The 140234-nt window shown below is 46.3% G+C and overlaps 1 protein-coding gene across 1 annotated transcript; it reads right to left on the bottom strand.

Moving 5' to 3' along the window:
* Positions 1 to 54550: 54550 nt before the first annotated feature.
* On the bottom strand, positions 54551 to 126250 carry LOC147706442 (solute carrier family 25 member 36-A-like). Its single transcript, XM_086932953.1, has 7 exons — positions 124693 to 126250; positions 88384 to 88563; positions 69772 to 69849; positions 68620 to 68720; positions 63182 to 63248; positions 56308 to 56609; positions 54551 to 56102 (listed from the first exon to the last, which is right to left on the bottom strand). The coding sequence occupies exons 1-7, from the start codon at positions 124731 to 124733 to the stop codon at positions 55906 to 55908; spliced, it is 966 nt and encodes a 321-aa protein (XP_086789079.1). The 5' UTR covers positions 124734 to 126250; the 3' UTR covers positions 54551 to 55905.
* Positions 126251 to 140234: the final 13984 nt, after the last annotated feature.

Below are 140234 nucleotides of genomic sequence, written 5' to 3'. Positions count from 1 at the left end.
GATGCCCAGGGGTGGATCCTGGCAAACAGGTTTATCGAGAGACAGAGATAAAAAAGAGAAACGGGGGGGAGAGCCTGGTGGGGGGCGGGAATGCGAGCGAGGGGAGGAGAATGGAGGGGGAGGCAAGGAGTGTGGCAAATGGTTGGAGGGAAGCCGGATGGGGGCGGGAGAGCCTACGAGAGAAGCACACAGTCCTCGGAAACTAAAACATGATAAAAAATGCACATGAAATGAAGCAACACGGGGAAAGTGAAAGTAAGAAGCACACAGTCCTCGGAAACTAAAACATGAAAAAAAATGCACATGAAATGAAGCAACACGGGGAAACTGAAAGTAAGAAGCACACAGTCCTCGGAAACTAAAACATGAAAAAAAAGCACATGAAATGAAGCAACACGGGGAAACTGAAAGTAAGGCCGGCCTGAGGCCGGCCATGAATAATTAGGGGAGGAGAGGCCGGGAAACTGAAAGTACGGCCATGAATAATTAGGGGAGGGGAAGCTGCAGAGCGCACGCTGGGCGAAGCCCTTTGATGTGCTGTGCGGCCGTGAATGCGCGTGCTTGTTTAATCACGTGATTCACATGAACTTAAAGAAAACCGCGGCTGAAAGCCCGTGGTTTGACGAGGATTTTGCCGACATGAATTCTCGCTCCGCTCAATGCGCTTGCGCGCATTGATAGGTCGCGAGACCTAAAAATCTCTGTAACACCCACACACACAAACACACACAGATGCAGGTGTGTGAACAGTCTCAATGAACAAACACAGAGTAAGTGTGTTAACCAATCAGGCTCTCTTACTGCTATCTCACTGCATTGGAAATTGACCTTGGGTCCTTCTACTAGTTTGTCACACACCGCTGTTTTACTGTGCACTACTGTGTTTGTCAGGAATTCTCAGACTCACTCTCCAGATCTCTGCGACTAAGACACAGAGATGGGAAAAGAACAAGTCCTTGTAGAGTAAGAGAGTTTTTTTTGTTTTTTTGTTTTTTATAACATGTAGATTTGATGGTTTTTGCATAATGTATGTCTGATGTTCCTCTAGTTCTCACCAAGATCTAATAGTGCATATATTTAACCTAATGTGGCACACAACACACACACTTTCACTTTGCCTGACTTTTTAAAAAGTTTTACAAAAAGTGATGACAAAGTTAGAATTGTGTGTTCTTTGTCTACTTTAAGGGGTAGTTGACGAACTTTAGTAAGGATAAAATTCACTCTGCCAGGCTACCGACAGGCTCAAAATAATACTGCTCAAAACGTATAGAATGCGCCTCGGAAAAGGGGATCAGTTCTGTGGCTAAACCTCATACACAGTGCCTGTAGCAAGAAGCTTTATGGGTGGCCATTAAACACACAGGCAATGATGTAGTAGTGTGTTTACAGGCCTGGGTGAAATTTTTGTAATGCTAGAATGATTGGATCAATTTTGCGAAATTACCGAATATCACGAAATTACGTCCACTTGCATAAATGGGAGAAATTTTGGGGGGAAAATGCATTTATTTATTTATTTATTCAAAGTTTCATATAGCGCTGGCTGCACCCGGAGGTATCAGAGCGCTTTACATGAGCATCATATCATAGTTACAGGTTACATCGTTACAAAGGTTACACTGTTCTTAGAGCATGGCAACATAGTTACTTGTAAGGTAGAGATAAACAATAAGCACAAATGCGTAAGGGGAAACAGCAGGCAAGGTGAGAGATTCAGGGGAGGGGGGTTGGAGCAGGGGAAGTAGACAGGTAATGAAGGTGGGAAAGAGGAGGGGAGGGGGAGAGACACAGCATGGGAAGAGGAGGGGAAGGGTGACGGGGACACAAACCGGTAGACTAGTCAAGGCAACGTCCAAAGTCCAGTAAGCTGTGATCCCTGGGGTTGTGGTATCACTTCCCTATCTCTGTTGCAGGAGGCTCCCTCTGTTGCAGGGGGCTCTCTCAGAGGGGTCTCTGAGACTCCAAGGCCTTCACACTGGATCCTTCCCAAAAAAGGAGAGAGAGAGTGCTTTGGCAAGGGGTGCCATACCATACCTCATGTGTGAGTGGTTCCCTTGGCGCAGTGAACTCACTCAGCGGGTTCGCTGAGACTCCAGAGTATAAATATTGGACCTTTCCCCAACAAGGGGAGGAGGAGTGCTTAGTCAAAGGGCACAAAGGACTGGCGAGGTAGGCTGAGTAGCAGGCAAGGGGAGAGATTCAGGGGAGAGAGGATAGTAGCTAGGGAAGAGACAATAAGGAGAGACGAAAAGAAGTCTGCCTAAAGACCGACTGGGGAGGTGACGACCAAGGAGGGAATCCACGGCCCATCTCCCCTATAGCTAAACCAAGGAGCTCCATCGGACATCGAACAAAATAGTTCAGTCTCAATACATTGAGAGAGGAGGGAAGGAGAGACGTAAATAGAGGGAGGATGCGGTAGGAGACGACAGGAGAGACGAAAGGAAGTGCAACAATGTGGTTCAACAATATACCAGAAAAAGAACAACAAGTAAACAATATATCAAACAATCAGCAATACAATTAGGGGAGGAGAGAAAGGAGAGAGAAAGTAGTGGGGCGTAGGGGAGGAGGGAAAGTGAGGATAAGGGAAGAGACTACCGTAGAGACGAAAGGAAGTCTGTCTAAAGACCGACTGGGTAGGTGAATCCACGGCCCATCTCCCCTATAGCTAAACCAGGTAGCTCCATCGGGCATCAGACAAAATAGTTCAGTCTCAAGTGGCGAGGGAAGAGGTTCACAGAAAAACAGGGTGGGGACAAAGGGCATGTGAGGGCAGAGGACAGAAGCTGGAAAGAGTAGGAGCGGAGAGAGGGGAGGGATGGGGGAAGGGAGAGGGGGAAGGTAAGGTCAGTAGAGACGCGGGAGCATTAGCCCAAAGTCCGGCTGGGTAGGTGATAGTCAAAGGAGGGAGCCCAGAGTCAATCTCCCACATAGCTAGCGAGGTAGCTCCGCCGGGCATCATACAAAAGTATGCAGGTGGCCCCTCAAGTCGTATGCCCCAAGTCCAGCAGTAGAGCTCCAGTCTGCACTCATACACCACTCGTGGTCAGCACAATACCAGGGCATCAATATTGCATAGGGGGAAGGGCGCAAGGCACGCAGTACAGCGCGCCCTGCAGCCTGCACATCACCCCACCTCCGTGCTCTTACAATGATGCCAGTGTCCCATCAAGAACTCCTCTTCCAGTCGGCAGCTTCCAGGTGCAATCCCACAGTCTCGCAGCACCTCAGCATCCCTTTTGTTTGCACCCGACTGCGTGTCTTTCAAGGCACACGCCATCCGCAAGTTGCTCGTGGGTCCGAGCAGTCAGCCTCTCGGTTTGTGCGCCCTAGCACCAGCGGCATATCCCAGACTGCACGCCTTCACTGTTCGCGGTCTCCACACTTCCAGGGCCCCAGCATTGCATGGGGGAGGGGCGCAAAGCATTCAGCAAGGCGCTTATTTAAGTCTATGCACCACCCTACTCTTGCACCCCTATCATGATGCCAATGTCCCTGTTAGTATCTCGTTTGCACACCACAGCTGCCAGACTCAGGACCCGCAGCCTCGCAGTACCTAATCCGCTCGTCTCCAGCACTTTCACAATCCTCCGGACGCCATCTTGCAGCCCCTCCAGTCTAAGATGGCCGACTCATTGGGAGAGAACTTATTGACCAATTAGGTAGTCCATTGTCTGTTTCCATAGAATGTGGGAGCATCGATGTAGTCTTATTTCACTGTTAATTAGGACTGTGGGGGATCTATAGGACATCCAGAGTAGTCCTGTTTCTTTGTTCGTGGGACTGTGGAGAGAAGGTAGTCCTATTTCAGTTGTGGTGAGTTGCAGTTAGAGGAGATGAATTTAAACTGCAATGGAAGTGACTGGTGTTAGGGGTAGGCCCATTGGCAGTGTTATTTATGACCTCGGCCATTTTAGGCCAGAAGAGCCCCTGGTCTGCAACAAGAAATGCCTGCAGCAAGAGCACAGGAACAGAGCATGAGCGGCTGCTGCTGTTCGTCTTCTGCTGCATTTAGCGCTATTTTCTTACCACAAAATGCATCTACAGTGAATTTTGCAAGTGAGGGTGCATTTTATGTTAAGAAAATAGCGTTGAATGCAGGATTACATTAATCACGTAATTCCGCATAATCGTATGTAGTTTTGCTGGAATTTTTCAAAATTACGCTACCGTAAATTACGCAAGTTACGTCTACCCCTAGTTTTTTTGTTCCTTAAGTATCCCTTTCATTGCTACTGAAATGTATGTTTATTTTGTAATCGGTGCCATTTTTATTTTTAATCAAGCAGGTAGACTCCCTTAGATAACAGAGCGGTGATGGGTGTAGTCCTTGAATGTATCTCACCCACTGGTAGTCAATCTGAGTTGCTTCCCATTCTATGGTTTTAACTTGGGCCTACAGATGGGGGATCAACAATGCGAAAATAAGTCCATGCCCCTCCCAGAAAGGGACTTTATAGCGTGAACTGCTAGCCATGCCCCAGAACACAAGAAATCCAAATTGTTTTTATGATTGTTGGGTCTCCTCAGTGAGCTGCACCTTCGATCGGTTGGCGTAGCGGGCACAGGACCCATTTCTGGACACATCCCTGTCACATAGGGAGACTAACTTAAACTGTGTAAAAACTGATTGGTGGAATGTTTCAGTTAATCTCAACCACTGGTGTTTGCTCTGGGCCACATTCCATTCCATTGTTTCAGTGGGGCTACTGCTTTACAGTTTAACCTATAGTGTTCTTAATGGAGCGCGGTCAAGGCTGACCCCCGCATAATTGACCCCTGTCTATAGGAGCATAGTTAGTAAAACCAACATAATGGAGTGTATTGTTGTAAGCAGAAATTACTGGTGGCTTAGATTAATGCAAGCATTTCACTCACCACTTTTTTTGTGAGATGTGCTTCTTTGAATTAACTCCAGATTTATTTGTTCCATATATTTCTTTGTATCATGATGCCTTTTACTAAAAAGAAATTCTATTGCCTTTTTTAAAAAAAAGTTCTGGGAATATTTACTGTTTTTGCTGCTCCCTCGCTTAGTTTTTAGTCTTGTACTTTACTCACTTATTTAATTTGCAGGTTGATATATTTCTCCAGTTTTCCCAAAGCTGTCTCAGGTTAGGCGGGGACTTCCCATGTTTTCCCTTTTTCTGCCTAGTTTTATTATTCTGTCTCAAGAAATGACACATCCCTTTCTGGATTATTTTTTATGATCACCTGATTTATCCATGAATGTATTCAACAACATTGTTGTTCTTGGAGACTTAAGGGACTGGCGTGATATGCCCCTATTACTAGCAACCCACCTAAACTCAACCACTCTGTCTAGTCACCACACACTTTGGAAGTTACACAAAAGATATCACAGCGCTCATAATGCAGTCCGATGAACAATCTATCAGTCCATAAACTTTGCCACATAGAAATACAACCAATGACTGGCCGCCTTATTTACCGGTAAACCTCCATTTTCTTGGATACTTCCTTCTACATAGAATTACTGGGCTTGCTGACTTCAATAACTTTCGTGATTTGGACCATATTGAGAGCCCTGAAGAAGTCACTTGTGTCGAAACGCGTTGGCTGTGCATCATGACATCACTTATCTCATGCTGTTGAAGACTTTATTTTGGGTACAATAAACCAAAAATGATTGAACTTATTGGAATCCTCACTTAATGTACTAAAAGATTGTTCATAGTACTGTCTTCCTAGTGCTGTGATACCTTTTGTGTAACTTTACTGTGCAGTGGGTCTTCAATCCAGTGCCATTGACACCTGACACCTTTGGTGGTAGGGTGTCCAGATATCAAGATATAGGACCAACCCTGCTACTTTTCTACAAGATTGACTCACTCACTAAATTGTGTTCTAAAAGGAGGTGCGATTTCATATCCCACTACTATCGCCTGGTGCTCACAGTTTGGAGGTTGATTACTAGGTCCAACAGTGGTGTAACAAAATCTTAGGGGCCCCCTGCAAGGTATACCAAGGCCCCCCCATCTCTTCTTATCACGACCCAGTTTTCTCCCCTGCTCATGTTTTAATACCTAAACACTACAACACACCGCCTGCAATCTCAACAGGGGTTTGGGCAATACAGGTTATTCCATAGAGATCAACATACTGTGCGCTCAGTGATAAAAGTGGCAAATCAACAACCATTTTCAGTGTCATCCATTTACAATGCTGGGGTTGAAGGGCTGACTCCTGCGCATATCTTCAAAAAAGTATACCATTTCAGCTCTCAGCAAAAGGATCATGATGGGGCTGCTTTATGGTGCACGTGCAGCTGCAATCCAAAGCCCTTCTGCAAGAAGCAAAGACTAAGGCGCAGATTTACCAACCGCTTGCACCTTATTTACGCCGCCGTTGCATCACTTTGTGACGCAAATCCTGCGCCATGGTGCGGGGTACTGACAACGTGACGCATCTGTCACGTTGTAATGCCCTGCGCCACATGTAGGCGTTCCTGGGCAGGGGGGGGGGGCACAGTAACGCCTCTTAAAAGTGGCTGAGTGAAATCTACAAGATTTCACTCAGTCACTTTTAGGCCCATGCTGCGTCAAAACCCTGCGCCTGCCTGAAGCAGGCGTAAGGATTGACGCAGCATTGACTAGATAGGGCCCTCAGAGCATTGCTGGAGCTGCGTCGCGCAACTCCAGCAATGCACCACTTTTACGGCACAGTTGCGTCACGCATTTGTGCCGTTTTTGCCCCATGGTGGGCCGCATTGTAAATGCGGCGCATCCATGATGGCGTAGCTATGGCGCACAATAGCTGGCGCATCCCTGCTGATGTGCAGGGATGCGCCAGTTATTGTAAATATGCCCCTAAATTGTCATCATCACCATTCCCCATTTACTTAAAATCTAGCTTTCTTCCTTTTCATGTTCAATATCCGATTTCTATCTTTCACATCTTATAGGACAAAATCCACCAGGCCTCTGGTGTAAAAAGCACTGCTTGACGTGGCATAGAAGCTATACGGTAGGGTTCAAATCCTAATTTCTCAAATCACCAAGTTATATTATCCAGGGGAATTCAAGGTATGCCTCCCCTTTCAATTTCTGTCACAATGGGGGGCACCAAAATGTGCTTACGTTTACAGTTAAAGCACTAAGGCCATATATACCTTTTGCGTTTTGCAAAGAGCGGGCAATCCAGACTTTTTTCCAAGGGAAGTGGGGGTGGAGATGTCCTGCTTCAAAACTTTTGGGGGAAAATAGAGCCGCACTTTGACTGTTACAACATACCTGTCCTAAGGAATGCCCATGTAATCCAAAGGTTTTCTACATCTTTCTGAAAGGGACCCAATTAAATATTCCAGAACTAGTGGGTCTGCCACAGGATCTTTAACCATTATTTCTCAGCAGCAGCAAATCACATCTGTGCCTTTCAGAAAACTGCAGCTGAAAGAAACAAATGAGGCACAAAAGACAAAAAATGATACCACACTGGATGCAGTTCCTGATCTTGTGTGTCCATTCTTGTACCAGTGTGAGTTTTTACCCCATTCAATGTGATCACCAACAAATAAACCACCACTGGAATATTTTGGGTATTGGAGACAAAATGATATGCAAGTGTGCAGCCATCAGTGCCAGATTATTTACAATATATGCGCCTCTTGTGTTAATATTCCAAAATGCTGCTCACATATCCTGTGATGCTTCTACAAACATAATGCTCCAGGAGCCTCGCTTCATAAAGAAAGAGATGCTCAGAGCATCAGTGGCTGCTGAAGGATGCCTGGGATGCTTATTGGTCCTGAAGCTGCTCATTGGCTCCTGTCTATTAACTATTGATATGTTGTGCTTGTGGTACAGATTTTATGGGTCAGGTAACACCTTTAAGGCACTAGATTACAAATATCTGCACAGAACCCCACATTTTTTTTAACACACTTTATTCATTTTCTCCAGTTACAGAACATGAAAAATTGTAATTTCAAGTAATCATTATCTGCAAAGCAGGGTCTCACTTGTATACATGGGGGTGAAATAAGTGACATATTGGTACTACACAACTAAACCTTGTGCCACATTTATAATCTCGACTCGTCGGGCCCCGGCTCAGCGGCCTTCGCCCTAGTATGGCATCTCTTCACTTCCTGCTATTACAACCGCTGTACTATTTGCCTGGCACCAGGTATCACGAATAATACACATTTTTGCAAACTCCCCATCCCCCACCCCTGCTGACGGGCCGCCGCAGTATTTTAGGAGATACAAATCCCTTTAAGTCTGTGGGCCTGTGTCTGAAATCCTATTAAAAATAAGCTGGGCATGAAATGTTTGTCCAGGTCACAGCACCCCCCATAGCAGACATTACCATGCAAGCTTCCATGCTGCCACACCATGCCTAACACACTTGGCGTGGCTCAAAGGAATGATGGAGGAATGCCGCTACAAAGTCTTGCACCTAACTTGTATATAAAAAATGGATTTCCCATTAATCGATGCCAAGTTGTGCCATCTGAACCAGGTATTCTACAATATGGTTGAAACATTTTCCGGATCCAGTTTATTTCAGAAATCTTCATCATACCCATATCTATCAGAAAGAACGTTACCAAAGGTAAGTAACTTATTCATTTGGGAGCTTAGCCCCCACCTAAAGTCAGGAAAGAGGACTGCGGGAGCGGGTATTTATTAGAAATTGCATCTTTGGCTATGGTGTCAACCAACCAAGTTGCTTTGTCTGAAAAGTCAGTAATGCATTTGACACGGTGTGGACCATGGCATAAACACAATCTGCAAGAGATGTGGTCTATCACGAGAGGGTTTGAGGTAGAAGTGGTGTGATAAGGGCAAGCTGGATATATGTTAACAGGCAATGTTTTAAATATAAAGGGCTAAGGCACATATGTAGGAAGGCATTTGCGATTCGCAAACGCCGGAATTCGCAGAATTCTGGCGTTTACGAATCGCAAACGGCGATTTGGTATGTAGGTGCCACATAGCAAAATAAGGAATCGCAAAAATAGCGATTCCGTATTTTGCTCAAGTGATTCCTTAAATGCTATGTAAGGGTGCCTTTTAAATTGCGATTTGGGCATAAAGAATCGCAAAATACCACCTACTCCAAGTAGATGGTATGTTGCAATTTCCTGTCAAAATGATTTTTTTTTTTCTTCAAAGTGCCATGTGGCGCACAGGCATGCCCTTAGGGCATGTATGTGCGCCACATGTACTTACAGGCCCATTCCAGGGGTGCAACAGGTGTCCTTTAGACACCCTGGCACCCTTGGAATAGCGATTCTCAAATTGCGATTTTTTCGAAATCACAATTTGAGACTGTATCCCCATTCAATGTATCCCCATTCATTCCTTAATTGTGATTCGCAATTTACGAATCGCAATTAGGGAATTTAAGGGATTCGCAAACAAAAATGCTAATTATTACCTACATTCCATTTTGCAATTCTCAAATAGCGATTCCTTAAAAATAGCTATTTGAGAATCGCAAAAAGTAAATTACCTACATATGCCCCTTGGTCGCCTATCCCTCAAAAACGTGATGACTGATTTTATTTATTTATAAAGTTTTATATACATACACAAAGGAAAAGAAAAATTGCATAACATCGCAGGACATGAGGATGCATAAAGGTTTAAGCAAAGACATAATACTAATGTATACAGTGAGGGGTAAAGACACAGGTGGTTGTAACAGTCAGATAACCACCATCCTTGAAGGGCAAAATGAGGGGGAGTCCATTAGGTTATTGATGCCCAGGTTGGTTGACTTGGTCGGTAAAGTATTGGTTGAGAAGAAGGAGTTTCAGGTTCTTTTTGAAGCGATACACTTTTCCTTATGGGCAGTCTTCCACATGTTCATTATTCTGTAGGCAAGGGTAGTTGCAAATCTCCTGGTTACAAGACAAGGCCCTCTTAGGGATTCTCTTAAGTCTCGGCATGGACAAGATCATCAAAAAAAGGTTGTAGATTCCCAGGGCTGTTTTCACTTCCTATCCATCTTGCTACATTTTCTCTTCCTTATCTTGACCATCCATGCTGCTACCTTGGTGCTGACGAAACAAACTTTTGAGGTTCGCAACTTTAGAACCAACACTTTATTGTGGGAGAAGGAACTGATACGGCTTCCTTCACCGGAACCTATGATGCCGGAGCGTGATATTCGCAACTAAGGGATCCTACCAAACTATATTGAGAGGTTCTGCTAAGGTCCAGGAAGACTTTAAGGCGAGCATAGAAAATATTGGAAACAGCATTTCTAAATCAACAGGAAGATTAGAAACCCTTTCAAGCTTATATATATCTTCTTAACGACTCTGGAGGATCCACGTACACGTCACCGGTTTTTACTTTCATCTCGCCCTGGAGAAACTCCATGGTAGGGAATGAAACGCGTTGGCTGACTTTGTTGCTAATTGCGCTGGGACTGCTTTTTAAAGAATGAACAATAATAAATAAAGGATATTTTCGTACATCTAAATCAACAGTTTTCCTGGACTTCTTTTTGTGCGCCCCCACACAAGTTAAGCAAATCACCAGCGTTTTAATATATATTCTAGAGTTGCCTCAATGATCCCTGACTGATACTCAAAGCAAACAAAAACAGAAAGGCCATGTTAAAAATGAATACAGACATTTTCTGTAAAGTTCCAATTATATACGAGCCTTTGCAGAATTTTAAAATATAAAAAAAACAGCTGGCATTTTTCTATGGGAAAGTTGCCCGCCCTCACCAAAGAGATGCAGCAAAGAAACCAAGATTTCCCCCACAAATAAACCTTAAACAGCAGCGCAGTCAGCCTTAGGTTCATCAGATGCTGTCCGGCCCCATGGTGATAATGCATGTTCAAGGCATTGGCAGGAGGGTTGCGAAAGCTTTCAAAAATAGATTTCTCTGCAATATGAATTTTGAAACTCCTCCACTAATATACTCTGGGTGTTTGCAAAGCACAATGTATGGCAGCTGAGGCTATGCAGGAGAACAGTTGTTTTAGGGCCACTCGCCAACCATAACGTTTAGGAAAATAAATAAAACCCAGTTACCGGGATCCATTCTGAGCTAAGAAAAGAGGTCAGCAAGAGACATGATGCTGCAGGGCCTCTGGTCACAGGCTTGGGAGAGCTCCTAGCAGTCAAAGGCACACCCAGAGCGAAAGTTATTCTGCTAGGAATTCTTCATGCTGAGGGGTATTGTGCACCACCCCCACCTCAGAGCTGCCTCCCATCTTCCAAGTCTACAGCCAGCTGTGAATACCACATACATGTAACCTTCCCACCTCCTCCAGCAGGATTGGCAATGCAACTCGAGTTCTGCTTCCTTTTACGTTAAGAAAGTTATATATATATATTTTTATTTTTAAGCTCTACTCTATGCCACTCCGCTCCACGCCACTCCACAGAACTCTACTCCATGTCATACCACTCTACACCATGTCACTTGATGCCATTCTACACCACGCCACTCTACGCCACTGCAATCCACGCTACTCTACTCCTTTCTATACCACTCTTCACTATGCCACTCAACTCTACACCACTTTATTCTCCGCCACGCTACTCTACACCTCCACCATTCTACTCTATGCCACTCTACTCCAAAGCACTTTACGCCATGCCACTCTATGCCAGTCCACTCCACGCCACTCTACTCTATGCTACTCCACTCTACATCACTCTTCTCCACTCAACAACATTCTACTCCACCCCATGCCACTCCCCACCGCTCTACTCTACGCCTGTCAATGCCTCTCTGCTCTATGCCACTCTACTCAAAGCCACTTTACTTTACACCACTCCACAGCGCTCTATGCCACTCTACTCTACTCTGCTCTAAGCCACTTTTCTTTACGTCACGCTACTCTATGCCACTCTACTCTACGCCACTTCACTCTTTGCCACTCATGGCACTCTATGCCACGTTACTCTACGCCACTTCACTCTTTGCCACTCATGGCACTCTATGCCACGTTACTCTATTCCATTCCATCTTACTCCACTCCACTCAACTCTACACTATTCTACACCACTCCGTGCCACTCAAATCTAAGCTGCTCTATGACACCCTCCTCTACCCCACCCTCCTCTAAGCCACGCTACTAACTTTTAGCCATGCTGAACACCAGCCACGCTGCTATACAACATGGCTAAAAATCATTGGCAATGCCGATAGGTCTCGCATACTCGAGCTTTGGCAATGTTCATATATTCTTGTCCTTGGTTAGCAAACTTTTCTCTTAATCAGGTCAGATCATCTCGCAATTCCTATATCTGTCATAATGACTATTGGCAAGAATGTTCTTGTCCGAAGCATCTGTGGATCCTGAAACTTTTAGACCCCTCAAAGATAAACAACTACTGTACCACGGTTCGTTGGCACCATGATGCGCTGCAGTCCCCTGGCATTGTGGCGTCGATGTGAGGGGCACGAGTGGTGTTGGAGCCATCCACCGGAGCAGTTGTGTTCCTTGGAACTCCACCCCCCAGACGTCAGGTCGAGTTTAATTTCTCAATTAACTCGAATATGTCACCCGTGTTGGCGGAATTCCCTCCACATGGACCAAATTGGTTGATAAAGTGACTAGTACCTCTGTAGCACCAGACTAAGGTAAGGAGGGTACTATATGAGACTGGGACAGCCGGACGTCCTGAAGAAAACCAATGTGACCGACCATTTGAGGGCACGCTTAGGTCGAAACATGTTGACTTTAGCAGTAAAGGAGGGGTTTTAGGGGGTCCTAATATCCTACCTTATCACCACCATCCATAACGTAGTTTTAATCCTGACCTTGGAACCTATCAATAAAGTTATATCAGGTATCCAGGAGCCAGTTTTAACCTCACTATTCCCTACTGCAATTTTTGTTCTATCACTGTACCCAGTCCTGGATTGTCACTTCTTGTTGTGAACACTGTCGTCACTTTCAGTTTTGTGTTGTACTTTGTTCTTGTATTTTATGTTCCCCCTCCCTATGCTCCGCCCTGTGCGTGGCTACGCCTGGCCGTTGCAGCAGACCCGATGATGAAGCATGTCACACACATTGTGTGTGAGTGAGGGCAGTTTTTCATAGTACACAAATGTGTCACTGCTTGTACGCCTCTTTATATGCTTTTCTTTCCTCTCCACCCCTTTTTGTGTATATTACATTTACTTTAGGGGGTTCGGGGTAGTAGAGTTGCGTGTAGACCCTCTCCCCTCCAATGTGTGAGAAATTGCAGCAATTGAACCTTGATTGGGCACGGGACCAGATGATGGAGACTCTATTTCTACCTGCAAGGCTGGGGGTGTGGGAAGAGATGGCTGGTGAGATGGGGGCAGAGTTGATCTGATCAGGGGCTACCTATTGCCCATCAACAGGCTCGATATGCTCTTTTCTATCCTACTGTGAACAGTTGACATTTTTTACATAATGGATAATCAATTTGGGGGGGGGGGGGAGAGATTAGATCCTTTCAGTCGCCTGTTTAATTACGTCTCATCAATTTGGGAAAAGGATCACTTGTCCTGTGTAAACCTAGGTCTGCAGGTTGGTAACTGGGTGTCTCCCAATAAAATGACCCTCATACACGTGTTTTTTAGTTCTTTCTTTCTTTCGTTAGCGGTATATGATGTCACATCATATACCGCTAACGAAAGAAAGAAAGAACTAAAAAACACGTGTATGAGGGTCATTTTATTGGGAGACACCCAGTTACCAACCTGCAGACCTAGGTTTACACAGGACAAGTGATCCTTTTCCCAAATTGATGAGACATTTTTTGCATAATGCCAAAACTTTGAAACATAGAAAATTCTAACATTGCTCATTTTATCTCCGACTGCTAAATCCATGCCAATGACAAGTTCTTAACAAATGTATGAATAAATAAAACTCGTCGCTTGTCTTTTTGTTTTACAACATTTCCAAAGCGGTTTTAGGACAAGCCTCTGCAATGCAATCGGTCTCGCATTGCTGAGATTTTGAGCTATTGGCGTTGTAAATGACAATGTCTTTTACCTACCGTCGTCATTTTTTGGAGTTGTTTGGAAAAGTAGCCAGTATTTGTTTGTGCAATGTATACCGGAGTACCTACATGTCTATTTACATATTTACATCTTTGGGGATACTGCTATGCCTTAAACTCAAAACTGAAAACAAGGAGCACTTGTAGCATTCCCTGGCTGCATTACTTTCTGCAGAGTGTGTGATCCAGGCGCCTTTTATGGTATAGTACATCAGTTATGTGCAAAGTTTCAAATGTAGCAACTGAAATAGTGGGTCATTTTGAACCTTCAAAACAAAAATAACCCCTCAACAAGTAGAGAGTTGATGGTACCAGTGGGAAGCTAACATTTGACCGAATTACATAACAAGAATTTGCTAAATCTGGTCAGGTGAGCCATTTATTGGGCTTGCTGTATGTTGGCATGTTGCCGTGTTTATTCTAACTGGATCCGATTTAGAGCCTTTCAGCGGGATAACTGACAGTCACCACTCGGAACCGCCCTTCATCATTTGGGATTCCTTTGGAGACCATACACTCAGTCGCCTTATACTCAGACAAAGGAAGACCCAGATGGTAAATTGTCCCTTAAACAGCTTACCCTTGCAATAGAGTGGTAAGACCATACCGTTTCCTATCTCAGTGTAAGGGACCTTTTACCATCTGGGTCTTCCTTTGTCGGAGTATAAGGTGACTGAGTGTATGGTCTCCAAAGGAATCCCAAATGATGAAGGGTGGTTCTGAGTGGTGACTGATGGGTATCCTTGACTATCTGCTGAGGTTTCTTGGATAATTATTGTTTTGTAGACATTTAGGAGTGAAGTGCCTTTTGGTTATTTACACCACAAATGTACACTGTGTTTAGACACTTTGGGACTCTTGTGTTGTTTAATATTGTTAGGGGATGTCCCAAGGTTTGGTCTCTAAATATTCCCTAGGGTCCCCCATCTGATCGTTGTGTTGTTATTATAGCTGACAGTCAGACAATAGAGTCACCCATCTTTACATTGAAATATTGTGCATAATAAAACCAGAAGTCTACATTTTAATGCCTAAATTGGTTATAAGTTAGAAACATGGCCTAAGAATTTCATTGCTTTAAAATCGTAAATCATAAAATGTTTGTAGATTAGCACAGTTGTTAATCCATCTTTATTTATTTTTATGGCGCTCTACAAACAGTTTGCCTCTAGGCGCCGATGGCAAAAGAAGTAAATATTCTAGGCCTTAACCATCACTTCTGTGGGACATTTCAGATCATAGGAGCTGTACTTCTCAGAATATACTTTTTATGTGCATCACACATTGTACAGGGGACACAGCGCCCGGTCACAACGACCAGGCTCAGCACCTTGATATGATTACACTGCTTTATCATATGTGCTTTCCTCTTTCCCCACTGGGGGACTTTCTGCATAGGGGTCATTTTTTGTGTACAATCCTGTAATGTCCTATTCTTATCATGCTTCAACACTCAGTGTCTCCATATAAAGTGTTATTGAGACCGTGTTATTTTGAAATCATCACAGACCTAAGACGGCCTTTTAAAGCATTTGTCTAAAACGATTAAAATCAGGAGCAAGAATATTCCAGTTCTAAAGATAAATGTTGTTCAAGAACCAAACAGACCACCCTTGTGCTTCCTATGAGGCAGCTGTATATGAAACAAGTGATATTGTGTATTTTTTGTAAAGGTGGAGAGTACAGAAAAACATTTTTTTTTAATTGAGAAGTTGCTTCCATACTTTCTCAATGTGCACTCATTGCAAATAGTCAGGGTGATCTGCAGGTGAAACATGGTTTGTGTTCTTTGACCTACAGTAACAGAGAATGTGAAAGCAAACAAGCATGCATTCACAGCATCCTTTCCCCATGCTTGTCTGTGGCCTCCCAGCTGCTAGCCTCAGCGCCGCACCGGGGGATTGCCTGGTGCCCGCTATGGCCAGTCCGGCCCTGGCGCTCGCTCTCTGATCCGGTGTGTTGGAATGCGGCTGCCCAGTAGCCCCGCCCACTTCAGGAGAGTGGAACCTTGGCTTTAGCAGACAGAAGCAGCAGCGCATCGAGCCACTGCTAGGAATATGCCCATCACTCTGGGTACGGCGACACTCTGAAAGGGCCTGAATAAGGTGCACTGTTCCATTTGAATGCACGGTTATCAATCAATCAATCAAGGAACTTGTAAAGCGCACTACTTACCCGTGAGGGTCTCAAGGCGCTGAGGGGAGGAGGCGCCGCTACTGCTCGAAGAGCCAGGTCTTGAGGAGTCTTCTGAAGGCGAGTGGGTCTTGGGTCTGCCGTATGTGGGTAGGGAGGGGGTTCCAGGTCTTGGCGGCGAGGTAGGAGAAGGATCTACCACCAGAGGTCGTTTGTTGGATGTGGGGGACAGCGGGGAGGTCGAGGCTTGCGGAGCGGAGTTGGCGGGTGGGGGTGTGGAAGCTGAGTCTGCTGTTCAGGTAGGCTGGCCCGACGTTGTGGAGGGCTTTGTGTGAGTGGGTGAGGAGCTTGAAGGTGATCCTCTTGTCGACTGGGAGCCAGTGTAGGTCTGTCAGGTGGGGGGTGATGTGGCTGCGCGGGGCACGTTGAGGATCAGTCAGGCTGAGGCGTTTTGAATGCGTTGTAATCGGTGCAGGTGTTTGGCTGGGATTCCTGCATAGAGTGCGTTGCCCTAGTCTGCTGAACTGGACGAGGGTCTGTGTCACTGTTCTTCTTGTTTCGGTCAGGAGCCACTTGTAGATCCTTCGGAGCATGCGGAGGGTGTTGTAGCAGGAGGAGGAGATGGCGTTGACCTGCTTTGACATGGAAAGGGAGGAGTCAAGGATGAATCCTAGGTTGCGTGTGTGGTCGGTCGGTGTCGGAGCTGTTCCCAGCGTGGTCGGCCACCACGAGTTGTCCCAGGCTGAGGGAGTTGGTCCGAGAATGAGGACCTCCGTCTTGTCCGAGTTCAGTTTCAGATGGCTGCTTCTCATCCAGTCGGCGATGGCCCTCATTCCCTCGTGGAGGTTGGTTTTGGCGGTGTGCGGGTCCTTGTTGAGGGAGAGGATGAGCTGGGTGTCATCAGCGTAGGGGATGATGTTGAGGTTGTGCTGGCGGACGAGGCGTGCGAGGGGGGCCATGTATAGGTTGAACAGCGTCGTGCTGAGGGATGAGCCCTGGGGGATGGCGCAGATGATGTCGGTGGCTTCGGATCGGAAGGGTGGGAGGCGGACTCTCTGTGTTCTGCCGGAGAGGAAGGATGAGGTCCAGTCGAGGGCCTTCTCTTGGATTCCGGCTTCTTGGAGGCATGTCTTTAGTGTGCGGTGACAGACCTTGTCGAAGGCGGCTGACAGGTCCAGGAGGATGAGGGCTGATGTTTCGCCATTGTCCAGTTGGCGTCTGATGTCGTCTGTTGCGGCGATGAGGGCTGTCTATGTGCTGTGATTTTGTCTGAATCGGACTGGGACAGGTCCAGGATGTTGTTGTCTTCGAGGTGGCGGGCCAGTTGTGCGATGACGATTTTCTCGGTGACCTTTGCCAGGAACGGGAGCGGGGAGATGGGCCGGAAGTTTTTGAGGTCCTTGGGTCTACCTTGGGATTCTTGAGGAGGGCGTTGATTTCGGCGTGCTTCCAGCTTTCCGGAAATGTTGCTGTTTCGAAGAAGATGTTGATGACCTTTCGTAGCTGGGGTGTGATGGCTACATCGGCTTTGTTTGTACACGTGGTGTGGGCATGGGTCTGACGGAGATCCAGAGTGGATGGAGTTCATGACCTTGCGGGTCTCGTCGTCGCTGACGTTGGTCCAGGAGGTCAGACGGATGGTGCGGGTGGTGTTCGTAGGGGTGGAGTCAGGCGTGGTCGTGGTGTCGAAGCTGTTGTGAATGTCAGCGATCTTTTGGTGGAAGAAGGAGGCCAGTGAGGCCGGTTACAAACAATAATAATGAATTTGCCAAAAGTTGCACATGAGCACGTTCTGAGTTGCACAACTTAAAACAAGCGGTAACTAATAAAATCAGTCGATGTCTGCACAGATGGGTGGGGTTTGCGTAATGAAGGAGGGGGAGGAAGGTAATGGAGGAGAAGGGTAGGTGCCAGGGCACAAGTCCTAAAAAAAGAAGTGGGGGGATGCTGACGTCACAACAGGAAGTGACGTCACAAAAAGTGGCTTGCACCATCAGACTCATTGCCTCCCCTCTCTCACCCCTTAGATGCGATTGCATCAGAGAAGCCAGCGCATGAGCAGCGTTCTGAATGGGCTCCGATCTCGCCCCAGAGAGACCAAAGAGTGAATGTGTGGCTCCATTTGCTCCAGTTATCGAGCTCCCAGCAAAATAAGTGGGGGGATGCGGTCCACCCGCGTGGTACCCCGACTCGAGCCCTGGTAGGTGCTAAAGATGTAAAGAAAGGGTGATGTAGGAGGACAGAATGACTACGTGCTCTACATGAAACACAGCTACCAATGTGATTAAGCGCGGCAGCAGTCAAGCTGATTAGAATAAAAATGTACTCCTTTGAAAATGCAAACATGGCATCCTTGAACCTGGCGCCATGCAAATACACAAGCCAGAGGCAGACCTAAAAAAAAAATAGTGCACGGAGGAAGGTAAATTACAAAAAGTGTAAGACCACATGTAGCAGGGGCAGTCTGCTGGGTAGGTCTGAAACGCCAGTAGGCAGGTCCGATTAAGCATGATGTCCAAACACAAGCAGGCATTTATGAAGGGTAGGAACGAATGGAAAATATGGGAGGTGCTTCAAGCCACAGTGTAGATTACAACATGCATCACAGAGCAGCGCATGCGGTACTCAGGCTCGATCTAAAGAAAAATGATGAATAGGAGCCCTGCTCTCTGGCCTCTGGATTGACTGCATTACTTCAGGTACTTTTCAGGGCCCAAAATTTGAAGCACGACTGTTCCATCTGTTGAGTTTTCCGCATTTTACAAGGTGGCCAAACATCCAGGATTTGTTGGGCCAATTTTGTGTTTTTGCTATATGTCCCGTTAAATTTCAGTACGTTTAGCAAGTTCCAGCCTTGAGAGAGGGTGGACTGAACGCAGAGTGGGCGAATTTTCTTATGTCCTAATGCAGAATTGGCTCCGTTTCCTTTATCAGTACAGAATTCCAGTTCTACTTCTCTGTTTTTAGAATGTCCCATACTTTGGATTTCAATATCTGGTCACGGTAGCAATCTAGCCTAAGACCGCCGCACGCGTTGTTCACAAACTCGTGCAGTACAGTAAGATATGACAAATTTGATTATTTTCCCATTCATCTTGAGTGTGCAAGAATGGTATGAGTCATGCTTGGAACCCAAACCAAAATTACAACATCTGCCTTCATGCGGATTATGCAAACTCACAGAAAGTCAGCTGGGAGCAGACACGCCTCCAGGGCTCTGAAGCAGGGAGGAGGCCTGCAGCTCTGCTTCCTGTCCCGCATAAACATTTTGTACCTAGAGAGAACCACTGAAATATTTGCTTGCCCAGCCCACAAACCGCAGATGAAGGAGAATGGAGACACACAGCTTCCCTCTGTTTTTGGGTCAATCAGGGTGAGAAGAACCATCTTTGGCACTCACGAGGAGGGAGCCAAGCCCCCGTCGGAGATATTGTCATATTTATAGCCACATCATCCTGCAGGACAACAATTAAAGTGTTTGGATTCACAACCACCCCCACGTCATTTTAACTTTACCTTCCTTGTACTCTACGTGGAGGCGGGCCTGTGTTTGAAAGAGAATACAGCAAATCTGTAGAGCGCTATATACTAATGAAAAAGAAACAATTGATGAACGGAACGCTGTACAATGCAAACATATTTTAAAGAACAGGGGTCCTAAGGATTTACAATATGACAAGAAAATAACAATATAGACTACAATCAGTGCTATATTTTTGAAAAAACGCCCAGCCGGACGTAAGTTTATTCAAGGAATAATGTAGAGTCTTGCTGGCCCAGGGAGGGGCCAAGGTTAGTAGCAAGATAGGGTACAGTCCTGTACCTATCCCAAAAGGTTTAGAAGAGACAAATCAGGAAGAGGGAGATAGAACAAGGAAGAAGTTTTTCAGGCAAGCGAAAAGTTTTTGAGCCAGAAGGTGACTTGCAATTACAGTAAATGCAGTTTCAACAAATTCACCCTGCAGTGTCAACAATTTCAAATATACATATTAAATCATATGCTACACTGCATATTGCGTCGACGTTTCGATCCCTAAGGGCTCATAATACACTGGGATCATCATCAGGACAATTTTACAGTTAATGCCTGCATTAAATTACGAGAGCCTGTAAAAAAAGGGGGGAAAAAATAATAACAATTTTAAGGCATAAGCCTACACCAAAGGAGATTTTCAAGGAGAATTAACACTCGACAAGGCACAGTTACAAGTTAAAAAGGCCATTCTATTACTTGAACTCGCCGGTTCTTGACTAGTGTAATCGTGATATTTAAAACCGTATTTACATGTGGAGAAGTGTAAAAAACGGCGCAGTGACATAGGTGTCATTCATTGACAATCGTGCTGTGTCCGTAGTGACATGGGAAAAACCTTTGTTGCGTCGTGCGTGCTCAGTGATGAAGTGAATCAGTGAGTGAAATAGTGCCTATGGGCAGTCACCGTTCCAATGAGGGCAGGAATTTACCTTTCAGGACCCGGAATTGAGGGTATGGGGGCTCAAGATGTTACTCCCTGTGCAGGGTACTTGGTGCTGCTAGGTAAAAAGAATTACCATTAGTAGTGCAGCCACGGGTGTGCAGTGTCCTAATCGGAATTGCACTGAGGGGTAAAGCTTACCTGGCGCTACTGATTGCAGTCGCCTTGGATTGGGATAATTCTTCTAACCGGAGGAGAGGTATTTCCAACCGGTTCACAACATCAGATGCTGTGTGATAATAAAATGTTGCCGTTAGTCTAGGGCTCCGAGTGGATCGCTAAAAGTTACTGCAGGGAGGAGAGAGGCTTACCTGGCTACGTTTAGTGTAGCCGTGTAGGAGGGGAGTCTGTTATCTTCCGTTTTCGGAGGCGAGGGAAGTCTCCTTCTGATGGGTCCTCGTGGTTGCTGGGGATTATAGTATAAACATTAGCGGAAGAGCTCTATACGTGCAGGAGTGCTCCAGTTATCCGCATTCCAATGTGGTAAAGAGAGGCTTACCTGGCTACGTTTGCTGTAGCCGAACGGGGGGAAAAAAGTCGGTGCTCTTCGTTAGGATGAAACTCAATTTCGTCCGCGAGGTAGCTGGGGAATACAAATTAACGGAATAAGGGACCGGGCTCCGTAATTGACGGAGTGCTCGGAATAGCAGCGTTTGCAACGTGGGCTTACCTTGCTTCTGGATGGAAGCAGCGGCGGGGTGGGTGAAGCTCGATCGGCTTCTACCCCCTTCACTGGCAGCGCAGGTCCGCTGTGTTGAGAGCCCTCGTGGGCTAGGCTTATGGGGCGAGATAATAGAAATGAACGAAGGACTAGTTCCAAGTAACTAGTATTTCGGCAGACATCTTGTGATGGTCAATTTGGCCGGGAGGCCAGTACTGTCTTAGGGGCAACGAATGTGCCTGTAATACCGGGAGTGGCGTGAACATATAGCCCATATCAAATGTGAGTTGGGCATTTAATAGGTGGTGTGACATACGTGAGCGGGGCCGTGAATTATTTGCCATTTATATTAAGGCGTGAGGGGTGACTTGAGTGAATTAAAAATGTGCACATAAAGCGAGTAGTGCAGGCCAGCCATGCTCTACATTCATACACATCTGAATTGACAGGATTGAATCACCAATGTTTTCAAATTTCAAGGTTTTCACACCGCATTACTTCAAAGAAAACACATTATATACAATGTTTATCTGATTGTTTGGAGCTGCATACAGACACTTAGAGGAGTGATGTCCAGTCCTCCGTGCGATTAAGTCCCTTGCGGATAGAGTCCAGTAATATTATGCATTTTAGCTCTTCTTTATTCAGTAGGTGGGGCATGCTTCCCCCTCTAGGTGGAAGCTTCAGTGACTTCAAGATAGTCCAACGAATGTCATCCTCATTATGATTGAATTCCTGGAAATGTTCCACCAACGGGGCGTTTGGCGTACGGCACCTGATGCGGCTCCTGTATTGACATATCCTGGTCTTGATTTTCTGAGATGTCTGTCCCACATAATTTTTCTTACATGGACATTGGATCAAATAAATCACGTTGGTGGTATTACAATTTGTAAGTGTGTTGCATTTAAAGGTGACGTTATCAAATACAAAACTTTTTCCTTCAATTGTGAAATTACAGACTGAACATCCACCACATTTCACGTGTCCAACTGTGGGGACAGACCCCAAGCGGATTCAAGAGTGGAAGAGTTGGTAGGACTAGGATGAGCTGCCCGGACCAGATGGTCCTTCAGATTCTTACTCTTTTTGAATGCGAAAAGCGGGCGTTCCAAATCCAGGATTCCTGCATTGATTACTGGCCAGTGTTTCAGAATCATTTTTCTCACACTATTGGAGATGGGAGAAAATGTTGTCACACAAGCTATTTTGTCCTGCTTGATTTTTTGGTTAGGGACAAGAAGTGTCTCTCGGGGGCGATACCACGCTCTTTTGAGAGCGTTTTTGACAATCTTTCTTGGGTATCCCCTATTTTTTAGCTTGTTCGCCAAGGTGGTGCTTTCACGGAAGTAATCCTCCTTGTGAGAGCAATTACGCCTAATTCGTAAAAATTGGGAGAAGGGTAAGGAGTCCCTCAATGCCCTTGGATGGTTACTTGAGTATTCTAGCAGAGTATTTCTCTCTGTGGGCTTTCTATAGAGTTTTGTGAACAGCTCACCGTCCTGATGCAATATTGTCAGATCAAGGAAATTAATGGAGTTCTTGTCAGAGGTGAGGGTGAATTGGAGACCCAGGCAGTTGTTGTTCATCCAATGTAAGAAGTGGGACAGTACATCGATGTCTAATCTCCATAGCATTGAGGGACTCCTTACCCTTCTCCCAATTTTTACGAATTAGGCGTAATTGCTCTCACAAGGAGGATTACTTCCGTGAAAGCACCACCTTGGCGAACAAGCTAAAAAATAGGGGATACCCAAGAAAGATTGTCAAAAACGCTCTCAAAAGAGCGTGGTATCGCCCCCGAGAGACACTTCTTGTCCCTAACCAAAAAATCAAGCAGGACAAAATAGCTTGTGTGACAACATTTTCTCCCATCTCCAATAGTGTGAGAAAAATGATTCTGAAACACTGGCCAGTAATCAATGCAGGAATCCTGGATTTGGAACGCCCGCTTTTTGCATTCAAAAAGAGTAAGAATCTGAAGGACCATCTGGTCCGGGCAGCTCTTCCTAGTCCTACCAACTCTTCCACTCTTGAATCCGCTTGGGGTCTGTCCCCCACAGTTGGACACGTGAAATGTGGTCGATGTACAGTCTGTAATTTCACAATTGAAGGAAAAAGTTTTGTATTTGATAACGTCACCTTTAAATGCAACACACTTACAAATTGTAATTCCACCAACGTGATTTATTTGATCCAATGTCCATGTAAGAAAAATTATGTGGGACAGACATCTCAGAAAATCAAGACCAGGATATGTCAACACAGGAGCCGCATCAGGTGCCGTACGCCAAACGCCCCGTTGGTGGAACATTTCCAGGAATTCAATCATAATGAGGATGACATTCGTTGGACTATCTTGAAGTCACTGAAGCTTCCACCTAGAGGGGGAAGCATGCCCCACCTACTGAATAAAGAAGAGCTAAAATGCATAATATTACTGGACTCTATCCGCAATGGACTTAATCGCACGGAGGACTGGACATCACTCCTCTAAGTGTCTGTATGCAGCTCCAAACAATCAGATAAACATTGTATATAATGTGTTTTCTTTGAAGTAATGCGGTGTGAAAACCTTGAAATTTGAAAACATTGGTGATTCAATCCTGTCAATTCAGATGTGTATGAATGTAGAGCATGGCTGGCCTGCACTACTCGCTTTATGTGCACATTTTTAATTCACTCAAGTCACCCCTCACGCCTTAATATAAATGGCAAATAATTCACGGCCCCGCTCACGTATGTCACACCACCTATTAAATGCCCAACTCACATTTGATATGGGCTATATGTTCACGCCACTCCCGGTATTACAGGCACATTCGTTGCCCCTAAGACAGTACTGGCCTCCCGGCCAAATTGACCATCACAAGATGTCTGCCGAAATACTAGTTACTTGGAACTAGTCCTTCGTTCATTTCTATTATCTCGCCCCATAAGCCTAGCCCACGAGGGCTCTCAACACAGCGGACCTCAGCTGCCAGTGAAGGGGGTAGAAGCCGATCGAGCTTCACCCACCCCGCCGCTGCTTCCATCCAGAAGCAAGGTAAGCCCACGTTGCAAACGCTGCTATTCCGAGCACTCCGTCAATTACGGAGCCCGGTCCCTTATTCCGTTAATTTGTATTCCCCAGCTACCTCGCGGACGAAATTGAGTTTCATCCTAACGAAGAGCACCGACTTTTTTCCCCCCGTTCGGCTACAGCAAACGTAGCCAGGTAAGCCTCTCTTTACCACATTGGAATGCGGATAACTGGAGCACTCCTGCACGTATAGAGCTCTTCCGCTAATGTTTATACTATAATCCCCAGCAACCACGAGGACCCATCAGAAGGAGACTTCCCTCGCCTCCGAAAACGGAAGATAACAGACTCCCCTCCTACACGGCTACACTAAACGTAGCCAGGTAAGCCTCTCTCCTCCCTGCAGTAACTTTTAGCGATCCACTCGGAGCCCCAGACTAACGGCAACATTTTATTATCACACAGCATCTGATGTTGTGAACCGGTTGGAAATACCTCTCCTCCGGTTAGAAGAATTATCCCAATCCAAGGCGACTGCAATCAGTAGCGCCAGGTAAGCTTTACCCCTCAGTGCAATTCCGATTAGGACACTGCACACCCGTGGCTGCACTACTAATGGTAATTCTTTTTACCTAGCAGCACCAAGTACCCTGCACAGGGAGTAACATCTTGAGCCCCCATACCCTCAATTCCGGGTCCTGAAAGGTAAATTCCTGCCCTCATTGGAACGGTGACTGCCCATAGGCACTATTTCACTCACTGATTCACTTCATCACTGAGCACGCACGACGCAACAAAGGTTTTTCCCATGTCACTACGGACACAGCACGATTGTCAATGAATGACACCTATGTCACTGCGCCGTTTTTTACACTTCTCCACATGTAAATACGGTTTTAAATATCACGATTACACTAGTCAAGAACCGGCGAGTTCAAGTAATAGAATGGCCTTTTTAACTTGTAACTGTGCCTTGTCGAGTGTTAATTCTCCTTGAAAATCTCCTTTGGTGTAGGCTTATGCCTTAAAATTGTTATTATGTTTTCCCCCCTTTTTTTACAGGCTCTCGTAATTTAATGCAGGCATTAACTGTAAAATTGTCCTGATGATGATCCCAGTGTATTATGAGCCCTTAGGGATCGAAACGTCGACGCAATATGCAGTGTAGCATATGATTTAATATGTATATTTGAAATTGTTGACACTGCAGGGTGAATTTGTTGAAACTGCATTTACTGTAATTGCAAGTCACCTTCTGGCTCAAAAACTTTTCGCTTGCCTGAAAAACTTCTTCCTTGTTCTATCTCCCTCTTCCTGATTTGTCTCTTCTAAACCTTTTGGGATAGGTACAGGACTGTACCCTATCTTGCTACTAACCTTGGCCCCTCCCTGGGCCAGCAAGACTCTACATTATTCCTTGAATAAACTTACGTCCGGCTGGGCGTTTTTTCAAAAATATAGCACTGATTGTAGTCTATATTGTTATTTTCTTGTCATATTGTAAATCCTTAGGACCCCTGTTCTTTGAAATAAGTTAAGTAACCCACGGTCCGAAGGCCCCTTACTGGGTTCCCGTGTGTCCAAAAACGTACAATGCAAACAATCACCCCCAGTCACAAGGATCTGGGTTTAATCCATCATTCTTTTGCTCACCACCCCAGTTTGGACCCAGCCATATGCAAATCTGTCTTGACCTTGTTCCTTGTGGGAACAGTCCAGCTCGAACTGCCAAGCCAGGTCCTCCCTTGACTGGAAACAAGCATCCTAGGACCGGTTTCAGGGCAGAGTGGGACGGCTATGCTCAGACGTGTGTCCCGTGCTCTCCATGCCACTGGAGTCAAGCTATCCTGGCTGAAGAGGGGTGAAACCCCGAAACTGGTCCTAGGATGCTTGTTTCCGGTCCAGGGAAGACCTGCCTTGGCAGTTCAGGCTGGACTGTTCCCATGGGGCACAGGGTCAAGACTGATTTGCATGGTCATGAGCACACATGGTCGCGTCATGAGCACACAAGGGGTTAAACAAAAGCAGGTACAGTAAAAGGGATTTTTCACTGCAAACAATGACCTTATCACCGGCTTTCCAACCAAATAATCACAGTGTAAAGAATAGGTGCTAGTCTGCACAGTCATCTTATAAAACAAGCAGCTGAGCAGGCTCCATGCCGCCATCGCAAGTGAAATGGAAACATTCAGAGAAGCGTTACCTATGTGCCTCAGGGACGATCGTTCCGGTTCTCGCTCCTACAAAAAAAATATTTGCGATGCCATAGGTCTCACATTTGAATGCGAGATCATTGGCATTGTAAACAAGCAGCCTCCATTGTCCCGTGCCTAATGTAGGCAAAGCACGTCGTCGTGCCTGAAGTAGGAGAAACTCAATTAAAAAAACAGGACTAAATAACAAATACCGTGTAACAACCGAAGTAAAGGGGTTAGTCGCCATGGGAGGTTACAAATGAAGACAAGGCGGTACTAAGGAGGACTAACAAGCCTATTAACGAATCAGTAGCCAGCATATATGAAGGACAATGGCACAAGCCAATGACAAACATGGGTGGTGAGTGGGCGGGGCTTCTATTCAATTCTCCACTACAACAAGTCTCGCAGAGCAACGTATGTGCACTGACTCTAGGCTCGACCTAAAAATGTGGGTGAGGTGACATACAATCTGACTCCTCCTTTTTTAAATCTTCCTTCAATTATATAAAAAACTTTTTGGTTTCTGGCCCTCAAACTTGGCTATGATCAGGACATAAACTGAATCAAAGCATTTCCACTGCTCTTGCTCTTGTGTCGACTTATGTGCCCAAATCGTGATTCGATAATGATGATCAGTAGTGACGAGATCCATCCAGAAAGGTGCGATGAGTCCTCCGGAGGACTACCGATCGTCATTATCAAATCACGATTTGGGCACATAAGTCTACACAAAGGACCTATTTTGATTGACTCCCCTCTGTGGGATCGTACATCCTAATTATACACTAAATAGACTTGTTAATATGTGCAGACTTACACTTTGGACCGATTTATATTAGATCCTTCACAAATCAGCGGATAACTTTGTTACTATACGATCATTGGACTACTTGGCTCAATTTGGTGAGACAAGCCTATTGGGTTACTGTGACATTATATCTTTAGATCTTCACTTATCATCCCTACATGAAGCACTTTTTATTAGCGCCCTGAAGAAGTCCCCTCTTAGGGACGAAACGCGTCGGCTGTATGGTGCTCCAATTTTCCATTTGAAATAAAGAAATCAAATTAAGGAACCTTCACTTCTGTGATTTATTGGGATTGTACCCTATATTGTTTCATTATATGTTAAATACTGTGGTGCACCTGTGCTGTTATGTTCTGATCCAGTTCCCCCGGGAACAAGCATTGTTTCAGTGGGTGCTACTCAGTGTGCACACGAACCCCTGTGAATCTAATTGGGGTATAAATTATCATCTGGGGCTACTTTATGTTAGGTGCTGACCTTAAGAAGGTTCCACTGTTAGGTCTCTTCACCTGCCATTCTAATACATCACTTAATCTTTGTGTGCCAGGTCCCAGCTCATACATGGAACGGGGAGAAGCATGATACTACGTATGTTCTTCTCAATTGTATAGGACATGTGATGAATTTCCCAGTGTCTATCCTACAAGAGGAGGTCAAAGGATTAATAACTAATCTCCTCACACTGTTAAACTTCTCAACTTTCACGATTATGTTTGATATTTGCCCTTTCAAACTACTGAGATGATCATCAAATCTTCACCATAGTAAATTCCATTGAACTACCAACCCAAAAATATCTTATCCTAAGGTATACGCAAAAGAAGCATAACTCCTTAAGGTCCAATTTGACACAACAAGTCACCCCACTAAAAAATGGAAATAAACTGAGGATTAACCTTAGCTAAGTTACCCAGTATGAATATCTTGTAGTAGCAGGCTAAAAGGTATGGCAAAATATACCTTTCTGAGCTATGTTACCCAATACGCCCAGCTCGCTGCAGAGAGGCTAAAACTACCACAGAAAATCAGTGATTCACCTCAGGAACCCAGGTATCCCTGCGACAGTCGAAGCAGAAATCTGGCCACAACACCGGTAGGAACAAATCGCAAGCGAATCCTACATCTGTAAACATGAGTTTTACCGATGTTTGCACAATATGATTTCCAATTGGTATTTTGAGTCGAACACGAGAGGTAACAAGCAAAGAAACAACATTTGTGTATGAAATTAACTTCTAAATGCTGTCAAGAAGCACCAAAATACACAAAGGTTGGTTATGGACAGTACAGACCAATCTGTCTACTACCCTCAGATCCAATTTGCAGTGCCCTGAGGGGCACCTGAACTAGACTGTCACAGAAGAAAGAAGAAACCCTCAGAAAAAAGTACAAACTGTGACATTGTACAAAAAAATCCACCTGGCAGTCTGAGTGGAGAAGACTTCATAGTTGTGAGTTTAATGAGAGAGACAATATTTATTTTAAGATTATGGTCTGGTGCCACACTTGGACCTTCATGAATTAACGCATTTCCACAAAGGGATAGAATGGGTAAGACCCCTTAGTTCACCAAGTCCTTGGTAACTTGGCAGAGCACAAAGACTACACTTTAAAGGTGTGCCATGCTATCTCATAAAAAAGTGAGGAGAAAGAGGAGTCTTTTGGGGCACGCGCCACCTAAACAAGAGGTTAGGAGGCAAGGGACATGTAAGGAGGAGCATAAGGAAGAAGGAGAAAGAAGCTGCTACAAGCAACTAAAAAATAAGCAAAAGAAAAGAAAGGGAAAGGGACTTGAAAAGTAAAATACCCACCTCCCAAAACAAAAAAAGGCGAGTTTGAGGAAGATTGGCAGAGAAGTGTGGCTCACTGGTTAGAGCAGGCAGACTCTGAAGCAGAGGTCAGACCCGGGACCAGGGTTCAATTCCCGACGCGGCAGGGTCTTGAGCTCAAATGTCCACGGACTCGATAATTCTCGCTTCGGTGCCTGACCTAATCATGGGTTCACACTCTGCAACTCTGGGCATTAAGCTTGCTTAATCTCCACAACGGCCCCACGCGGCGGGATGCCTGGCTTTCACCTTGGGGATACCCTGTAGGGGCTATCTCACAGGGAAAAGCCAGGACGGGTTCCCAAGGCAAGCGCGGAGATACCCCTTCGGGGGTTGATTCTGGCGCTATATAAGAAACATAATAATAATAATAAAATAAGAGCTAACAGTGTGGTGCTGAAAAACAGACTTGAAATAGAGCATTTGTCACTAAAAAAATTCAAAAATTGATTAAATGGTTTAGTCGAAACAGAGTTTATCCGGTTTGATTTTCACCAAAATCACATACGACTATGTGCAGGATTACACATTCACCAACCAGGGGTCCATGACTGCAAGTAGCAGGGCGCAGGCACAACAGCAGACCATTGGCCCCATTGGACCTGGACTTCAACTAGGAGGCTAACACCTCTAGCCCTAGTAGCAAGCATTATTCTAGCACAGACTCCAGCAGAAGGCATAAAAAAAATTCCAAATATAGCACATCTTTAACAAGGGAATATTCTTCTCCAAAACTTGAACAAGGCGTGTGGATCCATGAAAGCATTGAAATGGTCTTAGGCTGGGTACAAGTAAAGAATCCATAGCTGCTCTGATGAGAATCACAACTTTACTACATTGTTGACTTCCATTTTGGGACATAGATTGACTACTTTATCCCTCATCCAACATGGAAGAGAAGTCTCTTGGAGCGCAGAACCACTGTCTTCAATCGATGGACTGTTCCAACTCATCACTTGTGTCTTCCACCATTCACGAGAACAGAAATCCCATTTAGGCCTGGGTAACGCCGAGCCCTCAAGATCCCAGGAAGATGAAGAAGGCTTCACACAACACTTTATCCGCTAGCAGGATGTGACAGAAGATGTGAAGTGTACTTGCACAACCCCATGGCAGGAAAGCTGTTTCAAGAAGAAAGGTAGGTGCCTTCCATGGGGCACATCTGCTTTTATAATTACATTTTCACTCCCAACATTGCATTGACTTTACCGGCTTGGTTTAGAGTTTGGCAGAGAGGGTGCTCTGTTGCAAAGGTGTAGGAAAGAAAGCATTTAAAAGGCCTTAAAATGCATATGTATGAATTAAACTCAATTCGAATCAAATGTAATGCATTATATCAAACATTTATAATAAGAGAAAAATAGTAATGTTTCAGCAATGTTTTATTTTACACAAAACTAATTAACCCCTTGGCCGCGATTCTGCGCCTGTGTGGCACATTCCGATCGCGGGTTCGGTCATGACGGCCGAGAGCCGTCATCAGCACAAGAGCACTGTGTGCCAGGACGGCTCCCAGCCGTCATCAGCATGGAAGGGGTTAATGTTAACAATGGCCTACTGCCACAATTTTCAACATCCATATATATAAATTATTCCTAAAAATCATTTTGCGTTTCTTGCCGTCTATGATCATTATGGTCTTTACTATCACATTTGTAAGTTTCAGCTTCCTAACTAATTTTAATAATTAATTCCACAATAATCTGTTCATGATGCATTTTAATGAAAGGCTCTAGAAATGCTAAGCCAAGTCATTAAAAATCAGTCTCATTAGTAAATGAATTATAAAGCATCATTTCATAATCTTGCTACGAAAGCCTATTAGTAAACATTAGAATCAGTTAGCAATACATTTCTTTTTTTCTAACACTTTTCAAGCACGCTTTTAGGGTGCTGTTACGTATCTCAAAATGCTGTGTCACTTCATTTAATTCATGCAGTGTTCACGGTCTGGTTTCTGTGTCTAAAATCGGTAAATATGTCATGTAAGGTTTTCTTAAATATTTAGCGCCATCAGGCCCGCATCTGATGGTGATCCAAGCCATCACAAATCTACCTTATCAGATCTCACCACAGGTTAAGAGTTTGTTGTCTTTAACCTCTTTCTTCTACTCTCTTCTAAGATTTCTGTCATAATATTTACATTGTTGATCCTCTAGTTCAAGATCAGTTCTTGTTCTTTTCACTCCTCATTTGTCCTTTCTGTATCTGTCAAATTTGATAGATAATTTCATAGGCATTATGCACAAAGAGATCGCCACTAAAGGTCTCAAGATGGAAATTTCTGATTCTTTTCCCAAGTTACCCAACCAGTTGCTAACAGTTGCCAATCTCTTAGTTGCCACCATCTGCTCAAAAATCTTGCAAGTCCTAATTTAAGTCAGTAATGTTTTTAATGCAACTCTCTACGTCTCAGCTTTTGTACAACAAAACAAGTATTAAAACTCACATATGGCCTACTATTTCACTTGCACTTCTCTTCATTCTCCCATTCTAATCTTTGTTTTCTCTTTCAAAACCTTTAACATAATACATTTTTTAAAAATCTATTCCATTTTACAACTTCCAAATCACCCACCTGGTAAATTATAATAGGCATTCTATCCACAAATATAATACACTCCAGGCTAGATGGGATCAACATCCTCTAAGTATCTTCCCAAGTTCTCATACATTTCAGACGTATGTTCACATTCACTAGAACCTTCAAAAATCATGTTAATAATTGATCTTTTTTATATATATGCAAAGGTTATCTTTATGTTGCCAGTCTAAAGCTAATTAACCCTTTGCACACTGATGACGGAACCGCTCCGTCATCAGCTGCGGGTGCGCTGTGCTGATGACGGAACGGTTCCGTCATGGCCCGCTCGCCGCTCATGCGCGGCGCGAATTCCGCGCCTGCGCTGAGCGTTCTATTGAGCGGGGCGGGTCATCACGGAACCGTTCCGTCACAAGCACAGCTCACCCACGTGCCGTGACGGAGCGGTTCCGTCACGAGCACTGGACCGCCGCGCGGCCGTCCCGCCCCCTTAGCACTGCGGCGGAATAGCAGTGAAGGGGTTAAGCCATTCCTTATGATATTTTCTTTTCTCCTTGCAGTAGTTTGAAAGGAGTTAAATTAGCCAATGCATTAGTATTTATTGCCATATTATCTTGCCTACTTTAGAGCTTTGCAGAGAGGTTACTCTGTCGCAGAGGCAACAGAGTACCCTCTCTGCTAAACTGAAGGTCTGCCTGCCTCATTTAGAGTTGGGCAGACGTGCACTTTGCCGACAGCGGGGACTAGTTCATCTCTGCCACCAACATACACCTCATACAGTTGGAGGTTGGGCCATTTGTCCACCCACCCTAGTTAGAATGGGCAAACTAATGGCAAGGTTTTACTTTCACTTATTGCCATCCAAAACGTGCCCATGACTGAAAGTAAAAACATTTTAATAACCCTAACACAATGGGAGATACCTCCAATGGTGAGGAGGCAATTGCTTTTTTTAATTTAAAAAACGAAATGCCTTATCTGGAATTTTTTTTGGAAAATAAAATAAAAACATTGAAAGTGTGCCATACAGGTTACGCCATGTTGCTAGAGCCTTCCATCAAACTTTCAATGCATTGGCAGGAACAAACGTCACAGCAATCAGTCATTTATAAAGCGCAGTACATACCCGCGAGGGTCTCAAGGCGCTGGGGGGTGGGGGGCCGCTACTGATCAAACAGCCAGGTCTTGAGTATCCTCCTGAAGGTCAGCAGACCTTGAGTCTGTCGTAGGCTCGGTGGGAGGGAGTTCCATTTCTTGGCGGTGAGGAGGGAGAAGGATCTCCCGCCGGTGGTCGTTCTTCGGATGCGCGGATGATGGCGAGTGAGAGGTTGGCGGAGCGTAGCTGGCGGTTTAGGGTGGAGAAGGAAAGTCGTCTGTTGAGGTAGGCTTGGCCGGTCTTGTGGAGTGCCTTGTGTGCATGGATGAGGAGCTTAAAGGATATCCTCTTGTTGACGGTAGCCAGTGAAGGTTTCTCAGGTGGGGGGTGATGTGGCCGTGGCGTGGTACGTCAAGGATCAGTTGTGCCGAGGCGTTTTGGATGCGTTGTAGTCGTTTGATGAGCTTGGTCGGGGCTCCCGCGTAGAGGGCATTTCCATAGTTGAGTCTGCTGCTGATGAGGGCCTGGGTGACTGTCTTTCTTGTACCTGTCGGGATCCATCTGAAGATCTTGCAGAGCATGCGGAGGGTGTTGAAGCAGGAGGAGGAGACGGCGTTGACTTGCTTGGTCATTGAGAGCGTTGAGTCAAGGATGGTTCCCAGGTTGCATGCGAGACATGGCCGCTGTGCCAGTGGACATCCCTAAATTTGGCGGTCAGTACTCCCTCTGGGCAGCAGAGTACCTTATTCTGTTGCCCTGATGGAGTAAGTTCCATCTGTCAAAGTCTATATCAGGCCCTGTGTCTTTTCAGCCAGGGCATGGCTACAATACTAAACGTCTTTAACCTCTTAAACCGAAATTTGCAAATCAGATATTTTAATTATGGTTTATTTATTCAGAGTTTGATTACAAAATCGGTACTGCTTCAGAAACGGGAGGTAATAAATAACAGGCTTCAGCAGTTATACATTATGGGCAATATTCTTTTTTGAGAGTCTTATCTGTGGTTCTATCTGTCCAACAGCCCCGAGACTGGCTAAATAACACAAAAACAATTTACACCATGAGGAAAATTGTAGCCATCACGTTCCACAGCACCAGTGGCATAATGCAAAATGATGGCCCGCCTACCTTCATCGATGTGATGTGGCCTCTAAGCCTCCCATATCTCACAAATACTCATTGGCTTTGGGCTGGATGGGCCCCCCCGAGGGATTAGGGCTCCGCTAAACTAGAGGGGGTGCTGCTGCGGTTAAGCCCATGGACTTTGATTCACAAACCACGTGAATTGAATTGAAATCAAATATCCTTTGACCTTAATTAGATCACAGGAAGTGACATCATATGACCTTTGATGCTAAATGTTCAGAGGAAGTGGTGTCATAGAAACCACCTTTATTAAGGTGCTGATATGATCTTTGAAATTTGTGGGATGTAACACTTACCCTCCATTGTAGTAGGCCAGCCGTCCTCTGGGTGGGCTCAGGTGTGCCGGAGATTTCCCTGGAGAATATCTTTTTAACAATGGCAGCAAATAGTCTATTTAAAAGCACAAGTTTCCCCTAAATTGCTAAAAAGGCATAGCCATATTCAAGTCCTTTCGAGGTGAGCAGGCCAATGAAACCTGAAGCTCTCAAGAAGCTCACACCATTGCATTCCCAATGTTCTAGGTCAGGGATATCCCCTTATGCCAAAAATAGCCTCCATTGTGCCAGGCCAGCATTTGTCCTGGGTGTCTGTAGGAAGCTGGCTCTTTATGGGCTATATCAATAATCTGATACACCCTTACTAGTGGACGGAGAATGCTATGCAACCCAAAGTGCTCTATTAAGGGGCAGTGTGGTTGAACAACCTTAGGCTTAACACAGAGGAATGCAAGACATTTGCAAAATGCAAATATTGATGAATAAATAACAACAAGACTCAAGAAGGAGATCCACACCAATTTATAAAAAATAGCACATATCTGTATATATGTTTAGGCACCAGAGAAAAATCATTCAGGTAAGAACGTTTTCAAATATAAATTCTTTTCTCTTTATAAAGTGGACACAGTGCAATTTCTGAGTTCTCCAATGTTATCCTATGGATTGAAGAACAAGTTCTGCAAACGGGTACGGTACTTCAACTTACAGGACCAATCTCCAGGAGTTAAGGTTGCGTGGTGGGCAAGGTCCAAAGCAGCACCAGCAGTACACCACCAGCGGCACGAGGCCGGCCGGATGCAGGGTTTACAACAGTATTGGATGCAAAATAGGTTTCAATAGAGAGCAGTTACTACAAAAAGTGACTGCAGAATCTGGCTAGGAAGTCAGTTGGGCTGAACCAGCAAGTTGGTTCAGACCTTGCTCAGCTCGGGGGCACTTTTGGTCCTCTGCTCCAAGGCGCAGGGGCGACTGGTGCAGAATTGTCTTTAGGCGTTTGGTTTTCCTTACTGGTGCATTCCCGGTAGAGGGGGCCTGGATGCAGGGGCTGCAGGTGACGTCAGGGAGTCTAGGAGGGGTGAACCCATGATGGGCTCAGGCTCTGAATGGCTGAGGAACCACTGGCCCACTTTAGTTCGGACCACAGGTGACGGGGAAGTGGTTCCTCCAGGTGCCAAGATTTTTCGGTCCCATAGGCCCCAGACTCTTCTCGTTTTGAGTTCTACAGAACACATCGGTTGTTCATGGGAGGTCTTAAGCCTTTTTTCAAGTCAGGCTGTTCTCCCACTGTTGTGGAGTCACAGCTGCAGACAAGACAACTTTAGAGCAATTTTTGACAAGGGATGCAGACAGGCCAGCAGGGTTGGTAACAGGTCAGCTGCTTCTCTCTTCTTGGCTTTTGCGGCTCTTCAATGTCCTCTCTCTTAGGTCATCAGGGTCTCCTTCTCTGGTGCCAGGGGCTCCCCTAAATACGGAATTTAGGGGCAGTAGGAGAGTGCAGGGTAGTAGCCAATGGGCTCCCGACACTTGCGGTCCCTACGCCCCCTATATGACCACTTCCTGTGAGAAGTGAGCATAACCCTTCCAAGAATTCCTAGGTATGCCATCACAAAGATGGCTACTTTGTCCACCTCACTTAGTCCACTGTATGGGTGGTACTAGGCCAGAGGTAGCACGCCTACCTGACTAGCTCATTTTGGAGGCTGACTTCCTCTCCTATGAGGGAAGCCAGATTTACTTTTCAAAGGCAGCAGCTTCTTTGAAGTTTGCCAGCTCAAAGTGGCCAATCAGGAGGTGATCCCTTGGAAGGCAGTGTTACACTCTCCTCCCAGACAGGCCTTTGTCCTGGGCCTCCTAAGAGAAAAGGCTCTCCCCCCTAGGAGATCGGAAAAGTGTGTGGCGTGTGGCAGTCTGGCAGAATCCAGTCAGCAAGCACCAGTGGCGGCTGGTGACATTTGAAAGTGGTAGGGCGTAAAAGTTGAGGATGAGTGTCGCGTGCCAGGGGGGTTGGGAGGGTGGTGTTTGTTGAGGAAAAATAAGTGGCGATTCCCAAAAATGATTACCTGTGGGCCCCAACAGCAACCACCGGCTCAAATTAAGCACAGCCTGCAAGGGACAGCAGACCTCCAACCTTGCATTGGCATTAAAAAAAGGCATATATCACAACAAATAATACCTGGGGGTCTAAAGAGAAAAAAGGAGAGTTTGACAGTAAGAGCCACTACACCCAATGCACAAAGAGCAGTGTCAGTGAGAGATGATAGTGAGTAACTGGTCAAGTCTAGACTCAAGAGTACCAGGAGAAAAATGTATTGTTCCCATCAGAAGCCACACTGTACCGCCCTTGTTGTCATCATTTGGGATCTCCTTACCCAGGAGACAAGACGGCCGGTAAGCATTACCGTGACCGAGATGTAATTAAAGAGCAGAACAGCAGAATGTAGTAGTAGCTACTGAAAAAAGCAGTGTACAGTGTTTGGAGTGAAAAAGTGAAGGGTAATAAAATTAGGTGAATGGGTGGAAAAAGAAATTTTATTAATATCCCCCATCCCCAAGGCAAACATTTTTAAAAAGCATCCCACACCTTCCGACTAGAAGACTTGGATGGTGAGATCTCCTTCGAACACACCCACTGGGCTCTGAAGCAGGGCCTGTTCAAAAGCCTAATTGGACCAGGCATTCAGAAGCCACCAGCAGTCTCTGAGCACAGCCCACTTGGCTGCATTCTTCGGCTGTAGCTCTGATCTTCAAGGCCCTGTGATCAGCGCACCTGTCCCTAAAGCATACGTTGCACCTGTGCTGAGTACCTCAGCCCCAGTGGCTTCAATGACGTCATTAATGGCATCACCAACGATGTGATTTTTTACCTTACCTATGACAAGAAGATCGGTAGCCAGGAGCAATGCATTCTTTACTTTACTTTATTTGCATTTGTATAGCGCATAAATCAAACAGTTAAGGCTACCTAGAGAATTTCGGGGGCAATTCGGATTTGGATCGAAACTAAAAAGTACCCACTTTTATAGGGATCTACTATTTTTTTATGAATTATGTTATTTTCCTGATGGGAGTGCCGAATGATAAACTCTCTTTAATAACGTTTTTCATTGATGGCGATGGTAATGAGTGTGTGTGTGTATAAATTGGCAAGTTCGTAGGAAAAACATGTTTACGGGATAGTAACTTTAACCTGGTTCCCCACATATGCAGGAAATGTATTGGAAGATGTATACATGCATCTAAGACCTAGAAATGTTAGGGGTCAGGCACTAAAAGTTATATTTTCTTATAACAACCCTATGCCTCCTACACCAAAAACTACTCGAGACGATTAGCCCTTCGATGCTTGTGACGGAACGGTTCCGTCACGAGCGCCGGTTGGGCGGTGCTTATGACGGAACCGTTCCGTCACGGCCACGCCCTTTATTTAGAACCTTCATCACAGCGCGAAAATTTGCGCCGCGCGGAAGGTGTTAGACCAACTTGTCAGGAAGAAAACAACTTAGTCCACCCTAGTCCATCTGTTTGGGTTGGTTTATCTCTATTCGGCTGATTTAACCAACCAACCAATTGGTTGATTGGTTAATGACTCGATTTATGTATGAAAATGTTAACTTAAACTCTCCCATTGACCCTAAAAAACTAAAAACTAATGACATGTCCAAGTTAAGCTGGTAGCATGCAGAAGGTGCTAAAGGGTGTGCACCACAAAAATAAATAAATCATTTGGATTGATCAATAGCTGCACCCTTTTAGGGGACTGAAATTTGGCAACACCCTGCAGTGTGAGAGAATGTGTGCAAAGATTAGAAAACCCTTCAGTAGAGCCCAGCAGACTCGTGGTGCAGCTGACATTCACTTCTGATTTAGTTCAGTGGGCTCTGAAGAGTGGGGCTGAATGTACATACAATGCCAATACCCAAAGTCCCTCATGCCAGCCCAGGCTCTTCACGTAGACCCCTGGCAGACCCTGAACTCGGCACCTCATGGCTAGCTCAGCAGGGTCTTCAGGTGCACTCTGAAGGCGGAGGGGGACACGCCTGCAGCAGCTGACCAGCGGGGGCGCAGTTCGACCTTAAGTCTGCTTGCTGCTTCCTACCTGTACTCTATGCCTGAACTGAGATGCCTGCTGCTTACTGCCTGTCGGTGACTGCTGCTTACTTCCTGTGCCCTATGCATGAGCTTTGATGCCTGCTGCTTCCTTCCTGCCTTTTCTCCGACGGCTGCTTCCTGCCTGTGCACTATGCATGAGCTCTAATGCCTGCTGCTGCCTGTGTTCTGGCTGCTGCTTCATGCCTGAGCTCTGATGCCTGCTGCATCATGCCTGCCAGTTCTCTGACTGCTGCTTACTGCCTGTGCCCTATACATGAGCTCTGATGCCCGCTGCTTCCTTCCTGCCTGTTCTCTAACTGCTGCTTCGTGACTGTGCCCTATGCAATGAGCTCTACTGCCTGTGAGGCCCTGTGTTCTTCTGGCTTCTGTTTCATGCCTGTGTGGTATGCTGAGCTCTGATGCATCCTGCCTGCAGGGTGGCTGCCTGCTACTTTCTTACAGACCTCTGCCTGAAACACCCGGGCCGTACACACTAGTCACCCCCCACCCCCACCCCCCCCCCCCCACAAGATACGTTAAAACAACCATTGATAAATATAACAAAAACATATGGAGTGCAGAAGCGCACCGTCTCAGGCTCTCTCGCCAGTCGCGGCTCGCGGGGGGTGTCGGGTGGGGGTATTAAAATATATTTTTAAAATCCTACCTGAGGTCCTGAGCAGGTCCGCGCCGCCCCGGGTCCGTTGGCGCCTACAGCCCCCCTCAGCCAATCCTTGCGCTGCCAGCAGCGTCTTAGTGCACGGCTAGTCTTCGCCCGTCGCACGCCCATTCGGGCTCCTAATGGGCATGCGCAAACAAGTCAAAACACAAGTGCGCATGACTGGGCATGGTGCGAAAATTCGCCCTCCGTCCCCACTCATGCGCACTTGTGTTGTGCTGCTGCCTGTTGCCCCCACTGGTCTGACAATCATGTCAGTCAACATGACGCCAGACCACCCATCCCCTTCAGACTCTGAAGGGGTGGGCGGTCCAACGTCATGCTGAATGACATGATTGTCAGTTCTCCCTCGGCGGCTTTGAACTTAAGAAAACTGAATCACTTTACTTAAGTTCAAAGAGGCCGAGGGAGCTGCGGGCGGGGGTGCTACGCCCCTATGGACGCACCGCACCTGGCAAGCACACTAGAGGCTGGTAGATTTTCATGGGGCACCCCTAAGGTGCCCTTTGGGTGCATGTATTGATAAATCCAACACTGGCATCAGTGTAGATTTACCTATAAGAGATGTTTGATACCAAGCATTCCTTTTTTCAGTGAAGCCATCGTGTCGCTGGGGAATTTGTTTTTACAAGTGTCCAGCACATGTTTTAAAATGTTTTCCCTGGTCACTTGTACTGGCAGTAATAGGGCTCATGCAGGTATGCCCTCGCATGTAATGTTAAGCACTCTGCCTTAGGTTTGTCAGGCCTGCTATAGGCGTGACTTACAAATATTACATGCAGTGTTAGGGACATGGTACTCAGGGATATGTGACATGTTGTGTTTTCACTTTTGTCTGCATCAAAACACGCAGCCTGATATGGTAGCTTTGTATGTGCTTGGTGAGTGGTCCTTTAGGGTGGCACAATTCATTCTGCAGACCTTAGCAGCCCTCTTTAGTACCTCTGACCCTAGGTATCAGGGTACCATTTACTAGGGACTTACAGAGGACGTTAAAGGTTTTGCCAATTGTGGGAACACTTGTACAGTTTTGGGAAAGAGCTGTGGCACTAGGGACCCAGTTAGCAGGAACTCAGTGCACTTTCAGTCTAAATCATATCACATAGCAGGCAAAACATGGGGGTAAACATGTCAAAAAGGGGCACTTTCCTACAGTGTCACTCACATGTCATGGGTGCTCCCTTGTGCCAACAATTATCTTCAATATCCCAGAGTCAGAATTTCAAAGTTAATGCTTTTATATACCTTGGGTTACCTGTATATCACATTACCTCTTGTACAACAGGGCCAGTATTTTATCATAGTTGCCCCCCCCCCCCTCTCATATGACAGAGTTTTCCTCCACAATGCCAAGAAATAGCTCTATTGAGCTATCTCCTGAATTCTGGCAACGGTGCCCCTTGTCAACAATTTCCTTATTTGTGCCAGTGCCAGCATTTTGCCATGGGTACCCATTATGCCAGGAATTGCCTCCAGCATACCAGTACCAGTATTTTTCACAGGTGCCTGTCATGCTAATAATTTCTCCAGTATGCCGATGGCAGTATTTTTCAGGGGGTATTTCGATCAGCCACAAATTGCTTTGTGAATACCAGGGCCGATGGCAGATTAACAATCATAACCAGACATGCTCACCCATGCTCACTTACATTAACTCACTCACACTCCATCACTCATTCACACATGCACTCATATTATATTTTATTGTAATTGCATTTATATGGCACTCACTACCCCTGGCGTTGAAGCGCTTTTTCAGCGAGTAGCATGCTACTCCGGAACCAAAAAAGGATTAGTGGTGAATTAGTGTAGTGAAATATTGAAATTAATTTGAGCAGTGGATGTTAGACTGTTATTTGGATTGCAAAGGATGGGTGGAGGGATGGAAGAGGGAAGGGCTTGCATTTATATAGCGCTTGCTCCCCTGATGAGCTGCTGTAGCACCTTTCATGAGTAGCTACTATAGACCCTAAAAAGGATTAGTGAGGAATTAGTGTAGGGAAATATGAAATTAATTTGAGTGGTGGGCATGTTAGTCTGTTATTTGGATTGTAAAAGGAATAGTGAAGAGATAGAAAAAGGAAGGGTCTTGAAAGTTTTGGTTTTTTGTTCATAGTAATAGGAGGGGGTTTGGGAGGAGTAAAGGGGAGGGGGAGTCAGAGGGAAGGGTTTAGAAAAGACTTGATTGGAAGATTTGAATAGTAAAAGAGGTATGAGATGATACAAGGAGGGGTAGAGGAGGGGGCAGTCTAGAACGGGTTATTTGAGGATCATAGTAGTGGTATGGGGTTTGGAATGAATCTGAGAGTTGAGGTAGAGGATATATTGATAGCGGTATAGGGTGAGAAATAGTGTAGTGCATTGGAAAGAGTAGTGGAATGAGGTTTGAGATGAGTCAGAGTGGAGGTAGAGGATATATTGTGAGAGATAAAGGGTGAGCTATAGGGGAGTGCATTGGATATGCTGAATTAGAAGCAAAGTAATGCATGTAAAGATACAAAAGTACATGCAAGGTATATCATAAGTACATGGGAGGTATGTATACATGAATGAGAAGGTAATATATGTAGATTAAAGCTGCATTTAATAAAGTCAGAATTTCGAGTGTTGCTGTACTTTAAATTAATTTATTTGCATTTTTTTGTATTTCAATAGTGAAGCAATTGTAGATAAATAGTTATGATAAAAGATTTACTTATTTATGCAGTCACTTATACATGTTGAACATAGAATAATGTAACTATAAGTAATATGTACATTTGTGAAGCAGAACTAGCAAATATATATACATTTATAAACATAATTATTATACACGTTTATACAAAGCAATACACATATGTAGGTACACATCTATATTCCAAATAAATGCTTATATACTGAGGGATATGCTGTATATTTATGTTGGAGTATGATGGTTATGTGGGGAAGAGCCAATTCTTGAGTAGTCTTTTGAAGATAAGGTGGTTATCCTCGGATCTTATGTTTGGAGGTAAAGAGTTCCATAGTTTGGCTGCTTGAACAGAGAAGGGTGTGGCATCCATGTTTTTGTCCTTGTACATTGGGATTTTGAGACGAGGTGCCAATCTAGAGGTTCCTGTGCTGAATGTATTTGGTGACTTTCATCCTGATGAAGAGCAGTCCTCTTTCTATGCATTGCTTTGTCGGTGATAGAAAGCAGCTCGAATGTGGATCTTCAGGCAGCCAGTGGCCATTCACACTCACTGTCTTGCACTCACTCAATCTTACTTATACTCTCTTGCAGTCACTACGTACTTCTCACTTACACCCACTTATTCTCACACACCCTTACTCATTCCCTCTCCTTCATTCATGCTTACTCACTTATATTCACACTTTCACTCACTCATACTTTCAATATCACTCTTACGGTCACTCCTTCGGACTCACTGCCTAGCACACGTGCACAGACAGGTTTGGATGAAGGGCGGTGCCTTAGGTGAAGTCACACCTGGCTCTGATTTTACGGGAGGTTGTGGGGGGAGGTGCTGTGTTTAAAAATAACTTGCTTTTAAAAGCAGGTGCTGCAAAGTTCCTTGTGTATCCAGCAGTTTTTAGGCCACAATCAAAAGGTTAAGATAACTCTGGTGATGAATGTTCCTGCTGCAGAGAGATCGAGGTTTCGTCTAGTGGCAGTTTTGACTTCTCTAAAAGTAAGTCCGAGGGTTAAGGTACTGTGAGAGAACTATGAGTAGCGCTATAATAAATGAAATGCATTTGATGGAGGCGCTATTGAGAGACGAGGGGCACTTTTCTTTAGGGAGGCAGTGAGGGAATTCGTCTCTGGGGGTTGGGCGCCAAAAAAGACCATCTCACCAGGCGCCACCAGCCTCAAGCCAGCTCTGTGTACAAATGACCACGCATGGCAACTCATACAAGGGTTGTCAACATTTCACAGTGCAGAGATAATTAATAACTGTACCTCACAGTCACAGTCACAGGCTTGTGGCTTGTCACGTGTTGGGCCTGTCTCGCAGGGCTTTAAGTGGGCCAGGTCTCACCGGATCTGAGCACTGGCAGTTTTTTAAGGGGACCACGAAACGGTCTCTAGAGGGCTCCGTTTTGTGCCCAGTCACAGGCGGTCCGTTTTTCTTCCGGACTGCAGTGACAGCAGGCACAGCGATGTGCGCTGCTCACACTGCTCACTTCTCACTAGTGGAGCAGTTACAGCATGACGTCAGGCCAGGTGAGCGGTGTACAGGAAGGGAAATCTTTAAAAAGAGACATGTTCTCTCTGGATTTCCCTTCTCTTTTTGAAACTCAGGAGCAGCAACATTGTCGAGGTGTCACCAGGGCTTTAAGTGGAAGCTTTTTCAATATTATATACAAGCCATAGTTGCTGCGTATTTATCTTATGCAACTAACAACCATTGACAAAGTTAATCGTCCTGACTTGTATCATATCTGGACGCAATAACAGGAACAGCAAAATACAAGTTGGGCGGCACTCTGTGCTAAACACAGATTTTTAGCTTCTGTGCTTTGAAGCCACGCCCTTAATTACATTGACCACGCCCCTTTGCGAGACCCTTCTATGTGGCTACATCTCACACTTAAAGCCCTGCTGTCCGATCTTAATAAGGATTGCCCCAGACGGAAGGTTAAACCTTTTTAAAACAATTCTATATGGTCTGAGGGCGCCCTACAGGCTTTATACCAAGGTGGTCCTATGGCAGATGAGTTACAGGAGCGATGAATCCGAGAAGAACCCACTGGAAGGCACAGAGAGACATGGAGCGAGAGAGAACGAGACAAGAGAGAGAATCCCATCTATTGGGACTTTTCAATCGGCTAAGTGAACCAAGAGGAACACAACTGTATTTTGGAAACCTATTCCACGCCGAGCTTCAGTCGCTAACGCCACAAAGACCCTCTCTACATTTCAGACCGTGCATTTTATCTAGTGGGTATCAAGCGCCACCTAGAGGCTAAAACGTAACTAGGAAAATATAAAAAGAACAAGATAAAGAAAGATGTAGAGTGGAAACTAGGAAATCACGAGTGCACAAGATACAAAAAGATGGTAAGGAAAAGAAAAACAAGAAAATGCAGAAGTAGTAAAAGAAACTGAATTGTTAGAAAAATTCAAAAGGGAGAGAAAAAGAAAGAATGAGGAATAAAAAGATAGAGGAAAAAAACCCAAAGAGAGTAAAGATGCAAACATTGATCAGGAGGAAGAGAAATATAGAAGGGAAGAAAAAAAAGGAAAAAAGACGTTATTGGGAAGACAGAGCTAAATGTGGCTATGTGAAGCGGAAGATGAAGGGTTACAATGATATTAGAATATTCAACAAACGGAAGGTTTAAAACAGGGAGAAAGAGAAACATTGGAATGTTGGCGCAGACAGACTATATCAGCCATTTTTGCCCCAGGGCCACCCCAATTTCTTTAAGGGGTCATTCAGTAGACCAGTGTTCTAACAGAGAGAAATAGGCATTGGTGTACATAGTGCATGACAAATAGTCTTTGCGGAAGAGAATGAAAAAGGCACCTTGGCAGTCTTATAATAAGTGCCCCGGGGGCGCAACAGGCATTTGCGCCCGCTTTGCACGCCCCGTGGCACTCTGGTATTACACAAGGGGGCGCAGACGCTTGTGCATCCCCGTCATAAATACTGATACCGCTGACGCACTTCAAAAGCGCCAGCGCTACCATCATGCGGCGTTCCCTCATTTCCTTAGGGGCGTGCCCTATGCTAATGAGGGAATTCCTTTGCCTCCATTCCCGCACCATATTACAGATGCGGGTGCAGTGGCAAAGAAGCTCTCAGGGGGCGCACCGACAGTGCTCCACCTTCTAGGTGGCGCACTGTGAGTGCGCCTCTTGAGAGCCGTCCTCTGGAGGGGAGAAAGGGGGTCCTATGGGCCATCCGGACAAACCTTTGCAGGCGGGTGCATTCACTAACTGCACCCGCCTGCAAGGGGAGCTCTAATCCCTTTTAAAGGTGCAGGCGGATTGCTGCCTGCACTGTGAAAACACGGAGCCGCTGTCCTGGGTGCAGCGCACTCAAAATAATGGGCGCATTGTTATTGTTTGCGCCTGCCACACCTTTCAAAAAGGTGCACCGGGCGCAAAAAATGACCATGCGTTATTCGCCCCCTTGTCACCATGTTACCGGCTGAAGCAATGTCAATCACTAGGTGTGCTTAGATTGGACCCGCTGAGTTGCACTCCGAAATTATGCGAACTTCTGAGAGGATAGTCGAGAAGTCTACCCTATCTCATGGCTGGAAGCAGAGGGACACCCAAAATATTCAACTATGTAATTGTGGAGAAGCTTTGACCCTGTTCATGTTAATAGCCAACCAGATCAGGTTTTGTAAATCCGTATTTGAGAAGCGCGAACTGCTCACTCTTACGGGTCTCAAGGCGCTGGGGGCCGTTGTGGAAATTAACCCCTTCGCTGCGGTGGGAATTCTGCTGCAGCGCTAAGGGGGCGGGGAGGCCGAGCCGCGGTTGAGCTGTGCTCATGACGGAGCGGTTCCGTCATGGCCCCGCCCGCTCAATGGAACATCCAGCGCAGGCGCACCGAGCGGGCCATGACGGAACCGCTCCATCATGAGCCCAGCTCAACCGAGGCTCATGACGGAGCGGCTCGGTCATGAGCATAGAAGGGGTTAAGTGAGCTATTGCCTAGAGTCACATGGTGCTGAGCTGCTGCCTGAGCCGGGAATCGAACCGTGAGCCCTGTGCTCCAAAGTCACCTGACCTGGCCGCTGCACCACACCTTCGGGTGTTCTCCTTCCTCAGGCGTGCCATTCTTTTCTAACCTTGTGTACACTAAGGAGAATCCCAAAGCTTAGACAGACATTTCCTTGATTTGAGGGTTATCTCGGACACTAATGTTCCTGTTACTGGATGGTCATTGGTGTTAAAGTGGTTCTAGCTGTACATATCCTATTTGGTATTTCCCTCTGTAGAAAAACTCGGCCTTAGGCATATAGACTAGTTAAATGACTTTTCAGGATTTTATTCTTTTCATCGATGGCCAAAGATCTCATAGCATTTGATTATGAGAACATTTTACTTTAAATTGATTTAGAATAAAATACACTTTTTTACCCACTTCGCCTGGGTACCACTATCCAGAATCTCACCTATGTCTACGTAATGAGAGTGTCTATCCTTTAACTGGAGACTTAGGCTCATTAAGTAAAGAATGCTACCTTTATCTTCTCCATTAGTTGCATGAATTGGGTTGAATATGTGAAAATCTGTCCTGCTGCAATCTTCCAAAGAAACTCTTCATTTGAATCCTAATTTACCATTTTCTGTATCGCGACAGGATGCAGACAAGTGCATTTTTAGAGAAACAATTTCTTTACTTTTTATTAAGTATATATGCAGAGTTTTCACACATACCTCTTTACCTCCTAAATGCACAATTTTCTCCAGGCGCTGGTCCTCTTTTCAGAAAGATCTTTTGTGGGACATAGTCACTCTTTTCCCCTCTGTCCCATTTGTTCCCAATCAAAATGTTGTTTTCCCATGGGTGATGGCCTATGTACACCACTAGGAACGTTCTAGAACCCTTGCCTGATCCCAGACCATAGCTACTAGTGTATGCACCACTGATCATTGAATCCGACACTTTCTGGATCTGATAGATTAGTCTAGGTTTCCATAGGGGCCAAGCTTTAAACTTTCTCTTGCATACACAGTTCAAACTATTTGCACATAGTGTGGGATGCATGTAGGTTTTGAAGGTTCGCTCCTCGGTAAACTGCGAGTTACCAACATGGTCCGAAATCTACCTTCGCCACCTATGGGGACCTTCTCAGGGGGACAATATTGTCTGCATGGTTGCGTGCATGAATTAACTATAGTTATCACAAATGACAATTGCTGACATTCTATAGGGTAGGAGGAATATTCAATCAACAGGACTTTGCCCCTCTAGCCTTCGTACTTGTATGAATCAAGCTCGCTGGCCATTGGAGTCAGAAGTTCTTACTCGCCTAGTGGATCACCGCCAAGGCGTGCATTGATAGGTGATACTATCACCCTCATTCCAGTCTACCAGCCGACACCACGCGCTAGGGAAAATAGTCAGGAAACTGCAGAATATTAACCCTGCTTTACTCCGAAGCTCTTTTCCACTACATCTTAAATTTGATTTATGCTAAATATCTTCTCTATTAAAGGCTTTTAGTTGAACTCATTGGGAGTGGAGAGTTTGATTAGAAATGTAAATAATTCACTCAATCAATAGAATGTTTTTTTTAATTAAACACAGGCATTTTTAACATACTTTTTTGGTGTTTGAGCCGGTGTATCTTGGAATAGATATGTGTTAACTGCCCTCTCCTCCGGCATATTTATAGTACATGCTTTTCCTAATATCAGAGGGCGATTAGATGCACCTCAGAACTTACTACTACTGCTGATTGCACAACATATCCCTTTTGGCTCACAGTTGACAATGAGGAGCTACAAACAGCATAGAAAAGTTCAAGCCCTCCAATAAGGAAGTCCCTCAAAGGCGACTACATTCAAGTGGTGACTATATTTTAGGACAAAAACCCCAACCTACCTGCCAGAAAGAACAAAGTAAACCATTTGTTCAAGCTTACAAATTAACAGGAGTACCCTGTGCTTAGAGGTCAACATTTAGACATCAGTTCCTGGCCTTGTCCCTCAGCGGGTGGTCAATAATGTAGATGATCGTTGTGTGTTGACACAAAACATCATGGCACACATACGTGTTGCGGGCAACCTTCAACAGGGAGTGAGTGTCTTGAAACTTTACGACTGCACACAGGTGCTGTCTTCACTCCGCTCTTTTGCCGGTAGGCAGAGAGGCACAGTTCACACACTGATACATTTCATAACTCAACAAAGTACAGTGAGGGTTTCTTAGATGTGCTTCAGCAAAGGGCATGCATTTAGGCACTTTTGGGCCTCTTCATCCACCCCAAGGTGTTGGATGCTGATCTCCTCTCCAGCCGCATCACAAAGGTCCACTCACCTGGATCCTGCGGAGACAAGTCTCCTCGGTGACATCAGGTACAGGTGCCTCCATTGACCTAGTCTGAAGTCCAGGTTGTGAGATGTACCCACATAGAGGGAGTTGAAGGGATGGAGTACCACTGTGCCTTCCTGACCTTAGTTTCCACTTTCTGGGTGACCTAACCTTGCATTTGTCCACCACTGGACTCAACAGATTTGAGTCATCTGGGTAACTCCAAGAGGTTTGTGTTGTTCAGCTGTGAGCCCAGGGTTCTGCTGGACAGCTAAAGTGAACCCACACCCATTGTAGAGGGAGGCTGAAGGCTATGGGAATAGTCTCCGGACCATGTCCAGTTACTATGAATGCAGCCGTCCATAACTGGGCGAGGCCTGTCACTTCCACATGCGTGCATTTGTGTTTGGACAGATGTGTGGTGTGCACAGAGATGAGTGGTAGGGAAGGTGTCCTCTGTGAAGAACAGGGTCGGCCAATGGGTTAGCTGCTCTAGGGAAAGGTTTCCAATAATCCCAGACACCAGCCCCCCTCTCCCCCCCATCCTTCAGGCCTCCGACTTGTTTGAGGTCCAATCCATCTCTTTTAGACATCTTTGGACTCCCCCCATTCTGATCCACTAAGGATTGTCTGGAAATGTTATGTTTGGTACATTATTTACAAAGAGTTTATTCACCCACAATCCATCCAATATATGGGCCAGATGTGCGACCCTTCCATTTTACGAGTCGCAAATGGCGTCGTTTTGCGACTCGCATTTTGTGACTCACAAAATAGAATGTACAACAGTGGCTCAGACACAGTTTGTTATTCCCAAAGGGGTCGTAAACAACCTGCCTCATTAATATTCATGAGGCAGGACGCAATTTGCGGACCTAGTCGGAATTGCCAGCACTCACAGGGACGGTGGCCTGCTGGGGTCAGCAGACCACCATGCCTGTGACTACTTTATAAATAAAGCAGTTTTTTTTTTTTTTTACAATGCAGCCCGTTTGCCTTAAAGGAAAACGGGATGCATTTAAAAAAGAAAAATGACACATTTCTGTTTTATTTTTTTATGAGTAGGCAGTGGTCCGTGGGACAATTGCCTGCTCTTAAAAAATATTTTCACTTTCAGTCTCAAAGAGGAAGGCGTTCCCAGTGGACCCCAACCCATTTGCAAGTTGCTTACCACCTTTTTAAAATAGATGGTAAACTGCGAGTGTTTAGCGACCGCAATCGCAAAAAATTGTACATTGAAGTGTGACTCGCTATTAGGAAGAAACGCCCATGGCACGCTCCTTCCTAATAGCGCGTCGCAAACCGTATTTTGAGAGTCGGTAATAGGTTACTAACTTGCAAAATAGGGTTTGCACATTGCACAGACATATTTTGTGGTTACAAACAGGCCAATTTACCATTTGCGACCGCAAAAAAAAGGTTGTACATCTGGCCCTAAATGTTGCCCTACCTTTTCATCGACCCTTGGTACAAAGGGCCTACATTTCACGAAGTTTGAGCCCAAGCAGCTGAGAACCTGATAAAATATCACATAGCACAAAAATATTTCAAATATTCCTAAAACTTACCAGTGCTAAATCGAACTTAGTGACCAGTTAAAGGGGGTACTGGACTCTTGTAATCAGCGATCAAGTACTCCTGCAGCTTGTTCTCAAAGTCCCAAACAGAGGCACTAATGGTGATGAAAATTGGTACCCAGAGTAGTTCACCGTGGGATAACAAAGTTCTAGGACCTGTACCCCCTACACAGATGCTCGTGGCTAAAAATGTCATGTGGTGGTGAGGGCCGCCTTTGTATCCATCAACCACATCACCCTAGTAAATCATCTTCAGACTAGAAGGATAAGGCTACAACGCTACTTTTTATGTGACGGAGTCCCGACAGTCGCGTTCTCCCTTTTGAACACCAATCGAAACTCTCTGATGTGGAGGGTTCCCCATTCTCCTCCCAGTACCCCAACCATCTCAACATATACATCGAGCCCCTGGCTTGCATCTTCGAGTCCCACAGACTCCACTTTGCTACCTTGACCGCCCTCCGAACTGGACAGGAGCCTGGAGCTCAAACTTGCATTAATGCACAGTGGAGCGCAAGGACTGGACGGGACGACTGCGGTTGAAGTTAAACTGCGGATAGAGTTGTTGACAGTGCCGATCAAGGGTTCTCACCAGAAAATGTTGACTATTAAAATGTTGAGTTTGCAACAATCTAGTAACAGTAAAGTGGATTCTTTGCTATACGTCATCTCTCAGATCTCAACGTTAACCTTTTCCTGATGCTTTATCCTACAGCAGTGAAGAATGTTGCCTGGCCTGATTAGTTATGGTCATAGTGCACAGCTGTGATGCAATGTTTGACTTTCACCTAGATTATATCTATGGATGACCGCGGCTCTTCCTGGCCTTTGCATGTTACACAGAACGCGCCAGCTCACCTCTCACTGGCATAGGGCATGTGACCCCTGGTTGGTCAATGATTACCTTTAATTCAATGTGTAGGTTTCATCACCCTCTCTACAGCCTCTTACCAGCGTTTCCTACGTGCAACATGGCCACGTAAATCCTCGCCGGGTGCAAAGGTTGACCAAGCATGCATGGGTGTAAACCCTCAACTTCAAGAAAAAGCAGGTGGACAGCAAGGCGTGCATAGTAGTGGCTGCAGAGATCCGTTTTGGCAGGTTGTCACTGGCACAAGACAGTAAAAAAAAAAGCTGGAGGCATGAGAACTGAGACCTGAGTGTTTCAGAATACAACCATGGACTCCTGATCCTTTCCTGGATAGGACGATATTGTGCATAAGCCCTAAATCTTAAGCGGAGTATAGCGCCTCCAATACTGTGTGCAATAACCATGTCTAGAGTGTTATCTTAGCGCTAGATACTTCTAGTTTGTTTGGAGATCACTAATGTAACTGCCCAACAGCACCATAATCTACTTCAAGATCAACTATTTTAAAAAGTTGCATCTCTAGATGAACAGTAAGTTTACTGTATATGTTAACAGAGTCATATTGTATCAGAGTTTCAAATCTCCGACTAGGTGCAAGCCTTTTACGCTTAACCTAGCAACGTTTGGAGTTGAGTGTACAAAAGTATACAAAAGCCATTGAACTTAAATAGTACCCAAGGCCAGAGGATCCAATCGTAAAGGAAGTTTTATAAAGATACCACTGGCTTCCCCCATGGCCCAGAAAAGACCTGCCTAATGCTATGCTGAGTCGGCTCAAAAGTCAATAACAGGAACAGTGTGAGCCGCATGCCCTGGAGAGGAGTGTACCTTGGCACATGATCGGCATGCCGGGGTGTGCCAATGCCACCTGCCCTCCAGCGGATTTATTTTCATCGGTGACAAAAAAGAAATCCTGTGCCAGCCGCTTACAAGGCTGTTTGCCGCTCAAACGCAGTGAATCAACCAAGGCAGAAAACACTTGTTTCTCAGAGGAGACACAAACTGCAACCCAAGTGTGAGCCTGGGCACCAGAATAGCACTGTGTGCATAGTCATTCTATGCCACCTGTACTGCCACGGATTCTCAGAATCCAAAGCACAAAAGTCTTCAGTACCTAGGCGCAGCTTCATCCGAGGACATTAGGGCACTCTTTTTTCAAAGTTGGAGAATTGGGAAATCACCAATGTTTCTCGAGGTCTTGCAGCGTTTTTCGGTCTTGATCGCCATTTACTTCTGAACTCGATGGTGGAAAATAGAAGCGGGCGAAGGAGGGTATGTTGTGAGTTACCTTGGGTTTCTGGTAGGCATCAGAGGGCATGCTCTAAATGCTTGCATTATTATCAAGAAGATATAGGTCCTAGCCGGACTAGTAGATGGCAGGTCAACGCACACCATGGGAATCCAGAATGAAAAACAAGATACAATCACACAAGCCCACTGTCACATTTACTTCTGGCCCAACAGGTCTGAAATCAGACACTTCACTTTCCTTATGTTCCTGCCAACCTGTTGCAGACTGTGGTACCTCAAGTCTCCCTGGCACATTTTAGGGGGTTTTGTCCAGTTCTATCGATCCCTGGACAGGAACCCATGACTTGGCATCCAGCTGTGAGCCAAACCCATTGAGAAGAGTCTTTTATGTGCCATCTCTCACCAAAATTCTTTGATATGCCAAAAAGGGTGACTCGACATGTGTCGCCCACTTAGTCCCTGCCAAGAGTCTAGTGGGTCTGTGCCCCAGGATCCTGTCGGCTCCTCTTCAAGCAGAGATTGCACTAGGCTACCAAGATGGGGTCAGAGAAGTCCTTCAGGAACCTGCTAGTCAGTGACTCCAAACAATCTAGTGCTTGCCCTTTCTGTCCTTGGTTGCAGAGTGTACTTACTGTCCCTTCTCCTAGAGACCTAGATCCAAGGCTCAGGACCATCAGGAGAAACCATTCTTCCCCCCCTACAAGAGCGGTGCAAGGCTGAACCCCGGCGCTTTCCAGATGCCATGTTCGCTAGAACTTTGGCTCTAAAGCTCCCCGTGGAACATTCTCACATCATCCAGACAGACACTCCTCTGCAGACAGACAACCATTCAAACCCTAGAGGTGCTTCCCTTACACTCCCTCTCAGAAGCATAGTGGCTGCAGCACCCCCTAAAAGGCCTGAGCATTTCACGCCCAAAGATCAGACCAAACAGAAGACCTGCTCCAGAGACTGTTACAGACATTCTGAGGCAAGAGCAATCTACACCACATGCAAACAATATAGGCAGCCAGCGTTCAATACCCCATTAAAGCAGAGTCACCAATGGTGAGGGGATTTGGACTAGTGAGAAAATAAGCAGAATTCCTCTTCAGCTATTTTTATTCACAATTTAGGATCTATCATTTGAACTTTTGGCGCCTCAACTACAAATCGGTGCTTACAAATCAACATTTTATTAGGTGGGAATTTACTTCTAGGGAAATACAAATTTTTAGTCTGATTAAAATTCACATTTTCGAATTTTAGCTTTGTGGGATAGAAGTTTTTGAACTTTTAAATTGGGATTTTATAATTTCAAACGTGAATATACAGAGTGCTCCTATAATTGAAATTAGCTCACAAACGTAATTGTGCAATTGCGTGTTTCTGAAGTGCCTCTATTGGCGTTGGTCCTAGTGGTTTTCTTATTAAGGACTGCCTTCAGATCTAAAAGCTACTGGGAAGGTGAGATTCACTCCTATTTTTACTAAGAGTCCTTGGCACTTCTACCCAGATTTCTGTGCCTTCTCACCACAAAGGCTGCAGTTGCAAACACACAAATTTATTTTGATGCAATTCTTTGGATTCATAAACTATTTTTCAAACAATATGGGAACAAATGTAGAAACCATCTTGAAAGCGGTTATTTTCTTTAGTGTAGATACCCACTACACAATCTTTTGAAAATCTGCTGGTAATTTTAGAGCAAAGGGGGAAGGCAGGGGACAAGGATAGGCATCGATCTTAAGACCCATGCACTTTATAGGAGTCTCCAGCATTCTAAGGGAGTCTTCGGGCTTGGAGGGTGAGGATCCTACAATCTGGTAGCGCTTAGCAATACTGTCCCTTAAGACTACCATGCAGATTGTCATAAGCCAAACATGTACTAAATGAGTTCCAATGAATTTCATGTAGACAGTACTCAAATAAATCCACTTGCGAACAGTTGCCAGCAGCATTTCTCAAACTTGCGCATGACCGCACAACAGAGCTGAACTCGCGCAAATATACACAACACATAAGCGAGCACAACAGCATACAAGATATCACTGAGCTCGTGCTTCACCAAACAAAACATGTCCTATTTACCTTCCCAATTTTGTATTCTTTGTATCCAGAAGCAGGAATCATGGCTCACAAGTTCAGGGTTGGGCAGGATATCTCTCCACCACTGTAAGTCAAGACACCCAAGAAGCAGACGGGAGAACACACGTGATAGATCTAGACACCAGAGCAGTGGTGAAAGGACAAGGAGGAGACGTGGGGCAAAGTAGCGGCTAGACTAGAAGAAAAGAGGTGGCGCTGTGGTGAGCAAATATAGGTCATGATAGTAAGGAGGATCATGGTATAGCAAGGTGGGTCACGACAGAATAGTGTTGCGGAGTGGAGGGACGGAAGAAAAAAAAAGTAAAGTAAGAGAGAGGGGAAGGAGGAAGGAGATGGGAGATGGGCTCCAGGACAGAGAAGAAGGGAAAGAGGAGCCGGAAAGGGCAAGGTGGAGCAGAAGAGAGGGTCAATAGGCCACAAAAATAGGAAGGGTAAACCATGTCATAGGAGATGTGGTTGAGAAGGAACACTAGGTGGGCAAAACAACATAAGAGGAAGGCCAAGTAAAAAGCAGCAAGAGAGAGGAGAAGTGAGCCAGGTGACAAAGGAGATGAGACAGGAGAGACGAAAGATGAGTCAAGAGAATGGAAGTTTGTGTCCGCTTAGAGCACCCTGGGAAAAGTGGATAAGAGCGCGACATATGGACTTAAAGATAGTGCAGCTGCAAAAAGATGACATCCCGCAATGTTCCTTGATCTTGGTATCTCTGCAGAGGCCATCTCGAAATCGGTGCAAATGCGAAGATCAAGCAGTTGCTTTTACAGTGCCAGTCTCCTTCGGCTCTTCAGTCATGTGAAAATATAGCAGCCATCTTGTAAACGAATGAAACATGGAGGCCTTCTTAGAAAATGCAACTTTTTATTGGACCCCCATATATATATATAAATATGGATTTCTGAGGCTATCTTGGAAGTGCCAGGCAACTGGAGGACATTATGTTTGAGAAACTGACTCTCTACCAGCGGACACCATCCTGAGAGGACTCTTGCAACAGGAGGACAGCCTGAAAACAGGGGTTTGGACTATGGTGCTAACAGGAGTGTATTAAGCCTGCCTTGGAATGACAGTAAATATGTTGTATTGGGAATGGGCACATTTTACTGTACCTTTGGTGCAGGATTCACTGCAGTTTAAGCGAAAGTAACTAGCAGCCATCGGAGAAGGGAATAAACAAGGAGTGATCGACCAGCTTCAGAACTCAAGTCCTTCCTATTCATTGCGGTTTCTCCCTTACAGTCGTACGGATATAGAAACACGGTTGCATTATTAACATGGGAGTCGTTCACAATTACAGCATGGGATTTTTAAAAAACTGAAGCAAAAAAACTTTTTTTTTTTAATAAAAAAATAGTTTCATCATTTGATGTTTTTTAAATTAACTCACAACCAGAGGTACATAAAATTTTGTCACAGAAAAGAAGCTCCAGACCAAACTAAAAGTGTATTCAATTCAACATCACAAAGCTTAGTTGGCCACCATGTTTAACATTCTTTTTTTCTAAATGCAAAGCCTGCCTTTAAGGCTACTGCATGGCCTCGAGTCTCCCTGGCGCCGCCCTGTGCCTACCCTGGGTTTGTCAAGGCAGAGGCGGAAGCTGCAGTTTGAACCCTTGTGGGCATATGCTCTTGGATAACAGGCCCAAAGGAACTAATTGATGTAGGTTTGGAAAGCTTGCCTCTTTGGATAGAGATCTTGACCTCCTCACCGGTGAGTAGGCCGAGTTATCCTTTTTGGTTCCGATACTGAAATGCGCCTTCTGGAGCTCGATGAGACCTCGATCTTGCAGAAGGATAGCACCGTTTGCATCTTCACTTACCCTGAGCATCTGCTTAGACAACGAGGCTGTACGATGCCTCACTGAGGCACTACTAGTAAACAGATCTGTAGAGAAGAAAACTCAGGCGTTGCCCCTCATCTCCTTGAGGAACACGGCCTACAGTTATTGCGGCACGGTTTGCCACAAGGATGCTCTCTGCAGAGGATTCTGCCAACTTGGCTCTTTGAGGACCACATGTCTAGGAGTCTTTGGAGTCCACCATTTTGCATGATCCTGCAGAAGGACAGTAGCAAAGGCAGTGCTGTGTCTGTTGTAGCCCAGAGCACACTGCCTGCACAGTCCAAGTGCCTTCAGACAAGAGAACACAGTCCCGGCTCTTTTACCTCTGTGGTTCATTCTGTCCTGGGAGGATGTGTCACACTTTGGCAGCAGCATGGACAATGAGTTCATATGTGGCCATCATGATGGCTGTGTTGGGGATCTGTCGGATCATCTGGGCCTGGAGTCCACGATAGAAAGTGCGGGGGCCCTCTTCGCGGTATATGAGCCTTGCAGCTTGCACAAAAGACTTGTAGGGGGAGTGTTCCTGACGCAGCCGGGTCCGTATCACCTCTGAAAGAGAGCATCAAATTGTCAATGTCGAGAACTGATTAGCAGTCTCTCAAAATGTAAGATAAAAATTTCCAAATCTACATCAAAGTATTATCCCTAGCTTTGAAATGTAAAACCTTAATAAAAAGATTAAAAAAAATAAAAAAAAGTATTATCCCTAGCAAACAGGAACAAAGTCCAAAAAGCATATTAAGGCTGAACTCACCGTGTGGATACGCTACGAGGCTTGCGCTGATTTTCGACAATCCAGCGGCTACCATCAGCCATGCAAAGTCGAGCTGCTGCTGTTGCAGTGGTGCACCCATTCCAGACTGCAGTGGATGTTGGAATCCTGTCCCACGTGCCATAAGCCGCTGCTTCAGATCCTCATAGATCACAAAATGGATAACAGTCTCCGAGATGCCCACGTAGGAGGCACTCATCCCTCGGTAGAATCCCCGCAACCCTTCCTTCTGATAGATGTACTTCACGCATCCGGCTGTGCTTGTCTGGCGCCGCCCCTGGAGGCTGGGAGAGAGAGAGAAGGAGAATAAGGCAGGAAACCTTGCTCAAGCAATAGGACATTTGTGTGTTGTGAGACCCTCACAACAGATGGAACCAAATAAAGGAACTCAAAGTGAGGTCAAGGTCTGATCAGGGCATGAAGAATGAAAACCATAGTATTATAAGTACAGAAACCCCCAAAAACAATACCCACACCAGACCTCACCAAACCGCAAAGGGTACAAGCTAGGGGACACAGGCTGCAAGCCTATCTGTACGCCGCCGCGCTCCAGCCTGGTACAGAGCTTCATGGATGTAGGGTGGCTTCCACATTTATTTTTTTTCCTTGCACAACATTAGCTAACTAATGCTTTTCCTCAGCAAACAGGATGCTCAAAAGAAACCATTTTGTAAGTGTCTTGTTTGCCGAGTCAGTATTCGAAGCTCCCGCGCTACCACCACATACCGCACTGCGCTGATTGCCACGCTCTCTCATGCAAGATATACCAGCAAACCTGTGTTTGAGATTGAGATATAGGTGCCAACTCTTGCATATGGAGTAGAGACCATAAAAGGCTGTGCTGACAACACCATAGATAAGCTAGTGACAGGGACCTTCCGACGCGTTTAATCTTCCGCGACATTCTTCACTGGCAAAAATCCGACTTGAGTTCGGATTTGAAACAACAGAACCTAAATAGCTTAGGAACTAATTTAAAATTCTGCCACAAAATTAGAAGGGATAATAATTCCTCGCTTAGGACAGTGGTTTGGGTGGTAATATGCGATAATAAACTTAAGCAGGCCCATGAATATTTCAAACTGGTGATAGATACGTTCAATGCGGAACAACTATGGGCCTTACCTCTTTTACAGGTGGCTTTTAATAAAGTTATAAATGGGTGCAGCAAAAAATTGTCTTTATGGGATAAAGCAGTTCTGGCAAAGAGATCCGGTGCATGGACAGTTATTGCTTCGTACGGTATTCTAAAACCCCAAAGATATTTAGGAAACTCAAATAGCCAAAGGGCAAAGCTGAAGCTGATGAATCTCCGATTTGGAAATAGCCAATTTCTTGGAGACGTCCCTACATGGAAATTGATGAGTAGTGAGAGGGTGTGTCGCCTCTGTTATTACAAGAGGGAAGACATTTGTCATATCATCTGGAGCTCCCCTGCACTAATAGAGGAACGTAGGAGGCTGTTAAGGTCGGACTTTAACAGTCAAATTATACGAACATGCGGACAAGCAGTCATAGCCAGTATACAAGACGAAAGCTTGCAATTTACAGCTAGACTTTTGAAGTTTATAGAAATAGTGGAGAAGAAATTGCTTAACTGTGGACAATGAGGATGGTTTTCTTAATATTTGGTTTTATACATTGATGAAAACTTTCTTTTAATTATGTGGTCTTAATAATGTATGAAATGTAAGAAGAATTGTATAATATTGTTTTAATTGTAAGTTTGTAGTAACTGAACAATACATTTTTCATGTCATGTCATGGAGAACCATTTAAATCTTATTTTGTAGGCCTCAATACTGTGGCAATCAATGATGCTTGGAGCCCCAGAAGAAGCAATGCCCTCTTGACCGAGTGCTACAATCGAGGCAGCTGGAGTAGCAATTCTCCCTGGATATCTGCTTCAAACACGGAGCACCCTTGGTTGCCTCCAGCTGAATCTTCCAATGCTACAGTCACCCTGGCATAGATATTTGTGCATCTCACATGAAAAGATAGACATCAGACCACTGGGTGCTGCAGTCTATATGAGCACTACTCACTGAGCGCTGTTGGTCAAAATCAGAAGCCAGGGAGATGCTGCTGGGGCAGCAGGTACGGAGGATGCAGGTAGGCGTAGCAGGCCACAATAAGGGACTCTGATTGTATGAGAGAGAGCCACAGAAGTGGGGTGAGCTGCAGAGGCATGCAGGACAGACGGGCCATGTAGACGCTGGGTACCAGAGACCAGGAGGACTATTAAGAGGAAAGCAGGCTTCCTAGGGCATCCTTCATGTGGTTACTTCCTCCAAACCTTTATACCTAAACTTATTAAGACTGGAATTAGTATAGTAATCACTCCAGCTCCAGGAACACTGCAGCACTCCACTTCCTCTCAGCAATGTTCGCATAATACAAATAGCACACACATACATTCACTGTCAATAGAAGTATTAGCAATGCATCTTCACGACTTAGCTCTTCTCAGATACCCACTTTTACTGCTCTGTAGTTCACCTTGGTATGATCCAAGTGTTTATCAATATTTCACCATCATCTGTATACTACAAAGGATGCATTATCATTAGAAGTTTTAATTTGTATCTTTTCGCCCGGACATGCTATTTTACAATCCTTTCACAAATGCACACCCTTGTTTTTACCAGCGATAATTTATCAATTAGTTATGCAATAGTTTAGGGTGCCAGACACTTCAGCCCAGAATTTAGTAGTCCTTAATTGCACTCTTAGTCACTTTGGAATCCTGCCTCTACTGCACAGTTGTGTAAGCACCACGTGCTTGGAGCTCCTCAACAGAACATCAATTAAAAGGTTTGACATGTAATCAGTGAGTAATACACATGTGCGTTCTTACATCATTCAATCACCTGGAACATTCACAATAATCCGAAGCCCTGCCTTGACGAGCCCCAAGGCCACATTCGCTTACGTAACTGGAACTCTGTTGCTCATCGCACCGCGAGTCCACAAAGCTTGCTGACTCGCGCTGTACTTTTTGGTTTCGCTATTTATCGCCTTGGTTCCACTTCAGATGGTGGGGGTCACTGTAACCTCTACACGTCATTACATCGAAGATCACTCAGGATCTGTCCAGCTATCTTCAGATACTTTTCACACTTAGAATCAGAAGTGGTAGTGCCAACAACGGACACTCGCTTCCACTAGGGTTCCTCTAATTTAACTTCCTCCCACCCCCAAAAGTGCCAGACTGCACACAGGAACCACAAAGCAAAGAATGTAATTTATCAATTACAAGCAAAATCCTAAAGCCATCATTCGAAAACGCCGATTAGTGGTTACGCTCTAATCAGGATTAAAATGTATGCAGAATTACTGGACTATAGGATTGTTTTCACACCAGTTCAAAAATAAAGTATCACGCCAAGGGTTATGGGGATTATGGTATATAACATACCAAATACGACTGGGGGTGTTGACCATCCCGCGTGGGTATGCTACTCTGCAGGGCTAGTGCGGGAAAGGAAATTTTTCTTTTTTATATATAAGCCTCACACATTCTAGTAGTGTCATGCTTCATCATCGAGTTCACCCTGACTCCTAAAGGTCAGGTTGGGCTCAACCATGTTTCAGGGAGCTCTTAGAAATAGAGGGTGACCAGGGGGCTTAACCAGAGATTAAAAGTTTAAAAATCCCTCACCTGCTCCTAGGTATCCCTTTATTTGTGGGGAAGATGGGGAAGACTAAAATAAGGTAAGTGCGTAATGTGGACTATTATGGTCCGATGACCCTGGATTTTTAGACCAACATGTTTCAGCCCTGCTCTAAGGCCTGACAAGGTCTGGGGCTTTCTTCAGGGTATCAAATCAGTACCTCCATGGTAGTCAGGTCAAAAATGTAACTGGCAGAGTAATATCATGCACTAGTACAAGGGCAGTGCTAATACTTGCCCGTCAATTGTCTTTGTGTTGCGTCACCTGCAATAAAGAATCCATGGCAGGACTTAGAGTACCCATCCATCCAACAGCCCCTGGGGAACCACTGCTTACAAAATCATCTTTACACTCTTGTTAGTTTCTACCCAAGGAAAGCACGGTCTTTACATGGCCAACAACATCTACAGCAGTTTATTGCATGTAGAATACTAGAACCCCGACCTGTAGTCTTTAGGGTAGCAAGAAGCACTCACTTTTGAGTTTCAGAATGTGACAGTTTTCACTGGGGTGGTGGACGGCAGCAGTAAGTCTGTGTCCTCATTAAATCATCCCCAACTGGGGATTTTTTCAGTCGAGCAGATATTAGCACAGCCTAGGTCTTGTCACTACATTTTAGGAGAATCATTAAGGCGCCACTGTTTTTCACTCTCAGTAAGAAATGTCACTTTCGACAAAGTCAAATGGGGACTCTATTAAAATTAGGGACACTAATGTAACACTATTCATAAAGCAAGGAATAAGTGAGATAACGCAGGATTTTGCCGGTCTAACGGAAACATAAACGGATGCCGCAAGCTACAGCCTGCCCCCACCCTCCTAATTTGGTAACTGCCTACACATGAGAAATTATTTCCGCAGTGTAAACCGGATACTGTGGATATACTTGGGGACATAAGATCTCAATTGAATTACTAAGTTTGTAAAGGGTTTTTGTTAGTAAGTAATTCTGGCCAATGTGGTCCATGTGCTTGTCGTGATCTGCCTCCTGGTGTTTCTTTAAGACAGAACACACTGTTCGGCAGCGAGCGCATATTATTAAGTTATTTATTTTGGATGCCTAAATTCTTACTGGAGGATAATTAAATATGGTGTGCTTTTCAGTTATCTACTTGTCTTTTTTTAAACTTACAGTTGCTTTGCTGATATGGTATCTTTTTTGTAGCTCATGTTCCAAGTTGTTTTTACTCTTGTCCCTGAAACATACTGCATACTTTTAAGTTCTTATTCAACAACAGAAGAAGTTCACAGCGACAAAACTTCTGCATGAATAGGAAAGAATGGGATGGAAATGTGACCTAAAAAGGTGGAGTATACTCTGCACTGTAAGGTGGGGCAGGAGATATCTATAGAAACTGCTCATCAGTGGTCATTTGTGCCACATGTCTGCAGAGAAGGTTCATTTTGCTAATGCCACTGGAACTTCTCACTAGAACTGCCTAAAATACCATAAACTTTTGTAAGACTTCTACAGAGACCAGGTTGTGACACCTTGGAATTATAGCCAGGCGTACAGTCTGGACTTTGGTATCTTAAGAACTAATAAAAGTAGGGTAGATTAGCTCTAAAACTCTGGGCCATGTCGAGTTCAGCAGTGTGTGCTGCTCAAACACACTACATATTTGGGGCACGAAAAGAATGGCAGTGCGCCCAAGATAAGAGACTTGAACGTGAAAAGCTTTATAAACTCTACGGTGACTAATTCTAACCGCCAAAGGTGTTAAGGGCTCCGGCGCTTTTCTGAGATCCATGGTATTAATCTTCATGAGAGTAAGTTATTCCAATGACAACATTCTGTCGACATCACAAACGCAGATGAAAATATTGTGTTGCGGTCTGAAGAAAGACCTAGGACTAAGGAAAGGAGTCTGAAAGATGTCGACTTTCTGCTTTTGTTTCGTAAAATGTTACAATTAGGATATCGCTATCTACTGAGGACTGTAGCTGTTTATGACGCAACCTCCATTATTGTAAGAGATCTGTGGATTGTGTGGTACTAACAGAGTGAATGAGGGGGCCTTTATTTCAAATTAGGTTTATTAAACCAATCTATATATGTTCAACTTTATTAGTTAAATTGCCTCATGACTTTTTGAACGATGGATCTGGTATAAAGACATATGTCTTGATTTGTTGCTTTCAAAGATAACATGGTTAGAGGAGTCAATCTATTAGATTTTTCCGAATAAATTTAGTTGCACTCTTAAGGAAATTTCAATCTGAAGGTTGCTTCACCCTATACGATTGCTTCTAGATCTGATGAGGTAAGTCTGTGTTACATGATATTCTGTCCTCAAGGACAAGTTATATATGAACATTTAAAAAAAGCCCTCTGCTCTGAAAAGCTGGCTTCCGTGCACAAGCATGGCACGAGGGAAAACTTGATCAACCGTAGCATAAACAAGAACATTGAGCCTCCTTTCAAAGGATAAATAAGCCACCATCAGCTTTGAATTTAGACCAGGAAGAGGCCAGCATTAAATTAGCTCTCCAAAGAAAGACATCCTTCAATACAGGATACATTCCGGAGAGATGCGACATGAGGTCAATTATTTCAGGAAAATCGCTTTCCGGATGTGGGCTAAATGCGACAACTATATTCTGACCGACTTTGAGACTTTGCAAATTCTGTTAGTGAGTAGAAAAAATCTGACATGCCTTTTCAATTTTCATGAATAGTAGTTCGCTGGACTGCCTACATTTGCCAATTATGCATGGTTCTGCAAGTTCCAAGATGGGCAAACCCTAACTTTTACATTATCTGCCTTCAGGATTTATGTTCCACTTTACTTGTCAAAAAATTGTGCAGGCGAATACCGAGCAGGGGCACAATTATGGTCCGGCTTAAAATCCTGATTCAGTTGCAAAGACCATATGCACCAGTAACTGATAAGCGCCCGACAAAGACTGAGAAGAATGCGATCCCAAGACGTGTCTGACATTTTTGGAACATCAGTTCCTGTGATATTTTTTATACTTCAATAGTTGCTGCTCTTACTTTAGAAGTATTACTAGTTTCAACAAATGCATCCTACAATTGCCCCTTTTTAAACACCAACATTCACAGAAATCAGTTCAAGCCCTAATGGCCTGGTCTGTCAGAAAAGTGCCTCAGAGAAGCCGGTTAGCTCCCCACATTCTCGAAGGCGCCGTCAACCAGCAGCGCTAGGTGCCTTTCTTACCTTTCCTCCAGTTGCATCCTGGTCTTCACCATCCAGATGGGGTTGGTCAACGTGATGGACGTGAACCCTGGCAGAGGGAGAGGTGAAAGGTTAAAGAATTGAAAGTACACAGCAGAAATTTTAAGCTGAATAACTCAGCAGCTAGAATGCAAGGGGGTGGGTGTCATTATATATACCAAAAAAGCTAAATATGTGGCTAAGATTTTTTTTTTTTAAATGATTATAATGAGACTCTGCCTGCCAGTAGTTTACATTTGGGCATTGTTCTGGGCTCTTTGGGAGTTGTTTTCCATTTCTGAACGTTGCTGTTTTGCATCCCATAGGCAAAATATGATGCTGAAGTGAAGAAATGCCCACAATGCATTGCACCGTGGGAAGCAGGCATCACATTACACAGTGTCAGTGGGCCAGCTATCTTGTCTTTCAGTATGCTGAAAATAAACATCCAGACTTTCATATAGAGCAGTAAAAAGCAGCTCAAGCGGTGGTGCCAAACTACTGAAAAAATGATCCAGAAGTGGCCTTTGTAGGACAAGTCTACCAAGCAGCGCAAGCGTTCTGGTAGCGGAAGACATATTGTGGACTTACCAAATAATTAAAGGGGCTTGCAACTTGCCCACTGTAAACCATTACTTGGCCCTATGGTCACTTATTTCCTGGCTTTCTTTTGGAGTGCATGCCTCGTTTCGGTCTATCCATCTTTGGGTTTTTCCCTCACCTGGAGAATAGACTTCTTGGCTGGCTTCTATGCCCCCTCCGGTCGCTTTTATGGAACTCATTTTTTCATTTTGTTTAAACAGTCCATAAGAGGGCATGTGTTTCCAGCTGTCTCCCTCGTGCGCTTTTCTTCCACCTCTAAATTGCTATCTTACCCATATGCTACTCACCACCCAACCACACTTGCAGTGCCCTCTCACTGCTTTTTCACCTGTGTTTTCCTTTTTGTGTTGCTTCTCCCCCGCCTGCGGTTTTGCTTAGCCACCCAAACCCTGTTGCTTAACTATCACACGGCGTATTGATTAAACCCCACTTGCCCTGTTGCTTAAGCCCCTTACCACCATGTTGCTTAGGCCCAAGCCAATATGTTGCTTTAGTCCACCCTCTCAAACCAATCCCACTCATGAGTTTAATATTTTTTTAGAAGTGCTCTCACACTACATTTTAGAAGGACACTTTAGTGCTTGGTTGGTCAATAAAGTGAAATTCTTTAGGCAACCACATGGAAGTTGAACACACACGTAAAATCCATTTTAAGCCAGACCTCCCCCTTGGCAATTACCTACATAATGTGCCTTGGACGGAAGCGCAGCGGACGAGCGCAGCGGGAGCGCCTAAGGCAAGCCCGTCTGCGCCCGTCCGCGACCGGCCTGCGACCAGCGCCAGCCATGCTGCCCGCGCCCACAAACAAAGGATAGTCTGGTCCAGTGAGGAGCTCCGGGCTCTGAATGCTGCTACTATCTGTCAGACGCCTGAACTTAATCTGGCGACTCAGGCTCTCCCTCTTCATTGCCCACGCTGCCATATGTCTTTAGGCACAGTCTCCTCTCTAACAACCTCACTTCCCAAAAAAGCTTGCAAACCTTCTCGTAACACCCCTTCCATCCAACTTAGAATCGGATTACTTAACTGCAGATCTCTTCCCAAGCATGCTAATGACCTATGCTTGCTCATAACGGACTCACATTGGGACGCTCTATGCCTCACAGAGATATGGCTCAATGAAGACAACATGGCATCCATTTCGTTAGCAATCCCGCCAGGCTTTAAAATGAGCTTCTCCAATAGAAAGGAGGGCCGAAGAGGAGGTGGAGTGGCTTTCATTTACAACGAGAATTACACTCTGTTGTCCTCCACTCCTACCACACTCCCAAGCATTGAGGGGCTACGCTTTTGCCTCCAAATTACCCCCCAACTATCTCTTACAGGCCTAGTTATTTATAGACCCCCTGACTGTCCGACATCAGCCCTGTGTGAGCTTACGGACTTTATAATCCTAAACTCTCTAGACCACTCTTACTTTTTCATAGCCGGCGATTTCAATCTCCACGCCGACATTCGTGACTGTCCACAGGCTTCCCATCTTATCTCTACCCTGCAATCGGCCAATCTGACTCAAGCTATTACAGGCACCACGCATCGGGCAGGGCATATGCTCGATCTTTTCTTTTTCAACATACCAAACACAACAGCCTCCTCTCCGCTACCGCTGCTCTGGACGGACCACTACCTAACTACCATGACCATCTCAATCCCCACCCAATCTCAGAGCACTGGAAAGCGATCCTATGTGCGGAGAAAATGGGACAATCTAACAGCGGACAAATTACGTCCAGCACTTCGCGCGACCCCCATACCCCTTACCTCAGATGCTAATTCCGATGCTGCTTCTCTGAACTTGTGGATAAGCAAAACAGTGGATTCTATAGCGCCGGCCAGTATTGCCACATCACGAAGAGAATCTCCCTCTGCACCGTGGTTCACCCCTGAACTCAAGGCCAAAAAAAGTAAATGTAAAAGACTGGAACGCCTTTGGCGAGATAACTACTGCGACGCTGCCAAATCTAGCTATAAAAAAGCCCTTCATGCTCTACATTTATCTATTAAAAAAGCCAAGAAAAACTTCTTTGAGGCCTCCATCCTACAGGCGGAACAATCAAGCAAAGAAGTATTCAAGATTGTTCAATCCTTTTTCAAGCCCAGAGCTATCGAGACGGATATCATCCCTTCAGTAAATCTCTGCGAATCCATTTCAGACTTCTTTGATACCAAAATTTTAAAAGTCTATGACACTTTTACGGACCCTGAGCCGACATTAATGGATGAGCTAAGAGTCTCTGAGTGCCTTATTACCCCTTTAAATCAATTTCAGCCTATTACCCTCTCTGAAGCAGTAAAAGAATTACAAAAATGTAAATCGGGAGGCCCGGACGATCCCTGCCCACCTAAACTGTGGAAACTAATGTCGGAAGCAATTGCAGTTCCCCTCCTACACATATGGAACACGTCCATTGCTACGGGCACGTTTCCGGACTGTTGGAAACAGGCCACACTTCTCCCGCTGAAAAAAAAACCCCAAGGCGCACCGGATGATCTGAACAATCTCCGACCCATCTCTCTCCTTGCAGCCCCCGGCAAAATGCTTGAAAAAATAATCCAGCGGCAGCTTAACAAATTTATTGAAGACAGCGGCGCCCTACATGAAACTCAGTCGGGCTTTAGGGCCGGCTTCAGCACCGAGACGGCCCTCATTGAGGTTGCCGAGTCTATCAGGTGGTCCTTAGATTCAGGGGCATCAGCTATGCTGGTGCTCCTGGATCTATCAGCTGCTTTTGATACTGTAGATCACAGCAGATTGCTGACCCGACTTAAGGACATAGGTATTGGAGACAAAGCTCTCAACTGGCTACTCTCCTACCTCACTAATCGCTCCCAGAAAGTGGCCTTGGGCCCCTTCTCTTCTGGACCAAAAAATCTCTGGTGTGGCGTCCCACAAGGGTCGGCACTCAGCCCCCTGCTGTTTAATGTATACTTGGCCCCACTCTTCACCTTGATTGCCAAATGGGGGGGTCAAGGCAATATCCTACGCGGACGACACGCAATTAGTCTTCCCATACACAGACACGTCCGAGGCAGCATTTAGCAAAATCAGGGGCTGTCTGCAAGACGTGGCCAAGTGGATGAACACAAACAAACTTAAAATGAACGCGAGCAAAACGGAGGTGCTATTCTTTGGTAACCCCAAACATCCCCCTCCGGATCTGTGGTGGCCAACGGAAATGGGCCCTGCCCCATCTCCCAGCCCCCATGCAAAAAATCTAGGAGTAAAATGGGATGAGAAGTTGTCTTTCTTGCCGCATATACAACAGCTCACCACGGGCTGCCTGCATAAACTCAAAAATGTGCGGAAATTTCTGCCTTTGCTACCACTCGAGTGCCGGAAAACGGTTGTTCACGCAACAATCACCTCTCGACTCGATTACTCTAATGGCCTCTATCTTGGTCTACCTAAATATGCGGTGCAACGCTTACAAATCGTGCAGAATGCGGCTGCGAGATTAATAAAACGGGTCCCTTTTAGGCAGCATATCTCTCCGCATCTGCACGAGCTGCACTGGCTACCAGTGGCAAGCAGAATTAAGTTCAAAGTGCTAACCCTGGCTTTCAGAGCGCTAAAAGGCACATGTCCAAATTATCTGAAACTCCGACTTCCTCGCTACCACCAAAAACGTGAGCTACGCTCAAACTCCCTACTCAAGCTAACTGTACCGCACATAAGGAAAGCGAGACTTGGAGGCAGATCCTTCTCGGCCGGCACGGCGAAACTTTGGAATACCCTGCCTCCTGCCTCCAATCCGCTACGTCAGAAGCAAGTTTTAGGAAACTCCTAAAAACCTGGCTTTTTACGCAATAATCCTGCCCCCCTTCCTGACTACTTACTCTTGTTGTGGGACTCGCTAGCGCCGGGACACCTCCCCAGAGGTAGCTGTTCGCGCTCAATAAATTTCTGCATTATTATTATTATTATTATTATAATGGCACAGCGGCATCTTCATCGTTTTTAAAAAAAAAATGTTGCCATGCTGCACAGCAGCTGCGATGCTTTCCAGCATGGTTAAAACATTTGGTTAAGCCAATAGTTTTTATAGGCGATATCAATTGCGTTGCCAATGTTTGTTCCGCGAGTAGGAATGCTTAAGAGAATGTCGTCAACAGCAGAAGCACAGGAGGAGAGTAAGGTACTTCCCGTCTGCTAAAAAATGTTAAATGCTGGTCTCAGAGCCTGCTGACAGCATCTGTGCATGTGGTGTGGATTGTCCACAACAGAAACACACACAGCAGGAAACCTGAGCATTCCATCTCCTGCATCCCATATTACGTCATCATGCTCTTGCCAGCTGCTCTTTCACATTTAGATTAGATGACAATTGCTGGGGTGAAAATATGCACAAGGCAAGCTAACCATAAACCTACGCAACAGTTGCTTTAAAGAGAAGGGACACCCTACGTGTTTTTTGGGTACGGAATGGTCCACAGTACAAAGTTCCAGAATCGCACCCCCTTATCCTTTTGCAGGGTAACTTCTGTGACTATTTTTCCCAACTGTGGACTACTCATGTCAGAGTAACCAAATAGACAAAAACACACACCCACCCCACACACACACACACACAGTAAAGTTGCTCTGTTCCAATTGAAATGTGTCAGAGAATAGAAGTGACAAGTTTGAAAAAGTGACAGAAGTTATATGAGAAAAAGATAAAATGAGTGGATGAATCTTAGATTTTAAATTGCGGAGAACACAGTGATCGAAAGGCGCGCCCAGTGGAACTTTCTCTTTCATTCACCATGATATCTTACTGGGATTGGAAGCTGTGGCCCAAAACATACTCAAATACCCCAGCAGCAGGTGCAAGATCCCCCTAGACTGCCCGACTCACCTGCGAAGGAGGCAGAGAGGATGTGCACTGTTTTGGACTCTGGTGCCAGGCGGGTGTTGCAGAACTCCTTGGCAGTCGAATAGGCCCAGAAATAGATGGCCCTGGAGGGAGGAAGGAAATGAAAACACCGGTTAGAGTGCAATGCCCCTGAGAGACTCTAAGTCCCACTCTTCCCATTCCCAGCCTACTTCACTACTGCAGGAAAGGTGCATGGGGTCACCTGTGTGACGTGGGACTCCCCTGAGGGGCAAGCTGCTGTGGTTACACCTCAGAGTGAAGTGGTATTCTTCTAAAGGAGAGGGCAAACATGGCAGCCTCCAGTGAGTGACACAGTATCTGAAGGGCTGCACTAGAGGTCTGCTCTGAGAGATGTGCTGTCCTCTATGAAAGAAGTAATTAAACAACAGGGGGTGGTGATGGACAGAGTTTCTGAATTAAGCAGAATACTCTCACCCAGTCAAGAGATCAGGGCTAGATCCAACACCGTTTTTTAGCTCACTGCACCATCCCAGCTCAGAACCTGGCTATATGCAAATTAGTCTGTCCCTGGCCCAGTGCATCATGGGAACAGGGCAAACCAAACTACCAAGCCAATTCTTTCACTGGGAAGGAAACAAGCTACAGATGAAAGAAGAGCACAGTAAGCATCTCTTCTCAGCAACGTGCAATACTACAGTGCAGGTGGGCTCTGGTCTCTCTGTGGTATGAGATTTCCTCACAGGTGAGAGCTGCAGGGATGGTTTCCTCTGAGGTGGACCCATCACCAACCTGTGGGGACAGATGGGTGCAAGCAGGAGCTCAGAGCCCAATCTTCCACCAGGAACCTACTAAGGTGACCAGGTTCATCAGGAGTATCCTGGCGGGGGGATATTCCGCAAACTGCCCCCATCAGCCAGTTTCTATGATCATATGGACCGGTTGCAGTCCTGCTACAGACAAATCAATGGGGAAAGTAGATATGGATTCTAGGCCCAGTTATTTCTGTCTCCAGATCATAGCTTGTGCATATCAAGTTTACGTAACAAATTATATCAACATGGCCGCCTTCTCATCACAAGCAGGTACAAGAATCTATCATTCACAAGCATACCACCCTCTGCGTCCACTGCATGCAATGCACAGGTGTATGGAGGGAGACAGGGGCGCACTTACCTGGATGGCGCCACCCCCACCAAATTCGGCCCCAGACCCTTGAAGAGGGAGCGGGCACCCTCATTCTGCAAGATAGATCTGTAGGGGAGAGAAAATACAGGCCAGGGGGACACATTACTCAGAGGTCTTCTGGAAATAGACATTGTACATTTTCACACTGATTTTTGTTTGGATTTGTAAGTGGTACAGATGTTTTTCTGGCATACTTCACTGAATCCCATGGAATGTCAATGGTCTACCTCATGTGCCCCAGCCCAGATCCGTACCTTAACATGCAGCCAATGCCAATCCGGCTTCCCTGTTGTGGGGGGTCTCTACTCAGCCCTTCCTGGCTCTGCCGACAGGTGAATCTCACACTTACAAGTTCATTGGATATGTGAGTGACTGGGCACTGCTCTGCCCGACATCTACTTTACTTCTGCTGAACTCCAGCTGCGGCGTTGCAAGTCACTGACAAAGTTAAAACGTTGACTGTCCCAAGGGCCTTAATTATCAATAATGCAGCTGTTGCAGTGATACCACGGTATACAGGTGCCAGCGTGTGAACAGGTCTCCTAGGTTCTGGATTCTGTGTTTCACAACATGACGTCGGGTTTACGCATTTGGCCCAGCCCAGGCTGATGCACCACGCAGGGTGACGTCAATGCGGGGCTTGGTAAAGAAGTTAGAAATGGATGAGGGACTCTGGTCCCTCTCTGAAGGGATGCTGCAGGAGAGAGTGCTCCAATTATTGAAGGCGCATAGAATAAGAGGGCTCCAGCGGGGGGGAGTCGAGAGGAGAAGGGGACACAGTTATGAGGCAAAAGCAGTCAAGAGTGGACGGGAAAGAGGGGAGAAACAACAGAGTGATGAATAAAGCGAAGAAGGGGAGGAGGATGTAAGGGAAGCGCAACTGAATGAACAACAAGGCAAACAGTATGAAAACACCACTGAGGTCAGGGCACAGTGTTACAGAAGAGACGATGCCAGGCAGGGCACAAGTCCTAAAAAAACAGAAGTGGGGGACTAACCAAGTAGCAGTATGCAAGTGGCATCACTGCGCATGACATCGCCTGTGGCATCACAGGAAGTGGCGGATGTCCGACATAATATCGATCCTACAAATATCAATATATACATATATCGGAATTTTAAAATTGATTACAAAAATATCGCCTCCCTATACTTAACTACTAAAATCACTAATATCGAACACAAATATCACTTAGAATAAAATCGATTTTTACAAATATTGATAACAAAAAAAACAAACACTAATATCGTTACCTGCAAGCATGACATATCAAAAAGATCACTAAACACAATATCGATCTCAATACTAGCACGAACATAACTAATAAATCCTTACAAATACACCCAAAAAGACAAATTTGAAAATGTTACTACAAATAAACCTAAAACTTGTTTAAAAAAAACACCTATGATGAAAAAGTATATATATTAACCAAAAATTAAACAAACACCCCAAAAAAATCGTAAACCTAAAACACATACATTTAAAGGTTTCCTTAACAATCATTAACTATAAACATATAAATACAAGTATTAATACAAATATATATATATATATATATATATATATACACACACACACATACATACACATACAATATAATGCAATAACTAAAACTATATATTATACAACAAAAATAAAACAGAAATTAGTGTTTACCAAACGAGGGATCAACTATTAAATAGAATTCAAACTTACTAAACCAACCAATAAAATAAAACTATAAACAGCTTTAACCAATAAAATCAAACAAACAATTAAGCAAACAATATAAAAGACACACTAACAATGAAATACTCCAACAAGCATTGGCATTGGCAATGTGAACATCTTTTAGCCATGTTGTCTAGCAGTACATCTGCTGTTCAGCGTGGCTGAAAGTCACTCAAAGCCCAGAATCACAGAATGTTGACCCAAAGCGGTCTCTTCGCCACCCCCCCATGTTGAGTTTATTATCCTGCCCCTCCTAACACAAAAAAGCGCTATGACGTGGCGTGCCATAGCCACATCATAGCACTTTTTCAGTGGCTTTCAACCATGCTAAACAGCAGATGTGCTGCTAGACAACATAGCTAAAAGACATTCACATTGATAAAGCCAATAGCTCGGGCATTGCCAAGATCTTCTAACTTTACCAATGCTTGTTCGGTGTTGACGGTGTCTTGCTGAACAAATGTGGAAGTGATAGAGAGAAACAGTTGAGGAGCTTTGAATTGAAGCGAGGATGTGGCGCAACAGCCAGAGCTGCCGACAGGGGAACTGGTGCTAATATAAAGCACTTCAAAACCTTCAAGTGATGTTAGCGCTATATAAAACTGCACAAAATAAAGTAACTGGTACAGATGTAAAGCGCTCCAAAACTTTCAGGTGGTGTTGGAGCTACAAAAAAAATGCACACAAAAAAATGCAAAAAACAGAGTTAGGGGAGGAACGGAGTTCAGCGGGGGCAAGCAGAGACTGGAGGGAGGTGGACAAATGCGGGCAGCCACGGGCAGATCAAGTGTTTTGCCCGTAATTACAAAATGTGGAACTGAGTCCGAGGCTAGGGAGATGAAGAGGTGTCCTCTTGGGAGAGGATGTGGCATAAGAGCCATAGCTGCCAACTACAGAGCTGGGAAACCAGGTTTTAGTTTCGGCATTGGCTTAACATCCTTCTCTCTCGGCAAATCACATAATCTCCCCTTGCAAAAGTGAACGTGTCCTTGTATAAAGGAACTGGTGCTAATGTAAAGCTCTCCAATACATTTTGGGTGGTGTTTTACGCTGCATAAAACTGCACACAAAAAACAAATGTGTGAAGCAGAGTCGGGGAGGAGGGGAACTGGAGGAAGATGGGATCTATGCAATGGAGTTCAGCATCGGCAAGCAGCGGCGAGCAGGGGCTGGCCGCGTGACCAACAGCAAATGCGGGCAGCCACAGGGAGATTAAGTGATTTGCCTACGTTTACGGTGTCCTCATGAAAAGAAACTGGTGTTAATGTAAAGTAATCCAATACCTTCGGGTGGTGTTGGCACTATAGAAATATGCACCGAACAAATCACGAAATGCATAGTCCGGGAAGGAAGGGATCTGTTCAAATGAGTTTAGCGGGGCAAGCAGCAACAAGCGTGGGGTGGACGGGCTACCAACAGCAAATGGAGACAGCCATGGGGAGATTAAGTCATTTGGCCATAACCATAAAATGTGGAACTGAGGCCGAGGCTAGGAAGATGAGGCATCCACTTGAGAGAGGATGTGGCATAAGGGCCATTGCTGCTGACTATTGAGCTGGGAATTCAGGTTTGAGTTTTGACATTGGCTTAACATCCTTCGAATCTGTAAATCACGCAATCTCCCTGTGCCTACATTAATGAATGTGTCATTGTATAAAGGAACTGGTGCTAATGTAAAGCGCTTCAATATCTTTGGGTGGTGTTGGCGCTATATAAAACTGCGCAAACAAAATCAGAAAGAATCACAGTGTAAGGCTGGTTTGCAGTAGTGAACACAAGGAAATATATTGCATTGGCAACTACATTAAAAGGACTACTTTTGGCATGGACACTCAGGGGCAGACTGACCTCGATAACATCAAGACTCAGCCTGGCGCCTTTGAAGAGAATTAAGCAACAATGGTGCCTGGGAATGTAATTAAAGCCAGGTAAACAGGTGCAGGGAGAAGTGGCTTTATTCATGCAACCACCGACAGGTTGGAGGTCTTCACAGCAACAAGACAAAAACCAGAATGTTACACGACAGTCCATGATGTAATGACATTCTAACATTCCTCAACTCAGCTCGAGCTGATTAATTACAACACAAAGCTTTACCAGTGAATGCGGAAATAGTAAAAACGTGCCCTGAGAAGCAACATGGTGAGACACGAACAGTTCAATCATTTCGCACATGAGAAACGTGGCTGTGCAATTACAGCAGCAGACACAGGTACTTTAGAAGCTCTGACATGCCCTGTGATAACGCATACCCGATTCACTTGAGGTCAGTTTCTAAGGGTGTCAGACAAGGGTGTGTCCTGGCCCCTTTCTTATTCAATCTTTATACAAATGGACTCGAGAAAGCCTTGTTAGAAGGAAGTCAGGACCTACCAAAAATCGCCCGTCGTCCCATCCCCGCGTTACTTTATGCGGACGACGCAGTGATCATGGCACGCACCCCAATACAGCTCCAAAAACAGTTAAACTCTTACTGCAATTTTATGACATCACTAATATCAAAAAAACCTTTGTCATGCACACTGGAAAAAAGACTACCAGGCAAAAACGGATATTTATTGATAAAGCAAAACTGGCTTGCACTAAATCCGATCCATACTTAGGGATCCTATTTGATAACAACTCCTCTTGGAAACAGGCCATCCTCAGCAGGCATCTTTTGTTTTTGAGAGCTACCTCCGCCCTTATTGGCTTCTCCCGTAAAATAGGGAAGCCCCCTCCAACTGAACTAATTCAAATATACAATGCAAAATGCATAAGCGTAGCTGTATATGGAGCTGGGGTTTGGGGCTATGTATCAGTGGATACCTTACAGAGGGTAGAAAATAAATGTATTTGTTATTTGCTGGCCGTTCCGATATGTTCCCCAACGTTTGCATCTCATACTGAACTGGGCATGGATAACATTGCTGATTACATCAAAATGCAGCCAATTTTATTTTATTATGGTGCAGTGAGCTAAAAAACGGTGATGGATCAAGCCCTGATCTTTGGACTGGGTAAGAGTGGTCTGCTTAATTCAGACACTCTGTTCATCACCACCCCCTTTTCTGAATCGTTTTTGGCCACTATAGCTGTGGCAGGGTATACTCAGACATTAGTCCCTTGCTCACTGCACCATCAGGATTCAAGCAAGCCGGGCCGACGACGGCTGTAATGCCAGAAACCGGTCCCCGGAAGCTTGTCTCCTTTCTGGTGAAGAATTGGCTTGGTAGTTTGGTCTGCCCTGTTCCCATGATGCACTGGGCCAGGGACAGACTAATTTGCATATAGCCAGGTTCTGAGCTGGGATGGTGCAGTGAGCTAAATAACGGTGATGGATCAAGCCCTGATCTTTGGACTGGGTAAGAGTGGTCTGCTTAATTCAGACACTCTGTTCATCACCACCCCCTTTTCTGAATCGCCAATTTTATTGTGGCATCGTGTTTGGACAACGGAGCAATGTTTTCTAACACAGGGGCTACTGATAGATTGTTTAAGCCTTGACAACTGGTCAGACATTCCGTGGCTATGTTTTGTACATAACTTTTTTAAAGATATGGGTCTTTCAATTTATTTCACTGATCCCTCTGTTTTAACTACCATTTCGATAAAGTCACTTAGGACGCTCTGTTTGTCGCACTTAAGAGAATTACGAACAGCTAAAGAAATGCACAAAGCATCTAGTCGACACATTGTAACAATCCAAAGTACTCAGGGCATCCAACCATATCTTACTTTTTCTTTGACCAGCTACGAAAAATATTTATTGACTCGATTTAGGTTCAACACTTTTTTTCGATTCGTTACATTCCCAAAGAGTCAAGATTGGTCAAACTCAATTATTCGATGTCCCTGTGATGGTATCTCGGAACAGTCTACTATTCATGTATTACTGTTTTGTAAATTCTATAAAGTACCACGTAAGCGCTGGCTAATCCCATTGCTACAATCACAAGGTTTGCGTAGATGCCGCCCTGCACTCTTGGCTTTACAATACCTTGACTCAGTATCGAATGCAAAAACCATAGCAATGTACCTAAAAAATTGTTTGAAAATCCGTAGGACTCTTGATCAACTGTAGTTTCTATGTGGTTCAACATTAGACGGCCCAATATTGATTTGCGCACTGTAGTCTTGCCTGGAACTGATCAAAGATATCAATTTCTATGTTAGAATTGTAAAATTCATTATTTTAGTCGCAAAATACTATTTATGTAAAGACTTTATTCTGGTTATGTAATACACTGTTTAATAATATTTTTTTTAAATTATTTTTATAATTGTGAATGAAATTGTTTGTTGATGTCGCTTTTATGATTTTAATCTGTCTTAAAATCGAATAAAGCTTTTTACTACTTCTACTTGAGGTCTGATTTCCCAGCTATAAACACCAATGCTGAACAACCATGTATGGTGTAAACATGCATACACACCCAGTACCCACATGTACTGAACATAAACGGAGAGTACATGTGTGCCAAGTAATAGCAGCTGTGCACACATGCTCCAATCTGCATGTCAGCTATACACTAACAGGAAATTAAAATGCAGAACACCACCACTCACTAGAATGAATCAGACTACAAATCGGGGTTTAAAGAAGTGACGGGGTCAAGAGAGGGGGTGATTTGTGAATGGGGCATGCACCGGGAGAATTGAGGAAGCAAGCAGAGACAGGACGGAGGAGGTGGGGGAAACAAAAAGCAGCAATGAAGGGAAAAGCAGTGACGGAGGAGGGGGTCATCTGTGGATGGGGCAAACACCAGGAGGTGCTAAGGAGCAAGAAGCGACACAAGGAGGAGGTTGGGGAAACGTAAAGCAGCAATGAAAGGAAAAGTAGTGATGAGGGAGGGGGTCATCTGTGGACAGGGCATGAAGGGGGGCGGGAGACCGAGCTGGTAAAAGAACAAGCATGGTGTAGAGTGCTGAAAAATAAAGAAAAAGGTAGGTCCTAGAATGGTCATAAAACAGGGGCAGTGGATGTTTACAAGTACCTGGTCCATACTCTGGGGGAGGGATAAACACAAGAAGAGGCATGACCATGCATGCTAGGGACAAATGGTGACCAAGAATATGAGGCACACGATGAAGGGAGCAAATGGGAAGTCTGGGGTCGGGCTGAAGCCCACAGATTAAATACAACATGTCTCTTCTAGAAAGGGCATGCGCTGTCTAGACGAGATCTAAAAATGATAAACACTGCAAGAGAAGTAAACTCAGCCAGATTCTAGCAAGAAACGATAAATAGAGAAATAAATCGTCTCAACACTAAAATTTCAAGTAATACATATATGTAAACAAAAAATTAACAAATAACTTGTAACACACTGTAACTTATCTTTTCACATAAACTACCTAAAGTGAAAAAAAACTACTGCCAAACCAACAAACTGCCCGAAAATATCAGCTTTAACAAAGCACCAAGAATATATAATTAAGTATGCATATATATTGATTCTCCCAAAAAACAATAAACATAACTCCTTAACCCCTTCGCTGCTGGTCCGTTTCCGCCGCTGTGCGGTAAACAAACGAACAGGGCGGGCCGTGACGAACCCCAGCTGTCATCAGCACACGAGCACCGCGGAGCGTGACGGCTGGGGTTCGTCACCAGCATGCAAGGGGTTAAAGCTTGACAAACTTTCAAAAAAATACCATATATAATAAATATCACTTTTTTTTCTATTTCAACTTAAAATTAACCACCTGCTCCACGTTAAAATGAGGTAAAAAAAAATTCAAACACATTGACAACATCCCAACAAAACATACAAGTAAATAAATAACAAGTAACTACATTTTTGTAAAAATTAATAAAGAAACAAAATAAATGTATAATATATTTATACCGTTAGACTATTTACAGATACAATGACAGAAGAGGAAACCATTATTAAACCATATGGGCTACACCTGCAGCCAAGAAAGTGCATCAACAGAAACCATAAACTGGAAATGTACTAAATATTATTCAAATGCATGCCATGGGAGGGCAACTATAAAAGATATTTTTGTAATAAATGTAAAAGAGCACAACCACCCAGCAAATGTTACAGAAATAGCAGTTAGATAAATTTTACAAGATACAAGAGAGGCAAGCAATAGCTCCCAGGAACTTACAGGTGAAATCCCAAAAGGCATACTACCCAAAGTCCCCATTCATGTAACAAGCCAACCACCATCTAGCAAACACAAGATGATGGACAGAGTGCTGAAACTTTTCAACCACTCGCCCCCAGTAACAAATCTGGGTTTAATCCATTAGTTCTTTTGCTCGCTGCACCCAACCATATGCAAATCAGTCTTGCCCCTGCTTCTCGTGGGAAAACTCCAGCCCGAGCTGCCAGGCCAGGTCCTCCGTGGACCCGAAACAATCATCCATGTACCAGTTTCGGGGTAACACCCCTCATCAGCCAGGGTAGCTTGAATCCAATGGCACAGCGAACAAGGGACTCATGCCTGGGCATACCCTTGGCTACTTAGGGCAAACATAGCAAACACAACAAGAGGATGGACAGAGTGCTGAAACTTTTCAACCACTCACCGGTCTGGGTCTAATCTATTGTTCTATCCCCACTTTAAAACGACTACTTGAATGCAATAAAAAGCCACCAGTGATACCCACCTGCCCCCAGAATATACCAAGACATAGATATACTTATCCAATTAAAACTAACACATAATGAGGAACCCTTCCTTTTACATGGCAATTTAAATAATGAAAAACAAAATCTTAATTTTCTCTACCGCAAACAAATTAATGTAACTTATCCAATGCCAAACCTGGTTGATGGTTGGGACCTTCAGTATGTGTCCCAAACCATTCACACAAATATACACCATACATGGTGAATATGAAAACACCAATGTCCCTTTTGTGTCTGCTTTACTACCAAACTAACAAAGCAGCACCGACTATGAACTTCTAAAGAATATAAGAACATCATACAAACAACTACTACCCCTAAAAATAGTAACAGACTTTGAGCAAGCTATGATTCGAAAGATTCTAAAAATATACCCTCACACAGCCATACAAGGCCGTCATCACTTTGATCAAAGTATATGGAGACACCTCCAAAGATCTACATTAAGTGTAGAATACACTAACAGCTAATTGGCTTTCGAAATCGAGAAAATGATAGCACTAGCCTACGTCGCTATATCAGCAGTAGTCAACCACTATAACTTAATAATAGAAAGCCTGTTCTACCAACAAATATGAAGACAAACTTAGTCTCCTAATGGACTGTTTCGAAGAAACATGGTTTGGCAGACTGCATCGGTCAGGACACAGACACCAAGCCAAGTACCGGATACCAGGGTTGAATGTCTATGACAGCACCTTGGCACAGGAACCAAAACAAACATCACAGTGGAAGGATTGCACTATGCCTTCCAATGCACATTAAGCAGAATTCAACCTATAATAGAGAGGTGTTTTTTTGTTTAATGATCAACTTTATTGAGTTTAGAACAATGACATGACGGTGCATAGTACAGCTATACACATTGTAACCAACAGCGGTCATCCGGCATTTAGCAGGCAGCTCCCCCCTTTCTGTACATCATAACAAACAATACCAAGTGCAAGAAGACAGTAGACCAAGTTGTACAGTTTTAACCCACAAGACACAGCCATTTACCCCATACACGATTGTACTTGGACGGACATCCTCTTGCCTCATATGCATACTTCTCCTGCATTGTGCACCAGTCCACCCCTCTCCGCACTGCGACGCCATGGGGAGACAGGGTTTTTCCACTTGGTCGTTATGTCTCTTTTGGCCAATATGACGGCCGTACCTAGAAGAGCTCTGTCTGGCCGAGAACGTTCAAAGCCCTCCAAAACCCCTAAAATAAGGACCAGTTGCGTAAATTAGACCTCCAGGCCAAGACCTCGTTGAGCTCCCTTACTACAGCTGAACAGTATTTGTTTAGGATGGTGCAGGACCAAATCATGTGGTAAAATTCAGCCGGAGCTTCCGCACATTGAGGACAATTGGCAGTCGAAAGGAGGCCAGCAGGGTGTAGTCTAACGGGATATTACACAAATGTATGGAAGCATAACAAAAATAACAAAGTTACTAAGACTAGCCACCTTGAAGTTATATAAAGAATTAAATTTAACTCCGGGGTTTCAAGCCTACCTTTCGAATGTCTCTCGACCCTCTCATCAGTTTGTACTAACCCGAGTTAGGTTGGGTATTGCACATCACCTTGTCGCCTTCCCAGTACAGAAATTAAGATCTGAGACTCTCTGTCCATGCGACAACACCTCACGCCAAAGCTGCTGTCATTTTTTACTTTTCTGTAAATTCTATCACTTTTTAAGAATAAGGTACCTAAAACCTATCTTTATAGAATACAATATTCGATCTTTTAAGAGTGCTCTAGAGTTATTATCTTCCCTAGAGAATGTGGATATTTGTTTTTTTGTTGCCACTTTTATCTTGAAATGTACAGCTGCCAGGAAGTGTATAGTGCTGCCATAATTTTATACACTCCTGTCTGTACATATTTTCTTTTTTAACAGCATATTGTATTTAATCTCGCATTATGCCCATTGTCTGTAAATGTATGGTCCCTCTACCTTTCCTTTTGTACTGTATTTTGCTCTAGCCCTATTGATACACTGCTCAAATGTTCAGCTGCCAGGAAAAGTATTTTGTGTGATAATTATCTTTATTCCTGTCTGTACATGCATGACCCTTTTTATCTTTTAGCTTTTTAACTCTATATCATATTTTTAGGTCTCGCCTGTCGATGCGCATGCGCATCGAGCAAGCGAGACTATGGGGGCTCATCCACTCTTTATCCAACTTGCAAGGAATCGTGGCGATTCCTTGCAGTGCCCGTGACTTTTAAGCTCAATGCGCATGCGCATTGAGCTTAAAAGCGCGTGCACATCAGTTCCCTCAGCCGCACTAGGCCCCCGCTCCGCCCCTCCCCTGTCCGCCGTGTCGCATTTCTCCTCCCCCCTCCCCTTATCTGCCTTCCCTCCGTCTGTTCCCTCTCCCCGCTCCGCCCCCTCCCCTGCCCGCCGTGTCGCATTTCTCCTCCTCCCTCCCCTTATCAGCCTTTGCTCCATCTGTTCCCTCTCCCCGCTCCGCCCCCTCCCCTGCCAAATGCTTATTTTTCTTGCATGCGGTTACTTATTTTTGCTTCACCCATTATGCATGCTAGATTCGGATGAGTTACACAGGTCGGCCATATGAAGTCTTTAGAACTCTGTTCTATGCCCTGTCAAACCAAGCACACTCTTTGCTATTGGCTAGAAAAGCCAGTATCGCAGGTGAGAGGACAGCGGCGCACTGCCCTCTTTTCGGAGTCTGCCGGACAGATTGTCAATAAGCAGCGCCTGGCTCGCGATGAGAGGCTGGACACCGCAAGAAGTTATTTTCATGACGTGTTGCATTATTCAGCAGTGGAAATACAAGTTATCTCTTTATTGTGAGGTCATGTGTTATGCACTACAATATAATATATACAGCGCTGTGATGTCTTCAGCCAGAGACCCTTTTTTCTGGAACCCAATATGTGAAGACTGCTTCCTGAACGTGAAGCGCCGCTTCTGGAGCTCAGATCCGTGCATCCGGGCTATGCCCGCGCCGCGTTCTATATTTAGAAGTGACTCGGGCGCTTTCCTCTTAATATTCATTTACATTTTCTTTTGTAGCTGTACCTATATATTGTTCGTTGTCTGCATGATGAAGCATTGCCTCACAAGTAAGGGCTTGTGTGAATGGTTTGTATGTTTTGCACATTTTGTTTACTCTGTGTCTTTCCTTTGTTGTCTTTTGCTGCACACACAAACGCCTGCACTTTCCTCTTCCTTATGCACAAAGAGGAGCAGGGCTGTGCATAAACCCTGGCTAGCGGCATTATCCAAAGGTATTTATTTATTTATTGGAGCTTTTGATGTAGCCTTATTTACGCGAATGAATGAAGTCTTGCTGATTATTTTTATTATTATATTTTTTTACTATTTACTATTAGTTACAACTTGCACTGACTGGAATGTCTTACCTTCTTACTTTTTTTGCGTTTTAATAGGGCCTGCCGAATGCACGGCTTGTCAGACCCTTGTGGGCTTTCGTGATAATTAGTATGCAGGCAAAATGAAACAAAGCCTGGTACCCTTCGTCCCCTGATAATTGTAAGATTCTCTTTGCCTTTGTAAAGTGCAGCCGATAGCAGACACGCTGGTTTCTGTATGGCGTTAACCATCGTTTCATTAAACCAAAGTATTTTCAAATAATTTGAGTCTTCTTAAGTCAAGTGGAGAGGCGTTTGGGTGCCTGTAATTTTTGTTGTGGCGAGGTTAAACTACAATAGTATGAAATAAAAGCACCAAGATGCAATACATGATCTGAAAATTGTATCAGAAATCTAGAAAAGGGCATAAAACTTTCACAGAGATAAAATAGACAGTCTTAAATTTGGAACAGCCGGTTTACGGTTTACTTTACTGTTCCAAAACTGCATGCAACATACTGCAAGGCCTTTATCAACTATACTGAAATAATACAGTATACATGTTGAGTGGCTCTAGACTTGACACGCATCGGTGATAGAAGACAGGCTATTTTTTGTAAATTGTTTAGCACCATTTTCTAACCCCTTTGCTTACAGCTCCACTTGTGCCAGTTTTGCAGTAGTCCAATAAATTGGACCAGGCTACTGAAATAAATATCCTTAATTTCACCTCAACCTGTGACATAGGAAGCTAATCAAAGTCAACATCTGCAAACTCCCTGCAGAGGGAGCATTTGAGTTAGAGCTTTTAGAAATGTTTATGGCTTTTTTTATTTGTAATTCTTTAGCATTGGCTACAGGAAACAAAAATGCTAAAGATTTACAAAAAAAACCCATAAACAATTCTAAAAGCACTAACTCTAATGCTGCGAGACCTATTGCATTTCCAATGCTTGTTAATCATGTATTGTTGCCCAGTGTATGCTAGTATATGTTTCCTTCCTTTATGAAATATCTCTGAGATCATTTGAGTCACTATGTTTTTAGATTAATCGTGTATGCAATGAATTGTTTATAAGTCTATGCTTGTGTGGTTTGTATTTTCAAATCGAATAAAAGCTTATGACTTGACTACTAAGACTAGAGAAATATGTTTCCCAAATTGGCCCTCATCTAAGCAAATAAGCTAAAAGAATGTATGGCATGCTACAATTTAAAGTCAAACTCTTCATAAATAACAATGGGCTACATTTCATAGAAATGGCTTAACTGGTTAAAATGGCCACATTCTAAAATATCTTATGGGGTTAAGACACCTGCTGCAGAGATCTTTACGTGCCCAGTAAATCTCAGCAAATAATAGTAATGGTAAAAAAATTTTTTTTTTTGTACGGTCTTATATAGCGCTCGACTTACCCTGGGGCATCTCGGCGCTTGCCTTGGGAACCAGTCCTGGCTTTTTCCCTGTGAGATAGCCCGTACTGGGCATCCCTAAGGTGAAAGCCAGGCATCCCGCCGCGGGGGGCCATTGTGGAGATTAAGCAAGCTAATGCCCAGAGCTGCAGAGTGTGAACCCATGATTCGAGTGGGCACCGAAGCGAGAATTATCGAGTCCGTGGACATTTGGGCTCAAGACCCTGCCGCGTCGGGAATTGAACCCTGGTCCCGGGTCTGACCTCTGCTTCTGGGTCTGCCTCCTCTAACCAGTGAGCCACACTTCTCCACAATGGTGTTTAATGCATTTACTAGAGGTATCTGTGTTTTCTCTGGTAAAAGTTTTGACTCAAAGCAGCATAGGTGGCTAATGTGTCTACTGCAAAGCACATCATGTAACATGCAGATGACAGATTTTTATTTCACGTAAATAAGTGGGTTTGAACATAAGCTAAGTGTTTTTAACATATAAATGATATTGTCCCTTGCAGTACATAAACGGCAATCCTTCTAATCTAGCATAGTGAGCTATGAAGGACCATGTGTGACTCCTATACGTTGTAACCCTCATGAAGGTGCACTGGAATGATGTGATGTTACAGTTGTGGCGATTTCCACATAATTATAGATTTGCTGCATTAGCCACGATGGTATAATCTGCAGATTTAAAAAAAAAAGTATTTCTGGCTCAAACTGATTAAAAGTTACTAAAAGCACAGTGAAACATGTTGCTGTGCAGTTGAAGGCCCTTTGCAAAATATGGCTAGTCACCTTTCTGTTGCTTTGTACTGTATTTGGGTGTCAAAGTGGTAACAATGAGATGAGGCCTTTGCCCAGATAATGGCAACATGTTTATAAATGCCAACATAATGAGGCAATACTAGCACTAGCAGCTACATGCATCATTGTAGGAATTTGCGATTCCTAAATTGCGAAAATTAAGGAATTGCAATTTAGGAATCGCAAAATCCTATGCATCAAAAAAATCGCAATTTTTTTTGCGATTCCCTAATTTTCCTTTTTTGCGATTCCTTAATTGCGAATCGCAAATAAGGAAACGCTTTACATTGATTCCTATGGGCCTAGAGGCCCATAGGAATCAATGGGAAGGCGGTCTCATTTTGCAAATTCGCAATTAAGGAATCGCAAAATGAGAATGCAATTTCAAGGGTGCAGGGGGGTCCAAAGTACACCCCCCTGCACCCCTGGAATGTCATGTAAGTACATTTTACTCACACACATGACCCAAGGGCATGTGTGTGTGTAAAATGTACGTTTCAAAAATGCATTTATCTTTTCGCAAATTACCATGAAGGCGTACTTCATGGTAATTTTTCCCTTTAAAAATTGCGAATTCGCAAAAAAATATATAATCATGCATAGCATTTAAGAAATCGCTAAATTTGCGATTTCTTAAATGCTATCGCAATTTGAGAAATCGCAAAAAATTGCGATTTCTTAAATTGCGAGAAATGGGAAATGAATGATGCATCCCAAAAAGCGATTTTGGAATCGCAAACGGCCGAATTTTGCGATTCGCACCGTTTGCGATTCCAAAATCCCTTGATGCATGTGCCTATAGATGTACTGCATTACGCTGCATAATTTACCTTCTCTGGCCAAATAATTTGTCTTGTCTTGACACATATTTAGTCAACCCAGCCGCACAATTTGGCCTGTCCCGGCCTCCTAATTCCAGTGGCCCTGTCATCAATTTATTATGACACACATCTTGTACATTGATTTAAACACTGGTATGATTTGTCAATGTAAAAGCGCTTTGCCACCCTACATTGAAAGTAGTACAATGAAAGAATTCAATTTTAAAAATTGCGGCATTCAAATGATTAGTCGTGTAAATACTCGTACATAATACATCTGAAGTTCCAGTGCGTTCATATCTGTTTGTTATATGATTGAACAAAGTCAACAGCTTGCTTCGAAATCCTAGTTTCTCTTAACCCCTTCTTGTATGCTTGTGACGGAACCGCTCCGTCACAAGCCACGGGTGAGCTGTGCTTGTGACGGAACGGTTCCGTCATGGCCCGCTCGGCGCGCCTGCGCGGCGCGTTCCATTGGGCGGGCGCGTTCGTGACGGAACCATTCCGTCACAAGCACAGCTCGCCCGCGAGCCGTGACGGAGCGGTTCCGTCACAAGCACGTGACCACCGCGCGGCCGCCCTACCCCCTTAGCGCTGCGGCGGAATAGCCGCCGCAGCGAAGGGGTTAAACACTTGAGTGAGGAATAACAAGCTGTGTGTCTTTATTTCTCGTCCACAGCTCTGGCAGCTAGGTAATAGGCTCTAGATAGCTCTCCGTCAGAACAAAAGGAGGGCTGATAGCCCTTTAAATTAGGCCTTTGTCTGTAGCCCAGTAAGAAAGCCACCCCACCGCCTGCACGCTGCTGCTCGGAAGGGAAAACAGACAACGAGCAGGCGCTGCTGAATGTGCCCCGGTGTCGGAAAATGACATCAAGACATGTTGAGCATATTACATAGGGCCCGACTTCTTGGCAGGAGGGACGGCGTCCTTCCTGTGAAAATAGTGGATGGACGCCGTCCATCCGCGTGTGCCATGACTTGTGCGTTGGGGCTGGGCAAGGAACACCGGTGGAGAAAGGAAATGAAGGAAGCGGGTGGAGGGTGGTTCAGAGGCGGAGAACCAGTGAGAGTAGTATAGAGATGGTGACCAGTGGGGTCATTGGTATGGGGTAGTAGTGACAGGTGTCCCGCAACAGCAAGAGGTATATTTGAGACAGGGTGACCAGATTTTGAAAACAAAAAAACTGGACATTGCCAAACATGGAAGAAGGACTAGAATTTTACATTGCCACTAAATAAAAAATGACTGAGCTCATCAACACAGAAAAACAGATGAGGCACTAACTAAATTAAATGCAACTTTTAAACCCAGCTTTGTGTGTGGTAATTGAATTGCTATCTTTTAAGTCTAGCTCAAACTATCTTAGAAAACATCAAAATGTGCCTTCCTCTACCTACAGTCACCATTTTCTAAAATCGGAAACATGCAAAATTTGCAGAACTCTACCGGGACAGCTGATTTTTTTACAAATGGGACTGTCCCGGCAAATCCGGCACGCCTGGTCACCTTAATCTAGGAAAGTCTTGTGTAGCTAAATTACCCCAGGAGGAAGACAAGGCAGAATACTGTGTGGCTGGCCAGGTGGCAGACAGCAAAGGATGAGAAGGAAGGTTTGGGGTAACTTCCTTGTTGAAGATGAAAAGATGACATTCCTTTGAGGGTGGTGATGCTGCCAGGTCCCAGCAGGGGCGTAACTAAATTTGAGACCCCCCCCCCCCCTGCAAGGTGCATGGAGGGGCCCCCTCTCTGGAGTTTATCAGGAGGTCTCGGACCAGAACACTGTGCTGAGGGGGCCACCTTCAGCTCGGTGGCCCCGGGGCCTGTATTACGCCCCTGAGTCCCAGTGGAGTGGTCTGGGGCGGCTTCAGTCATGGAAGGCAGAGTAATCTGGAGTTATGAGGAGGGGGTGAGGAGTTGGAAGTGGGGTGATCATTGAAGGTATGATGGGGCAAAAGACAGCAAACAAGATGCCCAGTCCTAGAAAATGCAGTTTTTTTAACATCCTGTATTTCTTCAAGGAAAACGAACTGCCAAACATTTAAATAAATAACATGGGTTTATCTTAAAGCAATGACAGACACTGGACTGCTGACTCCATCGGGGCACAATGTCTGCGATGGCAGTGAATCGTAAAGGTCACGATTTGAGACCTAGTTCATTAATATTCATGAGGTAGATGGAATTGCGACCCCCCCCCCCCGTGATTTTGTATTCTATGAACCAACCTTTTAGTACCCAGATCGGTTCGCAAAATACCAATTCATTCGGTAAACGTTCATCAGCAGTTTGCAACCACTTTTACTAACATCGTTTTTGGAACAAGATGGCTTAAGTTTTCTAAAAGTGTTTCTTAAACTCAACAGCTTCTACTTACACTCTCACCATTCATAAGTGCTGTATTATTAGGGGGTGGGGCTAAGAAACTGCTGTCATCCTGTGGAATTCATTCATGGCAGTGTTTTTTCCCCCCCTGTGAAGTGACGTGGCAGCTCACAAATGCACCATCCGGAATCCGGGCCAGCAGGTTGGGGCAGTTGAAACCCTGGCGCGAGGGCAGGTGAATACGGGGAACTGGTCTACATGTGTCATTTAAAATATTTAAGCCATTTCTGCATTTGCTAGGAAAGGCATAAAAAAGGCTCGTCAGTAATAAGCATGGCGGGTAAGGTGGGGGAAACAGAAACCACCCCTCCAAGTGTTACAAGGCCTCAACTGTAACCACCTGAGTGAGCAATATTTTTGGGGGGATGGAGGGAGGGGTTATATAGCGCGAACTCGACCCGAAGGTATTAGAGCGCTTTATAGGACTACCAGTTGCATTAAAGACGGGCACATTTTTTTTTTGTTAGGCATTGGATAACCTAGTGCGCCCTGCCTGAAACCCGGGGTGTGTTGGCTATATATTCCGACTTTTTTTAGTCAAAGCAAACGTGTGCGCCGGGATTTGAAGTTTAACCTGTCTCCATACAGCTACGGACCACAATTCCCAGGATGCTCCGGTGCCACTGCTGGCGAAGGGCCTTTGATGACGCACGTGGCATGGAGCCAGCTGGCAGCGGCGAGCCCCGGAGGTCGTCAGCGAACTTTGTACAGAGATCTAGAGGGGGAGTGCCCTGGGTCTGCACAGCCTACCTCGTTCCCTGGAGTCAGCCATGCGGCACAGTGCCATCTGTGCCCTGCGCTGCTAGGATCCGCGGAACCTGTTAAGTGGTCCTGTCAAGAACTGCCTGTACTCGGTTAGCTTACTGCCGGAGGCCTGGGTAACCTACCTGGGAGATAGCTCTGCTGTATAACCGCCGAGCCTGTTAACTTTACTTTGGACTACAAATACTTAAATTAACAGAGAGCTGTGCCTTTCTCCTCTGTGCAAACTGCAGATTAGCTCTGCTGGCATGGGGGTGGGTCGTGACGGGAGGGGGGTGGGGGAGCAGTGCTTAATTAAAAATTAAGTGCCAGGGCCCTTCCCGGAAGACCACTGCAATCTGCACCACCCATACCCTGTCAACTCTGCAAATTGCGGCACCAACATAATACCCAACCATCACACTCCTATATTATTCATTTTCAATGTATATTGAGTGGATAAACACGGTTGTTGTGCTCATCTTGAAAATTAAAAAAACAGTGTCACCGTGTGGTGGACTGTCAGCAGAGCTGGAGCTGAGAATTAGGTGCCGGTGCTGAGCCCCGGAAAACACATTCACAAATTAAGCACTGGTGGAGAGGCTGCGAGTGTACCTTCTGTATACCTTGAGGCTACCGCATAATTTTACTTTCTGCAGCCGGAGTTTGTGAGGGTCGTTCAGCTGGAGAGAGAGTTGTAATCCCTGGAACGCGCGTCTATGAATATCTGTAAAATGAGCGATAGCGCTGCCACCCCCAGCACTTACCGCAGGAGCTGCAGCACCCCCGTGGTGTAGACCCGGGCCGGGGTGTAGTTGCCGCCGGTCACGGTCTGCAGGTGGAACTCCCGGATGCAGATGGGCCGGAAGCTGAGCTGCGAGGCCTGCAGCCGGGTCTTCACCACCTCCAGCGGGCAGGTGAGGATGGCCCCCACCGTGCCGCCGCACCTGTGGAGAGACAAGGGGAGAGGGGGTTACCAGATGCATCAAGCACACAGCTCACGTGTACCTCACTCCCGGCCACAGCATCCCTGTCCCAAATTCACAGCAAGCAACCCTGTCCCAAATTCACAGCAAGCAACCGTGTCCCAAAATGTAAAGCAACCCTGTCCCAAAATGTAAAGCAACCCTGTCCAAAATGTAAAGCAACCCTGTCCCAAAATGTAAAGCAACCCTGTCCCAAAATGTAAAGCAACCCTGTCCCAAAATGTAAAGCAACCCTGTCCCAAAATGTAAAGCAACCCTGTCCCAAAATGCAAAGCAACCCTGTCCCAAAATGTAAAGCAACCCTGTCCCAAAATGTAAAGCAACCCTGTCCAAAATGTAAAGCAACCCTTGTCCCAAATTCACAGCAAGCAACCCTGTCCCAAATGCAAAGCAACCCTGTCCAAAATGTAAAGCAACCCTGTCCAAAATGTAAAGCAACCCTGTCCAAAATGTAAAGCAACCCTGTCCAAAATGTAAAGCAACCCTGTCCAAAATGTAAAGCAACCCTGTCCCAAAATGTAAAGCAACCCTGTCCCAAAATGTAAAGCAACCCTGTCCCAAAATGTAAAGCAACCCTGTCCCAAAATGTAAAGCAACCCTGTCCCAAAATGTAAAGCAACCCTGTCCCAAAATGCAAAGAAACCCTGTCCCAAATGCAAAGCAACCCTGTCCCAAATGCAAAGCAACCCTTGTCCCAAATTCACAGCACCCTTGTCCCAAATTCACAGCAAGCAACCCTGTCCCAAATGCAAAGCAACCCTGTCCAAAATGTAAAGCAACCCTGTCCAAAATGCAAAGCAACCCTGTCCCAAATGCAAAGCAACCCTGTCCCAAATGCAAAGCAACCCTGTCCAAAATGTAAAGCAACCCTGTCCAAAATGCAAAGCAACCCTGTCCCAAATGCAAAGCAACCCTGTCCCAAATGCATATCAACCCTGTCCCAAATGCAAATCAACCCTGTCCCAAATGCAAAGCAACCCTGTCCCAAATGCAAAGCAACCCTGTCCAAAATGCAAAGCAACCCTGTCCCAAATGCAAAGCAACCCTGTCCCAAATGCAAAGAAACCCTGTCCCAAATGCATATCAACCCTGTCCCAAATGCATATCAACCCTGTCCCAAATGCAAATCAACCCTGTCCCAAATGCATATCAACCCTGTCCCAAATGCAAATCAACCCTGTCCCAAATGCAAAGCAACCCTGTCCCAAATTCACAGCACCCTTGTCCCAAATTCACAGCACCCCTGTCCCAAATCTCACAGCCAGCAACCCTGTCCCAAACTCACAGCCAGCAACCCTGTGCCAAATAAATACACAGCAAGCAACCCTGTCCCAAATTCAAAGCAAACAACCTGTCCCAAATTCACAGCAAGCAACCCTGTCCCAAATTCAAAGCAACCCTGCCCCAAATTTACAGCGCCCCTGCCCCAAATTTACAGCGCCCCTGTCCCAAATTCACAGCGCCCCTGCGCCAAATTCACAGCGCCCCTGCGCCAAATTCACAGCGCCCCTGCGCCAAATTCACAGCGTCCCTGCCCCAAATTCACAGCGCCAAGAAGAACCAGGCAGAGCTCTGCGAATGCGCCTCGTTCCTTTGGCCGGGCTCTTCTGCGGTGCCACGAAGCTGCTCAGAGACGCTTTTAACGCACAGGAGGGGCGCTTTATCCTTTCTATCAAGGTGAGGGAGGAGGAATACGTGTCCAGTCGTTTCCCCAGTTATAAACGCCCTCCTCTATGTGTTTGTTATATATAAAGAGCAATGTTTCTTAGACAATAAGTAGATAGCTTATATCAATGTGGTAAATAAGCATGCCTAAAACAAATGTCACAAAAAAATGAAACACTTTGTTTTCTATTGCAGAATTTTTTTTTCTTGTTCTAATAACTGAGTGGACATAACGAAATCCACTACCACATACTACACAAATAGTGTAAGTATTCTTACTGTTGTTTTGTCCTGACGAAAGCTCCACAGACCCGGCTGGGTAAATACGGAGCTGAAACATGTCGACTGTATGTTCCAAAAGATATACTTAGATCCAGTAACCCGATCTGAAAGTATACACCTAATTTTTTACTACAAATCACACCCTTTTTTTTGAATAAAATAGTCACTTGGGTGAAGGTTTGCTTTTTAATATAACTCTACCCTCTATATTCACCAAAAGTGGTACTGGCCTAACTCATTTCTGGACACTGCTACGCTGCTCCAGAGTGGTCCTCATGGTTTGAGGCTGGCATGCTGCACGAATAGATTACCCAATGACGAATGCCAAACGTCTATGAGGGGCGGAGAACCAGAACATACCGTACTCAAGAAAAATCATAGCGTTTATGAGGGTTTTCTATACCACTAAATGTGACGTAGTTACAAGTGTCCTAGTCTAAATTTTGATAGTACGGGGCGCTTTATCCATCATAAAAGGGGGTTGAAGACACCATGGTGGGGTCAGAGAGGGCTTCTGGGCTCACTGAATTCAAGACTAGATTGAGGAACCAGAAGCAGCCATGCCAAAAAAGTTCAATCCAGCCTGGCAACCCATCTCCTGGCACACACCCATTCCACCCACTCTCTCTCACTCCTTCTCTCCTCCTCTTTCGTTCCCTCTCTCAGCTCGTGTTCTCTTCATCTCTTGAAGCCTCCCTGTGCCTGCTGCAATTAATCTTGGGTGCTAGAGCAGAGGCAGCAGGTGGGCCCTGGGCTTTCAAAACCACCTCCAAGGGCCCCAGCCCACCGGGGAAATGCCCAGTGGAATAAGAGGCCTATCCGGCCCGGAGTGAGTCAATGGACATTAAAAGAAGACGTGCTTTTAGCCGGCCCATTCCCCTACCTTCAGCAGCACTACAGACTCGGCCTTGTTTCCAATTTTGAATTACAAAATGTCTCTCAGCACATAGTGCTGCATGCAGGACCATCTACACGCAGCACTAGATTAGCCAGGAGACAAAATGGGTGCTGCAAAGGTATGGAATAGCCCCCCAGACCCACTGTTTTCAGAGTGAAGGAATGGCGACCTGTGGAATGAATGAATGAATGAATGAATAAAATATTTAATAGAGCGCACGGTGGCCAAGCGGCTTCCTGGCGCTGGGGACCTGATCAAGTACTCAACTGAGGGGACCCAAGGAGATTAAGAAGGGAATGCCTGAAGAAAGAGGAAAGTTTTAAGGGCTTTGCGGAAGGGAGTGTAGATGGGGATGGAGCGAATAGAAAGAGGAAGGCTGTTCCAGAACTGGGGGGCAAGGACTGAGAATCGGGTGCCCCCCGTTCTGGATTTGCGGAAGCGAGGGATGTGAAGAAGTGAGAGAGAGGAAGAGCGAAGAGTGCGGACAGGGGCATGAGAAGAGACATGAGTGTTAATGAACAAGGGCGCAGATCGGGAGTGAGCCAGAAATGCTAGACAGGCCAGTTTGAAGAAGGATCTGAAACGAACAGGGAGCCAGTGAAGAGATTTGAGAACCGGGGTGATATGAAAAGATTTAGGGAGGGAGAGGATGAGGCGAGCAGCTTGATTTTGAATGGCCTGTAGGCGGCGGGATTCGTAAGCAGGTATGCCCACGTACAGGCCATTCCCATAGTCAAGGCGGGAGGTGACGAGGGCCATGACTATGGATTTGAGTGAATCGGTAGAAAAAAAGCGTGAGATTTTCCGAATTAAACGGAGGGAGAGAAAGCAGGAGGACACAACAGAGCTGATCTGACTGTGCATAGATAAGTCATGACTGACTTTGATACCGAGAGTGCGGACAGAGGAAGAGGGGACAGGGGGGACCAAAGGAAAGGGGCCAATGTGCAGGGGACCAGGGGTTAGAGGGGCCACCAGTGAGAACAAGTTCCGTCTTGTCTGGATTGAGCTTCAGTTGGTTAGCGCACATCCAGTCAGAAATGAAAACTAAAGTGGAACAGAACTTGGGAAGAGAATCAGGGGTAGAAGAAAGATCGAAAACGAGCTGAAGGTCATCTGCGTAGTTATACACAGAGACCCCCAGCTCAAGAAGAGAGGTAATGAGGGGGTGAATATAAAGATTGAAAAGGAGAGGAGAGAGAGAGGAGCCTTGGGGAACACCGCAAGTGACAGGGCGGGGAGGTGCAGAAAAACCGGGGAGATGAACTGCCTGGGACCTATCCTGAGGAAGTACGCCAGCCAGGAAAAGGCCACACCCCGGATGCCCGCTGCGCTGACACGGTCGAGAAGGATGGAGTGGTCAACCGTGTCAAACGCAGCGGACAAGTCGAGAAGGACCAGGGCTTGGGGGAGATTAGAATCGGCCTTCCCCTTAAGCTCGTCCAGGACTGCGAGGACCACCATCTCCGTGGAGAGGCCCGGGCGGAATCCTGCCTGATGGGATGCAAGGAGGCCATTCTCCTCAATATAAGAGGAGAGGCAGGAGGTGACATGAGCTTCGAGGATCTTGCCGAGGTAGGGAAGAAGAGAGATGGGACGGAAATTGGAAGGAAGAGAGGGATCTAGACCAGTTTTCTTTAGAATGGGGAGGACTATGGCAGATTTAAAAGAAGAGGGGACAGATCCGAGAGCCAAAGAGGAGTTAAGGAGAGCAAGAGGAGGCGCAGAGCAGTTGGTAAAGAGGGTTTTAAGAATGCGTGCTGGCGCGCAATCCATGGGGGAGCCAGACTTGATTTTGACCAGAAGTTTTAGAAAAAGATCAGTAGAGAGAGGAGGGAAAGAGGAAAAAGAAAAGGAGGGGCAGATGGAAGGACAAATGGGACGGGGTTGAGGCACTGTATATGTGGAATATAGAAAACAGCAAGAAATTGTTCTAGGAAACTACTTCATTGCCCTTTATCCATCCTCATTCGCTCAGAATCACATACACACAATCTCCATGATGCTGTACTGACCAAAAACACAGTCTGTTGACACAAAAAGAGTGAATGTAAATTAAGAACAATTAAAAAGATTTTGTGGCGAATTTAAAAACACAGTTTATATAAAATACAAAAATGTGTGCTGGTGTCAATATCAAAAGCAATACGCATAAGACCACAACAACAATCGCGGTGATCAATACGAACGAACAACAATACGAGAGTAACAAGAAGAGACACTAGTTTTTGTCATTGAAAGCCAAATCTATATCATAAATCTAAAGATGGACCCTGAGGTATTACAATTCGTCAATTTCACGAGTAACATCCAGATTGAATGGATTAGTGGTGTAAAGGCGTCAACGCGTTTCAGTGGTTTCCTGATTTAGACCATCTTTTTCAAGACTTAACGTCTCTACTCTTGATAAAAAATATCTATAGAGTGTATTGGAAACCTACTCTGAGGGTTTTTTAGGTCTCGTGACCTACAATGCGCGCAAGCGCATTGAGGGATCGAGAATTCAAGTGCTCAAAATCCTCGTGAAACCACGGGCTTTTTGCTGCGGTTTTCATTAAGTTCACGTGGCCACAGACACGTGCTTTTGGGCCATAAACTTGCATTTCTCCTCCCCCTCCCCCGCCAGCTTCCCCCAGGCCGTAGCAGCACTCCTCCCACACCTTTGAAGTGAAGCTTAGCTTCACTTCATAGGCCCCTGCTGCTTCACACCCTCATCCAGCTCTCCCCGCTCGGCCCCCTCCCGCTGTGTCGCATTTCTCCTCCCCCCTCCCCTTCTCTGCCTTCCCTCCGTCTTGTTCTTCTTCACACCCTGCGTTGTGTGGAACAGATTGTTGGAGCAGTAACTTCCTCTTGGCTCACTCAGTCTGTGGTATTATATCGGCTTCTTTCCCTCCCTTGCTGAAGGTAGTCTGTGGTATTATATCGGCTTCTTTCCCTCCCTTGCAGAAGGTAGTCTGTGGTATTATATCGGCTTCTTTCCCTCCCTTGCTGAAGGTAGTCTGTGGTATTATATCGGCTTCTTTCGCTCCCTTGCTGAAGGTAGTCTGTGGTATTATATCGGCTTCTTTCCCTCCCTTGCTGAAGGTAGGTATATTATGTCTGCGCAGTTTAGTTTGCCAATGTTTTTAAACGTACACGTGTTAGGTTTGTCAGGAGCGCTTCAGGCGTGTGCCAACCACAAGGGCAGGATCCGGAAGCGGTTTAGTTTTATTTGTTATTCCGGCTGGAGCAAGCACAAGCGCATTCACAAGCGTTCAGAAGCAGACTTCAGGGCGCCGTGTTTGATCCTTCATTTCCCACCGGATCACATGGATTGATCCCGGCGGAGGTTCTCATAGACATTTCTTGTAAGCAGACTGTTTTCCCAAGAGTTCGCAGCGATACGGCGTTCCCGGCCTGAACGGGTGGCTTCCAGTGGCCGCTGGAGGCCTAGGGGGCATTACTTGTGAGTGGAAAAAAAATGTGAACATCTGCTCACATCTTCACAGGCCCTCTGCGAGGAATGTGTGCACATCTGGAAAGCCGAACCTCAAAGTTGAAGGGACGCTGTAGATAGGGGGAGGAGGGGTAGCGGCTTGTGCAAGGTTGCGGGCATTCCAGTAATTCAATTATTCACCCCTCTGCCCAGTGTGTTACCTACGAAGGCAACGCACGTTCATTAGCCCAAATAAGTGAGATAATTAATGCTGACGTGCGAGCGATAACACAAAGTAACCAAATCTATATGTTAGCCCGTTTCATGAGATGAACTTTCTTGGTAGACATAGCTACCATGTTTCCAGAGTCCACGAGTGAGGAACTGCCCCAGTCCAGATGTACTCGCTGAATTCTGGGACTTGTAGTCCTGGATTATGATGAAATAAACAAAATGAGTGCATTCCCCATTGAATCGAATAAAGGCGTTGCTCCCAGGCATGCAGTTTTTTAGGTTTAGAACCCTTGCACATGCACAGCCTCTTACCCGTCGCCGTCAGAGAGACAAGGAGTTAATACACATTTTTTGTCATCCGTATAAAATATGAACAAAAGGAAAGATCAGCTCATCAGTTTTACAGAGCCTTTGATGACTGTGCTTCAAGTTCTCTTCTCCCCCTTCCCTCTGCTTGCTACCTCCGAGCGGAACCTCCCCTCCTGGCTCCGGGACGCGGGCTGTGCTCTCCAGGCACCATGGCTCTCCTATGATTGCACTGGTGCCATAGTGCTACTAGCCTGCATGGAAATCTGAAGAGTTCACAGCAGGCCACTGGCTCCCAGAAGCAAGTAGGGCTGGGGCAGGGACAGTTGCGTGACAGGTGAAGTCCAACGTGTGACTGACTCATCGCTCCTTGCCTGCCAGAGGTCATGAAAGCTTGCTAAACCGCCAGAGTTTTTCCATAGCTCGCCTCTGTCGTCTCCCAGCACTGCTGTGCCTCCTGCCCACCTCTAACAAGCAGGATGTGCCCCCATCCAAAAGAATAATGTTCATCAAACTACACTTTGTTGCAGGGCACTTGTTTTACTTACTGCAAAACGAAGTGTTTCAGCTTGAAACACGCCTTTATAAAGTATTGTGCCCATTACTTTTGAGAGGATATAGTGTAGCAGCCACAGGTTCCGACATTGGAACTGGGGAACCTGGTTGGAATCTGAGCGTCGGCTCAACTGTGATTCTGGGCAAATCACCTAAACTCCCTGTTTTTACGAACAATGAACATGTCATTACATAATATAACTGGTTCTCATGTAAAACATGCCAATACCATTTGGTCGATTTCACGCTATATAAGAACTGCAAATAAATCTACCATGGTAACCAAAATAAGGATAATTTCATAGACGTACAAAACGATGTACGGTGGGAACTTAAGCAGTTAAAAAACATTTAATCAATGCACTGGTATGATTTTACATACTTTAACTGGTACGGTTAATATGCCATAATAGAATTCAATATCCCATGGTGCTATAGAATTCTCACTCCGCCATTGTCTGCCGGAACAGCCTACAAACACATGACATTCCACAAATAAACGTCATTATTGGGAGAGCTGGGGTGGTATACTTGCCAGTGCATTGTAAAAATATATAAACAAAGTCTGTTACACACCTAGCACTGTGCTCACCCCCTTTCCTTTCGAAGTGCATTAACTTTTTCTTCGGTTGACCATGAAATACAAAACAAAGGACGCCTCGCAACAGAGCCAGCAGGCGGACCAGGGGGGGGGCTGTGCTACTTAACTCAGAGCAGAGGGCACTGGTCTGTGTTTGCTCCTCACAGCTGCCCCAGGCGTAGACTGGCTATGGTGTCCGGTTAAAACTGGAGGTATGAGCTCTATCAGCACTGCTCTCTTTCATGAGTGCCGCACTGGTTATGCTTTAATTGGGTCTCTTTCCTCACTCCTCCACCCCACTCTCTCTGTAAACATTACCTGACCATGGCTGCACTTAATTCACTTAACCAACCTCAAGCATGGTCAATAAATATATGCAGAACTGTGATAGCTTTTGTTAGCATTTATCACGGACAAATCGGGCTAAAGACGTGCTACATGCTCTTCCATCAACGCGCCTTAATTTCAGGTGTCCATAAATGTATAATGGAATTGCTTTACCCTGGCAGGCAGCATGCTGCTGCAATTTTTGAACACCTAATACAGCGTGGTATTTTCATCTGCTACTTTTAAAAGCAGCACTTTGGCTCCGTGAGTAATAAACAACCAGATCTTTCAATTTGGGAAACAAGTAGCCGAGCGCAGCGGAACTGCAGTGTTCACAGAGCGCTGAACAGGAGGCACGGAACGTAAGGACAGCTTCTGCTTTGCCAATAAACTCACTCTTATAGCCGGGCACCACAAGGGCTAGAACCCAGCAAAAACGCCCCCTGGTTCCACGATGACCTTAAGAAATCTAAGAAACTCTGTCGTTCCCTTGAGAAAGCCTGGAAAAAAGACCCAAACACTATCACCAAAGACGCCTTCAAAAACGCCATCCGCTTTGGAAATATTGTATGCGTATTTTTCATTTCTCTGAACCATTTTCATCGTTGCATATTTTTCTAGGTTCCCTATCTGATGTTTTGGACTTACATTTGTATAACGCTAAATTGTTTGATCTTCTCATTGCAACTGCTTTCAAAGTAATTTTGTCTTGCTGGAAGGATAACTCTAAATTGTCTGTGCATACATGGTGGAATTTTGTATGTGATGAGCATAGAATTGCAATTGCCTCTTCTTCTTCTGTCGCCTTAAAAATTAAATCTGATCTTACCTGGCTACCTTTCTCTACCTTCTTATCCTCTTATCCCCCTCCCTAACCTCTCCTTCCTTTTTCTCTCTCTCCCTCTTTTTCTCTTTTCTTTTCCTATCTGTCTTTCTCTCTACTATTTTCTTCCATTTCATATTTTTTCTGAACCTTTATTTTTTTTTTCATCTCCAATTATCTTTCATGATTATCTCATATTGGTTCTGTTATATGTCATGCTGTTATATTATGATGTACTATTTTTCTTAACCAAAATAGAAACCTTATTAAACTGAAAAAAAAAACGCCATCCGCAAACACCACCAACTTATCCGGTCAACCAAGAAATCAGCATTCAAAGACCGACTGGACAACAACGCCCACAACAGCAAGGAACTATTCAACATCGTCAAAGAATTTACCAACCCCACCGCCAGCACCAACGACATCCATCCCTCTCAAGTCCTCTGCGACTCCCTAGCTTCATTCTTCCACGACAAAATCGCCGACATCCATAACAGTTTCGACAACCAACCCGGAGACCAACCCACCCCACCCACCGCCGAACATAAACTCCCCTCGAACATCCTTTACGACTGGAACCCAATCACCACTGATGACACCATTCGCCTGATGAACTCCATCCACTCAGGATCCCCAACAGACCCATGTCCCCACCATATCTTTAACAAAGCAGACTCCATCATCGCACCCCACCTCCGAGACGTCATCAACTGCTCCCTCAACTCCGTCACCTTCCCGGAAAGCTGGAAACACGCCGAACTTAGCGCCCTTCTGAAAAAACCCACAGCAGACCCCACCGAACTAAAAAACTACCGCCCCATCTCGCTCCTCCCATTTCCGGCCAAAGTCATTGAGAAAGCCATCAACAATCAGCTCGCCGCCTTCCTCGAAAGCAATAAATCCCTCGACCCCTCACAGTCCGGCTTCAGAGCCAAACACAGCACCGAAACCGCCCTCATCGCAGCAACAGACGACATTCGAACACTACTGGACAACGGAGACACAGTCGCCCTCATCCTCCTTGACCTCTCTGCAGCTTTCGACACAGTCTGTCATAACACCCTTATACAACGCCTCAACAACATCGGTATTCAAGGAAAAGCACTGGACTGGATCATCTCATTCCTCGCCGGAAGAACTCAGAGAGTCCGCCTCCCACCTTTTAAGTCAGAGGCCACCGAAGTCATCTGCGGCGTTCCACAAGGATCTTCTCTCAGCCCTACCCTCTTCAACGTATACATGAGCCCCCTCGCAACCATCGCACGTCAACACAACCTCAACTTCATCTCCTACGCTGATGACACTCAACTGATCCTCTCACTCACCAAAGACCCAAACACCGCCAAAACCAACCTACATGAAGGGATGAAAGAAGTAGCCGAGTGGATGAAACACAGGCGTCTTAAACTGAACTCGGACAAAACGGAAGTCCTCATCTTAGGTACTTCCCCTTCCGCCTGGGAGGACTCTTGGTGGCCAGCGGCCCTAGCAAAAGCACCCATACCGACGGACCACGCACGGAACTTGGGCGTCATCCTGGACTCTTCACTCTCGATGACCAGACAAGTCAACGCCGTCTCATCATCATGCTTCAACATCCTACGCATGCTCAAAAAAACATTTCGCTGGATCCCCACCGAAACTAGAAAAACGGTCACCCACGCACTGGTCACAAGCCGAATGGACTACGGAAACACCCTGTACGCCGGTACCACCGCAAAACTTCAGAAAAAACTCCAACGCATCCAAAACGCTTCAGCCAGACTCATACTAGACATCCCTCGCAAAGACCACATTTCCGGTCACCTGAAAGACCTCCACTGGCTCCCCGTCAATAAGAGGATAACGTTCCGTCTCCTCACCCACGCACACAAAGCCCTTTACGATCTTGGACCCGAATGCCTCAACACGCGCCTATCCTTCTACACCCCCACCCGCCAGCTGCGTTCATCCAACCAAGCCCTCGCCGCTGTTCCGCGCATCCACAAAACCACCATGAGGGGGAAGATCCTTCTCATACTTAGCGGCAAAAACCTGGAATTTGCTTCCCATCCACCTCCGCCTTATTCAAAACCACCTAGCCTTCAGAAAACCACTCAAAACCTGGATATTGGATAAATAATTCTCCCCCCTTCCTCAAGCGCCTTGAGACCCTCTGGGTATGTAGTGCGCTATATAAATGTTGACTTGACTTGACTAAAAAGACTGTGATTCGTTTAAATTCTCCATCAATCAAGGCACCAGAGACTGATTACTGCCGGCACATCAAAGGCTGCTGCTCCCCATGCGTCTCGTCACCCTTCCTCCCTTGTTGTTCTTTGCCTGCTGGTTTATTTTGTAGACCGTAATTTTGAGTAAGTACTATGCAAGCAGCTTGAAACACCACGCACCATTCCCTCCTAGTTCCCGAGTTTGCACGGCAACACTTTGACTTAAAATGTAACTCCACTGAGCCGCTTTCAATACTAATGTAAAGGAGTAGCAGAGGTGAACGCCACTAACACAATTCATGGCAGTGTGCCTTTATTTATTTATTAAAGGTGCAGCTTTCACTTTGAGCTTGCATTTCTTTGTTCAGAATCAGCGCCACTTTCATGCCCCCTGATTAGTTAATTAAATACTATTAGTTTTGTGTTTTCCTTCATTACAGAAAATTAAAATAAACACCTGACTATATTATGAATGCAGGTCATTACAAGGAGAGCCCGGGTGCTTAATTTATGACACAGAGTTTATCATGATTATATTGTACTCTACTCCGGTGTGGTGGGACTGGCTGACTCACTCCATTGTGGTTATGAAGATGAGCATCCAGATGCCCTGTGCATAGGAACACCTTTTTTCAGGCATTGCTGGGCACAGGCGTCACCCTGAATACTGTTTCATTGTGTTTGGCTGGGAGTGGGTAGGTTTCGTTATTAATTTTTGTGTGTGCTTGAAGTGAGCATCCGTGATGTCCTCTCCTCTTTATGTTAATTGTAATATCAATACATCTAAGTCAAGTCAATACAAAACATGTGACATTACATATACAAAAAGTGTCACATATGCTTAAGTTAAAAGTATTGGTATTGTAAATCACAAAACAAATATAAAATGTCATTTACTAAACCAATAGCTCCAACTTTCCTACTGCGAGACCTATTGGCAACGCCAGTGCTTGTTTAATGGGGGGGGGAGGGGAGGAATGAGTGGAATTATTTTTGTATATATCTGGGCCAGGTGTCTTCCACTATTCACCACAGAGCCTTGGAACAATAATCTCTTTCAAATAGTAGTGCTTGTGTTTGTTGTCGGCGTCATACAGTAGTTCTTGTCATTGCAATTAATTACAATCAGCTTCTTTCAATGGCCTTCCATTAGTTAGGGTTTAGTTCAATGCTGGCGCCTTCCTACGTCCATGGCACCACACTCCCCATTATAAAATATAAACTGGTGAATCATACCAAAAGGCAGGATTTTTTTTTCACTCCCTTCAGGGCACAGACAGAGGAGTGTGGAACTCCGGTTTAAAGTAGATTGCTTTACACCAGGCACAATTTCACCAAAGTTGGGACCAGTATGGAGTTATGGCCCACCACTAATTCTAGGGTTGATGCCTTTATCGAAAGTACCCAACCCATACCAAATCCAATCCGGAGGTCCAACAGCAGCTAGAGGCTGCAGTTCACATTTAATTACTTGAGTTTTATATAGCGCTGGCTAGACCCGGAGGTATCAGAGCGCTTTACATGAGGAGAATTACATAGGTTACAAGTTACACATTGTTACAGAAGGTACATCAGTTACAGGTTACATCCGTTGGTTCAAGGCGTGTAGAAGGGTAAGGGGGTAATGTAAAGGAGTAACGGGGAGGGAGATTAAGCAGAGCATAGGCATAAGGATAAACAAAGCAGGGAGAGAAATTCAGGGGAAAGAGGAAAGGGATAGGGGAGGTAGGCAAAGAATGAAGGAGGGAAGAGTTTAGGGAGGGGGTAGGAGACACAGCGTGGAGACGAGGAAGTAACTGTGTCTGACGGCCGGCACATGTGGGTCCTGTGCTCACTCTGCCAAAGGATGCAGGCTATACCCTACGGATGAGCCCCAAGGAGGGCGTGACCAGTCGGGGTTGCTTGTCATCCCTCCTCGAGGTGGGGCGGTCACCTGGCAGTTCGAAACATACTTCTCACGAGGAGCCGGGTCAGTAGGTATTTTCATAAGGCAGGCCTTTGTCTAGAGTGGCATGGCGGGCGAAAAACAATGCACTGGAATGCGCCCAGAGAGAACGCCAGAGGCTGAGATTAATTCAAGCATTCCACCCATCACCTTGTGTCGGCTGCAGATCACACAAAAGCTAAAAGCTGCAGAAGCACGTGCACGGACTGAGATGGTAAGCCAAGAATAAACAGGGCAGGGCAGGCTGGTTGGTTCACACCCACATGCACCAGCAGGTAGAGCTTGAAACAGGCAGCTGTCAGAACTGAAGAACAATTTTCAAGGGCACAACTTTTAAGCTTGAATCAGCCAAAATGATCAGACCAGACAAGGGAGAAGCACAGGAGTGTTAGACCTGAAGAAGGCCGAGAGTGGGGAAACGAAACTGTGCATCCGGACATCTGGGATTCTAACAGGCAGGTACTATCTGGTACTGAGTACTTGCGTGCAGGGCTTTAATTGGGCCGGATCCTGCAGGTGATCAGCACCAGCAGTTCTAAAAAGCAGGTTCTGAGACGGGTCCTTATCGGGCTCTCCATTTTTGCTCTCAGGGTGAAAAAAAAATCTCAACTTTACAGCAATATCACCCTTCACTGCCGTTGATGTAACTTTAGAGATACTCGTTATAGTACGTTCACACTCATCATTTCAGAAGTGAAGCATTTTCAATATTATATACAACGAAGCCATAGTTGTTGCTCATTTATCTTATGCAACTAACAACCATTGAAAAAGCCAATAGTCCTGGCTTGTTGGTGGTGTAATATTACTTTCTGTATTATATATCTGGATGCAATGACAGAAGCAGCAAAATCCTAAGCACAGGTTTTTAGGCCACCCCCTTAAATACATCGGCCACACCCCTTTGAGACCCCCTAGTATTTTGATTCCATTTAACCCCTCCCCTGCTGATGACGGAACCGCTCCGTCATCAGCTGCGGTGGCGGTGTGCTGATGACGGAGCGGTTCCGTCATGGCCCGCCCGACGCTCCTGCGCGGCGCGAATTCCGCGCCTGCGCTGAGCGTTCTATTGAGCGGGCAGGGCCATGACGGAACCGCTCAGTTATAAGCACAGCGCAACCGACGCTGGTGACGGAGCGGTTCCGTCACCAGCATGCGCTCGCCGCATTTCCGCCCCACCCCCTTAGCACTGCGGCGGAATAGCCGCCGCAGTGAAGGGGTTAAAGCCCTGCTTGCATAACTTTCATTTTAACGAGAGCAACGTGAAATAGGAGATAACCTGCACTTTTTAGCAAAGAGGTGGCACTTGTAATAAGAGATTACCCCTACTGCTCTGCACCAAACGGGTACACTGGCAGCGTTGGTCTGGCTTAGAGGGCAATTTGGCAATGCCAGGCGGGGTGGTCTGACAGGTCAGAATATGAGCTTTTCTTTGGCTGTTTGTGGGCCTGTTTTATGGTATTCTGGATATTTTTTACTGTTGCCATCTGATATTATCACAAACATTGCCTGCAGCAATAGCAAATGCATGGCGTCTTCCTCACCTTGCAAAACATCTTTTCAGCGTCTCTTTACTTTCAAAACTGTGCAAATTTGCAATTATAGAACATTTTTTAGCTATCTGATCCACTAATTGGAAGATCCCTATATTTGTTATGCCCCGGCATATTTTCTGTCTCAATCCACTGAGACAGTGAGAGCTGCACTTTTAGATTTGCATTTGCATCACTTCCCGACATGGTGGCGAAGGAGGGATAATAAGAGAACTGTGCATCACGTGGAAGGTATTCGAGATGCGAGGTAGGGAGGGGATGGATGGTCTACCTCGGCAGCCTCAAAACCTTCGATGGTGGTCAGCTGCGGGCAGGGATGGCAGCTAATCTAGTATGTCGGGTGCTTGTCTATAATGCCAGTCAAATTCCTATAAATCCTGCCTGCTTTTGTAATATACCTTCAGCTGACAATCCACAAGCATATCAATGCTTCCTTTGGACACACAAAGGATATCCAGGGGTGGTGGCTGTAGCTGCCTCAGTCACTGCAGAACAAGGACTATTTACATAGCCACCATCTTTGGTATGAAGAAATGCTTAGGGTGTTGCACTACTGACGCCTTACAAACAGGTGACAACGCTGCAGACACCATGGGCCACTATCTCTACTCTACAAAATCAAAAACTGCAGACCAACCTGCAGCACCTTGCACAACCTACAACTCCATATGCAGCCCCTAGACTCCACACCATCACTTCAAAATTTACAAACATGCAGCATCCCATCACCGTCCGCTGCCAACACCACCACCACCACCACCACCACCTCTACCCTCCACCACAGTCTGCATCCTATTCCATCACCTTGCACCTGGAGTTCAGACTAAACCACATTGTACACCAACAGCTACATGTGGTCACCAGCTGCACCCTATAAATACTTATTCAAATGACCATCTCCATCACAACCTACAGCAACGATGCACTACTACACATATACACTCCACCACTACCTAAGCTGTAAGCCAAGGGCACTCTTCGCCCTACACTGGCACCTGCACACAAAATCTACGACCTACATACCACCTAAAGCGCACTTATACCAACTAGCATCTCGAATATCTACACACCACCTACCACAATGACATCAAGAACTATATGATGAAACATATACTATGCATAGACTGTATTACACCCCCACCAGGGCTCGAGTCGGGGTACCACGCGGGTGGACGGCATCCCCCCACTTATTTTACCGGGTGGACGCCGTCCTCCCTGCCACACGGCTGGACTTCGCTCTTTGGCCTGTCTGGGACGAGGAGCTCACAGCACGCTGCTCACACGCTGACTTCTCAGATGCAATCGCATCTAAGGGGTGAGCGAGGGAGGCAATGAGCCCGAGGGGGCAAGCCACCTTTCGTGACGTCACTTCCGGCCGTGTTGTCACTTCCGGTGACAGCGTCCCCCCCACTTCTTTTTTTAGGACTTGTGCCCTGACCCCCACATACCAACAGCACCATATTCACCAAATTGTTTATGATGAGTGATGAAAGTAAGAGCTTTATTGATCCACTAACTAAATACCTACATCTTAATACTATTTTGAAAGAAAACAGTATCTATAAAAGTTTGTTTGAAATTCGCCTTTGCACTGTGTTGATAAAAGGAAGAGGATAACATGCTTGCTGTTTGTAGGCCAGCAGACCAGTGCTACCAAGTTTAGCATGGATACGCCAATTCGTTGATCGATTCAAGTCCTTCTTCTATCTCAGCTACACCAAGGTGATCTGTCCCGCTTTGTGCACTGGGGGCTCCTTTTAGCAGTATATCCGCTCAGACAGCCTATTAAGATGGGCTTGTGATCCAGTCACTGCCTCCTCGGGGTTCTCCATCACTGGCCTTCAACAAACCCACCAATGAACCCACAATATGTTTTCCACCCCCAAACCATTCCAGATATGTGTTTTTTTTCCTATTTTAAGGCCAGGCACGAGGGAGCTTTTCTTGTCTGCAAACCCCATGCATTCACAAGAAAAAAAACAGTAAAGATGGAAAGGCTTTGCCTTCAACCTTTGTTGATTATCCTTTTTTAGGGACATTTGTTCAATAAGCGGTTGCTTTAAACCACCTTTGATGTAGTGCAATTGGCCATAACCGATAGACATTTTTAACATCAACCCGTATCAAATTATGCAGGAAGTGTTTTTACCTGTGCAGCCCAGTGACAAATACAGGAAGGAGGAGGTTTACATCGTAAACTTTGATAAACACAGTAGGATGGGGTTTCACATTATGAACTCAGTGGCAAACATCACAGGAAAGAGGTTTGCATTATTTCCCACAGATTTTCTTACATAGATTAGTAGTTTAGGATGGGCTAATGGAGTGTGTACATTTGTAATTGTATATTTAGTACCGTGTGTAATTTAAAGTACCTTTTCTTTATGAAGCAAACTTTATTAAGTGTTAGGGGGTGCTTTTGCGTAGTTCTGAGTTTGTACCCACACAACCTCCCTGAATTATTGGAGTGATCTGCCTCGCTACCCTGAGGGCTATGAGCTAAGGAGGAGCAGTTTGTGCTCTGTGTGGGCCCGGTGGAGGGTGATCTTGCAACATCCAATTGATCAAACTGGAGCCCAGTAGTCCCTGGCCTCTCTGAGAAACATGCTGCATGAGTTCTCACAATCTCATGTGAACTGCAATGGAGAGATGTTACTCCTGCCCACTGGCCTAGAAGAAACCAGCCCTGCTACTGCCCATCTCCCCAAATGTGCAACTCTGTAGCATCCTAAGCTCGAACAGCTGCAGTTTCAGTTGCAGTAGAGTGCCCTGGTGCATTAGCCAGCTGTAGCAGGGCCAGTATAACATGCATCATCGGTTCCTTGCAGATTCACTAATTTGGCATCAGGTCCCACCATGTTCACGCAGCAGGTAATGGAGTGGGATGTGCTTGTTGCAGTAAACAAACAGCTGGGCTGTTATAGTGTGCCTGCTGCCTCATCCTTGGCCGTGATCACATTATCTTTTATTCTGACCACTGCCAGGCTTCCCTCAGAGCGGCTGTTCCTCCATCCAACTGGGTGATGACAGCAGCGGTGGTGTCTCTGCTGCACTATACTAATTCATCTACTGTGCAATTAATGTTAGCCTCCGTGTCTTTAATGAAATCCAGATTCTCTGGTCATGGAAATAGGAGAATCGCAATTCTTTGGTGCAGGTGCAAGAATGTGCTTTTCCGCATATGCCCTGTACAGTGATCCTGCCTTGTTGAGAACGAACGTCTTCCATTTAACTCAATGTACTGTACATGTGCCGGGGCGTGGAGGTCACTGTGCTGCGCATATGCACTATGTGTGTTCACAATACTGGTAGCTGGGTTGAATTCTGGGTTGATGCACTGGGACAAGGATCAGCCAGGGAGAGCAGCTGCAGAAACTGTTATAGACCTTTGCCTGGAGGCAGGGTACCAGAGCAGAGGGCAATTCTATGCGCTAATGAGTCCGGTGAAGGGGTTTGAGACTGCTCGCCATTCTAACTGATGCCTCACATGCTGGACAACTGGTTGTAAATTGCAAAAAACACAGTTGATGGACAGAATGTAGAACAATGTCATACATTCACCCCAGTACAAGGATCTGGGCCTAAATCCATCGTTTTTTTGCACTCCACACCACCCTGGGTTAGACACTGGCTATATGCAAATCAGCTCTGACCCTGTGCCTCATGGGAACAGTCCAGTCCGAACTATAGCCAGTGTCTAACCCAGGGTGGTGTGGAGTGCAAAAAAATGATGGATTTAGGCCCAGATCCTTGTACTGGGGTGAATGTATGACATTGTTCTACATTCTGTCCATCAACTGTGTGATTCGATGTAGTCGTCGCAGGAGCTGTTGTTGTTCCCGAGTAGAGAGCGTTCCAGTAGAAGAGTCTGCTGGTGATGAGGGCCTGGGTGACGGTTCTTCTCGTGTCGGGGGGGGATCCATTTGAAGATCCTAGGGAGCATTTGGCGAGTGTTGAAGCAGGACGCTGAGATAGCGTTGACTTGCTTGGTCATGCAGAGGGCGGAGTTGAGGATGACCCCCAGGTTGCATGTGTGGTCTGTGGGTTCCGGGGGAGTGCCTAGCGATGTGGGCCACCAGGAGTCGTTCCAGGCTGATGGGGTAGCTACCAACTCAAGACCGGGACTGAGGGAGAACGAAGACTCTGCACAGATCGAAACCAAACCTATTACAAAATACCAGACGAATTGGTTGTGAATAATGGCACCATTCTGACGGCCTATCTGCGACGATGTATACTGAATAGGAGGAATTGACCATATTTCCTTTAAATTAAGGCTATTTATGCCATGTACACCTGAGGTTCTGATCATAAAGTCTTGTAAGAAAAACTCCCGTCAAGCATCCTCAATATCTTTCGCCCTGAAGAAGTCCTTCGAACGAAACGCGTTGGCTACTTTTTTGTATGAAGACTTTGAATAAAAGCAAGAACGAAAACTTTAAGTCCTATTGAATTGATGTTCTCAATTGTTGTTCTGACTACTCTTGTCACTGTGTACTTTGTGGGGTGCTGAACCGCTAAAATGTTGGGAGTCTAGGGGTATGTGACTTCAGGTTCTTGGCACCCACAATATAAATAATTTGACCTCCAAACATTGGATAAAGTGCAGTCATCCTTGCCTTATACCCCTGTCCTAGTGCTTTTCACAGAAGGCAAAGGGGGCGGCCGCAGGGGAGAAGTGGCGGGAACGGGGAGCGGGGGTTACAGGGGGTAGAGGCCGCTGAGGGCACCTAGAATGCAGAGCACAGTGAACGAGAAATTAAAAATTAAGAAATAGAAAATAGAGGGGCAGGAAACAGGCACATGCAGTTACCAGAGGCCACAATCACGGGAGCACGCCGGCAGCGAGCTCTCGGCAGCAGCAGCAAGGGGCACGAGTCACTGGGCGCACAGGGGGAGCCGTGCAGCGTGGGGAGCGACCGGACCTGCGAGGTGGAAATAAAGTGAACGTATTTTGTGGAACTTAAAGGGTGCAGTATTGTAGTCACTAGCTACAGTTTGTTTCTTTGTACACAAGGGCAGATGGATGAGTAACTGCGCAAAATGGAAGCATCCAGGCATTTTCATTTGAAAGTTAGGCCTATTGGATTAGCCAGTGCTTAGTTCGAACAGTTTGTTCACCAATCATCTTCTTTTTTTAATCAATCCTTCTTTTAAAGGTCCTCTTTTAGCAGTTTAAGGGGCGCTTGCTGCCCTGTTGCCCATGAGTGAGGGAAGCTTGCACTTGCTGCTGCTTTGATGTGCCTGTTCTTTGTGCGAGAGGCTTGTGCTCAAATTCATTGTGCTCTACAGGTTATGTGTGCCTTACTTGAGAGAACAGTTGCACTGTACAAAAGTCAATACGTTTGCCTTTGTCAGTGCTTGTTGTACTCCTTGGTCTTATTCAGGCAAATGTGTTATATGTTCAGGATAGATGTGTGTTGCACCAGGAAAGTAACTATAAGCAGTACAATCCAATCACCAAAAATACTGTAATAAAGGTCGTGCAAAACACTGCGGCCCGGATTCTCACAGGCACCAACAATCGTTGTTCGGCCAAACCGGCCCTTAGAGCACTTCACTGGCTGCCAATACAAGAGAGAGTACACTTCAAGGCCCTTTGTATAACTCACAAAATCTTACATGGCAAGGCCCCACCCATTCTTAAAGATCTCATTGTTCTTTACACAACAAACAGACCCCTGCGGTCTATGAACCTCCACCTGGCCCCGACACCTAGGACTAAGAGAGCCCGAGCTGGATGCCGCCTTTTCTCCTACAGTGCCTCCAAATTATGGAACTCACTCCCTTTGAAAATTCGTGCTCAACCCAATCTAGCCTCCTTCCGTAAACTCCTAAAAACCTGGCTGTTCCCTTAATTCTCCTCACGTGTCCATGCCTGTTCTCAACATCAGCGCTGGGACGCTCACGGGCAGCCATGCGCTCTAGAAATCCGTAAACATAAACATAAACATACTTTTTGAATTCATTAAACTGTTCTGAAAAGCGAGGAATCATTTGTGTTGTGTGAGGCTGCTTTCTCTTCAACACAACAAAGTTGAACCCAGACAACTGATTTGTGGAAAGATGTGACCTTCAGTCCTCAGTGCACAGCAAACTACTGTTCCTTTTCAAACAACCTCAACAATGGTGACCTTTTTGGAACAGAACCACTATACACAATCAGAATCAGAATCAGAATCTTACACAAAACAAGCCTCTCCGTGGTCATCACACGACAAGTTTTCACTGAACACAAAGCTGAACCTGTTGGCTTCGTGAATAGAGTTTCATGAACCAGGAAGTGCCCTGGCTATGGAAGAGGAAGACAGACTCCTGTTTACAATTGTTATCATGTGTCCTGAAGAGACCTTCGGGTCTCTCATACCAGAGACTTAATGGGAAACTTAAAATAGCAGGGTTGAGTATATTTTTACCAGGCCAGCTCATGCAGCAAAGAACAGACTGTTCAGCAAGTAGGTGCAATGGTGCAGAAACAGTGGGGCAGCAGGGGTACTCCGTGTGCCAGTGTACTGAAACTATGCGACCTCTGTTATGCTACATAAATCAAGAGTACAAGTCCCCTAGCTAAGCATGCAAAAACAACGTGGCTCCAACAGTGCTACTCATACAAAGAGTACAGAAACATGGTGGCAGCATTAAGTGCAACCCCTGCAATATGTACAGAAACAATGTGGCAGCAGTGCAACCTGTGCTAAGTGCACAAAACAAGGCAGCTGCAGCAGTGCAACCCATGCCAAGCGTAAAAAGAAAAAAGTGGTTGAGGCAGTGTTACCTGTAACAAGCACACAGATGCAACCTGTGCCAAATATCATTAAAAAATCTGGCAGTCGTACTACCAGTACCAAACAGACAGAAACAATGTTACTGCAGTTCAACCCTAGCTAAGCATAATAAAACAGTGTGGCAGCAACATCACCAGTATCAAGCAGACAGAAACAATGTTGCAGCAATGCAACCCATGCTAAATGTAAATACAAATGGGGTGGGTGAAAACAGTTTGTGCAACAAGAGAACTATACCAAATGCACAGGAAATGTGGCAGCAGCACTACCCACACCAAGTGCACAACAAGCATTTACAATGCAATGGTTTTGCCTTTGTTAAAGTTAGAGCTATTGGCATTGCTCTTGACATTATTTTTATTTATGTTTTTTTAACATAAATAATGGCATTGTCATTTACAATGCCACTAGCTTTATCTCTCGCAAATGACACACACAAACACACACAGAGCCCCCCCACACACACACCCACACAGATCCCCCCACACACACAGCCACACAGAGCCCCCCACACACACAGCCACACAAAGCTTCCTACACACACAGCCACACAGAGCCCTCCACACACACCCACACAGCACAAGCAGGCAACAGGGGCACATGGAGGCACAAGCAGGCAACAGGGGCACACGGAGGCACAAGCAGGCAACAGGGGCACACGGAGGCACAAGCAGGCAACAAGGGCACACGGAGGCACAAGCAGGCAACAGGGGCACACGGAGGCACAAGCAGGCAACAGGGGCACACGGAGGCACAAGCAGGCAACGGGGGCACACGGAGGCACAAGCAGGCAATAGGGGCACACGGAGGCACAAGCAGGCAACAGGCGCACACGGAGGCACAAGCAGGCAACAGGGGCACACGGAGGCACAAGCAGGCAACAGGGGCACGAAAACGGAGGCACAAGCAGGCAACAGGGGCACACGGAGGCACAAGCAGGCAACAGGGGCACACGGAGGCACAAGCAGGCAACAGGGGCACACAGAGGCACAAGCAGGCAACAGGGGCACACGGAGGCACAAGCAGGCAACAGGGGCACACGGAGGCACAAGCAGGCAACAGGGGCACACGGAGGCACAAGCATGCAACAGGGGCACAAGCAGGCAACAGGGGCACGAAAACTGAGGCACAAGCAGGCGACAGGGGCACACGGAGGCACAAGCAGGCAACAGGGGCACACTGAGGCACAAGCAGGCAACAGGGGCACACGGAGGCACAAGCAGGCAACAGGGGCACACGGAGGCACAAGCAGGCAACAGGGGCACACGGAGGCACAAGCAGGCAACAGGGTCATGAAAACAAGCACAAGCAGGCAAAAGGGTCACAAGCATGAATTGTAATTTAGACGGGGCTGAAGTGGAGAACGGTCAGTTCTGGAAGTAGTGCGGCTGGTGCAGTGGTACCAGGCCGAAAGGTGAGAGGGGCTGTCTGCACCCCAGTTTGGACAGTTTCCACTACCTAACAGGGATTGGTGGGAGGGGGGCGTACATCTTGCTTGCTTTAGGGCTGTTACTTCGGGGACGCAGTGCACGCTGCTGCCTGCTGCCGCCGGGACACGACAACAGGCAGGGAGAGGACAGGCTAGGAGAGAGCAGGGAGGGGACAGGCTGGGAGAGGGCAGGGAGGGGACAGGCTGGGAGAGGGCAGGCTGGGAGAGGGCAGGGAGGGGACAGTCTGGGAGAGGGCAGGTTGGGAGAGGGCAGGTTGGGAGAGGGCAGGTTGGGAGAGGGCAGGCTGGAAGTTTAAAGGCTGGGAAAGGACAGGCTGGGAAAGGGGGGGGGCAGAGTCAGTCATGTCAGGGGTCCCTCTGAAGGCCCGGGAGGGGGTCAGGCACTTGTCGGGTCGGTCAATCATGAGGGCTGGGGAAGAGTCAGTCACATCAGGCTGGTCCATCTGAAGGGCTGGGGCAGAGTCAGTCTCATCAGGCCGGTCTTTGAAGGTACCGAGGGGGCGGGGCAGAGTCAGTCTCAGATCCGTTCTCTGAAGGGCCGGGGCAGAGTCAGTCTCATCAGACCAGCCTCTGAAGCAAGGGAAGGGCCGGGGCAGAGTCAGTCTCAGACCAGTCCTCTGAAGGGACGGAAGGGCCGGGGCAGAGTCAGTCTCATCAGGCCGGTCTTTGAAGGTACCGAGGGGCCGGGGCAGAGTCAGTCTCATCCAAGCAGTCCTCCGACGGTAGGCTGGAAGTTTAAAGGCTGGGAAAGGACAGGCTGGGAAAGGGGGGGGGGCAGAGTCAGTCATGTCAGGGGTCCCTCTGAAGGCCCGGGAGGGGGTCAGGCACTTGTCGGGTCGGTCAATCATGAGGGCTGGGGAAGAGTCAGTCACATCAGGCTGGTCCATCTGAAGGGCTGGGGCAGAGTCAGTCTCATCAGGCCGGTCTTTGAAGGTACCGAGGGGGCGGGGCAGAGTCAGTCTCAGATCCGTTCTCTGAAGGGCCGGGGCAGAGTCAGTCTCATCAGACCAGCCTCTGAAGCAAGGGAAGGGCCGGGGCAGAGTCAGTCTCAGACCAGTCCTCTGAAGGGACGGAAGGGCCGGGGCAGAGTCAGTCTCATCAGGCCGGTCTTTGAAGGTACCGAGGGGCCGGGGCAGAGTCAGTCTCATCCAAGCAGTCCTCCGACGGTACCTAAGGGCCGGAGCAGCATCAGACTCACCCCGTGCTGCGCCGGGGGCGCCTCCAGCGGCGCGGCGGCCGCGGGCCCCAGTAGCGCCTGGAGGAGCAGCAGTGGCAGGGCAGCGCGGGGTCTTCATGGCGCTGGAGCTCTCGAACCCGCGACCGTCCTGAGAGGAGTGCGCGCGCGCCGCCGCCCCCGCTCTTATACACCCAGAGGGTTATTTTCCTTCATATTTTTCCTGTTTTGGTTTCTCAGGTGGGGCGGGGAGGGGGGGGGGCGGCTGTCAAAAGTCACATTCATGCCGCTACAAGCCGCGATTGTGAGGCGCTGGTGTGCCTGGAGCCGGGCCAGCCCCGCGGGCTCCGGGAGGGCTCTGGGAGGGCTCCGGGCCTCGGGGGTACCCGCCCCCCACCCCCGAGAGGGTGGAGCGGACGGGGGAGAGGCGAGAGAAGAGGCGGAGGTGCCACAGCGCCTTGAAGCCGGCTCAGCTGGGCGCAGATCACCAACCCTCAGAGTACAGGCGGAGGACAGGGACATAGCGCCTTGAAACCGGCTCAGTTGTGTCTACATCACTATCCCTCGGAGCACAGAATGACAGGGACACAGCGCCTCGAGAAGCGGCCGCAACCCGCCCATGAGAAGAGGGGGCGAGGAGAAAAGGCAATACAGCGCCTCGAAACGGGCTTGGCTGGGCGAAGATCACCAACTTTCAGAGCGCAGGAGGACGGGAACATAGCGCCTCGAGAGGCTTCGCACCTCCTCCCCTACAAAAAGGGAACGAAAGATACTTATGTAAGGAGAGGATGTATGCAATGCAGCGCCTTGAAGCGAGACCGGGGACTCTGAGATGTCCCCAAGCGCTGCCTGCCGAGAATGGATCAGAAAAGGTGTAACCGCAATGCAGCGCCTGGAAGCGAAGACTTGAGGCTCGGAGCTCCCGCCACACCCACCCTCTGCATAGAAAGTGCCAAAGTTGGTATACACTTAATGCAGCGCCTTGAAGACAGACTCGGGCCTGTCAACGCGGTGGGGGCGGGGGGAGAGGGCTGGGGTTAAGGCTTCGGCGGAGGACGGCCAGGGAGCCGGGTTCAACGGGGTCACCTTGACTCTGACCTTGGACATGTCTGTAGACCCTGGTGCAGCGCCTTGAAGCGGACCATGGGCTTCAGAGTCGCCCACATCCACAGGACGACATGGAGGGGGGGGGGAGGGGTACGTGCAGCGCTTTGAAGCGTACCCCACAATCCACAAGAGTAATATCGGATGGGAAGGCAACACCGCGAGGACGTGGCCTAAGGACCAGAGCGGCTGACTGTGGCACTGAAGAAACAAGTTCGAGTCTCGCATCGTCTCAACATCCTGTGATCCTCGGCACACCACTATATCTCCTGTGCCTGAAATAGGATGTGACCGCGTGTGATGTCACCGCTGCTCATATAAAGCGCTCCAATACCTTCGGTCGAGATAGCCTATATAAAACTGAAAATATATAGCAAGCATTGGCAAAGCCAGGTCCCGCCTATGTAAGAGCTGTTGGCTTTGTCAATGTGTTGAAGCCTATTACACACCAGCCTGGCTGCGGTTCAGCATGGGAATGTAATTACCATATTGATTTGCACTTCACTCCGATCTGAGGCGGGCTGGGCTGTCGGGAGGGCGGTGTGACCTGCGGCAGGCAGCGTCGAGAGCCTGATTAGGACCTACGGGGTCCTGCTATGCACTTTGCCGCGCTTCGCGGTGCCTTGGACGGGTGAAATCCCGACTCCCTGCCAAGTCTCACGCTTCCCGCGTGAGACGCGATCGGCCCGGTCGGGTCTTGTAGAGCGGATGGCCCCCCTGGTCTACAGGACCCACTCGGGGGGGAACCACCGACCTCAGGGCTATCCAGGGGGAGGGAAGGCCCAAGGACCCAGCGCCGCCTCAGTCACGCGGGCGGGGGCTTCGTTTGCAGCTTGCTGGACCCGACCGCTAAAGGATTCCAGCGGGAGGGGCTGGAGCGCTCTCGCAGCGCGGAGCTGCAGGCAGGCAGAGAGACACAGAGCGGTGCGAGTCAGCGGGAAGGGGCGGCTCGCACCGCGGGGGATATCAACAATACCTTGGCACTTGCAGGCAGGCTGGCAACCCCAAAACCAAGGGGGGAAACAAACGTTGCGGGCCCCGAGCCCGATGATAGTCTCGGTGGCGGCTTTTCTCCGGGGACAGATGCGAGGTGCCCAGCGGCAAAGCCAGGTCCCGCCTATGTAAGAGCTGTTGGCTTTGTCAATGTGTTGAAGCCTATTACACACCAGCCTGGCTGCGGTTCAGCATGGGAATGTAATTACCATATTGATTTGCACTTCACTCCGATCCGCGGGCGCCGCCATAGTGCTTGCCGTCTTCCTCTCCTTCTTCCCCGGGCTGCGGGGGGCGGGCACTTCCGGCCGGCCGCGCTAGGATTGGCCGGCCGGCCAGTCACGGGGTTAGGAGAGACGCAGAAGTGCCGGCAATGCCGGACCAGACACGGGGGCGTTCCCGGCGTCCCGTGACGTCGGCAAAAGCCAAAGAATGTCGGGAACGCCCCCGTGTCTGGTCCGGCATGGACGGACAGGCCCCTCGTCCAATGGCAAGGCTCCGTTTACGGAGCCAGCCAATCAAGGACGAGGGCCGAACAAAAGCCACACTACAGTTCTCAACAGGATTTCGCCTGCGCGGAAAAGCTGCGCAGAGCGCAGCTTCCGCTAGGCAAAACCTAAAAACAATGTGGCACAACTTTTTTTTACCAGAGGTCTTGCATCCCCCAACAACGTGCACAGATGCCATAAAACAGCAACAGTGCAACCCTTGCCAAGTGGACAGAAGAAACAAAGTGAGGCAGAAGAAGTGCTAACAGTACCAAACGAACAAAAACAATGTGGAAGCAGCAGTACTACCCAATTTGAGTGTACAGAAAAATGTACAGAAAAATGTGGCAATATACCAATTGGCCGGAAGTAGTGCAACAAAAAAAAGAGGTAATGCTGGTAAAAGCGGTACAGAAACAGGACCACTCCAGACCAACTGTCACCGCATGTACAAAGTGTGACAGCAGCATTACTTGCCAGGTGTACATAGGCATGTAACAGCAAAACATACTTTCTGTGCGTGCTTGAGGTTTTAAAAAGGGTCTAAAAACTTCAGTGTTAACTGCACAACTTGTAAAGAAATAGCATAAGCGACTTACAACTGGTGTACATAAAAAGTGTAACAGCAGCAAACCAGCTGCACCTACTACACGTTACAAAAACAACACGGACATGCACAAAAGGTGTAAAAACATCTGCATCAGGTGTACAGAAACATGCAGTGATTGGGTGCGACATTGCAAAGTAACTAGTTAGAATCATTTGATGTGACCCGCACTCCCACATTGTCCTGATGTAAACAATTATCATGCTTGTAATGTTGCCATAAGTGGGGCGGGTATGCCCAGACATGGGTTATGTGCACACTGTGCCACTAGAACCAAGCTATACTTGACTAACAAGGTAAATGACCCCACCCGCCAAGCAGGTCACACTGTCAATGGTATTTTTTATTAAGTATTCCGCCCTGATTTTTAGGTCTGCTTCCGCTGACACCGCATTTGATCCGGCTTTCCACGCTATCATACGGCATTTCTGGAAAGCTTTTTAATTCATGCAGTTTTCTATCAGTTTATATGCTAATTGCTGAGGCCGCAACCTCAGTGTGTCACGAGTGCTAGAGGCTGTCATTTTGGTCGCATTTCTGAAGCGAAGAGGCGCCTCCCTTTTTTGGGCAACCTGAACTTGTTCTGTCAGTAGATGTACCGTGTACTAAGATGTCAAACATGTTTCAAGCTATAATGGCTGAAATTTTGAAAACTGAGTAGTCGTTTTGGAAGAACATCCTCTATTTTGACATGAGCCCTTCTATCTTTGTTTTGATGGGACACGTTTTTGTTGACTATAGTAGACATAAGTGTGGCTCTGTGTGTGTGGGGGACGAGCTCTGTGTGTGTGGGGGGGGCGGGCTCTGTGTGTGTGTGGGGGGGGCTCTGTGTGTGTAGGTGTGGGTCTGTGTGTGTGTAGGTGTGGGTCTGTGTGTGGCATTTGCGAGAGATTCAGCTATTGGTATTGTAAATGACAATGCCATTTATTTATCCGTTTTCAAAACCAACACATAAATGACAATTTTGTCATTTACAATGCCAATAGCTCTAACTTTTGCAAAGGCGAAACCGTTGCATTGTAAATGCTTGTTTTGCTGTTTCGTTCCTATTTGTTCTGCATCCGATACACTGGTCCTCGTCAATAACAGATTATGTGTTTAGTTCCATTTCAGCAAAGAGTTGTGCCACCTTTTGTCTAGTTTGCCTTGTGTTCCTCAGCAACACCTCTGCCATCTCTTCGGTGGCTGCTTGAGATTGGTTAGATGCCTTGCTGCAATTTTTCGGCGATGGCTTTGTGTCCTGGCAGTGAGGGCAAAGGTTCCTGGCTCTGCTCAGGCCGCGATGAACAGCTCATGTTCAGGGGCTGGACATGCCTTGCCTCTCCTGAGCCACTCTGCGCCCCGCAGTCATTGGTTGCCATCATCATAGGACACCGGGGCTGCCTGGCCAACTCACTGCGCCTCTACTATCTGCCAACTGTGGAGCGCACCTTCACCTCCTCTGGAGCCGCCTGCTGGGTCACCTGACAGTGACTTTCTCTTCCCGCAGAGTCACCTCACACCACCTCTAGTCTCCACCCATAGCATCACCTCACAGCACCTATCCACCTCATCCGGGGCCTTCTGCTGGGTCACCTCTCCATCTCTGTAGGACCACTCCACCTCATGTCGCCGTTCCCTCACATCTCCGCTCCCCCAGGATGCTGCGGCTCTCCCCCCTGGCCTGCGCTCTGTTCCTCGCCTGTCTGCTGCTCCCCTGCTCGGAGTCGGTCAGCCAAAAAGTGAAGAAGTCCCTGCGGCAGAGAGATGGCTAGAGCGCCGACCGGGTGAGTCCATTCACGAGCCAGGTGGGGAAACTGAGGAGCTTACCCCCACACATGGAGCCCTCCCTCCAGCCCTTGCGGTATTGGGCAGACTAAGTCACAATGCATTTACTATAGGCTTACAGTAAAACTTTTGTTAACTCCCAAATATGAAAACGTGTAAGCGATAGATTGGAATCAGACTCTCACTCAGCTGTTGCAGAGGCTAGAAGAGCACCCCATTCCCCCCGCCACAGTGATAGGGCTGTAGGTAGCAGCATTTGTTGGTATTTGCCGGCAACTAAGTGCAAAGAAAAACAAGCATAGGCATAGCCAATGGGTCTTGCCTTTGGGACCTTATAAGTGTTTAGACATGCAACAATTGATGTTGTTGCACCAAGGATATTGTACTGCATAACTAAATACTTATAAGGTTCCAAAGGCGAGACCGATTGGCTATGCCAATGCTTGTTCTTAGTTCTCTTCCATTATCATGGTCTGATCACAGTGTCAGACTATTTGAAATAAAAATCACTGAAAATAATTCACAAAATCAGCCTCCCTCTAGACATCAAAACAGCAGGGCATTGCACCTATTCAGCCTCACTAATTAAATTGACGCCTTATTGAAGTCCAACCAACAGCAATTGGTGCCCCAGATGACTTGTCCATTAGTTACTCGAACTGACTTACTTTATTGGTGCCAGAGTGGAAATAGTAGTAACCAAAACATTCCATATGGAATCTATCTGCACCTTAGTTCTCGAGCAGTCCGAAAACACTCAAATTAAAATGTAGGAGACAAGATTGCAAATGAGGAGCAAACTACAGCACCCAAGAAAAGGAAAAATACAGACAATATCTCACAGAACACAAAAAAAGCTATAGAAGAAAAAAAAAACTACTTCTCGCAACAAATCACATTAGCAAACAACTCAAACCAAAGAACTGTTTCGGACAGTCAATACACTTGCCACACTTCCTAATGCCACTGTTATCTAAACCATTCAGACTTTTTGTAACACACTAGCCGATAGCTTACTTAATTAAGGGGAAGTGATTTTTTTATAAAATTTGCCGGCCACCAAAACCAGCAACAGTAAATGAATGTTATGACCCTTTTCTCGCTGAATCTACAAGTTTAAATCAATTCTCTACCTTAAACGAGGAGCAAGTAAAACAACTCATCAATTGTACTAAATCGGGTTCCTCACTCAACCCCGGTCATTCCTCATTGGTCAAGCTGCCACAGACAATATTGCTGATCAACTAACCACCATCTTTATCAGCAGGTTCAATACCGAAATTGTACCCAAAACAATGGAAAATGGCCGGCATCCTTCCGCTGTTGAAAAAATCCAATCTGACCCCTCAAGATCCTAACAATTACCAACCCATTTCAAGGATACCGCTCCCATCTAAAATAGACGAAAAACCAATGAATCAACAATTATCAATCTATATACAGGATAACCAACTCTATAACCCAACACAATATGGGTTCAGAAGCGAACATAGTTTAGAAACCGATCTGCTCATCGCTACGGAACAAATCAGAGCCGCATTACAGAGTGATGGGAAAGCAGCACTTATTCTGCTTGACCTCTCAGCAGCTTTCGATACTGTCAATCACACGGTGTCGATTGACCATCGTGCAGAAATTGGCATTAAAGGGAAAGCATTAGCATTAGAGAGAACATGATGGGTAACCTTGGGTTCATTTGCCTCCAGCCCGTTTGCTCTGCCTTACGGGGTCCTGCAATCCACCTTATTCAATATTTATGTTAAATCTTTGGCCACCCATATCAAATCATTTGGATTCTCCGTTACGTCATATGCTGATGACACCCACATTGTTGTATCTTTGTCCTATAACAAAAGAGAACACCAATATGAGAGTCAGTAACTGCATGATGATCAATGATTGGATGAGTTCAAACTGCCTGAAGTTGAACTCTTTAAAGACTGAGGTGGTCCTTTTTGGCAAAGACACCTCTTTCTGGTCACCAAGTCGGTGACTGCGTGAACTGGGCAATCTTCCTGTGCCAGTAAATAAAGTTAGAAATCTTGGAGTCCTACTCGACAATAAACTCACTCACGGTGACCCGGTAAAATGTGTCATTTCATCTGCTTTCTACACCATCAAAATTGTGAAGAAAACTCTACCCTCTCTCCCAGAGGATCTACGCAAATTATTTGTTAATAGTCTTTTCCTGTTCAAACTTGATTATTGTAACAGTCTTTACCTGAAGATTCAAAAAACAATTCCTTAAACTTCTAGTCCTTCAGAACACTGCAGTACGCATGCGTTTGGGCCTCCCTAAATATCATTCCACTAGACATGCACTTCGTATGGTCCTCTGTATTACACACAAAGCACTTGTCGGAAAAGGCTCAAGGTTCCTACAAAAAAGCTTTAAGTGGTTCCACCTATTCAGACAACTGCGCTCCGCTGGTTCTGAAAATCAGGTGATTCCAAACTGCGAACTTGTTTCCTGGGGAGTACAAGTCTTTGTATTAAATGAGTCGTAACTCTAGAATTCACTTCCAACACATATCAAATATATTCCCGACCTCTCGCCCTTCAGAAAAGCTTTAAAAACCTTGCTTTTCAACAACTAATGTCCCAAGATTTCTTTTTAAATTAAGTCAATTCACCCCTAATGCTGAAGCAGCACCAACATACCTTCTGGCTGCAGTTTATAGGTAAATTTGACATAACATTTAACATAGCATAACTGATGAGCCCTAATAAATTAAAAACCGGTCTTGGGATACTAGTGTTCCAGTTTAGGGAGAATTTGGCCAGGGCAGATGGGCCGATCTGTTCAGTTTGGAGCAGGGTCGACTGAGGTGGCATGGTGTGCGAAATAACGAAGGACTGGGAAGTGGCCGGATTGCCAGTGGGTGAAATTATTTTAACCGTGCCTCCATCACTTTTTCTATACTTCATTGTGACTGGTGCTGTGGCACCCATCTGATGATGCATGTTCCTATTTTACCCTCTTCGGCCAAGCTATTCCTCGACTTAGGGTCCGGCACAGACACATGGTTCTCAGTCACTCACCCCAAACATTCCTAATAGGTTATCTACAGCAAAGTCCAGGGTAAAGAATTGATAGCCTAGTAAATGGCACAGGGTTCTTTCACCTCAATACCCCCCTTTCTGCAAAAAAATGACAAGTGCTGCACAGGGTTGCCTCAACAGACATTCAAACATGGGGTCAGATGTATCAGAGGGTTTCACCCATTCGGTGTGTATGGGAAAGTTAGTTTGTACATATCTTGGCCTCAAGAAGGACTCATAAGAATCCAAGCAATCCCAGGCAAGAGCCTGCCATTCAGAGAGCTCACAGTCCAGGGGGGGCTCTAGGCTCATGACGGCCCTGGGCAGGGAGCGTAGGTAGGGGGCCCCGGAAGAGGGGGTCCGGGCGGATCGCGGAGGCCAGTGAAGAGTGGGGGGGTTAGGGTGTTTGGAAGTGGAACAGAGCCGGAGGCCGCCACGCAAATATGTATCCATCCTCTGAGGATTATTATATTAAGGATATATATTGGTGTGGCTGCCCCTGGGGTTTGGTGGCCCTGTGCAGGTGCACAGCTTGCACATGCCTAAGGCCGCCCCCGCACAGTCTAATACCAACCTCCCTGGGGAGTGTCTAGAGGCCCCTCCAGCCAGAACCAGGGCCTTCATGTGCGTGTGTGAAAAGAAAACGAGACTGGCCAGTAACTCATCCCAGCTCGTTTTCCTCTGGTCAGAACTAGGAGAAGGCTCACTGGAGGCTTGGCCCATGTGCCATCTTGCTTATGCAGAAAGCCCATCTGGAGTTCTTCTGATGGCATCGACAACAGGTCACAGATAGTAGAAGTATAAATACTCCCTGTCTGCCTGTAAGACTCTAACAAGACCCAGCCACTAGCGAAGCACTGTATACTCAGGGCGGCATGTTTGACTTATAGAAGCTGTGCACTGTCCCACCCTTCCTGGTGCAGAAACTGCACCATTCAGGAAGTAAGAGAAACTCCCGGAGGGAAAAATTGATGGTTCAAACTCCAGAAATACAAAAAGCACAAACCAGCCACTCCTTCACTGGGGCATCACCCATAAAAAAAAAATTAAAAAAAATAGAACAGCCTTCCCAAAGAGCAGTCTCTCATGCAACAGCTTTAAAATGAAGTGTCAACGATTTTATTTTTGTTTTTAACAGAAAATAGCAGCCCTTCAACAAAAAAAGCAGATCAACATTCAGTTAGTAAGCATGAAGATCGAAGTTTGTTTTGCATGACCTTTTCTTCTTATGTGTGGCCGATGCATTGTGAATGGGTCTGCAACTCATGTATGTTAGCCATAAAATTTAAGCAAGTCTTTTGTTTGAACACTGCTTTCTTTTTTGTCTCATAAATCGTAGTTGGATGGACTTTTCGAAAAGGTCTCGTACCCCCCCCCCCCCCACACCCCTGGTCATTTATAGTGGCATGCTTCATCAGCGGGAAGCCCATTCTCCCTCAGTTTATATCCTGCAAGAAGGCACACCTTGACCTCTGTCAGTGGTGAGTCTTAAAAATTGCTCTTCTAGGTACGCAGGTGCTTTGTTCAAGTACCTTTGGTCATGGAGTCTCTCTCACTTTAGGTCTAAGCTCCAAACCTTGCATTTGGCAACCCACTGCAGCCCCGAGGAAAATAATAAAATAAACACTCCCCGCAGCCCTGGCCTGAGCAGCTGCTGGACAGATGCACCTGACCCGGGGACACCGCGCGCGTGACGCAAGATGGCGCGTGCCAAGGGCTGGAGGTGTGCGAGGGGCCGGGCCCCCCTGGCACACAGACCTCTCCCACCCTCAGGCGATGACGCAAGGCGCCCTGGCCGCTGGCACCGAGGCGCAGACCCTGGCACCACACATATTTACAGCATGAACTCCAGGCCCCGCTGGCGGGCGCTAGAGGGGCGGCCATTGCGCACGCGCCCGCGCCACACCCCCAGGGGACCCACTGCAAACACGTCAGAGCCCAGCTCGCAGCTGGCGGGAAGAGCGCCCTTCCAGGGGTGGCGCAACCCCTGGCGGCCTGGAGCGCTGACAGGCCGTGACGCAGCAGGGGGACTCTCTGCAGCACGCCTGTGTCTCCAGTGCAGACTGACACTCATGACTGGGTGGCTCTCTGCAGCACGGCTGCCTGCCCCCAGTCCCTCAGCAAGTGCAGTGCCGTGCTGCCACTCACCATGTGTGACGCAGCAGCACACCTGCCTGTCTCCAGGCCCTCTGCCAGTGCAGTGTACTGACTGGCACCCGAGACGGACTGTCACTCATGACAGGGTGACGCTGCAGCACGGCTGCCTGTCCCCAGTCCCTCAGCCAGTGCAGTGTACAGTCTGACACCCGTGCCGTGCTGCCACTGACCACGAGTGACGCAGCAGCAGGTCTGCCTGTCTCCAGGTCCCCAGTCAATGCACTGCACTGGCTGGCACCAGTGTCGTACTGCAACTGGGTGAAGCTGCAGCATGCATGCCTGTCTCACGGCCCTCTGCCAGTGAACTGTATTGACTGGCACCCGTGCCGGACTGTCATGAGTGACAGGGTGACGTAGCAGCACAGCTGCCTGTCCACAGTCCCTCAGCCAGTGCAGTGTACAGTCTGACACCCGTGCCGTGCTGCCACTGGCCACGAGTGATGCAGCAGCAGGTCTGCCTGTCTCCCGGCCCCCAGTCAATGCACTGTACTGGCTGGCACCTGGCTGCTGCACACCTGTCTCTCCTAAGGCCCCCTGCCGATGCACTGACTGAGCCCAGTGCCGTGCTGCCACTCACCACGAGTGATGCAGCAGCACGCCTGCCTGTCTGCAGGCCCTTAGTCGATGCAATATACTGGCTGGCACCTAGCTGCAGCATATATGCATGTCTTCTGGCCCTCTGCCGATGCACTGTACTGACTGACACCACTGCCGTGCTGCCACTCACCATGGGTGACGCAGCAGCAGGTCTGTTTGTCTCCAGGCCCCCAGTCAATGCGATGTACTGGCTGGCACCTAGCTGCAGCATATATACATGTCTTCTGGCCCTCTGCCAATGCACTGTTCTGACTGACCCCAGTGCCGTGCTGCCACTCACCATGGGTGACGCAGCAGGTCTGCCTGCTCCCAGGCCTTCAGTCAATGCACTGTACTGACAGGTGCCACACTGCGCGTGAGCACGGGTAACGCTGCAGCACGCGTTGATGCCTGCACCGTTTAATGCACGCGCCTCAGGCTCCCTGACCGAGGGTTGCCCCGGCCGCCTGGTCCCTGCCCACCCCCCCAACAGGGCCTTATTATTGTGTCTGGCTGCAGTGGCGGCTGCTCCACCTGTCCCCTCCCACTGAACGCAGCACATGACGCGTCACGGGTGCATCGCCGGCGTCTATGGCCCCACGCAGGAGTGCACGGACTCAATGTCACTGCTACACTGCAGCACACAACAGAGACGAGCCCTTCGAGCCCTGCTCGGCTGTATGCAGCGATGAAAGAAAAGTGTCCCCTTTGGCTGACTCGGTGCCGCAAATTTAATCTCACCCTTTTAATTCCAATACAATAATTTCCCAACCTAGTAGGTGCACACACATAGAAGGCGCGCACTTCTAATGCAAAGCACAGTGGGCTGACTGAAAAAGCTGAAGTTTCACCCTAGGGCCTGTTTGTGCAGAAACTGCCGCCTAGGCCTGCTACGTACACATACAATGTATGCCTGGCCCTACAATGCAAAGGACTAAACCCTGCGCCGGTTGCTCTCAGGAAATTGGATTAGGGGTGATGCACAATCTCCCAATGGGTGACATGGTACATGCATGGGCCAGTCGGGGCAAGGGTGCCCTGGGTACAACTGGCCACTGGGTGGATGGTGGACCGCCATGCAGCACCTGGTATGAGTATGAATGAAAGAACAAAAAAACAACCCAAAAATGACATTGCAATGCAAAACTCACCCTCCTGCGAAGAGGTGCAGCAGCTGGGAGTGGTGGGACATGCTTTCTTCAGACGAGGCAGCCAGGGTCGTGCTGGTGGCGGGCAGGGGCAGGAATCCAGTCTTGGGTTGGGTCGCCTTGGCAGACACCACATCAGCCTCGATCGGATGCACACTTGGCTTTGACCTTTGACACAACAGCTAAACAAGCCTTGAACTTCAGCACTGACCCAGTCTTGAGTTTCAGCAGCAGCAGCGCCACTCCAGAAGTCCTTGTTTTCTGAGGCACATCCAAACTTCGCCCTGCGTTCCGGTGTCAAGGCAGAGGGAGTCCTGAGCTCTAGCAGCGGGGGTCACTCATCCTTGACCCCCAGGGTCACTGCAGAGATGATGATTCTGACCCACGCACCGCTTGGATCCCGGTTCAGACTGCACTCGCCGCACAGACCCAAGGTGACACCTTCGACCTCCAGCAGTGGTGCGTTCTTGAGTTTAACTCCAGTGATGATAGCTCCTAAACTGAGCCGTGACCTCTGACCCCGATCTCAGGTGACCTTTGCTCAGGACCCACAGAAAGGAGTCACCTGTGGCAACAGTCGGTGTTTTATTTCAGAATGGAGGCACATTTAGCCTTGAACTTCGAACCTGCAATTACCCCGGTGTCCAGGAGCACGCGGTGCGTCCTGGGTGCAGGTCCTGGGACCGGCGACTGCTTCAGATCTGTTGCTGATGCAAGTTGTGATCCCGGTGCAGACTTCCGAAGACTGCTTCCTCGGCGCCGGTGTGGCTCATCAAAGGCAGATGTGGGCGGGGACTGCAGGTCTATGCCCCGCCCCCTGCTGGCCTATGCCCCACCCTCTCTCCCCTCTCGTCTCTTCTCTATAGATCTCTTTTACCTTCTATATTTTCTCTGTCCCTTGCATGTCTTCAGTCTCTTGTAATTCTGTTCCTCTACCTTCCTGATGTCTCTTTTTATCGGTCTCTTCACTCTGACTCTACCATCTAGTTTCTTCTCTGCATGCCTCTCCTCAGCCTGTTCTCCCTATATTGTTGTTGTCTTTTTTGCTCTTTCCTTTCTAAGCTTGTTTTCACCCTCTCTCAGATCTGTCTGGTTTTCATTCTCTCCTCTCTGCCTCTTTGTTTTCCTGGTCGCTTGGATCTGTCTCTTGCCTCAGTTTTCCCCCTTCTCCTGCCCAAGGGCTTCTATGGATCTGCTCCCTGTCTGCCTGGCCTCAGGCTCAGCCCCTTCCCTCTGTCTGCGCCTCGCCTCTCCTCTCTCGCTCTGTCTCTTGCCTCTTGCTCTGTCTCTTGCCTCTCTCTCTCTGTTGCTTCCTCCTCTCGCCCTGTGTTTTTCCGCTTGCCTCTCTCTCTCTCTCTCTCTCTCGCGCCGGGTGTCGAGTTCTCCCCCTCCCTCCTCGGATCCTCTGACGCCTCCCTGTCCCCGTGATCTCCCAGCCTTGCAGTCTCTCTCTTTCGTGCACTCCTTCAGTCGCACTCTCACCCCTGGACTCCAGAAATCTCTTCCGGTGCAACCCCTGCACGTCTCGTGGTCCGCCCGGGGACGGATCTTCGAAAACAACTCGCCTGGGAGCGAAGGAGGGGCTGGGGGGAGGAGTGAGGAGGAGGAGTGAGGATGAGGGGGAGGAGTGAGGATGAGGCCCATGCACGGCCCCACCCCCCCCCTGTCCAGCTTCAGCCCTCACACCCCTCCGGTTTCTCCTGTCAGGGGCGGCTGCGGCCGGATTATTTACAAATCCCAACTGTCCAGTGCACTTTCGACGTGGTAGCACTTCCGCCATAGTTTTCGCACCTTGCATCTTGTGCATATACCCAGATAAGATTTAAGGCATGGGCATGGTTGCTCTGGGCCAGGGCTCCAGCCTTTCAGGGGAGCCCTTTTCTCTTGTAACACACTGTTTGCTACCTCTTACATTTTGTTTGCTTTAGATACTTGCACAAGTGCCACCATTGCCGACGTAACGTTTGTTCTTGTGCTGAGTGTCTGCCATTTATTGCAGTATTATACCTCTACTTGTACTTTGTTCGCTTTTGTAACCTGCACGCATGCCACTTTTCCTCCTGTAATGTACCGTTTTCTACCTCTTGTATTTTGTTTGATCACAATTGTCACTTTTGCCTCATGTAACTTAACGTTTGCTTTTGTGTAGTTTGTTCTCATGTGATTCTCTCCTCATGTATCATTACGGTTCCTATTGTGAAGCGCTCTGACACCTTCGGGTAAAGTCCGCGCTATATAAAAATGCATAAAATAAAATAGGTAAATAAATATAGAGGCAACTCTGTTCTGCAGAGAATTTTGGCCTGATGACCATGAATACTTGTTCAATAAAGTGTTCAAAATACAGTTTCCTTTTATTTATTTTCAATGAGGGTGATCTGTGGGAGCCTAATGCAGAAATTTTGCAGAGAAATGTTGTGTATGTGTTTCGTGCAACATTTGTATAAAAAGTTTATTTTAGAATAAAACAGGACCTCATATAGGAAAAGAGGAGAGGGGGTCACTATAATTATTTCCAAAAATATTAGTGGGATTCTGCTGTGTTACAATAATAAAAACACACGTCGCTATCTTCAATACTAGATGTAAACACACTTAGAATTTAAACCCAATGTGCCTGTGACCTGGCCAAAGAGGGCACGAAAGAGCTGAAATTGGATCATAAATTCTAAGGTCTTCTGAACAGGGTCCCCCAAAATATATTTCCCAAATCCTTAAGATGTCCCTGCATATAACCCGTGAACAAGGTATGTAGGGACTGAAACGTGTTGGGAATTGGTTGCCAGCTTATTAAAAATAAAATGAAGTATCAATCAGGGTTTGTAAAGCACGGCTACTCAGCCATGAGGGTCTCAAGGTGCAGCGGGGGGGGGGGGTCGGATCAGTCGCTAGATGTTGAGTAATGTGGCTGCGACAGGGGATGTTGAGGATTAGTCTTGCTGCGGCGTTTCGGACATTCTGGAGTCTTTGGAGGAGTTTCTGGGTGACGCCATTGTAGAGTGTGTTGCTTTCCATTTATTGGCTTTCTGGTTCGTGACACATTTGCGTCCTTTCTGTTTGCTGGTTTTATTTGCTTGAGCCTGTCCAGCTTAAGTTCATCCCTTCCGTACCCATATTTTATTTACTGTATCCTTCCACCAGTGTTCGATCTCCAGTGGCGTAGCTAGCCCTCTGGCGCCCATGGCGGTCCCTGCGTTTGCCGCTGTAAAGAGCGGGGGGTGCTGGTGAGTTTCGGGTCGGCAAACGCATTGAAGCGCAGGAGGGTGCTTACTATTGCCGCGAGAGGGCAGGTAAGAGCGAGAGGAGGCCGCCACCCCTAAAACTCGTGCTGCCCGGGGCAAACTGCCCGCATCCTCCCTAGCTATGCTTCTGTCGATTTCTATAAGCCGGTCTTTAAATCTGGTTCTTATCTTGTCACATTTGCTGTGCATTTAAAGACAGAGGTCAAAAGTCAGGCTCTGTCTTTCAGGGAGCATTACGTTTTCTTTTCTTTCTCTGACTTCAAATTGAGAGGATTTATGTGACAGTCTTGCTAGCTACTGGGGGTATGCTGAAGACTGTGAAGTGTGGTGGAAACAAATATTTTAAAACAATCCAAACAAATCAGTACACTGATTGATGAAATTTCCACATATCGTTTGTGCACTGTCTACTTTTATCATTAAAAATAGTAATTTCAATTGAAAATGCATTGTCTGTAATGGCAGTACACTACCACACCATGCATACTCCACTTTACCCCACTCCACTCTATGTCACTTCACTCTACGCCTCTCTACTCTGCACCACACAAGTCTACGCCAATGCACTCTACTCTATACAACTGCACTCTGCGCCTGTTCACTAAATGCCAATCCACTCTATGCCACTCCCTTACACTCTGCCCAACCCTACTGCACCACTTCACTGTATTCGTACACAGTGTACTTTATGCCACTGCCCTCAGCACCACTGCACTCAGTGCCACATCACTCTGTGCCACCCCAATCTACGCCACTGCAACCTATGCTTCACCACTCCACTCTGCCACTTAGCTTTACTCTGCACCCGTCTGCTCAATGGACACTGCACTCTACTCTAACCACTGCACTCTATGCCAATGCACTCTACCTCAATCTATTCTGCACCACTGCACTCTATACCACTATACACTACCCTGTAACACTCAACACCACTGCACTCTACACCATTGCACTCTACATCGCTGCACTCTACACCACTCTATTCTAGTCTGCACCACTGTACTCTGCGTCAGTGCTCTCTATGCCACTTTACTCTGCACCACTCTGCTCTACACCACTGTACTCTACCCCACTCTACTATACACCACTACTCCGACAGTCTAATCTGCCACACTATACTCTCTGCCACTGAACTCTACACCACTGCACTACTCTACACCACTCCACGCCAATGCACTCCACACCACTACACTCTACGTCACTCTACTCTTCATCACCCCACTCTACGCCACTGCACTCTACCCTGCACCACTGAACTCTGCACCACTCCACTTCGCCACTTCTACTCTGCAAGAATGCACTCTCTACCACTGAACTCTATGCCTCTCTACTCTGCACCATTGTAATCTATGCCAACGCGCTTCACTCTACACCACTCTACTGCAGTCTACGCCAATGCACTATACTTCACTATACTCTACACCACTCTACTCTGCATCACTCCACTCTATACCACTGTACTATATGCCAATCCACTCTAATCTACTCTGCACCACTGCACTCTATGATACTTTACTCTTCACTACTGCACTCTACGCCACTTCACTCTACTCTGAAGCAGTCTACTCTATGCCACTGCACTCTACGTCACTCTATTAAACTCTGCACCATTCCACCCTATGACACTCCACTCTACACCACTGCAATCTACCATGCGCCACGCCACTCCACTCTGCACCACTCTACTCTATGCCACTGCACTCTATGCCAATGCACTCTACACCACTTTACTCAAAATGTATACACTCTATACAATTGCACTCTATGCCAATCTACACTGCACCATTGTACTGTACGCGACTATACTCTACGCTACTGCACTCTACGCCACTGAACTCTACACCACTATATTCTACTCTGCACTACTGTACTCTATGCAAATTTACTCGGCAACACTGACCACTACCCTCTATGCCTCTCTACTCCACACCACTGCACTCTACAACACTCTACTTTTCAACACTGCACTCTTCTCCACTGAACTATACTCCACTCTACTTCACCACTGCACTATATGCCACTGCACTCTACCCTGCCCCATTCTACACTATGCCGCTCTACTGACCACTATGCCAATGTACACTACACCACTACACTCTACATCACTACACTGTATGCAAGTCCACTCTACACCACTCTAATCTACTGTGTATCACTGCACTCTACGCCACTTCACTCTATGCCTCTTTACTCTACTCTGCACCACTCTACTGTATGGCAATGCACTCTACCCCACTCTACTGTGCACACCTGCACTTTTTGCCACTGCACCGTACACCCCTCTCCAGTTTAGGCCACTCCACTCAACACTGCACAACTCCACTCTCCTCTGCACCATTCCACTCTCTGCCACTCTAGTCTGAAACACTGCACTCTATATCACAGTACTTCACGCCAATGTCATCTGCTGTGTACCACACCGCTCTACGCCAGTGCACTCTGCCACAGCACTCTACCCTGCACCACTCCACTCTACGCCAGTGCATCCTGCTGCAGCACTCTACCCTGCACCACTCCACTCTACGCCACTTCACTCTACTCTGAAGCAATCTACTCTACTGCACTCTATGTCACTGCACGCTTGCACAACTCTACTCTACACCAATGCACTCTATGCCACTGCAATCTATACAGCACCACTCTACGCCACTCTACTCTGTACCGTTCTACACTACTGTGCTCTACACCACTGCACTTTATGCCAGTGCAGACAACACAATTTGTCTTCAAAACCAATGCACTCAACGCTACTGCACTCGACGCCACTATATCTACTCTACGCCACTATACGCTAGGCCACTCTACACCATTGCGCTCTACGTCACTGCACTCTATGCCACTCTAGTCCACTCTGCACCACTGTACTCAATGCCAATGCACTCTACACCCCTCTACTCTGCACCACTGTACTCCACTGCACCCTAGACCAATGCACTCTACGCCATTCTACGATACACCACTATTCTTCAAGAGTCTACTCCATGCCAATGCACTCTACTCTGCATCTCTGCACTCTATGCCACTGCACTCTACTCTGCACCACTTAACTATCCGCCACTCAACATGCATTCTATGCCAATGCACTTTACTCCACTCTACACTGCATCACTCCACTCTACACCACTGGACTTTACTCTATGCTACTCTACACCTCTGCACTCCAACTGACACCATTCCACTCCACGCCACTTCAGTCTACTATGAGACAATCTACTCTACACCACTACACCATGCCACTACACTCTACTCTGTGTCACTCCACTCTATGCCATTGCACTGTGCACCACTGCAGTTTATGCTGCACCACTCAACTCTATTCTGCCGCACTCCACACTACGCCACTCCACTCCACCCTGCCCCACCCCACTCTACGCCACTCCACTCTATCACTGCACTCTATGGCAATGCATTGTACACAACGTTATTTAAACCCACTCATCTCTACGCCAATCTACCCTGCACTACTGTAATTTACGGCACTCCATTCTAGGCCACTCTACTCTACTCTATGAAACTCCACTCTATGACACTACCCTGCTTGAAACTCCACTCTACAATGCTCTACGCAACTCCCTCTATGCCACTCCATGCCAATTTACTCCACTCTACTCCACTCTTCCACTCTATGCAACTCTACTCTATGACACTCTACGCCACACTTTTCTACACCACTGCACTCTATGCCAATGCACTCTACATCAGTGTACTCAAAACCTATACACTCTATGCAACTGCACTCTATGCCAATTTACTCTGCACCCCTGCACTGTACGTGACTGCATTCTGCTCTACGCCGCTGCACTCTACGTCACTGAACTCTATGAAACTCTCCACTGTACTCTACGAGGCTTTACTCTGCAGCACTCTTCACCACTGACCTCCACACCAATGCACTCTATGCCACTCTACTCCATACCACTGTAATAAATAACACTCTACTCTGCAACACTGCACTCTTCTCCACTGAACTATATTCCATTCCACTCCCCTCTGCTCTACACCGCTCCACTCTACAACACTCTACTCCACTCTAAGCCATTCCACTCTACTCCGCTTTGACCCAGCTGCAACCATATCAGGATCCTTGCTACCATCTTTTGGTCACGAGCGAACCTGGATCATGCAGGAGCACCATGGCCTCATTCTGTCTCAAGGGTTTCGGTCTTGTTAGACTGTGAAGGGTGCACAAAGCGCAGCCCTTGTGGTTGTAAAGGGTTACTGCCCTTACCAAGAGTTAAATAGCAAGCTTCGTGGTGGAGGCACAATGCAGTTTTTGTAATAGTGATCTGTAGTGTGAACAGACCATTTAACCTGTCAGTGGGGTGGGGCCTACTGGCCCACTCATGTTTAGTTCCGCTGCTGTGCACTTAAATTGCCCTTGGCCTACATCACGTTAGTAGGAAGCACAGTGCAGCATGCAAGTGTGCACATGCATGCTGTAATGTATGTGTGCCTGTGTGTGGTACAGACCATGGAGGCCTGTGGGTTCCATGTTGGATTGGATAGGCATATGCGTATAGAGGAAGATGAGCCACCCCAGACAGTTTTGTGGATTGCCTCCATTCCTGATTGCTGGTGGAACACACATTGGAGGAAGAGAGAGCCAGGATCTTCTTTGTACTTCTAAAGCACTCTTTGATTCTGGAAAGTCCACTGGTCAGTGCGGTGTGGTACATTGTCAGTGACATGTTGGGGATGATAAGGGAAACACTGCAGAGACAAGAAATCATGAAGAGCAGGGTTGGGCAGTTGTAGTCTTTGGGGCATATGTCAGTGAGGCAGACATCTGAGCGATCCTCTAGTCACTTCCATGGCCTGTGTTGTGGGGCTATCAGGGTAGGAGACTAAGGGTCGTCCCCCGGACACATGAGTGTCACTGGGGAAGCAGTCGTTCAGTGCAGCACTGTGACCGAGAAGGGGCTTCGCTCTGTGCAGTCTGTGAGTCTTCTGCCTGTGTAAACCTCGCACCTCTCTGCCCCCCTTAAAACCTTGGACTGCTCGACCCGTGCTACCATGGAGAGGCAGGCGCTGACGAGGCCCAGCTACTACTTGCCCAGTTACTCAGAGCCCATAGTAAGCCAGGTCCAGGAACTTCAGGAGTAAAAGGCCTCAACTGCTACGGTAGGGCCCAGTAACTCCTGAATGCTCGGGGGATCTTTGAAAGGGGTTCTGACACCCACCACAAATGATCTATAAGCACATACAGGAGCACGATGACCCAAGTACACATGCATACACTGCATGCAGTAAAAGCCAAATACAGTATACACAAGCACACACATACTGCTATGTATACCAGAAACACACTAAACAGAAAAACTTAAAGCCAGAAGAAATGAAATGTATGACCATGCATTTTGGCACACAAATTAACCAATGCACCACAAGACCACTTGCAGTGGCACATGATGTGGAACCTTCCACAGTGGTGACATCTTAGAGCAAAAGCAACAAAACTGCACATGTAGCTTGTGTGCAACCACCAAAATGATATTCAGGTAGGGGAGGGCGAGAAGGGTGCAAGGCAGAGAGGAGAAGGGTGCAAGGTAGAGAAGGGTGCAAGGCGGAGGGGAGAAGGGTGCAAGGGGAGGGGAGAAGGGTGCAAGGCAGAGAGGAGAAGGGTGCAAGGCAGAGGGGAGAAGGGTGCACGGAGGAGGGGAGAAGGGTGCAAGGCAGAGGGGAGAATGGTGTAAGGCAGAGGGGAGAATGGTGCAAGGTAGAAAAGGATGCAAGGTGGAGGTGGAGAAAGGTACAAGGGGGATGGTGATGAAGTTAAACATTTGCCCCCCCCCCCTGGAAACATTTCTGCGGATGCCCATGCAGGTAAGGACACAACACGAACACAGTCACCCAAGTGAAAAGCAACATACAGTCATCTGTAACAAGATACAACGTCAAACAGCAGAATAACCAGTAAAGTACACATGCTAACTCTAAGTAAAATAAGGCCTGCAAATCTCCAACATGATACAAACTTAATTAAAGGGTTAATACAGTGAATGAATTCATAATAGAGCTTAAACCTCCAGCTGAAAACTTCAAACAAAAATGCTTGAATGCTTGTTGTTGGTGATTGTTAGCGATGCATGGCAAAACGCAACCTTTTCCTAATAAAAGTGCTGAACACACTCTCCTCTGTAAATAGCGTGTACTGATACCCCCAAAGTAACAGCACAATGTCTCTGATACAATATTGTGTGCTTGTTCTACCCATATAAAATCCACCATACTCTTATACAACTACCAGAAAAGCAACAATGCATACTTTTCAGAGGAATACAAATATTCCTCACTCATGCATACCTTTCCAAACCTTAAGTATAGATAAAACAGAAAAAAGCAAGCCACAAGCTGCACAAGATAAATGTTACCACACTTTGTACATCAACACAGCATACTAAAGGTACTGTCAAATTGTGCCCTCCCAATGAATAGTGTGGCACCAAAATATGTACTTTAAAATATCATCCTGCTACAGTATTGGCACCAAAGTATTGACGTGTACGTTCTTGTAGCAAAACAACTTCAAATCTTTCCTAAATTGTATCAGTGTTAGGACGGTCCTGATTGACCTAGGGATGTTGTTCCAGATCCTGTGTGATTAAACAGAAAGGCCTACTGCCTTGTTTGTTCTTTTTGTACACTTCCTAGTCTGTCAGCTGATGGTGTCCTGGCTGTGGTGTGCCAAGAACCACAAGAGTTGATGAGCTTGTCTGCAAGGTAAGCGGGGGTAGTGGTTGTAATGCCCTTGTGAAAGATGCAGCTTGTTTTGAACATGGTGCGAGCTGGCATGGGGAGCTAACGGAGCTCCATCAGGGTGAGGGTGATGTCGCCATATTGCTTTCGGCCATGGATGAGACGTGCTGTGTTGTGGAGGATGCCCTTAAAGGATGCCAGTGTGGAGTCTCTTGAGGCCGTGGAGCAGGGGTGACTACCATCCAGATGTGAGAGTATAAGGGCTTCAACAGCAGTTCTGAACCTGCTTTATGGAAGAAAGAGTTTCACTTTCTTTAGAAGACAAAGCTGGTATCAGGCCGTATTTGTGTTTTTGGAAAAGTGTTCTTTAAGGGTGTGGTTGGTGTCCAGGGTCAATCCAAGTGACATGGCATTTGATGAAAGTTGGTGTTCTTGTTTGTTGGTCTTCGCAAATAACAGGAATTCTGTTGTGGGTGGGCTGTTTCCATCAACAGTCAGGATGGCATCATCTGCGATGTGTAAAGTAGCTGCCTCCATATTGCAGTGTCGTCTGAAGCCAGTCTTGAAGTTGTGCAGAAGGTGGTTATCCCTGATGTGATCTCGGAGTTGAACAGAGACTCCTTTTTCAATGATATTGCCAATAAATGATAGGTGGGCGATGGGCTAGTGTTGGCGAGGCCATCAGGGTCGAGTGTAGGTTTCTTTAGGAGTGGTAGGCTCTAGTCTCTTTTGAGAGGTTCTGGGCAGCTTTTGTGAGTGAGGGTGGGCATTGATATTGGTGAGTAGGGGTGAGAGAGGAACGTCAAGAAGAGCTTTGACAAAGGAAGAGGACAAGCCATCATCTTCATTACAAGGGGCTTTGAGGCAGATGAGTATGTTGGTGAGAACTGCAAGAGATAGAGTTTTGAAGGCTGACCAATGCGGGATTCAAAGGAAAGGTGTAGGCGTAATTACACTTTTCTGTGGAGTGAAGAATAGGTTTGTCCAGCAACTGGTTCATGCAGACCTTGATTGTCTTGAAAGGTGTTCTGCTTCTGCTGGTCGCTTCATTGATGGGGTTAGTATAGCGCATTGCTTTGGCTGATGTGTTGAGCAGAGAGACTTCAGTATCAACACGTCATTTGGGGTTCTGTTCTTCTTCCATTTTCGTCCCTGTCTTCAGTTGGATCGTTTATTGTTAGCAAGGCTTTTAGAATGCCAAAGCCGTGGAGGCTTGGGCTTGCACTTGCTGCAAATGTTATCTCCTCTCCTAAACCTGCACTTTCCATTCAACTGAGGCCGCTGGAAGAGCAGGAAAGCAAGGAATAATAAGCTCGATTAACCACAAGCAACACAGCTCATGTCCGTCTAACTGAGCCTGGCCAGTTACCCTGAGCCTATTTGGTGGGCATGGAATAATCCTACTCACTGCCTGTTGTTCTTTCTCCTGTTCTCCTCTTGCTAGAAATCAGCTGCTCTTTTCTGTACTATCTGATCGTAAGGGGCTATAAACAGTAAGATTCATATGTACCAACGTTGTTAGTAAAAACTGGTTGTAAGCTTTTGCAGTGTTTAATGTGCAGCAGATTACACGTGCTCATACATTCTAGTTGTGATTGCTATTTCAGTGGTCTCACAATAGTATAGGGGTTCTGCATGTTTGGTGGCAGCACCAATACTTGTTATAAAGATTGTAACTCTGCCCTTGAGATGTGCAGATCCTAAAAGCACTTGCCTGACATTTAAAATCCAGAAACATAACCATGATATACCCCACCAGGAACAACAATTCCAAGATTCTCACATTCTAAGACAGCCATGCCAAGTACCACGCATTAGGGGTTAGACTAAAGCATTTTAGTGCTGCTGACCCATCAGTGCACTAAAATATGTTAGTTACTCATAATTACAGCTACTTCGACTCAAATTGTGAAATGAGGCACTGGAATCATTCACTGTTTTTAGCTGTGCGCTGCTGCCTCAACAGGCAATCCTACACAGTCTGCCGGTTGGGTGTCAGAGGAGGCACTTAGCCATAGACACTTTGTTACTTTTATTTATCCTGCTGCAGTGATTGCAGCTTCTTTAAAAAAAAAAGAAAAATACACAACATTGTGTTCTTCACGTCCGGCCCCTGCAGGTCACGTGAGATGATTGCTATCAGAATAAACGCCCTGCAGCAAGTACGCTATAGCCAGCCTCATGCGGATCTGGTGCCTCCCGTTGTTTTCTGACTGCATAGTGCAGTGATTTGGCAGGCAGCAGCAATGAACCCTCTGTGTCCATGTAGAGGAGGCACTGCAGGGCAGGCGCGGAGCAGGATGTTTTCTCTGTGACATCACCAGCTTGGCGAATTACAAATTGCACATGCTTTACTCTATAGGACCCCGCTGGTCTTTAACCATTTGCTGGCCCAATTTATAAACAATATTTTTGACACTCGAGTTTGTCAACATGAGCAACCTTAAGCTCAGCCTGCCCTAGACTGCGGGCACATGTACAAGGGGGCCACGGTGATACTCCTAGGGCGGGTGCAAACCTAAAGGAGCCAGTCTGCCTGTCAGTTGTAATTGTAATTATTTTTTACATATCGCTAATCACCGGGCGGTCCCTAAGCGCTACTGCAGGGCCTGATGGACGACAATGACGAGCAGCTGTAAGGGGCCAATGTGAGACTTGGCATTGACCAACTTATAACTAGTAAGCCCTTAAGCGAAGCTCAGCTGCAATGAGTGTGCAGCATACAGGCAAGCAGATTCATGCCTCAGTCAGCAGTGGACCGAAGCACTATGTGTGAGACAGCGGACACCTACCTACAAATACAGTACCTCTGTGAGTTCACTGGCCCCCTTGCAGAACACGGGCCGAAGATGCTCGCTCTTGCTCACCCGGGCACTGCAGGAAGGAGGACATACTTCTAGTTGTAACACAGGTGAGTTCAGCAGCAGAGCACTCACTGAAGATAAGTGCAGTGGCATGATTGGCTTCTTTTAAAGCATAAAATATTGCAATCTAAGCTCCAGTGCTACAACTGAAGGCACTGCGTGTTTCTGACAGTAGCTCTCAATGAATCACAAGTAGGGCTCCCAGTTTTTAGATTTTACTGATCTACACATATAAATACAGACAGAAAAAAATGTGTTTCCTGTCTGTATTTATTTTTCAAAGCAGAAAAATACGAAACATGTGCTTCTAATGAGTGACTTTCCATCCTGTCTGCAGTGAATTCCAAGACAAAAGATGAGCAGATAGATAGAATGGGGAATTAAAAACAGATTCAGATATCATTAAATACAAGCATATATTAAAATATATTTGTAGGAAATTGCTAATATTACCTGTGGGTGTAGTGTTTTGCTATACTTGGCTTCTGAAATTGCTAAAATGCAACAGGCTTCACAGTATGAGTGCATGTTTATCAGTAAAATAAATGTGGAAATGTACCAATTTTCAGCCTATTTATGCACAAACCTGAAAATAAATATGGATAAATACTAATAAAATGGCCCAAAAATACATATATGGATGAATACAGACAGAAAAAAGAAATACTATAAAATCAGGAGCCCTAATCACAAATTAGTTTCCAGTATATTCTCATCTAATCCTTGGCCTCTTTGCAGAGTGCACAGAACAATTGTTAAGCATGTGCCAATTGCAATTACTATTTTATGTTAGGGATTGTGGCGGTGGTAGACGGATGTCAAAACACTTACAATACGAAAGGAATAATAAGAAAAGAGAATATTTACAAATGAGGAGACTGTGTGTGAGAGAGAGGGGGCATGATCCAGGTGCGTCACAAGGAAGTACAGACAGAAAGACAGTGAAAAGTGTGGTGAATATGTGTGACATAATGCAGATGGAGGATTTCAGAAAATGGTTAGGAGAAAAAGACGTAAAAGGCTAACAGAGTAAGAATCAGCAGCGGAAAATACCCTTTTTGCTTCTACTTATTATCAAAATCATGTTTGTAACTCATTGATCTGATTCAGCTAAAAAGCATTGGCAATGCAACACCAATAGGTCTGTCTTCTTTTAGGCATATGTAAATTGTTGTGATATGTCTGTTTACAGTAACTGAACACTCACAGAGCGACACTCAGATACAGTTAATTGCTTTGATTTGCTCTCAAGGAAGTGTGACTCAAAGTGTCACACATTTGACAGTAGAATGCCACTCATAGTCTGACTGAAACCATAGAATTGTCACACATAAACGATCTGAAAACTTGGCATCTATGTGTCGGAGGGATGGTCGGAAGCAGAAGCAAGGATGCCGTATGGGGTTTGAGAGGTATATTGGTGGTAAGTAACACAGTTTGTTAACAAAAAGTAATTAGAGTCCGATAAACACTATTGTTTGGAATTAGGCCTGTTTGCGGCACAGGGTTTGGTAATAGGAGGTCCTTTCAGGGATCTTGATTGGAGGTCCGTCTTCTGGAGTGTTCAAGGAACCTGCTACGGGCTTCTGGTGTTCAGTCGGGATCCCAGAATATGCTCCAAAAGAAACTAGAAAAAGGCAGCGGTCAATACCGATGTCCTACTCTAGGTTTGGTTACCCTCACCATACCAAGTGAAAAGAAACAAGCATTTACAATGCAATGGTCTCGGCATCATTAAAGGTAGAGCTATTGGCATTGCTCATGACATTTCTTTTTTTTTCTTTAAATCATAAATAAATGTCATTGTCATTTACATTGCCAATACACAGCACTCTGCACCTGCACTCACTACTCTGCACACACTCACTACTCTGCACTCACTACTCTGCACCTGCACTCACTACTCTGCACCTGCACTCACTACTCTGCACCTGCACTCACTACTCTGCACTCACTACTCTGCACCTGCACTCACACTTTGCACTCAACAGCACACACCACTCTTCACACACTCGCACTCTGCACTCAACAGCACACACCACTCTGCACACACTCGCACACTGCACTCAACAGCACACACCACTCTGCACCTGCACTCGCAGCTCTGCACCTGCACAGCATAATAGGTGATCTCAGGTGCAGCGTTAACTTTACACATACAGTCCTAGGATTAGTGTTAGAGTGCTGGGGTGGGAGACCTGCCAATCTAAGTAATTGCATTCACTTTTACCACGTCTTACCTTATTTTGTTATTATGTAAGCACATATTACCTCAACCTGGCACACATCTAGCCAGCTACAAAGCTCTGATAGTTAATGAATATTTATTGGCTGGATAACTGCCATGAGTCTGTTTAATCTGCCAAAAACACACATTATTTGCAATGCTATACAAAAGCTCAAAGTTCAAACGTAAATAATAATGCAGGAACAAATTAGCATGGAATTTGTCTAAAGAAAAGTGCAGAGGCTCAAAGTTTTCTTAGAGGCGTGTTGTTGCCAAATGCCGGGGTTGCCGATTAAGTTGATTCCACTTCAAGCAAGCCTTTTTTTACACCACCCTACACTCCCTGTCTCTTTATCTTAATCTTGCAGTATTTTCGCCAATGTGTCTCCCTTTGTCACCTTTTTCTTATCTTTCTCTTCATCCTTGTCTTCCACCTTTTCTGCCTTTCCAGCTTAGACCAAACAAAGTCTGACTATAAAAAATGCCCTGGTCTACAAAAATGAGCGTCTCTAGCCA

The sequence above is a fragment of the Lissotriton vulgaris genome, chromosome 7, assembly GCF_964263255.1.
Source record: "Lissotriton vulgaris chromosome 7, aLisVul1.2, whole genome shotgun sequence".
Lineage (NCBI taxonomy): Eukaryota > Metazoa > Chordata > Amphibia > Caudata > Salamandridae > Lissotriton > Lissotriton vulgaris.
This window is presented reverse-complemented; position numbering and strand designations above follow the sequence as displayed.

Excerpts from the sequence above, each read along its gene's own strand:
- LOC147706442 (XM_086932953.1), bottom strand. The coding sequence starts at position 124,733 with ATGTCCCACCACTCCCAGCTGCTGCACCTCTTCGCAGGAGG. Across the intron at positions 69,850-88,383 it reads GGGGTGCTGCAGCTCCTGCG|ATCTATCTTGCAGAATGAGG; the intron begins GTAAGTGCTGGG and ends TCTCCCCTACAG. Across the intron at positions 63,249-68,619 it reads CCTCTCTGCCTCCTTCGCAG|GGTTCACGTCCATCACGTTG; the intron begins GTGAGTCGGGCA and ends TCCCTCTGCCAG.